This window comes from Microtus oregoni, unplaced genomic scaffold (genome assembly GCF_018167655.1).
Source record: "Microtus oregoni isolate MIOR12 unplaced genomic scaffold, Mior012 000107F_ref0000227, whole genome shotgun sequence".
NCBI classification, from domain to species: domain Eukaryota; kingdom Metazoa; phylum Chordata; class Mammalia; order Rodentia; family Cricetidae; genus Microtus; species Microtus oregoni.
In genome coordinates, this window is record NW_024544725.1 from 1,228,469 (window position 1) to 1,372,647 (window position 144,179).

Consider the following 144,179-nt stretch of genomic DNA (forward strand, 5'->3'; position numbering starts at 1 on the left):
ATCTGTCAAGGTTAACACAACTTCAGAAAGAAATTAACTATCAATTTGATACACAGCAATGGTAACTCTTCAAAGAACAATAACTTTTTTAATTTTGGGAATTTGAATGAAAAGAAAATTGACTATAAGGTCACACCATTCCTGGCATTTTATCACTACCTCATAGATAAAAGGCAGCAGATAAAGATTTCAGAATTTCTTTCAAAGGTGATTACAATCAGGCTAAGAGAGGGGCTGAAAACCCCTCCCCCCCAAAGGAAACTAGTCATTTTTATCATCCAGTGTCTGTTTATATCTACCACTTAGCTTTTCTCCTATAAACTGATAAGACTGCCCAATGTAAGGGCCTTAAAAGTAGATGTTTCTGTCTTTGCAAAAATGAACTCTTGGTCATCTTTTGAGGTCTGGGTATTAACTGTATACTGAACACAGGATGTGACTAGGCCAGAGCCTTTTTTCTCCAATAGTAACAAACATTTCTATCACTGATTACAGTTGCAGTGTAAAAGTCCTGTTGATAGCCGACCTTACAACAAAACATCCCCCAGGTTCTCTAAACAGACCAATTTTCCTTTAACATTTTCTTTGCCTGTGTTAATTTTCCGATTCTCCAGGGCAACTGCAATTTTCATTTTCTTCTAACTAATTTTAACTTGGCTGAATGAGGAAGGTGCCTTCTTTTTGTTGTTATTGTTATTTCAGGGTTTGTTTTTAACTCACGTTTTAGAAGGTAAGTGCTCTCAGATATACATTATATGCTTTGAAATTGCTTGGTATCCTAAGCTTAAAGTAAACATTTAAATGCAGTTCAGTAGGGAAGAAATCCCATTTACATTTGCTTCTCTGAATGATACTTCTGATAGTATAATATGCTCTAATATTGTCAAAGCCCTAAAGAAAGAAATACTACTTAGATGATTTTCACTATGATCCACAGACACGTTCATGAAAACAGTCAAAAACTATCATTTTTCTTGTTTAAAAAATCTCAAAACCAAATATATATGTGAAAAATGTATGTGAAAATGGTTTCCATTATAGTAGCTTCGTATCTGTCCTTCTGAAGTACTTAGGATTGAACCTGTGGCCCTGTGCAAGTGCCAAGCTAGCTCCCCAGTTGTATAATAGTTTTTTAAAAAAATATTTGATCTTCTTCAAGGTCTGTGTTATGTATTCAATCTGCCAAAATATGATTTTTTTGACATTGCTGCAACTATTTCTTTTGGGTATGGCTACAGAATATCGCCACTAATATTTTTTTAATGTTTTAATTCCTATTTTCATAAAAGATATAATTCTATGGCTGAGAGAAAAACACCAGGATAAAAGTAGTCCTAAGTAGACTGTTAGGACATATAGCTTCTAGGTTAATGAAACTTTAGGAATAAAAGTATAAGTTAAATGTCTTTCCAAAATTATAGCTATAATATTCCTTCTAAGTATCACATCTATTAGAATTTTTAAATCAATTACAACTGATAGTTGAACACCTTTTATTAATATCGATGAAAAGGTTGACAGGGAAACATTTCTTTGTATTTTGAAGCAAAGCTTTCCTCAGTCTACCCAATGTGAGGTATCAGTGTTGTGCCATTGTACTTAGCTAAAATCATTCTTTTTGTAATCCATAGATTGATAAGAAATCCACTGTCTTTTCTATAGTAAGAGCGCCATGAATGTTTTCTTTTATTTAGTGACAAATCTTTCAGTGTAAAAAATAAAATTAGGAGTGTTAAAACACATAGGAAAGACTCACTCTGCAATGAAGGCCGACTAAGAAGAGTTTTAAATTCAAGCAGTTTATAAGTTCAAAGATAAACTCAACCTTACTGGAGAAGATTGTAGTAGAGATTTGAGACTAGAAATTCATTTATAATAGGATCTCGTGGTATAACCATAGCATATCTGACCCCAGAAATTTCTTCATACCAGGATCTCATGGTATAACCTTAGCACACCTGACCCCAGGAAACTTGTTCATACTAAAAGAAATAGAATGGTGAAGGTAAAAGAAACTAAAATAAATCTTATGGTGAAACACAGTTGTCATCCTAGAGTTTTGGAAACAGAAGCAGGAGCAGTAGGATTCAAAAGCATCCTCAACTACATTGGGAATTAAAGGCTGGTCTGGGCTACAGGAGACCTTGTCTAAATACTCCATATCACAAAATAATGGTTTCTGTATTTTTTTGTATACAGAGGGTGGGGGACTCTTTATCTCCTAGATAAATTTATGTGACGGAAAATTTAACCCGAACGTTTGAGGTTCTGTTGCTCAATGGTCTTTTCCCTGAATGGAATTTGATTTGTCAGCAAGGAATACCAAAAGTTGTTTGCAAAGAACCGCATGACGTTCAGCTAAAGAGCATGTAGCTGACTACTGAAATATTTCTGCTGACAAAGAAGCCATAGAAGCTGTGTGGAAGCAATGTAAAATCAAATAGTCGATAAACTGAATGACCATCAATGAACTTTACTTGTATATATTGGAGAGAAGGGACATTTCCAAGTTAAAGGCATTTGTGACTGCCTTTCTGTATTCTGAAATTGGTATCAGGGAATACTGAGATCAGAATCAGCCACAGTTAAAAAAAACTTAAAAATATTTAAAGCTTGACAACTAGAACAGTTATCTAGCTGCTTCACTCTTCCTTCAGGATTAGATAATAATTCAATCATGTAATTTAGTTCCACAAACAAGGTCACAAATATATGACAGTGAGCTTAGGGAGAAACTAGTGTTTTCCCATCTATGAATCTTAGTATTCCCATCTGGTATTCTGGAAGGGAAGATCTGCAAAGGGATGTCTATAGTGTGCTATCATCTGGTTCCAACTAACAGTAACAACTGGGTGTTCATAGAACAGCATCCAGGAAATTCAGAGGACTTTAATTTACAATCAAAGTAGTATAACTCTTTTTTGATATTGTTGTTGGCTGATGGCTCTGTACAGGCCTCGTATGGAAATGAGGTAAACTTTGTGGCAAAGTTGTATGGCTAGAATACTAAAGAAAACCAATATCAGTGGCGTACTTTGATTTCCTGCTTCACAAAGTTCATGATGTGAAAGAATATTATGAAATTGTTGGTAAACTTGAAGTATTTGTGCAATATTTTCTCTAAATGAATTATATAAATTTACTGTATAGTAGAGTGTAAATCACTAATACTGATCATTTTCAGTATACAAGAATTGAGATTAAAACTGTCTTTTATAAAGTACCGTTTTTGTATACTTAAATGTTTTGGCTTTTGTTGGTTAATTTACTTTCCAGAGTATTTTCCACTCTCCCCAGTTTTATAGACAGAAGAATACCAATAACTTAAATTACATTCTAGTAATTGTTTCAATTTCTAACCATTATCTTAGGTCAAATTCTCATAGGAGTTAAAAATAAATCCTAGAATTCATCTATGTTAAACATACATTTAGGTTTTGTTTTTTTAATTTTCAGCCCACTTTCCTGAGTACAAATGTATATGGATGATAAGAAAATGAGAGGAGAAGGAAGCTGCAATGGCTACAAAAGTAAGACTAATAAAGCTTTAGCAACCTAGTAATGTTGAAATATGATTATTTTTATGTCTCTGGTTGAAACTTCTACTAAGATTCTTCTTAAACAATAAGCAAAAATCTTTCAAAAATCAGATATAATAGATTTCATGGCTGAATTGTTTAAAATTAAATATAATTTTTTCTAGGATTTTATAGAAGTTTTAAAAACACATTTCAAGTATTTTTACATTTGACATGCATTTTTATTGTAGCCATTATTTCTTGTCCTTCCTTTACAGAATATGCCTGTTTTAACAATGTGTTTTTCCAGTTGAAGATTATTGGGGAAAAATATAGTTATCTTGAAATGCACACCTGTTAGGCAACCAACAGAATACATCATATCCCAACCCCCAGTCACAAACTGTCTGAGGCATTTTTCTCTGATAACGAAGACACACTGAATGAGGTATCATCAGGATCCGGTGAGGCGTGACTGAAATCCATCTCTTCTAATTCAGGAGGTAAATCTGACAGCAGTGCCTTATCAGAAAAAAAAATCAATTGTGGTAGATTAGTATGCAGACAGATATTTTTCCAACTTTATATTAATAGTTGTAATTCTCTTGTTTTAATTTACTCCTATGGATTTAAATAAAGAAACATTTATTTTAAGGATCTTACACAATTACTTATCTAAAACAGTAAGTTTTCATATAATGCTATGAAAGAACTACATATTAGATGCCAAGTATGTGGATTATGTGGAGTAGAATCTTAAACAAAGGAGAAATCAAGAGGGAAATGAGCATGCATTCTGATGAGACCTGCAGCATTCAGAGTGCTTTAGAATGGCATGGGTGAAGCCATAAGCAACTGTCCCAAACCAAGGATTTTTTAACCATAGGCTTTTAAACGGTTGAAGTAAGTGATTTTCATACTAGTTTTGTGTGTTGACTGCTCACTGCTAAAGGGCTTTAATATTTCATTTTTTAATTAAAATAGTCATGCCTAGCTATAATATCATTTAATGAAACCTGGATTTCAACAAAGATCTATTTTGTTCTTTGTTAAAAAGAATGAATTTAGTAGTTAGGGGGCAACTCTTCTATTGTACTTTAGATAACATTTTAACAATTTGAAACTATAGTATGGAGTTTTTGTTTGTTTCCTTTCCTTAGACTATGTCCATACAGGTGAGGGGGAAGCACCTACCAGGGTCTGTTCAATTATGGCTGTTGTAACAAGGTATCTATCTGCTCATTTCTTTGCTGTGACAATTAGGATATGCCAACATTCTTGAGCTAAGCTTGACCATATTCTAATTGTTCCATCTGTATTTGTAGAACATGTATCTATACTAGAGAAATAAAAAATCAAGATTTATGTGCTTGACAGTGTTCATGCCCATTTAACTTTAAGAAATCAGAAGTAAAATAGCATAGTTTGTCTGGAAAATTTTCAACAGCATTACTTGTATTGTGGGTTTGGGGAGTATTAGTAAACAAGAACCAAGGCAACAGGAACAAATATAAACTGGCCATTGTCCAATTAAGGAATGGAAAGATGGGGTATGCTGGGAAAAATACACTGTCAAAATAAGACATGATTCTCCTAAATAAAACAGTGAGTTACACATCCTTTAATTTTTGCCTTGCAGCACAAAAATGACAAGAAAACATTTATTTTTTGGTCAGGCTATGTAATGAAAAACTAACTTATATGTGGAGAAAGTTATTATTTATTTTGTACCACTAAATTACCCATAGGTTTCTTGCTGAAACTAAGTGTACTTCCATATGAACGTACCATAAAGATACCACTTGCTTTCTGAGGTACTAAGCTGCAGTAATATGGCACATGCCATTTTCTTCTAGAACAGTAAGCTACTGCTGATCCAGTTCAGGTACAATGGGGCCTTTGCTAATGTTGGCTGTTCAGAATGTGAGTGGGTACATCAATCACTGATTGAGCTTGCTCTACAGTTTTGAACATGCCATATTAAGAATGGAAAGGGGTTCAAATTGGCACTCATTGACCATGAGCTTTGCATATGGGAAGGTCAAGTGGATTAGAAAATTTCATACTGTAAATTCTAGTGGAGAGATGTACAAACTAGAAAAAACATTGCTATTTATCTTTTCTTTGTTGTATTGCATATAGTTGGCTGACTAAAATAAGAATAGAATTTAAAATGTTCAATAAATGAGGTAGTTCATAACACTTTTGATGTATAAATTGCACCTCAAAATTCTTTCAATATCTTACTGGACTGCAATATCGGGGCATTAAACAAGTCTCTGCTGATGATTAGAGTTGTCTTTTCCACAGAGATATAAGTAAGCACAGTTAATTTTCCTCTATTCTCCCATCCTCCGTGTGGCAGATTGAACCCTGGATCTAATTTACTCTGGGAAAAACACTCTGACAATGACTCACATCTACAGCCTCAATATTTTTTATTACATGTTCTTCATCAGTAACAACTATTTTCAAGGTCTGACCAAGTGCCATTTTTTCCCAAGAGATCATTAACACTTTCGCCAAATATACGCTCAGTGTCTGTAATACTTATTCTAGGCTGTAAGATGTGAATGTAAAACTGATAATCATTCTTATCCTCCTTGCAGAGTGGAGAAATTGAAGTTTAAGAAAGGCAATCGATCTGGCTAGGATCACACAGTGAATTATCAGGGGAAGAAAGACTATAACTAATGATTAGAGCAATGTTGGCAACATTATCTGGATGTTAAAATGGCTATTATTGATTTTAAAAAGACAACCTTTAGGTAATCTAATGTTTCAGTAAGAAAGTACCATATCTAGTTTTTAAACCCTGGACTTCTTTATTTGGGCAAAATAGTCCCTAGATCGCTCATCTCATTCAACTTATCCATGTCAAGATTAATGAAAGAAATACTGTATATTTTTTAAAAATAAAAAAGTAATGGCAAATGTTTCTATTTTACTAGGTAGAACATAATGTATTTCCAGAAATAAACTTCTGAATATATCAAAGTTTGAACATTATTAGTTTAAGAGAAAACTTGGATTATTTTTGTAAATCACTACTCGTATCATATACGTAATCATATGTATAATTCATTAGTTTTCTGCATTAGAGGCAGAGTCCAGGCTGTACACACGACCTTTCTGCTTTAAATTTCCAAGTAATTACAGGTGTCTATCACCACCGTATCCAGTATAATTTATGCTTAGGGAATGTATTTTAAAAATCATTATACTCAATCTTGTGCATGAAAAATAATCACAGGTTCTATTTAAGCTGCTGATTCTATAGGCTGTGGCATTTAGTATTACTTTTATATCATTCTCTACTTCAGCCCACACTGTGTTCATGTCTTACTTCAGTAGTCTTTTATCAGAAGAAAACTAGAAAAGGAAAAACAAAAGCATGTTAGTTACTTTTCTTATATGTTAGTAATCATTGGGAAAGACAAGATATCCTGAGTGAATTGGGAGCATGGGGACACTGTGGGAGGATTGAAGAGGAGGGAAGAGGCAGGGAGGAGAGCAGAGAAAAATGTAGAGCTCAAAAAAGAACCAAAGCAAAGCTATGAGCTTATTTTCAGATGTCATGAAACAAAGACATTTACTAGTTAGCTGGTTATGAAACTGAATTCAAAATTGATACTGGATCTTTTGGACAAGAAAAACTTTCTAATTTAGCCTAAAGTTGGAGCTGTTTGTGTGTGTGTGTGTGTGTGTGTGTGTGTGTGTATGTGTGTGTGTGTGTGTGTGTGTGTGCACGCATGCACGCACGGGTATGTATGGTACGTGTTCTACAGTTGTTTGAAATCTATTATTCTATTGAAATTGTGTTCAATACTATTGCTCTTATTCATTTAAAAATCTGTATTTTAGGTTTATATAAGTCAAACATACTTTATTTTTGTTGTCCTTTGCTTGTTTTAAGGTAAGGTCTTAGTTTATGGCCAAGCGGAACTCCAACTCAAAACAGTTCCACTACCTAAGCTTCACTAGTGCTTGAGTGGTGGCATAAGCTACCATACCTAGCCTATTAACACATTTTCAATATGCCTTGAAATGTGCAAACCATGCATAATAAAGCAATAAACTTAAATAAAGAGATCCAAGGCAACTAAGGTCATTTGTATTGTGCTCTTCATGTATCGTCGGAGTTGAAAGAGTAAATTCATAAATGTGGGAAATAATACTCATGCTGGCTTTAGTCCCATGAGTGAACTCTCCTATTTTAAATTTTGTAGCTCAGTACATCAGTTAAATATATGGAGACATTGTTCTTTGTAAGAAGGGAGAATTATGGGATGTTCAGACATTAACCTTTTCCCTGGAAATGTCTGAGATGGGCTATATATGCATAACCTTCTTGGAGTATAAGACATCAGTGATTTTATTTTTGACAATTTTGCTGAATAAAATCTTCTAAGACTATTTACCAAATTATAGTTACCTGTATCTCATACTACTTACATGGAACTTTTCTTATAAGGAGTTAGCATGGTGATAAATAACTTAGCAGCAAATTTGGAATCATTTAGTGTTAAACATAATATTTTATATTGGGCTAAATGAATGTGTGTATTTTTCTTGAGACTATATTTATATAGTCTTGAGACTATACATCAGGTTTTTCTTGAGACTATATGTATATATAGAAAAACCTGAGGGATAAATGAAATTTGGAAGGAATCTATAAACAAATATCCATAGCAAAAACAAGCCATTTCATTTTTGGAGTGGAGGTTTCAAACATTCTTACTTACATTGCAAAATATTATACACTATGATCACAAAGAATTTCACAAATAATTTCATGCTTTCTTAGTGAGAAGCAACACATCACAGAACAGACTGTCCAAACATTTGTGAGCTCCGGCAGCTGCTACTGAATAAAGAAATGCCCACATTTTCATTCAGAAAAAGCTTCCCAAACATGCTATCTACTTATGGGTCGAGATAGCTCCATCTCTACAACATTTTTGAGGAATTCTTTAAAATGAATTTTAAAATTTGATTTTCTCTACTTAAAGGCTTTCCTGAAATTAAGAATATATTCTAATTAGCTATTTTGACTTTGTACTCTAGTAGCATATAAAAAATCTGAACACCTATTCTTAAGAAAACTGTGTTTCAAAAGATCATAAAAAGAATCATTTGCTCCATGCAACTCCAAGCCAGAATGGAGAATACAAGTGAAGAGATATGAAGCGTCCAATATGGCATGGCATTTTTCAACTTGACACATTGTGGCTTACTGGTCTCTCATGGGACTTACCTGCTGTTGTTCCTTATCATCAGCTTTCATTGCCAGAATCAGGTTTCTAACAAAAGTCTGGAGCTTAAAGTACTTTTGCTTTTGAATCACAAGCTCATTTTCAATGAATCTGACTTCTTCATTCTCAAGGAGAAAACACCAAACAATAAAATTACCCCTGTGTATGTTTGATGAATAGGAAAACTAAAAAGCAATCAGAGTATAGAAACAATAAAAAACAATTTTAACCATAAAAGAATATAAAATACAGCAGGAAATTATTGTGGTATTCAAAGGTTGCTGTTTAAACAAACCATCAATAGAAACAATTTACAAATAGATTCCAGGAAGAGAAAAACAAGAAAGACTTATCTTCTTGGAAAGAACTTTCCTATATCAAACTGAATTAGAAGATGTGAGTCACTGAAGACCGGCCTTAATGTGTGATAACTTCTGGTCTTCTATCTGCTTGTGGATCCAATGTGACCAAGCACCTCACACTTCTGCCCTCATGCCTTTCTTGCCCTAAGAGGCTGTATTCCTTTGAACTTGGAAAGTTCCCAAACAAAACATTCCGTTAAATTGCTTCTTGTCTGGTATTTGATTACAGCAATGAGAAAAGTAATGAATCCATAAATGAATAAAAATATTGTCAATTTTATTTAATTGTGCATTAAATTTAAGAGGTGAATTTCACTGTGGAGATGTTTTTACTCTTTGGAAGTTATGTAATATAGTACACTGATTAAATAAAAGCATACACAATATCTCTAATAATAATTATAACAACGTTAATAAAATTTAAGCTGGACATTGTGGTACATTCTTATTAATTCCAGTACTCAAGAGTTTGAAGCCAGTTTGGGATACATACTGAGATGCTGACTCAAATCCCAACCGAACAAAAGAAACTTAATTCCTTTCATCTAAGAGAAGCTTGGCACTATTTGCCCATCAATCATCTCCCAATCCTCTCACCATGCAGCCTTGGGTGGCCACCATTCTATCCTGTTTCTTTGAGTTCAGTTGTTTTACATTTCAAATATAAGTGAAAAAAGTCATACTTATGTTTCTGTGGCTGGTTTATTTCACTTCTAAAATTCTATTTATGCTTCCACAGATGGCAAATAATCACTTTTTTTAATAGTATATGTGGAGAAGATTATAAATAATGTACATTCCCACAATTATTTGAAAGGCAAAACTTAAGGTTCTTACCATAGAAAATAAGTATTTGAAGTGATGGATATGTTGATTAGGTTGATTTAATTGTTTTCCATTGTATTTATACATCATACCATAACCTTGTACCTCATGAATATATATAAAGCTACAATTGGTCAGTTTACAATTGAAATATACATTATGAAAAAATAAAAATAAATAAAACCAAATATCAATCAGCCTCCTTGACAAGAACTGTAGAAGTAGACAGAAAATTCTTTCTACTGGAGACCTGGTCTCAGAGTACAGGAGGACTTTAAACAGCATTTGTTCAAAAAGCTTCCTAAAGACATATTAAAATTAGTTGATTGTATGGGTATTTTAGAATTTCGGTCAAGTGGATGTTGTGGTATTAATCACATCCAATCTGTGAACATGTTTACTATATCACTTATTAGCTCAATTTAAACCTTAATTTATGTGATGAAACTGCTTCCTTCCAGACCACTTAATAAGTGAAACATCTGTCCAAGCGAAATTTCTATTCAGTCACTAACACAACTAAGTTCAAAGTAAGCACTCTAGAGAAATTCAACATGTTTCTGTTATGATATGGTTTTACTTTTATTAGAAGTCATTGTCAGAGATTTGTATTAATAAAATGCTGGCCAGAAAATGATTTTCTTCTGTTTTGTTTGCTTCATATTTGATGCACATATATGTGGTATATGTATGTGTGGTATGTGTGTGCACATACACATGTGTGAGTCTTTCTCACTCTGTGTGTGTGTGTGTATGTGTGTGAGTGCGTGTGTATAAGTCACAGGTTGATATCAAGCATTTTCTTCAGTTGCGCTCCAACTTCTTTCTGAAACAGGGTCTCTCGCTGAACATGAAGCCCACTATTTCAGCTAGCCGCAGTTAGCCCTTTGTCTCTGCCTCTCCAGCACTGGGCTTCCAGGTATGTTTCACAGGCCAGGCTTTTCACATGGGTGCTGGAAATCCCAACTCAGGTCTGTCCACTTCCTTAGCAAGACCTTTAGCAATTCACCCATCTTTCCAGTCCTTGTTTTGCTTTTGCTGTGCAGTTGAGGGTACCCTTGAGTTGCGCTCCACTTCCTAAGTTCTTGGTGTCCAGTTGTGTACCAGCACACTAGGCGGAAAGCCATTTGAATACAGGCTCTATCTATCATTATTTAATAACGACTCATTTGCATTTAGTCTGCCTGAGCTGTACTCATAGTCCATCAGAAAACATTTTAGAAACATTAGTTCATATTTGCCAAAGTCACGAAAGCATCTTTTCACAGGAGGAGCTCTAATTTTTCATGCAAATATTTCCCTTCTTCAGTATTTATGAAATGTTTGAAAAGCATAAACAATTTCAAGATAATTTAATATTGTAGACATTTTCTTCTCGGAAGTGCTTTTTGCGAACCAATTACATGCTTCCTAGGTTACAGGCAGTAATTTATGTGTGCGTTAGAGATTTTCTTAAGTCAGTGGAGTACTTAGGAAAGCAACTAATAAGACAATAGCAGACACCGACTTTTACAAAATAAGGACTAGTTTATTTTTGCTAAAAATCCTTCCCCACATTTCCAGCAAACTGTTTATAATTTTGCAGGATGATTGCTGTGAGACACAAGGTTGCAAATATGCCAGAGCTTTGATCACTGGGAAGGGTATTAACAGCTACCATGCCTGATGTCCTATTTTATGTTATAGTTACTCATGCCACAGGTATTGCATCCATCAGCTTTCCTCATAAGGATTTGGGATTAGTTAACCTCCAGAAATATGAATTTCTACCGATGCATCTCAATCAGAATGCTATAACAACTAAACTTTATATTAATAAAATGCTCTATAGAGAACATTCTTTTAGTTTGTTATAATAAATCCCAAGCACAGAAGATGAATTCAATATGGGAAACTTTAAAATGCTGGAGCTTCTAATACTAATTGAATTTATACAAATAAACACTTGGGAGACTATTAAAATTATTTCCAGAGACAAATTAATTCATTCAATTACTTTCTAAGCAACTGCTTACTAAACATCAATGTGCCAGGCTCCCCATCCAAGTAACACATAGGTGATTGAAATACATTTCTGCCTTCAAGAAACTTATTATGAATATACTTAAGAAATGAGAAAAATAACTTTCACCCCTAAACAAAGAACACTAGTGTGTTTATTTAAATAGAGTATAGCAACTTTATTCAAGGTATTAAATTTCTAAACTGATATGTTCTACAGCAATGCTCAAAATATGAAATGGCAACTCCAGGGCCAACTTTCACAGATGGTAAATGGAAGCATATAAAAATAATGTATAGATAAATAGATTTTTGCTATATATGTGTACAAATATTGTGAATTCAAGGAAAGAAGCCTAAATGTGATGGAGGTAATTATAAGGAATGACCCATTATGGGATCTCCTGCTCCCACACTGGAAAACATTGGATTACTAAACTGTCTATTAGAGTTCAATGCAAGCATTCACTGCCTGTTCTGCTCTTCCCTCCCCGGTCTTCAGTTGCAAACTCTCTCGACTGAACTGCCACTGAAAAGGGGAGAGGTACGTCCTGGAAAAGAATCCTCTATGTTTCAGTCCAACCCTGTTTGATCTGTTCAGGAGTGCTAAGTGGGGCACACTTAACAGCTGTGCAATCCAGTCCTCTCGCCTGCACTTTCCACAGCCCGTGCCAAGCAGTGACCTGGTCTGCAAAGTCATTTTAATCCTGAACTCAGTAGTTAGAAGTATTATATGACCACAGGGGAGTATTAGTATGATCTCTTCAAACTGAAAACCAGCAACTTTATAATTCAGCTAGTTGGGAATACAGTTTATTTTTATTGAAAATTTATTCATTTTTAAGATAAGATCACATTATATATTCTAGGCTGGCCTTGAATTAATGGAGCTCCTCCTGCCTCAGACTAGTGAGCATTGGGATAACAAGTAGGACCTACTATATATACACATAAATACAGTTTAAATATATAATTTTATTGTGTTCTTTGACCACTCAGAAATAAATTTCAAGAGACAATTTCCCTTTGTGTCTATAACACTCAATATTTTAAAGCTTGTAATGCTATGAACATTAGGAAAACAAAATGTACAATGGTCTAAAATTCAGTTAAACTAGTCTAAAACTGCAAGGATTTTTTTTGATGAAAGTGAAAGCTGTTTTCTAATTAAATGGTGGTCTTTGTTACTATCATAAGCTTTAAATTCTGATTATACTCCACAAAAAGAAACTTGGTATTTAGAAAGAAGCACTATGTGCCAAAATTTCAGAAAGCCCAAAGTTTCCTAGGAAGATAGGCTGCTGAGTAACAAGGGGAGAGCACGTTCACACAAAAAACAAATTGACAAACAGATTGATAACTTATGTCAAAATTGAGTAAAAACAAAATTATTCGTGACACACTATCAGAGGATACCTTCCAATTTAGTAACAAGTGGCATTAAGAAAAGGTCATCTCTATTCATATTCACCCTGTATTTTCATTGGGAAATATTTTTCAAATTCTTAAAAAATGATATCAGGTATAGTCTTAAAGACAGTCTTGAAAGAAACTGAAATCCAATATAAAATTAGCAATGGACACTGGAAAAGAAATTCTCCCATTTCCTAACATGTTCTTGTTACTATTGTGTTTATTTTGTTTGAGGGAGGGTCTTTCAATGTTGTCCAGTCTGGTTTTAAATTGCTGAGCTAAAGTGATGCTCCTACCTCATCACCACATATACCTGGGACTTCATGTACACACCACCACCACCTCTCTCAGCTTTACCATAAATTTCACATTTACCACCACTATATGTTGTTCCCACTTGAACACAATCAATGCCAATTTTTAAGCCAGTAAACACTTGTTATTAAAAACCATAACAAACAAACAAGCCAGCAGTATTAAAATGTCCAACATTTTGACTAATTTTCAAGTTGCCTGAGATAATTAGGACAGAGACCCAGATTGCCTAGTCTATCAGATGGGGAAATCAGAGGCATTATAAATCTTTTCCACTCAATTGCTCCCCTTAATGAGTTCAGAACTTGAAATTCCCTTTACCTTATAATCCAGGAGAGAATTCACTTGTTCTGCCTCAGAATTGCTTATCATGTCACTTTCTTCATCATCGATAATTTCTATTTTCTGTAACATAGGCAATAAATATATATCAGATCACTATACACAATGTGTCCAACATACCTATTTAATATTTAGTTTTGGTGACAGAGAGATTTAGGTTATCTGGATTAAACTTTGATAATTGGCTCCTTGCTTGGTGTTACACACAGGACGTGTCTGTGTTACCCCTTATTTATTTAACTGGTGATTAATGTGGCCCTTCTTGGATAAGGAACTAATTTTTAATCTCTCTCTCTCTCTCTCTCTCTCTCTCTCTCTCTCTCTCTCTCTCACACACACACACACACACACACACACACACACACACACACACTAGAAAGGATTTACTGTCTCAACATGACCCTTCCTTCTAATGAAAATGTTAACATATGGCATGTATCCCAAAGGAAAATACAAGGTCTAAAAATTCACATATTTAACATGCTCCATTAGCTACACATTTGAAGCAGCCATCTATGATAGAATGCTGAAAACTGCATGGGGATTTGTTTTCTTCATTGGACAGTAACAAAGAGAGCAAGGAGAGGACAGAGACGAGAGAGGTTCCCCTAGCTTCAGAATTAAGGCACAACAAAAAGGGCTTGTGAAGTACCTTGTGTACCATAGATAATAAGTAAATATCTGTCAAAAGGTAAACAATACATCTCAGTGCTGATTAAAATAATTACCAATAAGCTCCAACTGGAAGGATAAAACAAATTACTTAATAAGAAAACCTTTTAAAAAAATAAAGAAAAAACCAATAAAATCAGTTTAAATATTATCCTTTGCATGTAAAACAATGTAGTTAAGGGGAAACAAACTGTACCTTAAAACATTTAAACACTGCCAACCAAAAGTGAGGTTTAAAAAGAGGGAAGATAAACCAGATTTAGTCAGTAGTCAGTGTTTTAAGAACAAGCACACTAACAGCAGCATGTCGTAGGCAGAATATGAAATTAGACTTTCTGCCCGGGAATATATATATTATATATATATAGGATATATATATATATATATAATATAGATATATATATATATGATTAAAATATATGTGATTAAAAGTCACAAACAAACTTCGAATCATCGTACTTGATATACTGCCGTTGAGGAAATGATATCATCACAGGGCTTTTGACCTGCTTTCTGTGAGTCAGGGACAGCTGCAGTGAAATTGCCTTCTACCACTGCGTGGAGATATGTCTAATGCTTTTTTTTTTCTATTAGAATCAGGATAAAGTTGAGTCTTAATCATATCAGTCTTCTCTAGGCTTTACACTTCATACTTCTTGTTCTAAGGTTTTTAGATTTGCTACCTGTTTGGATTGATTCTGGAAAAATAGAGGTAGGCATTTAAGAAAAGTAGGTACCAACAGCCACTGTATGGAGTTGTGCATATAAATGGGTCTTATATGTCTCTGGGATTTGTCATCCATGAATAATTGGAGGCACTCAAAAGTTACAGGGAGAGAAGATCAACATTTGAAAGTTTGAAGTTTTGTCTCTGAAAATCAATTGTTCTTGAAAAATTAGGTGCCAAAATGACTATGAGTCATAGCATGCCACGACTTCATTTATTATTTTTAGTTGTCTGCTGCTGGGGAGATTCAATGTAGAGAAATTCAGGCTAGAAGTGAACATATCTTTGGAAGAAAAGATATTTCAATTGTAAATAATTATTTATATTTAATATGCTGTAATTAAAATCTAGAGCAGAAGGAGATATTTGGCAAGATTTAAAATATTAGGAGAGTTCACTGTGGAAAACAATGATTATAAGTCATTTGAAAAAATAACCTGCCTTAAAATCAAACCTAAGTTTTCAATATGTCTGTTGAATTAAAAGTCAATGAAATGCAATCCAGAACTCTATTTTAGATGTAGAAAATAATGCTAGATATTGTTGGTATTTAACAAATATGAGCCCAAATATATATTGTATGTGTTCTGCTTTTATTAAATAGATGTTTAGGATTATAGGGCCAAAGAAATAACATCTGTGATAGAAGTTACAATAAATTATGACATCACAACTACTTTGGAAACGAAAACTCCATTATATGTGCAATTTTAATGAAAATTATGCATAGAACATTGATTCAAAAGCAAAAATGAAAATGTAATGGAGTTTCTTTTTGTGTCTGGCATTGTTTAATATTATCTTGATTTCTGTATCATTTTGTGGGGCCAAAATATAAACAAATTCTGCTAAAACAGCTGCTAAGGGAATATCACTATATGTTTACATTTTTTCCAATCCAGTTTAATCCACACACAGCCTGTTCCTGCTGCTATTCAAATTCTTAAAATATTGTCTTTCTTTCTTTGCTGTGATTTTGAACGCAATTACCAGAGTCCAATTTAACCAGGGAAAAGAAAAGTTTCCAAATACAGTATAGATAGGTACAGTCTAAACAGACAAACCCTTGGATGCAAGCACTTGTACTAATAAAGGCTTCTTCCACAATCACCACCTAAACTCCACTTCAATTCTGCCAGCTGTCAAATGAAATGAATCTGCTCTCTTATCAGTGCGTTTAAGAAAAATAACTTGTTATATGTAAAATATGTCATATTTGAACTAAGTTTTAGATTTTCATACTTGGAAATCTCCTAAAGTTAAAAAAAGAGAAAAGGTTTAAATTTTACTTATTGAACACTGAAAGATATATTAAAATCATAGGGAAAAAAGCTCTGCTTTAGTTTACAGAGTAAAACAAAACTTTATTCTGATAATACAGATGGTGTCATCAACTGGCACAATGTTCCTAAAGTCCATCATGTAATGAGGAAAGAATTTCAAACTACATACCACATTATCTGCAGATACTGCCTGGTGCTCTTCATCCTTCTGCGTCCTGGTCTCATCAGGGATGATGTCACTGGGCTCCTCTATAAGGAAAAAAAGTGAAGATTTCATATCTTGTATCTCAAAACTGAAGTTTTAAAATAATACTTAAATAATGCCTCCTTTACCAAAAACATACACATGGCAAATCTATTACAAATGTGCTTTGTTGTGAATTTTATTCATCCCCAAGTCACGTATAGTTTAGTTAGTTATGTGGATGGATAGAAATACAAGGATTATTATCACTCTTCTATTTCTAACAGAAAAGATGAGAGAAAACTCTAGCTTTAACAGTGGACAAGTACAGAAGGCATTTAAGTACTATGAAGTTGCTAAAAATGAAATAAAATGACCTACTAACAAATGAAAAACTGAAAATGATAAGATCTATGATGTAGGTTTACATAATTTTGTATTTGTAAAAGAAAAAAGTAGGTTTTTAATGAATTAAAAAAAGAATGATACCATTTGTGCTCAAGTGTTTCTGTTATTATGCCTGGATAGAATTATATATAACTATAATGGTTTTTACTTTAATTTTCAATTTTTTAAATTTTGTTTAGTTAAGCTCTTTTGGTAACAATACTCATTTTTGTTTTCTTTTCTTTCCTATTTTTTGTTGATAAGGTCTTATTACATAGCCCTGGCTGACAAAAAACTCAATGTAGATCATATTAACCTTAAAGTTTCAACAATTTTCCCACCTCTGCATCCTAAGTGGTGAATTTACAGGCCTTTTTACTACTCTAGACTTTGCTCATTGTAATAAAACAAAAACAAAAATTTCTCAATAAATGGCATAAAATTACAAAGGCAGATTTCCAATTTTATGAAAATGTAGGTTTATTTAAGTACTAGTATATACATGCTTACTGTTGTACATGCTTGTACATATGCAAAGAGAAAATACTTGCAAAAATATGCCCTTGCTCTTGTTTACACAGAGTTTTTCACTAAGGAGTAAGAGTCTTTCCATTTCCATGGTACTTCCAAATATTTCCTACAATGGAGATGCATTTTTTGGATCAAATTCAATATTTTACAATAATAAAACAGAGACAAATGATATTAATTTAGAGGATCTAGTCTAATAAAAAGCTCTTTGTGATGAGCTTCGGCAAGTGCCTGCTTCAAGGCCAGGGTGAGTCTGCATACATTACCCCCTAACCTCTTTATTTTATAGTACCCTCTCCCAGATGCTTTCAAAACAGAGTAGCACTGCTTATCTCTGGGTCTCTCTTCTCTTCACAGCAATTTCATGGAGATTATTTGAATAAATACTAGTAAAATTCCTCAGATCCTAGGTAAACAACATTTTAATTCAATTTATAAAGCAGAACAAAAATTTTTATCAGCCCTCCTAAGATTTTTCTAATCCATTCATCCCCACGTAGAAACATGAGGAAGGATTAGGAGAAATTCACTTAGGAGAATTGCTTATGAGAATTCAAGTGTGTGCTATCCAAGAAAACTTCAGCAGAATTTTAATACAATGTTTGGTATAAATTCAATTTAACTTTCTTATCTCTACCATACACTTTAAATTAAATTTTATTGTATGTACGTGTGGTATATAACACAATATACATTTATATAGCAGAAAGACCACTATAATGAAGTAAATTAACATATTTATCATTTCACAGTTTCCCATCCCCCAGGCAACACCTGCTATCATCACATACTGAAAATCCTGACTACACAATACATTATCATTAACTATGGTCTTCACGCTCTTCATTAGGTTTTTTCCCTTATTCATCACACACACTGCAAGTTTGTACCCTCTGAGCTGTATCTCCATTCTCCCCTCCCCATTCAAAAATCCACTGTTGTATTATATTTGATTTATTTGACCTTCCTTGCCCTGCTATTTGCTGCAACACGGATGAACCCAGGGGATGTTAACTAAGTGAAATAAGCCAGACAGACAGAAAGAAAAAAAAATGCATGATCTCATTTATTTGTGAAATGTAAGGCAAGTCAATTTAAAATTTTATAAAAGCAATGAATCCTAGACAAAGAAAAGTTTACCTAGTCATTATTTAGACATTTCAAGTCACAGACATTTCAAGTCCTACATAATCAGTGATGCAATGAAATGGAAAGAGGGAAATTTTTCATTAGCTTTAGCTTCAGATCTGATATTAGGTACAGTGGTCTCAGAAGAGGGGTTATATTGCTCACCAACAAGATCATTACTGGTACTATTCCTTACAGGATTGCTGTACACTTCTTCAGATTTACTCAGAACTTTATATACAGTTCTGGTTCACTGACAGCTTATTTATGCATGGTTTGATTATTTTAGGAAATTTAAATAAAAGCTATTTTGAGGCTTCTGAAATAAGAAGGTGCAGAGTGATAAACTGAATAGGCGATGCTTCCTTCTGCATATAGATACTTGCAGCATCAACGAAAGTTTAAGATCCAGACACTGTCAATGTGTTTTGGTAATTCCTCAAAAAAAGCAGCTTTGTTAATTGAAAAATAAAAAAATAGAATTAATCAGTGAAACTTTAGAGGGCACCCTATGTAAACCATGGGGAGTTATCTTTTAATGCATGCACTCTACACACTCCACATACTAAGATACAGTTGAAAAAGAGGCACTTCTACCAATGTAATGTTGCATCAATTATTTCTATACTTTAAACCATTTGCCTCTCAGGAGAGTGAAAATATCTTTAAATTTCTCAATAATAAATATATTTTGGTAGAAAACAAAGTTAAAATGAAGGAGGTGAGTTAGCCAAGTATTATTTTTGCTGAAGTTTCCAAGTTGTACATAAGGGGTGAAGCCATGTAGCTTTTCCTTCCTTGCCAGATCAGTCCACCCATGCCTAGCTTCACTCCTCCCGGGAAAACGGAAAAGAAATGGGGAAGCAGAAGGTCAAGCACAAGGTAGAACTGAGTTGAGTCAGAAGGTCTGTGTCAGGGACCGACAAGCTTGCTCAGAAACAAAGGATTGCATGTGAAATTGTTAAGGGATCATGAACACTTTTGGTTAGCCAGCAAAGCTAGCCCCTTCTCACAATTTGAAGAAATATATTTTTTCTTGTAAAGACACTGAAAGAAACTGTATGGTTTTTTTCATGTGTTTGGTTTAACATGTATTATAATGTGCAAGCACCAATTTAAAAGTTTTTCCTTTTTTAGACATTTAAAATACTCTAATCCTGTTAAATTAACAGTTTGTACAAGGACTATGAATTCTAGTTGTTAGGTTTTTGAATTATCTTTATAACTCTAATAAGACATCAATGCAAATCTCAATGTAAACATAATCTAGCTACATTTTCCCAAACTGGAAGAGAATATAGGTCAGTACATTTTAGAGCTAGGGCATTAGTCTCAGCCAGACGATATAATTAGTTCTTAGAAAAAGATCACATAGCCAACTCAGTCAGATTAGTATTCTCCATCAGCAAAATGAAGAAATTGTACAGGCCTAGTAGGAAACAGCACCAAAGAGCCTCCTTCCAGTCTTTGAAAATGCTTTTCTGCTGCAATTTCTGATGAGAATGAAAAGGTTACTGTGCAGTTGTGAAAAATAAGCCACCAGGGGAATTGTTTACGTCTCATCCTGTACTTTTTGATTCATACATTAAATTCTTTCTCTTCTTATTCTCATTAGGTCTTTAATACTATGCCAGCTATCTAGACAGCATACTATTATATGACAAAGGATGCCAGTAGAGGAGCATTAAATGCAGATCATTAACACAGACCTTCAAATTAACATGCACTGTTTTCACATTAAGTGCTGATTTTCTAAAATTCTGGTTCAGGAGGGGAAGTAGCAGTTGGGAATGAAACTCTGCACTCAGGGGCCTATGCCTTTTGATTCCTCAGAGTATGCCCTCATAGCAAGCCTGCCTTTTCAGAGAAACATACAAACCTCTTCTTCCTTACTCACTTCAAATAGCTGTCGGGCATTGGGCTCTTAAAGACCCCATCATGTAATTACTGCCACCCAAGAATCTCCAGGCACATAGAATTTTGGAAAGACTAACAGAAGACAAACACATATTTACTAGACCAACCATATGAGGACAAATGACCTTAGAAATCATACAACATTTTTTTTCTTAATGATTGTGAAGCCTGCATCAGTTCCTGCCCCTCTAAGTTCTGCTATCATTTGTAGCCTTAAGTGAGAAAGATGGAGGAGGGTAGGAGAGGAAGAAGGAGGGAGAAGGGAGAGGGGAGGAGAGAAAGAGAGAAAGAGGTAGAGTCAGAGAATATTCACATTTGATAATCTTCCAAACACCTGGACTTAAAATTCGCTGTCCTCTCAACAGTGACAATTTTTCTCTGTCCCTATCATTATTCTACTTATTACAATTTGCCTGCCTGCCCCTTGGGCATGCAATTAATTGCTTTTGCAAAGAACCTTTTAAAGACTGATTCAATAGCCTCTCCTTTCTACTCAATTTCTATGATATCATTAAGATAATGAGCCCTCTTATTTCTGAAATCTCTTTCTTTCCTTGGTTTTAGTTACGGCACACTATCCAGCTCTGTTCTTCCTGAAGGTTCTTTCAGCAGCCATTTTTCCCCCTGGGGCCCAAAAATGTAAATATTTCTCAACACACGGTCTTTCTCCATTGTCTTGTCTTGTTTTGTTTTGGGATTTTAATTTTCTCAATCAAAACTCTGCTTCTGTGGCGAGGTACTAATTAGCCTCTGTTTGTCAGATTGCTGTTTCTTCTCCCTACTTAAAGCTCTCTTTTGAGTTCCAGACCCATATTACCCAACAGGTCTCTGTGTATTTGCAGCTATTTTCTAAGCCTCAGAACTGCAAACCGAATTAATCTTTATAATGATAGCCTGACTATTTAATGTGATAGGAGTAAAAATTTTGCATACATTTTGAGGAGGAAATTGTGAGAAGATAGAGCTAAAGAATTTTACAGTTCATCTAAAGCTAAAATAAAAATTTTACCAGATAGTAAGTGATTTTATAAAGCCACAGTTAAAAACAGATAAATGTAACATAATAGGAAGTTCAGAATTTTCTCATGTGTTTATGTATGTGTACCTGAATATGCATATGTATAAATACATAATTAATTTTTGAAAGCTGTACTGAAATTAACTGGACAAAGAATGAATTATGCAACAAATAGTGTACAACCCTTGCTGAATTATTTGGAAAAGTAAAATTAGGTATTTTCCTCACACATCTTAAAGCAAAGTAAATTCTCAGTGAAATTAATATAAAATTGTTAAACTAAAGCCATAAGGATGCCAGAAGCGAATATATGAGCTTATTTTCACAACTGTATGCAAGAAGAGACTTTAATTAGGAATGCAAAGGATGAAACCACAAGGGAAAATATTTCTATGTCTGACAATATAAAAATTATACCCCAAAATTTTACCATGAAAAATCAGAACCAGGAGCTTTCATCCAGAGAAATGACAAGTTCTAATTCAAAATAATCAAATCCAAACTTCATCACTTCAATAATACATCTTGTTATCCTACATAATGTCATGTTGATAAAGCTATACCATTAATAATACTTTGATTATTCTCCTAATCCCAAAAAAGAGGAGTTGTTCACCTTGCTCTTCAACCTGGGGTGATAATGTTTTGTAGTCACCCTCCTCTCTACATTGGAGCTTCTGAGGTATCTAAAGTAACTGGTTAACTAACATTCCAGAGCTCACAGAAAGACTCAGTAAGAACACAAAAGATATGGCTGCTGCCAAATTTATTCTTGATCTAATTGCTAAAAATGATTTTGTATAATCAGTTATTACCCTAACATAAAATTTTATATCACACAAATAAAGCCACTCTTGAAGATGACTAGTATTGATAGGCAAAAAAAGCACACGCTACTCATCCAAGCTCCTGGGAGGTAAGGGTTGGGAAGTCCAAGACCAGTCTTTTGCAGCACAGTGAGTGCAAGCCAGTTTTTCTCTTTAGCTCTCTCTCCATGCATGTGGATATGAATATATATGTGTAGATGAATCATAAAAAGTTAAAAGTCAAGGAAATAAACAAGGGGTTGGTGAGATGGCTCCATGAGCAAAGCACTTGCCACATAACCGTAAGTGGGGACAGTTACCATATAACCATATGGAGTGGAGTGGGGATGGTTGCCCACCAGTAATTCTAGTCCAGTGGATCAGAGGGAGACAGGGAATTCCCAGAACAAGCAAGCTAGAACCAGTAAAGAGATCTCTGGGTTTGTGTGTCCCTACATACATCAAACACATGTATACACACAAAACAGATAAATAAACCAGAAAATAATTTGCCAATATACTTAACTGGTATCGATGAAAAAAAAACAAGCAAATGAGAGGTTTTTAATTTCTAAAGCACAGATACAAAAGGACTATAGTTTTTATTATCAGATTCTGAAAAGTGCATAAGAAAGACACACTTACATAGACAGAAAGCAGGTTAGTATGCTTGATGCTGAGGACAGAAAAGGCAGTGAGTCAACATGGGGAGTTTCCTTCGTTGATTACAAAAAGATCTAAAATAAAATTTTAATGGTATAGATCTAAAAACTTTTCTAAAAATGACTGGATTTTATATTTATGAGGAATATTTTCATTATATATAATGTAAATATGATACCAGGACTATTTATTTCTGTGCTCGAAGTTAAATCGAATATTTCTCTTGGGTACATGGTATTAATCTTGGCTCTAGCACGCAGACTTATTCAGGGAATCATTGAGAGGTAATACAAAGATGAGCCTGTTTAACTTCCTTTAATAGGAAAAGAAGGGAAGTCTAATGAGCAGAGTTAAATACTTTGCCTGACACTGTACAGTTTGCTAGGGGAAAAGCACTGAATGGCAACTAGTATCTCAGCTCACAAGCCTATTATTCATCTTAATATACCATACTTGTTGAAATATTTGGAATTTCTCGCCTAGCTGATTAGAATTCCAAATGTAATCATTTACCTGATTCTAGTATAAGGACTATTGTAATAGCTAACATTTTTAAAAGTAGGGCATCACTACTGTGATGTGATGTGATGTGATGTGATGTGATTCTTTGTGATGACTTGATATGGAAGACTTTTTACATAGAAGCGTTAAAAACAAATCTGTTTCTTTCAAACACATGGTCGTATGTTCTGAACACTCTTTACTTAAAGTGCAGTACACTGAAAAGCAAGTAAAAATATAAGAATTTTCCAAAGGCTGTTATTAGGAGATGCAGTAAAGTACCTTGAGAGCTTGCTTCGGACAAACAGATGGACACTTCATCATTTCTGTCATTATCCTCTCCTACTTCAGGCCCAGCTTCCTCTCCTGGTGTGAGTGCAGACAAAGAACCAGACTCAGGCTGCTCAGAGAAATCAGCAGGGCCTCCTCTTGGAGGTGGAACTTCAATTCCCATTAAACGATATTTTCTTCTTCGATTCCCAATCCAAGTCTTTGTAAGAGAAATATAAGCAATTTTAGACAACCCAGGCATTAGAATAACAAACAAATGAAGCGTAAAATATGATTAGAAAGGACACATAAACACATGAAGCACCAAAACTTTTATGGCACTAAGCAAAACTAAAAAATTGTTTTTAGCAAAAGAGAGTATCTATTTAAATATTTAGACTTTCAAATGACATGCAGGCTATTAAACATTGCTTTTGTTCCTGCTTTTATTTTTATTTCTAAGGAAAATAATTTACCAAATTCTTAAAATGGATAAATGAATTTAGGCTTACAGCTACAACTGTCGCTCATGTTCCCTCTCTGTATATCTTTGGCTTCAAAATACCTGCTTCTAGTAGTCTAAATTTTTGATTTTATTAGACTTAGAACCAATTAAAGATGGTTATTTTTTAATCAATATTTGGAACCAAACTCAGAGAGCCAAATAAACTATTACTGAACTATATCATTAGTCTTAATTTTTGTTGCCTTTGTGCAGTCTTAAAGAAAGACTCCCACCCTGTAATCCAGGCTGGCCAGGAGCTCACAACACAGCCTGTGCTACCTTAAACTAAAAGCAATCCTTTTGCCTTCGTCCTCTCAGTGCTAAGATTACAGGTACAAGAAACCATGGCTAGCTCAAATACATTTTATCAAGATAAAAAATAAATGAAGAGTCACAAATTTTTCAAATTTCAGAGACATATTTTGTTTATTCTTCAATTTGCTTCTTGTGAATTATGACTTAAAGTATTATAGAACAATATCAAAAACAGTAGGCCAAGTGTGGTGAAACATGCCTGCAATTCTAGCACTCGGGAGGTTGAGGCATTAAGGTTGCTGTGAGTTTAATGTTAACTTGGGATACACAAATAGTACCAGGCCAGTCAGGGCTACTTGGCAAAACACACACACACACAGAAAACTGGACATATTTTGTGCCCAGATTTTGGCTATAACATATAATATTCCTATAAAAAGTCATATATAACTTTTTGTATGGATATAAATTTTCATTTTATAATCTTTTTAACAATGTATGAAAGATCTTTCCAATGTTTAATAATATCAAGATATATGTATATATATTATTCTATTATTCCAGGGTTTAATTATATTGTTATGCTGAGTATTGAACCCAGGGTTATACTTATGCTAAGCAAGGCTCAATCACTAAAATTCATGGAATTCATTTTGGTTTTCCTAATGACTAGTAATGTTAAAAATCATTCCACATGTTTGTTTGCTATTCCTATAGCCTCTTCAGTAAAATGTGTCTTCTAACTGAAGTATTTAAAGGAGTGTTTTGCATTTTTAAATACTCTGTATTAATTCTTTGTTAGATATGTGCTGGACAAATACTTTATCCCAGTGTATAGCCCGAATTTCTATTCTATTTCTGCAGCATAAACATAAAACATCTTTAAAATCCACCTCCCCTGAAGTTGTTGGTCAGAGGTGACCAGATACCCTCAAAATAATGCAGGCTGCTGCCATTGCTCTTGGTTGCCTACCAGAACGTGATGGTAAGACTTTATTGCTGAAGATACTCCACACTATAGTCACAGAACATGGAGGAATTAAGTTAGTACCAAGTAGGAAGCTTCCTCCTGGCTGACTAGCAGTCATGGTACCAGGAGGTGTCATGTTGGGTGCTGAGAGCAAAAAGTCCTCAAGAGTCCTAGTGAGCTGTGAAAGCGATGAGGTCCACTGCTGATCAGTGTGGCAAGACGCTGTCGCCAGTGAAACAGTGGCACAAATGTTGTGGGAATAATCAACCATTTTCTGATTGGATTAAAGGCCTACTCTATGAGAAAAAACGCTTACCTAGTTCTGTAAATCCGGTCAAGAACCCGTGGGTTGGGAGATCACAGGCCCCAGAGGGGACATAGTATCACACTGTCTTGAAATTTGTATCCTTTTTGCTGTTCTTATTCATTCATTCATTTCTTTGTTTATTTTTACATCCCAACCAAAGTTTCACTCCTTTTCTTCCAGTTCCTCCTCCTTCCTCCTCTCCTTTCCCACTACTCCTCCTTCTTTGCTTCTCTTCAGATAATGGATTTCTGTCAGTCAGTCATGGTATAACAAGTTGCAGTGAGACTAGCACCTCCTTTCCTATTAAGGCAACCCAGTAGGAGTAACTGGTCCCAAAAGGCAACAGAGTCAGCAACAGCCCCTGTTCTCACTGTTAGGAGTCTCACAAGAAGACAAAGTTACACAACTGTCACATATACACAGAGTGCCTAGGTCGGTCTCATATGAGCTCATTAGTTGTCAATTCAGTCTCTGTGAGCCCCTATAAATGCAGGCTAGTTGAGTCTGTGGATTTTCTCATGATGTTCTTGACTCCTCTGGCTCCTACAGTCCTTCCTCTCTCTTCAACAGAATTCCCTGAACTTGGCCTAATATTTGGCTCCCATCAATTGCTGGGTGAAGCCTCTCTGATGACAGTTGGGCTAGGCAACAATGTATGATTATAGCTGAATACCCTTAGGAATCATCTCATTAATCTTTTTTCTTTCTTTGCCAGTCATGTTTGGTTCTATCCAATTTGTGTCTTCATACCCACAGATTGGTACAGTTCCCAGATCTCATTAGAGAAATGTCTTTGTGCAGTGCATGGCAGTTAATGTAGAAACTCACAACTAATGAAAGTATGGAGAATAAGGGTGCACGGTGTGTATACAACAAATGAGACATCTATATTCCATTCTTCTCTCCAAGGCTCAGTGAGTATTTCAGAAGAAGAATCTGAACACTTTTAAGAAGAGAGACATACATAGATCTAATCTACAAGGGAAGTAGAAAAAGACAAGATCTCCTGAGTAAATTGGGAGCAAGAGGACCTTGAGAGAAGGTTGAAGGGGAGGGGAGAGGCAGGGAGGGGAGCAGGGAAAAATGTAGAGCTCAATAAAAATCAATAAAAAATGATTAGAGGTTTGGAGGGAGCAGAATGAAGGACAGAAGGTCAGGACATTAGACTGTGGTTCTCATGAATTCACAGCAGATGTGGTTGGCTACACAACTTCAAGCCAATCAACATTTCAACATGGAGGATAAGTGGCTCACTCATAAACCTCTACCCTAAGTTGAATAGGTAGGTATTAGCAGTTTCTGAGGCAAGGAAAGTGAGTTTTCTTTAAGGTGTAAGCCACTGGCAGGTTGACAGCTTCCAGTTGATGGCTTTATATCCATGAGTATATGACCAATATAAACTGGACTTTTTAAAAAAAAATAGGACATGAGAGATAGAAAGGGAGTAGATCAGGATAGAAAAGATGGGAAGGAAATGGGATGAGTAGATGTAGGGGAAACTGTGTTTAGCTATATTACACTTATAGAAAGTAATCTATATTTAATCAAAGGGGAAAAGACATGAAATTGGGAGGAAGTGGATCTGAGAGAAGTTATAGGGTTGTTGGGGATTAATATGATCAAAATATATCATGTATATGAAATTTTCAAATGATTAATAATTTCTTTTGGGTTTTTTGAGACAGTGTATATTGCTATAGACTTTGTAGATACAAAATAAATAATAAAGGAACTATATAAACAATTCTGTACACACAATGGATAACTTGGATAAGATGGAGCAGTTCTTTCAAAAGTGCGAATTACCACAGTATGAACAAATTACTTGACTAGTAATTTAACTGTTAACACAATTTAGTTCAGCATTAAAAACTATCCTGTAAAGAACTCCCCAGAACTCCACAGCCTGCAGATAGTTTCATGCTTAATGGTAAAAAGTAGAAGAATCTAAAAAAAATTCTAATGAGAGTAAACAAGATATCCATTCTGATTACTTGTACTCAGTATAGAAGTGATTTTAACACACATACCAGTTTATGGACAGTACAGGAGCATACACAGACCAGAAAGGAAGAACTAAAGCTCAACCTATTTGCAGAGTAGAGGATATAGTTTATGATCCCACGGAATACTCCAACAACTAGTGAGTGAAATTAGCAAGTGAGAATACTAATCATCACAAAGAAACCAATTGGCTTTCTATGATCTATGTAGTAAAAGTAAACATACTGACCTGGATATGTTAGCGCACATCTTTAATCCTAACACACTCTGGAGACAGAGGCAGGTAGCTCTCTGTGAGCTTGAGGCCAGCCTGGTCTACAAAGTGAATTCTAGGACACACAGGGCTAAATAGTGAAATCCCGTCTTTAAGAAAAAGTGAACAGACTGAAGTTATAATTAAAAATATTCCCCAAAGCTACAGAGAAACCCTGACTTGTAAAAAGCAAAAAAAAAAAAGATATTACTTTCTTCTTCCTTTTCATGGTTCTAAGGATTAAACCTAGCAGGGACAGTAGGTAGACTCTTTACCCCTGAGCTATACTCCCAGTCCTCCACTTTATTCTATCCTCCCAAAACAAAATAATTACACAAAAACTTGATACAATATGTATATATAGGACTCATATGCTAAAAGCTACAATAATTTAAAAAGGAAAAGAATTAGCTAAAATTAAGTAGAAGGAAGCCATATTTAATACATATTAGATTAAGGGAATGGAATAGAAGACTCAAAAATTGGGTAAGTATGATCGGTTATTTGGCTTCCTACAAAGGTGTACAATGTATTCAATCAAGCTACAGGGAGTCTTTAAGAGGCAATGTTGGACCAGATGTATCTCCATCAAAAAATAAATAAAAATGGACTTCAACCTAAATCTTTTACCTTATACCAAGATGAATTAAAAATAAATTACAGATTTAAAGTTCAGCCACAAATTGGACAATACTCTGAATATATTCTAAAGTTTAGTTTGTGTGTGATATATATATGTATAGTGTGTGTGTGTGTGTGTGTGTGTGTGTGTGTGTGTGTGTTTCCATATCTGAATTCAGTACATGTCCTATTTTGCTGGTGGAGGTCAGAGAAGAACTTTGGGTGTGAGTCTCTGGCTTCTACCATGTTCAAGGCAAGGTCTACCTGCCTATTGAGCTTCCAGAGATTCTCCTGCTTCTGCCTTGCATTTCACATTAGGAACAGTGTGATTAAAGACACGTACTAACATACTGGCTTTTCATGGATTCTTGGGATTCGAACTCAAGTCCTTAAAATTTGCATGGCAAGTGTTTAATCACTGAACTATGCCCCCTGAGCCATTTATTCTGTATTATAATTTTGTATGTATATATTAATATGTGTACACCTATTTAAGTATATAAGTATATCACTTTCATGTGCTGTTACTCAGGCATCCTCTGGAAAGTATCTCACTATTTAGTCACACTATGTAGAGCAGGCTGGCTTTATAGTTGTAGAAAAACAAGTGCCTCTGACTCCCATGTTCTACAATGAAAGATTTATGTTACCACACCCTGACCGATCATATGACAAGGGCATTTGTTCAACTATGTTCATAGCAGCATTATTTGTAATAGCCAGAACCTGGAAACAACCTAGATGTCCTTCAATGGAAGAATGGATGAAGAAAGTGTGGAATATATACACATTAGAGTACTACTCAGCAGTAAAAAAAAAATGACTTCTTGAATTTTGAATGCAAATTGATGGAAATAGGAAACACTATCCTGAGTGAGGTAACCCAGACCCAAAAAGATGACCATGGGATGTACTCACTCATAATTGGTTTCTAGCCATAAATAAAGGTCACGGAGTCTATAATTTGATATCCTAAAGAAGCTAAATAAGAAGGTGAACCTAAAGAAAAACATATAGCTATCCTGGTTATGGGAAGTAGACAAGATTGCCGGGCAAAAAATTGGGATCTTGGGTGGGAGGGGGGTAAGGGGAGATGGGGAGAGAAAAGTGAGAAGGGGAGGATGGGGGGAACTTGGAGAAACGGGATGATTGGGATAAAGGAAGGTTGGATAGGGGAGCAGAGAGGCACATATCTTAATTAAGGGAGCCATCTTGGAGTTGGCAAGAGACTTGGACCTAGAGGGGCTCCCAGGTGCCCAGGGCGATGTCCCCAGTTAGTTCCTTGGGCAGCTGAGCATAGGGAACCTGAAATGACCCTATCCTATGGCCATACTGATGAATGTCTTGCATGTCACCATAGAACCTTTATCTGGCGATGGATGGAGATGAAGATGGGGACCCACACTGGAGCACCGGACTGAGCTCCCAATGTCCCAATGAGGAGCAGAAGGAGGGAGAACATGAGCAAAGAAGTCAGGACCACAAGGGGTGCACCCACCCACGGAGACAGTGGGACTGATCTATTGGGAGCTCACCAAGGCCAGCTGGACTGTGACTGAAAAAGCATGGGATAAAACCGGACTCTCTGAATATGGCGGACAATGAGGGCTGATGAGAAGCCAAGGACAAGGGCACTGGGTTTTGATCCTACTTCATGTTCTGGCTTTGTGGGAGCCTAGCCAGTTTGGATGTTCACCTTCCTAGACCAGGATGGAGGGGGGAGGACTTTGGACTTTCCACAGGGCAGGGAACCCTGACTGCTCTTCAGACTGGAGAAGGAGGGGGAGAGGAGTGGGGGGAGGGGAAAAGGAGTGGGAGGAGGGAGAGGAAAATGGGAGGCTGGGAGGAGGTGGAAATTTTTTTCAATAAAAAAAAAGAAATTGAACTTATCATACAGTAGTGGTTACATACATAGAAAAGCAAATAGAAACCAAATTTGTAAACAAGTGTTACAAAGAGAGCAAGCTAGACCATTTAATCAAAATGACATAGTATAGCAAAGACTTTTTCATATTTAACTAAATCTTTCAATTTTATAGAGGGAAAGGAAAAAGACCATGTAATAACAGGGCACTGAATTAATCTCAGGGTGCTTATTCCCTCTACCTCTTCTTCTTTATAGCAATAGTATATCACTATACAGCTCTGGGCTAGCCTAGAACTTACCATGTAGTTCTAGGCCTACAAACTGGCCTAAAAATATGCTTCTATCTCCTGAGTGCTAGGCCTAAAGCTATAAATCAAATACTAGCACATAAACTTTATCATTTTAAGCATTTTTTCAATGTCAGGGTTAAAGCTATGCATACTAAGCACCCTACCACTGAAATACACTCCCAGTCCCCTAAAGACTTGACTTCTTTTTCTCAGTGTTGGGGATTTAACCCTGTGTTTTGCACATGCTAAGCAAGTGCTCTGCCTCAGTGTTCACTGGCATGAAATTAATGTCTGTGATGAACAATAGAAGGCAGGTTTTGTGACTTTTGTCATAATTCCACCACTTAGGAGGCTAAAGGGAGGGAACTGTTGTGATACAAGGTTGTTAATCTCAGCTACTTAGCCAAACTACAGAGTGAAATTCTGTTTTAATAAACAAACAAACAAAGAAAATAGCTTACTATATAATTGAAAAATATTGGTCTGTTTAAAGATATTTCAAGTCTATCTATACTCCTCTAAAAATAAATATAGTCTTAAATTTTAAAATGTACATTCATTTTCCAGGCAATTTATTAAAATTTTACAAAATGTATAATCATGTATTGTTTATACAAACATTTGGCCATAAAAGGGTACATTTGGACCTGTCCACCATAACCCAAACACAGATGAAAAATACAGGCATTATAAAAGAATTGCAGCAAGATGGAGGATTTATAAATACTAAAGGTTTTTGAGTATTTATAAGTACCCCCAAGCAGTGTTCCTATATAGTTTCTCTACAGCCTTGTGAAATATATTTTTGCTTATGACTAACTTAAGCTCCAAGACATTAAAGCACCCGCAAGTTCCTTAAGAAATCTGTACTTGAGCAGGGCGGTGGTAGCACGTGCCTTTAATCCCAGCACTCGGGAGGTAGAGGCAGGCAAATCTCTGTGAGTTGAAGGCCAGCCTGGTCTACAAGAGCTAGTTCCATGACAGGCACCAAAGCTATACAGAGAAATCCTGCCTTGAAAAACAAAACAAAAAAATGCAATCTTTATACAATACAGAACAGAATATTCTGGCACATGGTATGTGCTCTGTGCACAGTTGTTAAATGAATAAATCAATGAACAATAGACAGGAATCCAGGAAATAATATTTAAAATTTAAGAGGCACACATATGTAACTAATAATACTTAATAACAACCCTAGGAATCGTGTGCCAGTAGTCAACTGCAGTCTGTAAATAGAGACATTTGTCTTGACTTTCAGCAGTGAGACCACAGTCACATGGCTCTTATCACAGCACAGAGTTATAATTGTTTTATTTGTTATCAGCCATTGCTGTTAATTTGTATTGTACCTAACCTTCTCATAGACATGTATACACAAGCTAAAATCAGTATACAAAGGGTTTCAGTTTCAGAAATACACTAGAGGTATTGGAATGCATCTTCCATGAATCAAGGAGATAATATGACATAACAAGAAAAACAAATCTAAAATGTCAAAAATTATACCATAAGTAATGGTTGACTAGGCATCTAGAAGCAAAGCTCACTTTAGCAATCAGTACTATGAAGGTCCTCTGTTCTTAACAACATATGAGTAGTTTCTTCTGAAATCTCAAGAAGATATTTTTTCTGGCAAAAATTCTTTCTCAGAGCAATTTATCAAATATTGCAGAAAAAGTCCATTTGTAACTCATCATGTCTCCAAACTTTCCCTCTGCTGTTAGCATGCTAGCAAGTTAGAAATTTGTTAGAAAGAAAAGGAGATTTTCCCAATTTTAAGGAAAAATAAAATATCACTTCATCATTGTCTTGAATATTATGAGCTTTTGTAGGTATAGTAGTAGATTATGCACACAGTAAAACCTGATTGCGGTCTTCATATCAATAGCACTGTCTTAAAAGAAAAGAGAAAACAAAAAATAGTACATTCCTAAAACTCACTGAGAGAATCCTCGCCAGGAATCCTAGGGCTATATTACCTTGCATTTGGGAAGCAAACTTTTTTTAAAAAAAATAATTTATCATTATGTCCTTTGTTTGGAAGTACAAAAGGTCTCGTGAAGCCCTGAAACACAAAGTGCTTATTATCACCAGTGGCAGATTCAACATAAAATTTGCAGAAGGCAGAGTAGAAAGAAATGCAGGTTAAAAGGAAGAATCACAGAGGAATAGTTGTGTCCCTGGTAAAGAAAGTAACCAATACAGATAGGAGTGAGTCATCAGATTCAGAAAACATATCTTCAAGATGACAAAACCGATACTGTGGGGAAGTATTGAGAAGGTTTGAGGAAAAATGATCAAGTTTAGAAAACTAAAAAGCAAACATGCAAATATCAAAAGGACAACGTAAGAATGATACTGTGGTTGCACACACTGATAGCGCTAGCACATGAAAGGCTGAGGCTTCCACAAATTCCATGGCAGCCTAGACTACATGATGAGTATTAGCCAGCCAGAGCTACACAAGGGAGACCTTGTCTCACAAACCCCAAAGCAAAAACTAAGTAGATTTTAAGTTCCAAGGGAGTAAAGTATATTGTCCTTAAAGGAAAACAGAATTGCAGCACATCGTTGGAAGGTATCGAGTATTTACATTCTAATGATGTCAATTTTTTGCAAGTTTCTTTGGAGGGTCTCACAGGAAGTGCTACTACTTATATACCTTTCTCGGAAGAATAGTCCACCTCTTTGGAGGATGCTTGCCCTTGTTAATGAAGCCTCAGTTTTAGGAGGAAGACATATAGAGCTGTAAAGAAAGAAGGGGACTTCTGCCTAGCTGACTGAACTGGCTGAATCACCCCTGGTTTATCATGCCAGATCACCCTAAAAACCTAATGTTCATGTTGAATATTATACTAAACAACATTAAGGGAGGATATTAGGGAAGATATGAATATAAGTAAATGAAAAGATTAAGGAAGCAATGTAAGAAGATTTTTTTAAAAGCCTTAAAATTTATAGCAAAAATTTAACAGACACTAACATGGAAAAATAGCTTCAAAAAGTGGAAATGTAAACAGATTTGTGAGAGCCAGCTGGATATTCCTCATGTTTGATCTCCCTTGTTTGAGAGTAATAACAGGTTTATTTAGCTGAGCCCGTGATTGACACAGTAAAACTCTATTTGTAGCTTCCCTTACAGTTTGGTTATGACCATGTGACAAATCTTTAGCCAATTTGATGGAAGTGAAAGTGTTTAATGCTAGTTTCTACAGTCTCTTTTTGAATGACTATTGGTATTTTCTCTTCTCTCTGTTGTATTACTAGGAGCTATATATGCCATCATTATGGATCTTGAAGAAGTGTTGTACCATACAAGTGACAGAAAAAAAAGATAGAATGCATTAGTATCTCTAAGGCTCCTCTAGAATTTCTATATTAGCTGAAGACAGCATATCCACTGGACAAAATTGTAAGGGTTTGTCTAAGCCACTTTTATTTTGAGTGTTTCTATAATTCACAGCTAATTCACAGATGGAAGTAAATACCAAAGGAATCATCAATGGAACAAAAAGTGTTTGACTTCAGCTATTGTAAAGACAGGAGGGGAAGAGTAGGTAAGTTTTTAAAACAAATTCTACAGAACTTGCAATGTGTATAACTTTACCTTGAAACTATTTAGCTGTTTTATACAAATAACTTAAAGGAAGTTAAGACAATTGGGCTCACAATGTTCCCCACAAGAACCATATCTTAACAATACCCCCAGTACCAGGCACAAGAAATTTCCTTTCAAATAGTTGGTCATGTAGTCCCAAGTAACTGCCGAAACAATATAGATTACTGAAAGCAGCCCTTGGTTGCCTCTCAGGGTTTGAAGGGGATTCTGCTGCTGAAGACACCACAACTTAGGACACAAACTCAGCTGGTTCGAGCTGCATCTGACCCGAAAGCCTCTTTCCTATGCCCTAGTTTCTATGGTTCCAGAATAGGCTATGCGAACTTTCAAGGGAGGGAAGCAGCTAAATAGTCCTACCCAGCTACATCATCTAGGAATCATGACACTGACCATGATGGTAAGATATACATAAAAAGCACAATAAATGGCACACTCATGTCAATGGCAATCAACAGGTGTCTTAATTGGACTTAAGGCCCACTCAGTAGGAGGGAAATCATGCCTGGTATTGAGAGTACAGCCAGCTTCTCAGGGCCATGAACCTTAGAAAAGAATCTATTTCTGCCACTTTGCTAGACCAACATAATTCTTTACTACATTCTAAATAAAACTTATCCTACCACCCTTTATCAATGGAGTCCCTCCTTACAGCAAAAAAAGACTACCATGTTACAAGTGGACACAATGCAAAGATCAACAGACTGTAGGGAGCTCAGCCCTACCAGATACATCTGCACAACATCTCCCCTGTATCTATGTCTCAGGGCATATCATGGAAGAGAGGGCAGAAATAATGTAAGAGTCAGAATACCAGGAAGTGTGTGGTGAAACAATCCACCCATAAAATGGCGGCATCAACAAGACTGGGACAATGGCAATAACAATGGGTACATTATTATGAAAGGGAAAAATTTTGTGGGGTCTCATCCCTAGACAAAGAACTAACTACATATAGGCAACTTTCTGTGGAGAAGGAGAATTAGCCTCTCCTAGGGATGACCCCTATCCATGGGATGTTTAATGCAAAATGATCAGCCCTGAAGTCATATATATAAACAACAAGGGACTCAGTAAGTTGTATTTATGAATTTGTGAAAGTTTGTGAAAAATTATTAACAAATAACTTCAAAATGCTGATTCCCTCCCTCCCTCTCCCTGATCTCTCTATATATACATAACACTGATAATCAAAGAAGAGGTTATCAACTTGAGAGTTGGGGAAGACATGAGAGGGTAACTTGGAAGGGGTTAAGGAAAGAAAAGGGAGGGCAAAGTGATAGAATTCTATTTCAATTAACAATATATTTAAACATATCTAGTGTTTTATTTATTATTAGTGTTTATGTATATGTGCACATATACTGTATATGTATAGAGTGTGTGTATTCATGTTCAGATACACACATGTCACAGTGTGCTTGTGATAATCAGAGGACAATTTTCAGGTGCTAGCTAGTTCTCTTCTGGCACGGTAACTGAGGCTTAAGTGTAGGCCATGGCTTAGAGAGCAAGCATCTTTGATTTTTAAAAATAAAACTGAAAAAAAAAACACAAGCCCCACATTTCCCTATTTGTGGTCTTTACTTAGGTTCTCCATTCTACAATTCCACATTCATATGGTCTCTGGTAATTTTTTTTTTCTTTTGGATCATCCTCTTGCTGTACTCAAAACTCTTTGAAAACAGGATGTTTCTGATGCATTTCTTTTTCATTGTTAGTATACACGCTCACACAGCAGCATACTCAGCAACACAGGATTGAAATTGATTTACACCCAGATCAAAATAAGAAAAAGCAAAGCTCTGAATAGGACAGTACATGTTTTTTTTTTTTTTTTTTTGACAGTTCAATCAGGTTTTATTTTTTTTTTTATTTTTTTTTTTATTTTTTTTAAATTTATTTATTTATTAAGGATTTCTGCCTCGTCCCCACAACCGCTTCCCATTTCCCTCCCCCTCCCCCGATCAATTCCCCCTCCCTCATCTGCTCGAAGAGCAATCAGGGTTCCCTGACCTGTGGGAAGCCCAAGGACTGCCCACCTCTATCCAGGTCTCGTAAGGTGAGCATCCAAACTGCCTAGGCACCCACAAAGCCAGTACGTGCAGTAGGATCAAAAACCCACTGCAATTGTTCTTGAATTCTCAGTATTCCTCATTGTCCGCTATGTTCAGCTAGTCCGGATTTATCCCATGCTTTTTCAGACCTAGGCCAGCTGGCCTTGGTGAGATCCCAATAGAACATCCCCATTGTCTTAGTGTGTGGGTGCACCCCTCGTGGTCCTGAGTTCCTTGCTCGTGCTCCGTCTCCTTCTGCTCCTGATTTGGACCTTGAGATTTCTGTCCGGTGCTCCCGTGTGGGTCTCTGTCTCTGTCTCCTTTCATCGCCTGATGAAGGTTAATATTCCTGAGGATGCCTATGTGTTTGTCTTTGGATTCACCTTCTTATTTAGCTTCTCTAGGAACATGAATTATAAGCTCAAATCCAAATGGATTAAAGACCTCAATATCAGTCCGAACACACTGAACCTGATAGAAGAGAAAGTGGGAAGTACTCTACAGCACATGGGCACAGGAGACCACTTCCTATGTATAACCCCAGCAGCACAGACACTAAGGGCATCATTGAATAAATGGGACTCCCTGAGGCTGAGAAGCTTCTGTAAAGCAAAGGACACTGTCACTAAGACAAAAAGACAACCCACTGACTGGGAGAAGATCTTCACCAACCCTGCTACTGACAAAGGTTTGATCTCCAAAATATATAAAGAACTCAAGAAACTAGACCGTAAAAGGCTAATCAACCCACTTATAAAGTGGGGCACTGATCTGAACAGAGAATTCTCAACAGAAGAACTTCAAATGGCCAAAAGACACTTAAGGTCATGCTCAACTTCCTTAGCAATCAGGGAAATGCAAATCAAGACAACTTTAAGATACCACCTTACACCTGTCAGAATGGCGAAAATAAAAAACACCAATGATAGCCTTTGCTGGAGAGGTTGTGGAGAAAGGGGTACACTCACCCATTGCTGGTGGGAATGCAAACTTGTGCAACCACTCTGGAAAGCAGTGTTTCGGTTTCTCAGGAAATTCGGGATCAACCTACCCCTGGATCCAGCAATACCACTCTTGGGAATATACCCAAGAGAGGCCCTATCATACAACAAAAGTATATGCTCAACTATGTTCATGGCAGCATTGTTTGTAATAGCCAGAACCTGGAAACAACCTAGATGCCCTTCAACGGAAGAATGGATGAAGAAAGTATGGAATATATACATATTAGAGTATTACTCAGCAGTAAAAAACAAGGACTTCTTGAATTTTGCATACAAATGGATGGAAATAGAAAACACTATCCTGAGTGAGGTAAGCCAGACCCAAAAAGAGGAACATGGGATGTACTCACTCATATTTGGTTTCTAGCCATAAATAAAGGACAGTACATGTTTTTAGAGTTGTATTTATTTGGAGAGAACTTTGCCCCTCATCTTCTCTTTATATTTTCGAAAAAAAAATGTTATTTCATCTGGAAGAATTTTATGTTTTGTCACTTGTTCTTTAAAAATACTTCCCTCGGGATCTTCTGAGATGACCCTTAAGTATGGGCTGAAACCATGTAATACCCTTGCACAAAGCCAAATCTTATCTTTTCTTCCTACCTCTAAGCTGAATGAGAGTAGGAAACTCAATTGGGGAAGTCTTTGTAACACAGAAACCAGTAAATGGGAAAAAATACAAAAAAAAAAACCCACAACCAAAAGAAGGCACCAGTTCCTTAAAGAAAGATTATTAAATATTTACAATACCATAATAATCTCAACCTCATATAAATGCCCTTCAAATGGCATACAAACTACTATCCCCACAATTGATTAGTACAATTATTTTCATCAATTATTTATTGTAATACACGAGATTCATTTCAGATCATTTCATGCAATTTTTCTTTTTTCTTTACTCTTCTCTCATATATTATATCCTGACTGCAGTTTTTCCTTCCTCTTCTAACCCCACCTCCCATCTTTCCCATATCCACTACCCTTCAGAAAAGAGCAGGTCTCCCAGAGATAAACCAAATATGGCATATCAAGTTTCAGTAAGACAAGGCACAAACCCTCATACTAAGGCTGGATGAGGAAACTCAGTAGGAGAAAAAGGATCCTAAAAGTAGGAAAAGAGTCAGAGACAACCCCTGCTCGGCCTCTTAGGAGTCCCATGAAAACAGCAAGCTACATAACTGTGACATATATGTAGAGGACCTAGGTCAGAATCATGAAGGCTTCCTGATTGCCAGTTCAGTCTCTGTGAGTCCCTATGAGCTCTGGTTAGTTGATTCTGTGGTCCATGTTGACCTGGTGTCCTTAACTCCTGACTTCTACAATCCTTCCTCCCTAGTCTTCTGCAGGGTTCCATAAGCTATACCTAATGTTTGGATGTGGCAGTTTTCTTTTACATAGTATAGTAGTAACACTTTTAAAACAGTTTCAATAAGGAATATTCAGTATATCATACAATTGACTCATTTAGCATAAAAACTTAAGATTTTTCAAGATATTAATAGATATGTTCATCAATAACAACAAATTTTGTAAATAATACATAATGACAAAAAAGAAACTCTATACCCATTACCACTTATTACCTTTATCTCCCTACCCCTAGTTCTTGGTGACCCCAATTTACTTACTGATTCCACATGTATCTGTTCTGCACATTTCATATAAAATTAATCATATACTATGTGAGCTTTTGTCACTAGATTATTCTCCTTAACAGAATACTTTTAAGGCTTTTCCTTCTTGAAGCATGCATCAACATCAGCTTTCTTTATATGGACCTACTCTATTCTATTATATGCCTATACCATATTTTATGTATTCATTTGAAGGACATTTACGTTATTTGCACTTCAGGGCTACAAGGATAAGACATATCTGTGTTTGAGTTCTCTTGGAGGACCTATGTTTTCTATTATGTAAGTATAAAGCCGGGAGTAGAATTACTAACACAAGATAAATCTATGTTAAACTTTTGGAGCACAGTTTTCTGAAGTGGAAATGTAAACCTCTAACATTCCTATTAGCGGTGAGCATTAGGGTATCAGTTTCTCCATGTCCTGACCTACCTGTGAGCATCTGTATTTTTAATTATATCCATCATGGTGTATGTTACTATGTCACTGAGTTTTGATTTTAATTTCTATAATTATGTATAGGCGTATATATACATATATATTAAGGTTAAATATGTTTTCATTGGTTTCATGAGAATTTTATACTTTGGGGAAATGTTTATATATAATATACATAAAATATTTATACATATAACATATATATATAGCTATTTAAAAATGCTTTATTTGTCTTTTATTACTCAGTTGTGTTATTTATATACTCTGGACATAATTTCCTTATCAGATACATATTTTGAAAAAGCATGCCTTCCTTTATGCAGGTCTTTTTATTTCATTAATGATATTGTTGGCAATACCCCGTGCTGCTAGTTTTCAAGCTTTCATTTATGCTCCTCATCAACTAAGGTATGAAAATTACTGAACATGTCTTACCCGAACTATTTCGCAGTCAACATTTAATTCAGTCGCAACAGCTTCAATCTTCTCTCGACATACAGAGCCCAGGCTGGTCATACCATTGTCCCAGTACCTCTTAAGGGTAGCCAAGTCTCTGTCACTGAACTGAGTACGGTCCTGGAGCTAGAAAACACATTTAAAATTGATTATGATCAAAGGAAGCAATAATATTGAGAGGGTTCACAGGGTGGGAAGTAAAAGTACCAAGTTAAGTTCATTTGCAAAATTAGCAGGTTTAAGGGGAACAGAGGAGTAAGGAGTTCAAACTGGCCTCCTCCAAAAAGGCCTTCTCTATTTATCAAAGCAATAAACTTGTAACAAAGAACTTTTATCAGTTCTGGAACAAAGGAGAATCCTATAATCCATAAAATGTTATCTTCTCTTTCAAACTGGTGGATCTTTAAGATCTCATATTCCTCTATCTAGATGTAAATTAAAAAAAAAAAACTGCCGGGCAATGGTGGCGCACGCCTTTAATCCCAGCACTCGGGAGGCAGAGGCAGGCGGATCTCTGTGAGTTCGAGACCAGCCTGGTCTACAGAGCTAGTTCCAGGACAGGCTCCAAAGCCACAGAGAAACCCTGACTCGAAAAACAAAACAAAACAAACAAACAAACAAAAAAAACAAAAAAAAAGAAAAGAAAAGAAAAAACTTCCTCAGAGAAAACCTCAGAGCCAGGTCTCCTTGTGGCAGAAAAGGACTTATTCACCTATCCCACAGTTACCATTATGTATGTTCTAGCCTTTGCTTTCTGGATTTGTATGAATTCTGAGATGACGACCAGCATGAGGAGAGGAAGTTAGACTACCCTCACTTTGGCCAAACTGTAAATGAATTCAGTTGCTTTTGTTAATTTCTATTTATTAAATTGTTTAAAATACAGAGAAACTGAGATTATGAGTTTATGAACCCAAGTTTCCACCAAAATAACAGATAGATTTTATGAGTTTTACCATTTCCTTATTATGAAAATAGACATTTTCATTGTTTTAAATTTCCATAATACAGTATACTAGTATGAAAGAAATAGAATTGTTTTTAACAGACAACAATGTAATGTTCTTCACTATGCAAACATGTTCATTACAGCAAACAGATAAACAAGAAGATAATTTAAATTAACAACCTAGAATAATACTTAACACTTTAATTCATATTCTTTCAAACTTTTTCCTTTACTGCACACATTCCCATTCATATATTACAAAAGAAAACAATGATGGGGGCTGGGGATAACACAGCTCACTCAATAAAGCACTCAGTTTGCATGCAGAGGGACCTGCTTTGGGTCCTAGGTACTCATGCAAAAGCCCAATATAATTGTGTGCTTTTGTAATCCTACTGTTTGGGAGACAGAAACAGAAAAAAACAAAAAACAAAAAACTTTGGGTCTCATCGGTCAGCCAACCCTAGTCTAACTTATGACCTCCAAGACAATGAGAAACTCTGTTTCAAAGGAAGTCTATGGAATCCCTGGTGATGACACACTGGCCTCTACACACATGTCTAAATTTGTGTACATATGTATACCTCGAACATATATGAAAACACACACACACACACACACACACCAAAAATAGCATCCATCAGAGTGCTGCTTTATAATGATAATCCAGAGTTGTTGTGCAGATAGAAAGAGAAAGATTAAAGTCATCCAAAGTACTTGATTCCTAAGAAGTGATTTCACACATTTCTGACAACTTAAATTAACCTATACATATTTCATAGCTTGTTTCATTTTTTTCTATTAAATTCTAGAAATGCTACACAAAAGGTAGAGAGAAACTATAAATCTTTTTTTCCCTCCCAGTTGGGCCAAACTGCAAACAATTCCATTTGTTTTATCAATTTGTTTCTTAATTCATTACAATGCAGCAGGTTTATAAACTTAAGGACCCCTAGTAATATACTGAATTTAAAAGGCAAATAAGCAAAATGTAAGAGGACATTTTAATTGTGAAAAATGAATAATATTTATAGCTTCAACATCTTTTGCTTTTAGGCTTTTAAAAAACACAATATACCACATTCTTTATATATTGTTTAATTCAATGAGTCTTAGACACACCCTAGGAAGTAAACTAGGAACTTGATAGAATAATGACTTTCATTTTGCTGATGAGGCAAAATGAAAGGTCAAAGGACTCATTCAGTAGGGCACATAGGGCTCATTGCAGAGGTTGAAATAAAAATATATCTAACTTTTATCTATAAGCTTTATCCCTATGATGTATACAATTATATTACAGGGTACTATAAATATCTAAAAATTGGGGATATATATATATATATATATATACACACACACACACACACACACACACACACACACACACATATCCTGAAATTTTCTATGTGTTTGTGTGATGTGGTAAAGGAGAAGGAAAGAGGAAGTAAGAAGTAGAGGGTAGGGAGAAAGAAGGTGGGGTACAGTGGAGGGAAGGAACAGTGAGTTGGGTGGAGTGACAATGGAAGAGAAAGAGGGAGGGAGCTATGGAGGAAGGCAGAGACAGACAGACATATAGATAGATAATAGTGATTTAGAAAATGTTTCAAATCATAGGGTTTGGGTTATGAGATTGTACCATAGTATTTTCGTCTGAGCATAATAAGACTTTCTCATTACCACCACAGATCAAAGATAACACTGATTCTTTCATCAGGTAAGGAAATAAAACACAATACTAGAGTCTCTACTAATGGTAGTAGAGCCACCAATCCTCTCTGGTAGTGCAGACTGAAGGGTATAGGACCTCAACAGGGACTAGAATCAGTGTGCCTCCTCACTGCAAGAACCTTCAGGAGTGCTAGCATATACTGCAGATTAATCAAGTGCAGGGCTCTGTGAGGCAGCTCAGCGATTTTCTTCCCACATATTCTAGGATGGGCATTTGTATGGTGCAGGTGGCTTTGAGCCCAACAGTACGTAAGCCCAACAAACTCACTGATTCCCCAGGCTGGATTTGGATGGAATCTTTCCTCTGGAGCAAATAGCCATTTGTTCATTTTCCACAGAAAAAGCAATGCAATGGGGGCTCTGGTGCTGCCTTTTGCCTGAGATAAAGTTCACTTAGCTCCCGCTAAAACTACCCTTCGCCTAAGTCTTACTCATATACCCTTTAGCTTTTTATTTCTAACTCAAATTTAACATGGAGGACCTCCTAAATCAGATTCAGATAAAAGTGGGAAATAAAATATGTACTGTGGAGATGGTACTATGGGCAAAAGCACTAGCTGTGTAAGGATAAGAACCTGAGTTCAAATCTCCATGTCCCATGTAAAAAGCAGTGTAGACCAGTTAACCCCAGCACTGGGAAATGAAGCTAACTGAACCCTTTATGTTTACCAGCTTAGCCAATCTAGGCAAAATGGCAAGCTTCAGGCTTAATGAGATTTTCTTCTTTCTGTTTCCGTGTCTTTCCCCCGTGTGTGTGTGTGTGTGTGTGTGTAGATGTGTATTATTAAATTCAATTACAAGGGGCTAGAAAGATGGCTCACCAGTTAAGAGCCTATACTGTCCTTTCTTGTCCCAAATTTGGTTCCCAGAACTGATACTGGATGCTTCACAACTACCTATAACTCCAGTTCCAAGGGATCTAACCCCTACTCTGGTCTTCACAGGCAATTGCAAACATGTGTTGCACAAGCACACACTCAGGCAAACACACATACACATAACTTAAAAATAAACGTTAAAAATGATTAGTTAAATCGGTTCCTTCTTTCTTAAAAAGTTAAATAACATTTATTGTAAGTACTATTACTAAATCATACATTTTCTATGAATGAATCCAAACATGTCATCTAAGTTTTTTTTTTCCTTGATCAAAGGGTATAACCTTAATTTATTTGTCACCTAGACTTACATTAGATGTTTATTCTACAATGAATGCACAATAGTTGGGTGGTTAAAATTCTCAAAACGGAGAATAAAACCAACTGTTGAAGATTCTAGGGAGATTCAAATAATTCATCACAACTGCCGTTATGAATATTTCCATGAATTTCCATTGCGCCAAATTCTCCAGTGTGAGTTAACCTACATTACTGTCAGAATGGAAGGCATAATGAACAGAACACTGAACACACTCAGCCAATTAATTTGTAATTCATTTAGAAGACATCCAAAGCTGATTCATTCTTTAAATTGAACTAAATAAAACCTGATTTGATTTGCTAGAAATGTGCTGGGGTCTCAGCATTAGTAATGCTAAAGGTGACCTATTATGACAATGCCTATTAAGTAGAAGCTTATGAAAGAGGCGCGGTTATTTTTAAAGCTCCTAAGAGCATATTTTAACTAAGAAAATAAATAAGGTAATAAAAATCTATTAGCACTAAAACTGTGAAGACCATTTAGAGAAGGAACAGAGTGTGTGGACATTTAAAGGATAAGGTGAATTCTCCCCCAAGGAAGCCTGAAATTGAAGTCAATTTTGTCTTTCTATTGGACTCTCAGGCCAACTTCAATTTATGAGACATACTGAAACCTAAAGTGCTGGCTTAAGTAAAACACATGGGCAATTATTTGTGTAAAGGGTAGCATTCCAAAAGCTCGGGGCTTTGTACACATGAGAAAAGTACTGTCAGGAAGCTACCCTGAAACATGAAATACAACCAAATAAAAACAGGAAAGTATAAAATCAATTACTATTTCTCCTTTCTTCACCTAAAAACCTAAAATTATAACACCAAATATAACAAGTAATAGTAGATTACTCCATAACAGTCTAGAACTAATGCAAATACAGAGCCATGTGCAGTGGCTCATGCCATAATGCCATTATTTCAGAGGCTGAGGCAGGAGAACTGCCTGAATTCCAGCCTTAACTGCACAGCAAACATTAGGATAGGCATAAGCTATGTGTGACATTCCCCCTCTTCTTACCACACACACGTGTGTGTAATTATACGTGTATGTATTTATATGTATGTACATACTATATATTTTTACCTAAAAACCTATAGATGTAATATCAAAAAGCAGTAGTAGTTTCCTTTATATATATACACATATATACATATATATAAGATATATACAATATATACAATATATATATACATATATATATAATAGCTCATATTACTACAAATGGCACCCACATGGACAACTGCTTCCACATAAAGCCTGAGACAGCTTGGGAAGTAATTCTAGAACAAAATGACACCTTTGTGCATGGTTTCTTGGTAGCAGCACTCTCTCGGGTCTACTCTGCTTGCTAGAGGAAAGCAAACGCTCTCATCTAAGAGAGGCTTCCTGACTCAGCTTTAGCTGCAAAACCCTGCAGTTCTTAAGAGGTCCGGTCACAAAACACTTAAATGGTGTTGATAAAAGCCGACTGAATGCTTGTTTTCAGCCATAGCAGGAAAAAAGCTGCTGCCGTTTAAAAATGCTGGCTTTCTGGGCTGTCTTGCCAGGGCAAACTCTGACTTTTTTATGCAGGCGGTTCGTGTGGTTTGCAAGCACAGGCTGCTGAAGTTCACTTTCTGGCAGGGACCTTGAAATGCCATAGAGTTGTGGCAGTAAACATGGCTATAGCCTGTATATCTGCCATGAGGCTGGAAAGCTAAGGAATGGACTGGATCTAGCTGGTAAAGCCACGGGTTTAATCCCTCCCATATTGCTCAGTAATTTAAAGGCTCGTGTGGTTAGAAAAAGAGAGATATACAGTAAAGAGAGATTCAAAGACAAAGAAAATTTCTAAATAGTTTACTGTGTATTAAAAATATATGCAGGCTAAAAGTTGAAGTTTTTAAAGTAAAAAAAAAGGAAGAGAGTTGTTGTGTGTGGTAGTACACACCTTTAATCCCAACACTTGGAAGGCAGAGGGAGATTGACCTCTGTGACTTCAAGGTGTGGTAGCACACGCCTTTAATCCCAGTGCCTAGAAGGCAGAGACAAACAGAACTCTGTGAGTTCAAGGTGTAGTAGCATACACCTTTAATCCCAATGCCTGGGAGGCAGAGTCAGGGAGATCTCTGATATACAGAGAATATAAAATAGAAGTAAAAAGAAATGCAATAGAGATTGAAATAGAGATTAAACTAAAGCCGCACAAAGATGGAAAATACACAGGGACTTTTGATACTGTATGCTATTATGCTCTCTTTGAATTGTTTGAATGCTGAGGAAGGAGCAACAGCTGCTAAAAGATATTTGTTTATAAATGCTGCTGAACTAATCCAACATAGATATTTTGAAAATGCCTTGACTTTGAAATTTGGATCTAAGGACATGATGCTTTGGAAAGGAGTTTCTTATTTTGTTTTCACAGAGGATGAGACCCTGTTCATTTCTTCTATTCCGATTTGGTATGATGGACCACGCCCTCCTGAAGGGTTGGTGTGAACACCTTCAGAAAATTGCTTCGCTCAACTGCCAACTGAGATGAAACTAGCACACAGGTTATACCATGAAAGACCTAATTAACGACGCCCCCATTCAGCAGGAAGCAGTTTGGAGAGAAAAAACTGCACCCATGTTCCCAAATATCGTTTATAAATGTTCTTTAACATGTAAAGGGGGATATGATATAGATATGAATAATTTGTATTAGTATAGATTTTGCTTTATTGATAGAGATTTAAGGTCAATTTTGTTATATGTATATGCATATTTCTGCTATTGATTAAGATATTGTGATTGTGTAGTTCATTAAAAAATGTAATGTATAATTAAGAAATAGGTTAATGGATAATCATCAGTAATGGTCAAGCTTGTAGTCATGTTAGTTAGATTTTCTAGATATATAGAGATACATTTCAGTTAGATAGACATTCTTCATATCTTTCAAAGACTGCAGAATATGGCATTTAATGTTTTAATAACTTAGGACTTTTCATGACAATGAGACACTCTGCTCCTGGCAGCACCAATCTACTTCAAGAAGAAGATGGGCATCGAAGAGGATCCTTATGGAGTTTGATTGCATAAACTGGAAACAGAGAACCCACAGATAGAGGACTACTGAACTTGCCTAAAGGTGAGATGATCTTTCGGGGTTCCTGATTCATGAAGGAGTCTGCAAGACATTCTGCAGGACACAACAGATAGTGACTGAACTGACTTTGAATTTTCCTGCTTCATGGAAATGTCTGCTGGAAACTATGTGCCTGTAGGCTGATGATGGATGCCCCAGCTGTACAGAGGAACTTTGGGTGACTGTCCAGGCAGCGAGATGTCTCTGTCATTTCTAGAGTTTGAAAATTGCTTTTTTCTTGTTTGCTTAGGTAATATTGTATCTTTCTGGAGTCTTTGATGGAGTTAAGAATAGTTAGTTATAGTTATAGTTTTCATTAGTAATGATAAAGATTATTGTAATTTTTACTTGATAACTGTTTTGTTATATGTAATTTTGCTATGTTAAAGTTAAAGCCTTTTTTTGTTTAAACAGAAAAAGGGGAAGTAATGTGGTAGTGTCATATATCAATCTGTTGATTTCATTGGTTAAGTAATAAACAAACTGTTTGGGCTCATAGCTTAGAACATAGGTGGGTGGAGTATACAGAACAGAATGCTGGGAGGAAGAGGAAGTGAGCTCAGAGTTGACAGCTCTCCTCTCGGGGGCAGACGCCTCAGAGAGACACTATGCCCCGCTCCCGGGCAGACACACATGATCAAGCTCCGACCCAGGATGGACATAGGCTAGAATCTTCCCGGTATGACCGGTGCTCACAGATTATTAGAGATGGGTTGATCGGGATATCAGAATTAGCCAGTAAGGGCTAGAGCTAAAGGGCCAAGCAGTGTTTAAATGAATACAGTTTGTGTGTTGTCATTTTGGGCATAAGCTAGCAGGCGGCCGGGGTGCTGGGGATGCAGCCCCACTGCCCCTATCACTACATATGGGGACTTGCTGTCAGCTTTCTTTCATTTCTTTTTTCTTTCTTTTTTTTTTTGTTTTACATTTTAGGAACTGAGCCCAAGAGTTTTGCATACAGGTCCCTACTATTGACATACACTGCCATTTGACTTAACTTTTCTTCAAAAACTTATTGTTTCATGGCCTTTTGGCTAATCCTAAGTAAAATGAGTGGTGAGTTAAAAGTGGCATTGCCCAGAAATTTGACATCTCAAAGCACTTTCAAACAGCATGTAAAATACAAAGAGAACACTTTGGACTGATAAGAAGTGGGGCAGAGACCTCTATTATTATAGATCAGCTTAAGATATTGAATATATGCATAACTAGAATTCCACTAAAAACTGTCTTTTTAAATAAAATTAAACATTGTCTTTGAACATAGTGGAAAACAGTAACAATAAAAATAGAGGTATTATGGCTAGTTATATAGTTTCAGTTGGTAAACTACTCCCCTAACATGCATAAAGATCTGGTTCAATCCTCAATACTTCTTAAACAGGGCATGGTGCTATACAGGGATAATACCAGCACCTGAGTGATGAAGATAGGAGAATCAGAAGTTCAAGCTCATCGACATGCAAGTTTGAGATCAACCATTTGTTTTAAACTTTAAAAAGGAAAATTATTTGTCCTTCATATATGTATAAGAACAAACTAGAACAACAACAATGCTCCAAAAGTATTACACACTTAGCCCCATCACTTTGATATATACATAAAAGTTCTCCAGCAGAATATTAAAAGAGAAAAGTAGCATAGATCCTTCTTATGATGCACGCATATTAAGGACTTAGAATTTTTAATAAAGAGCAAGTCATAATTTTTCTCTTCAGTGACAATTAGCTGGAATCAAGAAAATCCTAAACTTAAATTTAGCTCCTTGTCTTCCTAATTGTGGGCAGGTGATGTAATTTCTGAGGCTTACTTTCTTTATCCTATAATGATGGGATTAAGACTATCTTTCTCTTAGCACCACTAAAAGGATTAAAAAAGAAATTCTATGCAAAATAAATCAGGCTCATAATCACAAGGACTTTATAAGTGTTATTCTGACTCCTACTTTCTCCACATGCATATCTCCATCCTAAACGAGAAAAAGGTACAAGATGTTTAGAAGTAAACTTAATTCCAATGAGAATCCCAGCTATGTCTGGGGAATAACCATGAATAGAAAGAGCAGTATTAGCTAAAACTGCCTGGAATTTTCCCAGCCCTTTTGTAAAGGGCACCATACAGTGAATATTGCTTTCATATTTTAGAGAGTATATATTTGCATATATTCAAAGTACTAGGTGTGGCCAAAATGTTTCCTATTTACATTTCAGTCACAATTTTTTCATAGCTTGAATGCCCCTGGATGATTTGTAGTATGGAAAGGATCTGATTTGCTTTCTTTTATGCAACTATAGCTTCATTACATTTTTTTTAGAGATTTTAGGAAATCTCTGTTGACTAATTTAAATTTTGGAAATATATACTTTACAGGTAAGTATTGGAGCTGAAGGGGAATCTGCTACAGGGTCATCTAATTGGGCATCTCATCAACTACCCATTTCTACCATATTTATTTCTAACTTCTTACAGATATTAGACACCGCTTGTGTTTTCCCATTTCTCATTTGCCAATAGATAAAATTAAGATGAGATAAGCTAAAAATAAATTATATTAGAAAATCTACACTATAACATAATTTGCAAAAGTTGCTTTGTTGATATAACAGAATGAGTATGTAGATGTCTTGTAAATAAAATAACAGGTACTGGGAGAGAAAGAAGAAATGTGTTATAAAATTATAGATCAATGGGTAAGTATAGCAACAAATTTAGTAGTAGAATAATTAAGAAAACGTACACAATTTTATATGTATCACAACCTTAAACAACAGAAAGTGTTGTCATATCTTTCAATAAAATAAATTTTGGCATCATGAATCAATCAAATTTAATGCATAATTTAAACACATAGTTGAAGAATATAAAATTGTGCATAATCTGAAATAAGAGAAATTAGCAAGCCTTCCATTAGATATTTCATCAGTTAATTAGCATTATACATATGCCATGAATGTGCATATATAAATGCAGAATGGGATACACACACACACACACACACATACACACAAACACACACATAGGGTGAATGAGTGACAGAGCACAGCACTATTTACAACCTTACATTTCCTTTCACTAAAATCTATGTATGACCAAAATTCTATATAAGAATTTTGAACATTGATAGATTTTTGTTGTAATTCTTCTGTCTTTTAATACCAATTCATTTTATACACCTTTTGGTCTCTGTTGCATTAAATATGATATGCAAAGAAAAAAAGATTTATTTAGTTCACAGTTCTGAAAGTTCAACAGCATAATATGCACAATCTTCTTGGAACTCCCAAGGGTCTTCCTATTGGTCCATAGCATACAGAAAACAAGAGTGCTACAAAGAGCTGTCTTGTATATTATGCTTTAAGCATTTTCAGCTTCACTCAAGTAAAAGTACAATAGAGAACTAAAAATTAGAATTTTGTAAAATGTATTTAAATTTTCAAAGCTTTATCATAGATATGACTTAACTGTGCTCTTATCTACAGTAAGTATGAAATATCAGCTGTGATGTAAAAACAAGCAGTTCAATTCAATAAAATCTGTGTGCATCTGGAAATTTCCTTGCCATTCCATCACTTGTCTAAAAGTCCCAGGTGCAAGACAAAACAGTGGTAATTACTTTGACAATATATTTAAAACACTTATTGCTTTGAAATGACAGTGTTAAGATAGCTCCTCTCATTAAATTGCCTGAACTTAGACCTGCATTACTTGCACTAAAAATGTCCCTTTTTTCTAGCTTCTTGTCTAATCACGTGCTTTTTTCCTCTTGTACTTGCCCACTTAATTATGATGCCGCCTGGTCATCACTAGAACTGAATTGACACTGGTGCTATTCCCATAAACTTTCAGAAATAAACACATGGATCATAAGGGACTAATATGAACAACTGGGAAATAATGGAGAAATGGTTAGTTTTGAGAAATATACAAGCCAACCATGATGAGTTTTTAAAAATTAAAAAAATTTAAGTGGATCAATAACAGGTAATGATGGAATCTACAATAAAAACTTCTCAGTAAACAAAACAACAGCATAAATATGGTATTAGTGGTAAATTCTACAAAACATTTAGAAATCATTGACATCAATTCTTCTGAAACTCTTTGAAAACACCATACAGAAGGTAAAATTTCCTAACTTGATTTTTTTTTTTTTTTATTTTTCGAGACAGGGTTTCTCCGTAGCTTTTGGTTCCTGTCCTGGAACTAGCTCTTGTAGACCAGGCTGGCCTCGAACTCACAGAGATCCGCCTGCCTCTGCCTCCCGAGTGCTGGGATTAAAGGCGTGCGCCACCACCGCCCGGCTCCTAACTTGATTTTTAAGACTAGTATTAACTGATGCCCGTGCCAGACAAGATATCGTGGTTTTATTTTATTCTGCTTTTTTATTACTTTATAAATAATATCAATCAAAATTCCCACTTCCTCCCCTCCTCCCACTTCCCTCCTGCTCCCCCACTCACCCTCCTCTCACTCCTTCGGTCCTAAGAGAGGGCAAGTCACCCTGCCCTGTGGGAAGTCCAAGGCACTCCCCACTCCATCCAGGCATAGGAAGGTATACATCCAAATAGACTAGGATCCCAAAAAGCCAGCACATGCAGTAGAGACAAATCCCAGTGCCATTATCATTGGCCCCTCAGTCTGCCCCAATTGTCAGCCACATTCAGAGGGTCAGTTTGATCCCATGCTCCTTCATTCCCAGTCCAGCTGGAGTTGGTGAGCTCCCATTAGCTCAGACACACTGTCTCAGTGGGTGAACCAACCACTCATGGTCCTGACTTGCTTGCTCATATTCTCTCTCCTTCTGCTCTTCGACTGGACCTTGGTAGCTCAGTCCAGTGCTCCAATGTGGGTCTATCTCTGTCTCCATCTGTTGCTGGATGAAGGTTCTATGGTGATATTCAAGACGGGATATGGCCAGTTCAGGCATACCCAAAAGTTGCCCAATCATACTACAAAAGCATTTGTTCAACTATGTTCATAGCAGCATTGTTTGTAATAGCCAGAACCTGGAAACAACCTAGATGCCCCTCAATGGAAGAATGGATAAAGAAATTGTGGCACATATACACATTAGAGTACTACTTAGCGGAAAAAAAATAAGTGAATCTTGAATTTTGCATGCAAATGGATGGAAATAGAAAACACTATCCTGAGTGAGATAACCCAGACCCAAAAGTATGAATATGGTATGTACTCACTCATTCGTGGATTCTAGTTATAAACAAAGGCCATTGAGCCTATAGTTCATGATCCTAGAGAAGCTAAGTAATAAGGTGAACCCAAACAAAAACATATATAGATCCTCCTGGAAATTGGAAGCAGACAAGAGTGCCAGGCAAAAGTTGGGAGCATGGGGGTGAGGTGGGGTTGAGAAAATGGGAGAGGGGGTGAGGGGGGGTTGAGAAAATGGGAGAGGGGAAGAAAGAGGGGAGAAGGGGAGGGTTGGGGAGAGCTTGGGGGAGTGGAATGGCTGAGATGGAGGAAGGACGGATATGGGAGTAGGGACGTCATCATGATTTTATGCCACTACCTGCTAAGTAAATTTCATAAACACAGATAAAATTATTCAAATCAATAACAGAGAAATGGAGCTAAGCATGTTTGCTATACATTATGATCAATTGGGATTTATCCAAAAAGAAGAATGAGTTTGGTCCAACACACAGAAATCAATTATACAATATATTAAAAGAACTAAGGAGGAAAAAAATCTCACATGATCATGTTAATTGCCACTGGAAAATTGTGTCAATATTCTACATGTTTTAATACATTTTTTCAAGTAGTTTGCAATAGAGGACACAGGCAGTACTTGTACTTTGTTACTACCAATTTCACTGCTCCTTGAAGTATATTAAATAAATTAGTATTCTGTGCAGAACTCATATATCTTTAATTTTTGAGAGACAGGGTCTCATACACCCTGGCCTGGCCCTAGACTCTCTGCTCTGATTGACCCTGAACTTTGGATCTTCCCATCTTCACCTTTTGAGTCCTTAGATTACAGATACATACCACCATATTCAGCTGTATGTGGTATGGGTTGGACTTGTAGTTTTGTACACACTAGGTAAACATTCTTATATCAACTGAGATATACTTCACCCATGGAGAACTCACTTAAAGACTTTTCTCATACAATACACCCCAACTGCAGCCTCTTTTCCCTCTGCTCCTCCCAGTCCCCATCCCACAGATTCATTGCTCCTTTGCTTCCATTTAGAAAAGAGCAGGCTTCCCAATCATATCAACCAAATAGGGCATAACAAAATGAAATACAATAGGCACAAACCCTCATATCAAGGCTCAACGAGGCAACCCAGTAGGAGGGAAAGTGTCTCGGGAGCAGGCAGAAGAGCCAGAGACACTTCCTCTCTCACTGTTAGGAGTCCCCCAAACACTTCAAGCTAAACAACCACAGCATGTTGGCAGAGGACCTAGCACAGATCCATGCAGGCTCTGTGATTGATGTTTCAGTCTCTGTGAGGCCTCATGAGCCCGGCTGCTTAGTGGATTCTGTGGGCGGTGGGAGAACTCACTTGATTTAAAATCTTATTACCAAACCACCCTAATCAATACAGTTCAGTACTTCAGAAAGATGGAGAAACACCAATGGAAAAGATTATGTTTCCATAAGAAAATGCATGCATCTCTGGTCAATTAATTTTTGTTGTTTTTGAGATGGGGCCTCATTTAGCACAGGTTGGTCTTTGTTTTGCTATGTTGTTGAGGATGACATCGAGTACTGATTCTTTTACCTTGATCTCTCAAAGGTTGTGCTTAAATGTGTGTCCCATTATACCCAGCTTTGGTTAGTGGGTTTATGAAAATCATGCTAAAGATCATTCACTGGAAAGTGCTGGTATGACATCATAGTCACATACATAAAATGAAGCTGGATCTCTATTTTGTGCCATATAAAAATTCCCTTAGAACTGAACAACACCTGAATGTAAAAACTACAACTATAAAATCCTTAAAGGAAAATACACAGGTACATCAATTTGTTTTCCACTTGGAAAAATAGATTTTTAGACATGACACCAAAAGCATATGCAACAAAAGAAAAAAATTGAAAAACTGAGCTTTATAAGGACTAAAGATTGTAGTAGTTTAATAATTTCAGACCTTATATCAAGGTCTTTGATTGCCTAGGCAACAATTTTCTCAATAGAATTACAATGGAGAAAAAAGACAAGACAAAATAAGTAGGATTAAATTAAATTAAAACACTTCTGCATGACAAATCAATTACTAGAGAGAAGAGAGAGTCTATAGAATGGGTGAAAAACCTTTGCTAGCTATCTTCCAACAGGAAATTAAATATCAAAAAAAAACCAGATAAACTGGGCTGGGGATGCAGAAGAATATTTGCCTAGCATACACCAAACTAACAACTGCAGTCCCAGCACTTGGGAGGTGGAGGCAGGAAGATCAGGCATATAACTCAATACTGAGTCAAATTGTTTACATGAGATCTTGCTTCCCATAAACAAGCAAACAAAACAAAAATGGGTGAACGAACTTAATAGGTAGTTCACAAACCAAGTATAAATGACCAATAAACTATATGTCTTTAGCTATCAGGTAAATGAAAATCAAATGATATTGATATTTCATATCACCCATTTGAATAGTTGTCATTGTAATCAAGAAACAAAGAACAAATGCTAGCAACGGTAGAGGTCTTTATATAGTGTGTGAATATAAATTAATAACTTACTACAAAATCATTAGTGACCCCCCCCGCCAAAACAACTAAAACTACAACTATCATATGAACTAGTTATACCACTCTTAGATCCTTAAAGGAATTAATGTCATTATACAGCAGAGATGGCTATATATTCAGGTTTGTTGTGGCACTATTCATAATAATTGGGTTACAGAATCAGCTTAGGTGCCATGGATGGATTACAGATAAAGAAGAATGTAATAATGTTGCTGTAGGAAAAACAATGGAATTGGAGATCATCATGTTAATTGAAATAAGCCAGACTCAAGATGACAAATATCACGTTTTCTCTCATACTTGAATCTAGATAAAGCAATCAAAAAACAATACACCAGGAAAACAGGGATTATCTGAGCATAAATAAGGGATTTGAAGGAAAAGGGAGGGGAAGCAAGAGTGAGGGAATAATAAAATTGTTATGTACGTATGTATGAAATTGCCACAATAATACCCATTATTTTTGCTAGATATATGATGCTAAAAATAAAAACAGAAAAACATAATGTCTGAAGCAAACAAAACATTAGGCTTTTCACTGTGCTTACTGTCCATCAATGATGAAGAATTTTGACCGCTACAGGCTCCTGCTTCTGTGATGCTCTATCTCACAGAAATATCAAAAACACAGAGACAAGTAACCAATTAAGCCCTCTGGAATTGTACACCAAAAAGAAAGTGACTTTTCAAGTTGCTTATTCAAGTACTGTGCTGCAGAGATGAGAAAAACAACTAATGAAGAGGTTCCAAGGCAAAATGTCATATAAATGGAAGCATAGAATTGCAGCTTGTAGAACTAGATTCTTCTTAATATATATGATTATATATAAATACGTAGATATGTGTGTGCATGCATGCATGCATGTGAGTGCATTGAATATAGAATCCCTCAGAAGTATTGGATTTTTCTGGAGCTATAGTTATAGGCAGTTATAAGCTGCCTAATGTGGGTACTGGGAATCAAAATTGGGTCCTCTACGATAGCAGTATGTACTCTTAGTGCTGAACCATCTCTTCAGCCCATTAGCAATATACATTTAAGATGCACTGTTATTTTTGCTTGTCTTCATTCTCTTATCACAGTCACTGAATACCCATCAACTGTATGGACGAATAACATTTTGCTTATCTGTCAACTAAATAGCATACTGGTTATTTACAGTTTTTGATGATTAAAAACAAAGATGCTATAATAATTATATTTGGGTGGACATACATTTTCTGATTGGTTGAATAAATAACAAGGAATGACGTGTTGGATTTTTGGAAAGGCTATTTTTTTTTTTACTTTCTAAGAAACTACCATACAACCTTCCAAATTGGTTACAACACATTTCATTCTTGCTGGCAATAACTATGACATATTATTTTTTTAAATCAGTAATTTATATTCCTAGTTTTTGGATATACATTTTCTATTAAGTACATGCCTTTTTAATTGGATAAATTTTTAAAATAACATGAAATTTCTTTATATGGACCCTTCATAAAATTGTTTTTTTATGAAACTTTCAGATTTTTAAAATATTCTTAAGTTGTAATTGTATTTTTTATAGCTTAAAATCTATTTGTGCTAAAATATATTCTTGCTTGGGAACTATTTTTTAAAGTCTGGAACTATTCACTCCATTATGATTTTAGTGAAATAAATTATAGTAACTACATCATTTTCATCAATCATCTTAAAATGTGATTCATATTAGCATTCTTAAAGTGTTAGATTCTGGTTGAACTTTTAGATGCTTCATTGTTGAAGAATAAAATAATCCAAATCTAAAATAAGGAAATGTAGAAATACTGATACTTAAAATAAGAGTCGAATGGAATATTTTTCACATTTTAAATAACATTTAAAAGGCTCAAACCTGGGTAGAACACTTGCGTAGTACATGTGATGTCCTGGTTTTAAACCATAAAAGTAAGGTAGAAAAGGAAAACCCAAATTTATTTTGTTGGCACTGAGAATGAGCTGGGTTGTTTTGTTTTCATATGAGGATAAGACTCGATAGGCAAGTATTTAGATAGGAACACTTCATTTGCATCTTGCTAGCTATGTCTTCTGGTTAGGCAGGGAATTAGACGGGAGAGAATCAAGGTTAACTGTGTCACTTGGTTAACTGTGTCACTTAAATATTAGAATGTCCCTTGTAGTTAAATATCCTTGAAGGTACAGTTGTGTTTCTCTCACTCCATCAGAAACTCAGGGAGCACGGAACTCTCCCAGTTCTAACACAGGCACACTAAAGTAGGTCTCCATTCTCAAAACACCATCCCTTCACCGTCTCACTTACTTTGTGGTTTTGATACTCCCTTTTGAGCTTTTTAAGAGGATCATGGGCTATTGTAAACCACCATAATTTAAAAAAGTGGAAAAGGGGCAATGCAATACATGACTATATTACTATTCTCATTAATATTCATAAAATTATTAAAAGTCCACAACATAGAACCCAGTGAGGTGTTAGCTACCCCTTGAGGTCAGCCCCTTTCAAGTTCTATTTACTCTCTGAAGTGAAATATTTGCGTTGCTTTCCTAAATAAACTTTTATTCAAACATTCTGTGTCTCTTGGCCAAGTCTTTTCTTTTGAGAAGACAAGAAATGGCGGGATGGGGGAGACCAGACATTGTCAAGGCTGATCATAGTGCTCAAGATCACTTAGAGCCAGTCTGCAAGTAGTCAAATCAAAACTACAAGTGTGCACCATCAAACCTGGTGTTTTTTTCCAATTCTTTCTCTAAGACAACATATTATAAAATTATCATTGAAATTTTATATAGTCATCAAAAGACCAAAATCTATGTCTTTACTTCTTTTGAACACATGTAGAAGTACCTAAAAGATTTCAAGTTCAAAGTACATTGATTTCAATGTATTGGTTTGAATCTGAGGGTGTTTTTTCTTATTTGTGTGTTTTTACTAATTCGAATACACTAGAGTAGAAATGGACAGCATTTAATATAGATATTTGAATTGTCTGATAGGCCAATACTAAGTCATAAATTATAGAGTTGGTAATCAGACTAAGTGACATTCTGGTAGGCTACATGGCCACATAGACAATAACCTATTTATAGCCATGTATAGCTTTCTTTTAACTAATTTGTTAAACTTAATTTAAAATTTCTAGAAATAAAATGTCTATATACATAATAGAAAATTCAAAATGTTTATCATCAAATGTGAAATGTTAAACATTCAAGTTTTATACAAAAGTTGCCCAATTGCAGTTAAATGTGTTCTACACTTAACAATATTAAATCAAAAGAAAACCACATTACAGTAAGGGAAAGACAGGAAAAACTGTGTGTGTCTGTGTGTGTGTGAGGGTTTCTGTTATAGACAGGATCTCATGTAACCCAGGTTATTCTAGAATTGACTATGAAGTTGAGGATGGCTCTGAACTTCTAATCCCCCTGCCTGAACTTCTCCCAGTTTTGAGACTGACATGCACCACCACATCCAGCTCATGTAATCCTAGGGGTTGAACCAAGGGCTTTGTGCATGAAAGACAAGCACTCTACCAAGTAATCTACATCCTCAACCCGTGTGTGTGTGTGTGTGTGTGTGTGTGTGTGTGTGTGTTTGTGTCTTTTGATAGGGTCACATTATTATGCACCTCTGCCTGGCCTGGAACTTACTATGTACAACAAATAACTCAAACTTACAGAGAGACCTTTGCTTCTAAAATGTGCTGAGATTCAAGGTATGCACCATCAGATCCCACTGTGTGCTTTCTAAAGTCACCTTTTAAGCAAACCAGATTGATAATCTCATTTTAAAAACTTTAGCGCAAAATTCTTAGTTTTCAACTAACCATTTAAAAAGAGCTTGTTTTAATAGGCAGTGAATTGTTCTAAACATATGACTCAATAAAAAGAATAAATTTCTTAGATTACAGAGAATACTTGAATTGTAAACATACTTATAAAACAGATTCATATTATTAAAATCTATAGACCTTTTATGATGCCTATTACAGGCACTTGTGTTTTTCTAATCACAGAGCTGTGATACATGTACAGAACACAAAGCAGTCCTATGATTCAGCAAACTTAGAACCAAGTAGCGCAGCTTTTGAAAAACCATCAGTTAATTTTTGTTCAACAGTTAACTGATACTGTGGTCAAATGAGCAAATCTATTATTTTCAAGTAGAGAATACTATAACATAGATGATGGCTTACTACTTCCAGTATCACCATAGGACTCCAGGGGCTGCTAGAGGGAGTGGCAATGTCTGACCAGACCACAGGAGCATCGACACTGGGGTGACTGGCTCCCTTGTCTCCTCCTTCTCAAAGCACAATACTTCAAGTATGCAAGAGGAGAAGTCGATTTGTCTCTACAGGATTCCGGAAGTGTAGGTAGCTGCTTAAGCCAGAGTAGGGCTGCAAACAAATTACATAGAGCAAAAAAGTAGCCACAGGGGTAAGATTGGATGCGGGACCCTCCTGGGATTTCCAAAGTACCTGTCTTGTGTGTAATTCCCTGGTGCTGGTGCGAGGCGGGGAACGTGGGAGGCTTTGGAGAGCAAGAAGTTTTTCAGGGATCTGTCCATCCACAGCATGTAACCACTTGAAGATTGCATGTAGGGCACGGCTGTCTCTACTCCAGTTTTGTGGAGCTAAAAACTCCAGTCTTTACATGTTTTCTTCTTGAATGGATTTCCCTCCTCCCATTTCTTTACCTCCTGCCTATGTCTGTGTACTTTGCCTTTCTAACAGTGCTGGGAGTCAGCAGGGGTTTTCTTGCTCATTTTAATTTTCCACTACAATAAAATAAAATAAAAGGCCTAGGGCTGAGTTCGGCTAATCTCAGGAACTCTCAGACAAAAAAAGAGGTGTGAGTCCTAGGCTCCAGAATTGTGCCCACAAAAGAATCCCTCCTCCTAATCCCACAAAAGAATGGTATGCAGGGGGTGTGCAGGCGGCGAAAAGTAGGCAGGGAGCCAATTTGCTGGCTGGCCAGTAAGAGAAGATCTTTGGGAACGTCCTGTGGGTCCAGTCACAATGGGTACCAGATGGCCCTGTGTGGGACCTTAGGTAGTGGATTTCTGAGACATGATGGATTTGGATGGAAGTGGAGGCCGGGGTATAGGTGGGGGGTTTCTGGGCAATCCCACAGTTCATCCCCATTGGGGGCCAGCTGTGCTTTAAATGCTGTTACCATGCGCAGAGAGGAAGAGCTCAGTGGAGTCCCTCCTGAAAGAAAAGGCTTGATGGTGGTAGTGGTGGTAGTGGGGTAACAGGCTGTTGAACAGAGATATGACCATTTCTGTCTTTCCGACAGAGGATAAGGCACCTTCTTCCATTTCTTTTATCCAATCATAGCTGCTGCTTGTTGGAGAGCTGCATAGGGTATAGAAATCATGACGGGGTTCATATCTACGCCTTTTTCCATCAGCCTGGTTGCGGTGCTATTGCCTGCTGCTTATTTTGGTGCTGGCTGGGCTCAAATAATAGGTCAGGTGGTCGCATAATTCTTCTTGCAGCTGGAACATTTGGGTCAGCTCCGTGATGCGGAACACACTGGAAGCCACGAAGCTCAATGGAAATTGGTGCAACAATTTGAAGGGTTCGCTGTTTTTCCGGTTGCCGTCCATTTCTGATTCATTAAGATTGCCACTTTGCTCCGCATAAAACTCTCGCATCAAGTAATTCAGGTACATAGATAGCCATCTCCTCGACTCCCATGGTAATGTGATACAGCCACAAATATAACAAAAGATACATGTTATAACAAAAGGTACGGCCGTGGCGTGGTATCTACCCTATGTATTTTCCTGCAGGATGTCCTTAAATATGATACTTAATGATGGTTCAGTGCCAAAAACCTGGCACAGCAGTTGCTGTGCCTTAATTTTGCTACTCTAGTCAGATTGGACAACGTGTTATGCTGTGCCTTCTAGCCTAGTGGACACTCTTTGGACATCTGCTTGACCTTGGCATTCTCTTTATCTCTTCCTAAAACCATTATCCTTGTCATTGACACTAGTTTTTCCTACTTCTTAAGTTCTGGTGTCTGCCTGACTGCAGGTTGAACAGCTGTATACAATGGCATAAGAAAATGGCCACAGCCCCTGAATAAAATGGCGCAGTGCACCGAGAAAAGCTCCAAGGTGCTCCGTTCCCAGTGAGGAGGCAGAGGGCGCCCACAGGAAGCTGGAGGAGGATTTTTGATTGGTTTGTTTGCTTTCAAACTGTATTTATCTGTGTCTGGAGTTTAAATGCTTTTATTTGCTGCATGCACAAAGCATTGTCTGCATTACTAGGAGAGCTGAGAGACGATGTCCCCACATCATGATCATATCTCCCAGTTTACCTCACAGGGATTACATCTTAATAGACTAACAGTAACTAGCAGGGAAATTCTAACCACAGGTATAGACACGTCACTCACTTCCCATGGTCCAGAAAAAAATAGAATAATTATGGATGGAGTGGGGGGGAGGCAGACATAACAATGGAATGGGAGAATCAGTATAAGAGCAGTATGAAGAGGATGGATGGGGGTGAGGTAGGGAATACAGGGAGGAGCAGCTAAAACTAAGGGGCATTTGAGGGGTTAGATGAAAACCTAACACAGTAGAAGCTTTCTCAAATATATAACTGTATGAAGTCAATCTAAATGAAACTGCCAAATTACAGAGGAAATGGAGCCTCACCTGGACATCTCTTGCCATCAAATGAAGCCTCCAGTTATGGGAATAGATTACATCCAATCCAGTTTGTTGGCCAAAGAGGTCTCATGAGATCCCCAAAACAACCCTGCTCATGAAAAGGCTATTTATTGGCTGCTCTCCATAAAGTAACATTAAGGCCCTAGTGCTGAACATAGAGGAGTAGAGCTGGTGCCTTCCTATAGCCTTCACCCTACGGACTAGTGTTCATGGTTCTGGAAGTTACTTTGTTTGCTACCATAGGAAAAAGGTAAACACCAACCCGGCTACAAACCCGTTGACTTGCCTGCAAGATATACTGGATGCAATGGTGTCACAAAACTTTTGGAGGCAACCAACCAATGTCTGATTTGATTTAAGGCCTAGTCCATGAGATGGAACCCATCCCTGATACTGACTGCTTGGTATGGATTTGAATAGGGGGGAGAAGTGTGAGGGATCTGGGAGGAATTGAAAGAGGGAAAACAGTAATCAGAATATAATGTATGGAAAACAATCAATTTTCAATAAAAGAAACATTGAAATAAACAAATAAGCAATTTTATTTGAGTGGACAGTTTAAAATTTAAAAGTAAATACAATAAAGGAAATGAAGTACTCATGATAAAAATGTTATGAGATTTTCTTCTTATGGAAAGCGCATACCATCATTTTTTTCTAAATCAGTAATTAAAAAGAGAGTGTAGCTCACTTCTTTCACTGACTTTTCAGTTGTAAAAAATATATGAACACATATTTATTAGATAAAATTTTACTTTAAAAATATTCATTGATTTGAAATATACTCCATATTTAATTAAATGTGAAGAGAAAAATTCATTTAATGTTTTGTTTATAAAGAGCAATCCAAAGAGAAAAAGAGCTCAACCAGTAAGAATGTTAAGTCAAGTGTCTGTAATTTTTAGAAAAGCTCAATTCCTATTAAACTTAGCCATTCAACTTTTGAATTATGATTACACATAACTGGGACAACTTATTTTCCCTAAAGTTTTAATATCCCGTTTTTTACATAAATTAAAAACTTCAAAGCAGACTAACGCTTTCTGTTTTTGAGCTATTCGAACTGTGATTGTATACGTCAGTTTACAACTATTCAAAAGGTACACCAAACCAGAAAAGCTGGTAGACATTTTAAAACTGTTTCAGGGTCCTTTTCAGGTCTGCAGTGTATGTCAGGCATATGGCTGACTCATAGTAAACATAACTCAATCAAGAAATGATTACTAATGTAATGGACACTAGGCCAAGCTAGAAAGTTCAAATATGGCTGGCAGTTAAGAAAAACAGTAAAAAAAACTGATGAATGAGGTATTATTGCCTAATATTAAATACTATAAAGAAATTTAGATAAGGAAATAAGATAAAGAGTGACTTAAGGTGTAGAGTTCGGGGCTATAAGGACCATAAAAGGAAGCTTCTCTGAAAAGAATTATCTTCGAGTCAAGACCTAGATAATGACATAGACACACACAATGATGTTTCTGATAAAAGATTTAAAAAATTTATTTTTATTTGTGTGTATGTATGTGTATTGTAAGAGTTTATGTGCACTGTGTGTTTTTGGGTAGACAGAAGCCAGAGGACATCAAATCCCCTGGAACTGGAGTTATAGGCAGTTGTAAGTGTCCAGTGTTTATGCTGAGAACTAAATACAGGTTCTCTGCAAAAGCAGCAGCAAATGTTCTTAATAACTAAGTTATCTCTCCAACCTCCCCATGTAGGTATACTTTTTAAATTAATATATCTTCCATTTTATAACCTCAAGTTATGAGATGGCTACACCAAAATCAATACAAAGCAAACTAAACAAAATTCGAGTAAGCAATTCTCTCCCATGACTGTTTTTGTAAGAATTTTACCATTCTATTCTAATGACTGAACTTATGTTATCAAACCAGAATTCTTTTGCCCTATATCTCAAATTAACAGTGCTGATTTGTATGGAAACTAAGAAGAAATATGAAACTAAAATTTTTGTGAGACAATCTGTTTAATATGCGTCTAGATACAGAGGATAGAGGTGTAAGGATATAAAATATTTAGGAAAGGTTGACATCACTTCTTATTAAAAATATTACTGTTACTTTTTCTTTGTTTAAGACAGTGTCTCATTGTGCACACTTGGCTGACCTGAAACTCACTATGTAAACTAAGCTGGCCTCAAATTCACAGTGGTCTGCTTGCCTCTGCCTTCTGAGTTCTTCTTTTAAAAATCAGATTACAAAGTAGCAGGTTTATGTCATACTTACAAATATTCTAAAAATTAAATTTGTTTTACAACGTATTTCTATCATTTTGCTAAATACTTTTTAAGTTACTTTGATTTTTAGGAACATAATATTTGTACATACTTATGAGGTGATTAGAAAACTTTTACTATTTGTTTATGGTAAATAAGTTCAAAATACTCTATGAACTATTTGAGATACAGAAAGAATTATTTTTAATTATATCAACTCCATCGTGCCATAGACTACTAGAACTCATTGCACTTGTGTGGCTATTCTTCAAAGAGAGTAAAACTAGAAATTGAAATTTTTACTTTAATGATGAATTTATATGGTACTATTTCATTGCTTTCTTTTTTTCTGAAGAAGAATCACCTGTGCGAGTTTAAATTATTCCAAGCTATGGGCAATGGTACACACCTATGATCCCAGTACTTGGAAGGTGGAGGCAGAGGATCGGGAGTTTAAGATTATCCTCAGCTACAGTGAGCCTGGAGATAGCCAGAGCTACATGAGACCCAATCTCAAAACTACCTAAAATTAATATTCAGTATCTAAAATATTGCAATCATTTAGCACTTTACTATGATTCTCAAAAGTCTGGAAATAGTGTGAATTTTCAAAAAGAGTTTCAGTTCACTAGAAATGCATATAATTAAATGTGACTTCAAGCTTTAAAAATTTCTCATTTGTTACTATTTTCCTGAGTAAATTATCTATAACATAAACTACAATTTTAAGAAAATGTCAGTGTACCTATAGAAGTGAAAATAGTAGAAAGAGCATCATTAAAACTGTAAATAAATTAATGAAGGCTTCATAGTTCTGTTCTTTTTTGGAAAAGTCATCTAAATTTTTAGTAAGATTAATTTGGTTCAATTAATGCCAGCCAGTGAAATCTGATTACTGTACTCCAATCAGTAGAGCCAGGAGAGTAATCCACAAGATTGCATCATCATAAGAAACACATGGGGCATGCATTAAGAACACACTTTCCAGGTTTCCCCCTAGAGAATCAGGGGGTGGAGTTCAAACACGTAGTATTCTTTTTAACAAGTCCGTAGACTCCACCATCCTAACATACATATTTCAGTGGTTCTTATGATCAGACAGTGTTGTAAACAATGTGCCCACTAAGTGAATCTTCCAGTTATTGACTGCTTTCTCTAGGTTTGTCCTGAATTCCAGAAGTAAAAAGAGATGGTCATTCATTTTCAGTTGGCTAGATAAAAGTATACCTTCCTTATACCTCCAAATTTGAATGAGACAGACACGTACATGCCTTCATTATTCCATTTTCTTTTTACACAAGCCTATGGAAACCCTGAAGGAACAAAAATTAAAAGTAAACATGTTTCTACAAAAAAGAAAAGAAGATAAAGGGACTAATGCCCAAAGGAGACTGTAGCTTTTCCCTTTTCCTGATTATACTACAAGGAAAAACAGTAAGATTGTACAATGTAAATAAGAAATAACCTGAATTCTTAGTCAGTTCAATCATGTAAAATGTATATAATATCTTTGCCATTATGATTTTGTTTTTTTCATTTGCAAAATCAACATAAATGCTTGTCCTGTTTCTTAAACTATTTTCTTTACAAGGATTAGAGTGGGACAATCTGTGAAATTATTAAAACACATCATGGGAGAGCTTCAGAACATTTCTCATGGTGTATCTTTTGGACTATTGCCTCAAAAGCACTAGCACCAAAAGAAATGTTTTTAAAATGCTGTTAAATAAAAATAAAGTTCTTAGAAAGAAAAAAATCATTGAACGATGAGATGGTGTAAAAGCTTGAAGTAAATATATGCAAACACATGACAAGTGATTAATATGCAGAGAGTATCAAGGAACTGAAACGACTTAAAAGCAAAAAAAAATTAATTTTTAAGAGCAAGTGATCTTAAAAGATTTTTTTTAAAGAAAGTGTACAAGTGACCAGTAAATTACTGCATACTCTTATCTAGAGAGAAGTAAATAGACAACTATGTACTTGAGACAGGGTATCAAGGATACATTACATTTAGAATTTTAGCAAAGCCAAACCCTGGTGAACTAAGACTATTGGTGAAAATGGGTGTAGAGTAACTTAAAAGACCCTAAGTGACCCCCAAATACCTGCATCACTACAGAGGCTCATTTCATTATAGATGGTGACTTCATGTAAGATGAATCCTAGAACCCTCCATTCAGCAACTTTCTACTTCCTATCTACTCTAGTGCCTCTCAAGATTCCTTGCAGGTGGGGGAGCAGTAGAAGGGTAGACTGGACAGAATCTCAGGTGAAGGTCTTGTAACCCTACCCCCACCTCCTTCTTCTAAGGAGTGATAACAACTCCATTATTACCACAGACCTATCACTACATTGTTTAGCTCAATGAGTTGTCATGGTTACCAGGCCGAGATAGTCTCTACTCCAATATGGTGATGAGATCATGGTATATCCACTGAAAAAAGTCATACTACAATACATTTTTTTTTACCAAAAAAGAAAGCTAGCTATCACTAATCATTCAGGAAATGCTAATCAAAACCAGTCATTCTGGCTCTTCAATAAATTAAATAGAACTTCCATGTTGTATCATCACTTCACATAGGCAGGAAGCTTGTCCCTCCTAGAAAAAAATGCTTTCCAGATAACAAGGCTTTGAACAGAGACGGCTTTCAGTAGGATGAGAATGCACATCACTTCCCTAGCCCTGGGTCATAAGAAGCCTGAGCACTATCCTAGCTCACAAGTCATGTACTAGCCAGACCCACATACCCCACATGCCATGTTCCACAGGTTAACTGTTAACCAAGTTAACTGTTCTGGAAAAGTCTTCATCTGAAATTTTACCCAAAATTACGCTAAGGACTTTCCAGGCACCTGACCCAACCCAACAGCCGAACACATGAGGCCTTTCAACGTAATTTGGTAATGGCAAGGAAAGTTTACCTACTTCGTGGTGGGTCAGCATGTTCCCACAATCTCCCACCGCTATGGAACCTTAAAAGAATACTTTTCTTTGTCCAGGTGGGCTGGCACTTTGCTTTAGATCCCGCTGTGCTGCCAGATCTAAAAACCTTTCACCTAAAGAGCAACCATGCCTCCATGCCTCCCTTGAACTGCACTCTGCTCGCTTCTCTTCTAAAATTCAACATCGCTTCTCTTCTAAATTCTAACATTTGGGTGCCCAAGCTTGAGGTAGGTATTATTGAGGTGGATTGTTCTGTGGGGCTGCTAAATCTCTGCCACTGTTCCTTGTTGTCTTTGCATCTAACAGATGTCCTTTTAGTATCCAGGACTCCTCGTCTATCTGTTCCAGAAATCTTAAAAACAGGTCAGGGGTTACTGCAGCCTTGGAGTTGTTTTCTCAACAAAGCCTGTTGAGTCCAGGGACACCAATGCTTGGTTTTCATTAACTGGCCGTAAGTAGCCTGGCCACAAATCTAGAAGGGAAGCTGAGGGACACAGGGATACTTTTCTCCTTTGTACCCTTTCTTCTGGACCTGTTTAACTCACCAGACTTCTTAATGAATACCACCAAATCTCATCTAATGAAAGATTCTCCACTTTGCTGCCTTTTGCAGAACCTCAAAGCATTTTATCGTGCGGGAGATACCAAAAACTGATTTTCTTTGAGTGTGCTGTCTGGCCACAAACAAAATGGCTAATAGGAGTCCAGTGACCTGAAAATGGTGCCTTTGGTTATAAGGTTCTTACAGGTTTGGAGAACTTCATATAGAGCTATTGGAATTTGTCTGCAGTTCTTTCCATGCAGGCTTTCTTCTCCCTCTGTCACTGACCTTTTCTCTGTCAATCTTTTACCGCCTTCCACATCCTGCTACTAAACGAAAAACATGTTGTTTTGGAAAAATGTACTCATCATTCCAAGAGACCCTTGGTTGACTTTGGCCCTGCTGACCATGCTGATCATGCTGACCCTCCTTCTCCTTTTGTACATTGAGCCCCAGCCCCTCCCTGAGTCAGCTTCCTTTCCTACCCCTTCAGAACTGCATTCTTCTTCCTCCTTGTCTTGCACCTCTGACTGATTACCCCAAGCCACCATGCTCCATTTCCTTGCCATGTGGCACTAACTAAACCACCCATTTATTGGTGAAGACCTGGGACTGTGTGGAGCGAATTCCGAACTAGAACTCCAAGTAGGAACTTGCAGAGCCAGTCCATGGACTCGGACTGAGTGGAGCCCCACAATCATCATTAGAGATTCCCAGAACCAGTCTCCTCTGCTCCTATCTGTCTGCCTAATAAACCACCCCATCCATCATTCCATCCTGTGATTACGGGAGGCCCAACTCAGACTTCAGAGTGTTCACACGATTGAAAACCAGGCATCATCCAGCTGGTGCATAACCCACACAACAAAGGGGAGAGAAGATAGGCATATCACGAAACACCACAAAATCACCCACCGATGCTTAGCGCTACCACAAAAACAAAAACATAAAAAACAAAGACAACATTCTTCCTCGTGAAACCAACACCCTAATCATAATAATCCTTGAGAAAAGCAACTTAGCTGATATACAAGACAAGGATTTACATAATTTTAAATATGTTCAATGAGTTTAAAGAGGATATGAATAAATACCAGAATGAAGACTGAAAAAATATTGTCGAGTGAAATAATAACAATTCACTATACAGAAACAGAATTAAACAAAAACAATCACTGAAGAAAAGCCAAAATGCAATAAAACTTTAAATGAAAGATTCAGTAAATCGAACAAAAACCTCAGAGGTAAACCTCACCTACAGAGCAGAGATGAGAGTGACAGTCTCGGGCACTGAAGACAAGATAGAAGAAATGGAAACTTCAGTCAAAGAGAACGTTAAATAGTAACAATAATAAAAGAGAGGAACAAAAGAGTCAGGAAATCTGGGACACTATGAAAGTACAAAATCTGTGAATAATAAGACTAGAGAAAGAAGAAAACCAGGTCTAAGGCATAAAGAATATTTTTCAACAAAATCACAAATGAAGATTTCTCAAATTTAAGGAAAGAGATGCCTATCAAGGTGCAAAAGGCGCCCAGAACACCAAATAAACAGAACCAAGAAAGAAACTCCCTGAAGAACACAATAATTAAAACACCAATGTAAAGAATAAAGGATATTAAAAGCTGTGACAGAGAAACAAAATCACATATAAAAGCAGGTTATCATTTAAAAAATGAATAACTTTTCTTTGTATGAATGTTGCCTGCACTTATCTTTGTAACACCATATGTGTGTCTGGTGCCTGTGGGGTCCAGATTAGGGACCTGCATTCAATGGAAGTGGAGTTACAGACTTTGATGAACTACACATGAGTCCTGGGAATCACACTTGGGTCCGTTGGAAGAAAAGGCAATGAATTTATCTGCTGAGCCTTCTTTCCCACTCTAATACCTGACTTTTGTATCACACATTGAAAGTTAGAAGGGCCTGGACTGACATACTGCAAGTTCTGAAAGACCATAGCTGCCAGCTCAGACAAACACTACTAGATCTAAAATCATATATTAACCATAGTACAGTGATAGTGGGTGACTTCGTTCTCATCAATAGATAGGTCATCCGGGCAAAAACTAGAGAACCTTTGGAGTCAAAGACATCATAAATCAAATAGACCTGACAGATATCTGCACAAAACCCAAATATCCAAGAATATACTCTCTTCTAGCAGTCCATGGATTTTTTTGTTAAAAGTGACCACATAAAAATGTGACAGACACAAAAAAGTAACACAAAAAGAGTCTCAACAAATATAGAAAAACTGAACTAGCATCCTGTCTCCTATCTGACTACCATGGATTAATGACAAAACCCGCACAATCTCATGGAAACTACACAACACACAACTAAATGAAAATCGGATCAAGGGAAAATATAAGAAGGAAAATTCTTCCTAGAACAGAATGAAACTGAAAACGCAACCTATTGAAACCTATGGGACACAATGAACGCAGTCCTAGGAAAAAATTTTATATAGCACTGAAGTTTACATACTACTACACAAAAAAACCCTGAAGAGATCACACATTAATAACAATACACTTGAAAACTTTAGAGAATCAGCAGCAACAACAAAACACTAGAATCAGTATATGTGAAGAATCAAATCTAGGGCTTTAATAAATGAAATAGTAAAACAAAATAAAATGAACCAATGAAAGAGTTGATTCTTTAAAAGGACTGACAAGATTGACAAGACTTTTTGACAAATTCAAAAAAAAGAGGATCCAAATGAATAACATTAGAGATGAAAATTATAACACACTGAGGAAATTTAGAAAAATCACAATGGCATGCTTTAAAAAATTTATATTCCACAAGACTGGAAAATCTCCAAGAAATGGGCAAATTTCTAGATGTGTATGACCTACCAAAGTTAAAAAAAGATGAACTAAATAATATAAAAAGATTCATATTAATGATAGAGATCAAAACATTAATAAAACATTCCCGATTAAAAATGTCCAGGGCCAATGAGTACATCACAGAATTCTATCAGCCCTTCAAAGAAAAACTAACAGCAATACTCCTCAGAATATTCCATAAACTAGAAACTAAAATAGTATTTCCAAATTCTTTTTATAATCTAGTATTATCCTAATATCAAACCAAAGGCTCAACAAAAAATAAAATTATAGAGCAAGATCTCTGATGAACATAGTTACAGAAATTCTCAGTAAAATGCTTGCAAACTGAATCTAGAAACATCATCCACCATGATAAAAGATCATCCACCATGATCAAGTCGGCTTTGTCTCAAAATGCAGGGATGATTCAACAATATATGTAATCCATAGGCTAAAGTACAGACCACATAATCATCTCATTAGATGCAAAAAAGGCCTTTGAAAATATCCAACATCCTATGCATTGTGACTTCTGATACGTGAGTAGTTGAGTACTTTTCCAATCCATAGAATGATCTCCCTGTTCATGGGTTCTAGTAGTTATTGATCTCCTGATCCAAGAGACAATACTCCTAAATGGTAGAGGTTCCTTAGGTTTCCATCTTTACATGTTTCATTACCTATAGCTTTTCTTAACCCACCAGACAGTCTCGATGATATCCCGCTTTTGACTCCAAGCTATGCAAGCCCCTCTCCTTCAAACTCTTGTCATATCCCTATATAGATGTCTTTCCCTAAACACAACTATACTTCTCTTTTCTTCCTCTCTCTGTACCCCAGCTCTGCTCCACCCCTTCAAAAAAAACACTTCTCATGATTTCTATGAGGTATTAGGCAATAACCTTAATCATTTTCATAATGTTTCTGACTCTCCCTGCTCTAGTTCCTACACAGTTTATAGATGGGATCATAACCAAAATACATGAACCTCCTAGCAGGGAACACTATGGTTATCTCAGTCTTAGTTCTGGAGTTGGGGGTCCCTCCAACCTGGTATCATTTTACAACCCAACCTTTGAGCTTCTTGCACTAACCTGGCATAACCCTAGCAAAGGGATTACCAATAAAGTATCTACACATAAACCTCCATATTATCCACAACCATATTCCCATTTTGGAAGGAGAGGGGCTTCTTATCGTCCAAAGGGTTCCTCATAATTAGAAAATCCTAATGCCAAAACTATTATAAACTATCTCCCTACTACAGCAGGCAGCTATCCTTCATCATATATAACACCAAACCAAGATTCTCCTATAAGGCTGGAAAACAAGAAAACTGATAGGGAGGCTGAATTTCAGATCCTGTATTCTCCCCCTCTCCTCACTGCCTTGTCCTTTAATCTAATCCTTGCTCACCTAAATTTGGGGAAGGGGGGCTACCCCAGGAAGGTGCTACCTTATATCAACGCTGGTTTACAAAACGGGTCAAAATAATTTAATCTAAGTGGGATACACTTAAAAATGTTGCAGCTCTTTTTGCTGTCTGCAGTTCCTCTTGTTCATCTATCTGGACATACCTTCCATTCATCTCAGTGTCTCCGCCCTTTTACCTCTGTAGCTAGCTAGACTTAAGTCAGCAGTTTCCCCTACAAACCTTTGACGTGCAGCTGCCTGACTCATATCAGAAAATCCTTCCCTGAAGGTCCCTTCTGGTTTATTATCTTATCTACTCAGAGACTCGCACATCTCCACTTGTTTCTCAATATCAGCTTCTCAGTCCTTTTCAAAATTCCTTGCCCCTTTGAACACTGTAGTCATTGTGCAACGTTCATACATTCTCACATAGACAGACAGAGACAGACAGATAGATAGACAGATTACATTTACTGTATGGTATGTAATGTGTGGCCTGAAAATAAATATTATTAATTAATATTAGAACAGAAGAACCTGTGTTCCTTTCATGAGGGTTACCAATTGGGAATGTCTGGCAAGTAGTTGACACTGAAACTGCCAAGTCTTGGGAAATTATTTTAGTTCAATAAATTCTGACATTCGAGAAAAACACAAACACATTCTTCTATATTTCTGACACAGCATGGAACACAAGTTAGATTTTAGTGGAATCATACTTGGTTCTGTTGGTGGTGTCCTATATAGGGTAAATGAACATTTATTCGCATCTCCCCTAGAAAAGTTTTGTGACAATGTGACACAGTCAGAGAGCAGAAGACACAAGTTATCAGCTTTTGGAGAGCAGCTTGTGCAATGGGAAAGATAACAAACACCTGGAGTCTTCAGGTCTGCAGATAAAGATGGGTCATTCAAGTTGGTCTACAAAGAGGAGAGGGCTGTTTTTCCAAATGCAGACACAAACCAAAATGTATAAAGATCATAACAACAAGAAAAGGAAAAGAATTCAAACTAATCTCCTGAAAGGAACCCTAAAGAAATGAAGGCTATGAATTACCTGAAAAAGAAGCTCAAAACATTACAAAATTCATAGGTGACTACTGAATTTGAACCAGGAACATGATGTATGATTAAAAGAAAAACATTAGCAAGATGAATGTGATAGAGAAGTATCAACTAGATTCTAGCTACTAGAAATTGAGGAGAGGAGTCATGTAATAACAGAATTAAAAAATTAACAGAATAGTTAACCTGCAGTCCTAAGCAGAAGAAAGGATCCGTGAACTTGGAGACATGAGTTTAAATTATGCAGTACATAGATAGTAAGAAAAGAACTATTAGCAAAGGATGAAGAAAGGGCAAGGGAACTATGAGGTATCATCCAGTGAACAAATGTATATGTGGAAGAAGTCTCACAAACGCAAGAATATATAATAAAGATTATTTAAACTTTTAAAATACCACTATTATATATCAGGATTGGGCATGCCATAGACTTTGTGTGAACAATCTGTAGTAGTAGCTTCTCTTCTTCCACAAAGTGGGTCCTAGGAATCAAACTTAAATGCTCAAGCATGTCAGCAAGTATCTTTATCTGCTGAGACATCTTGAAGGCCCAAGATCATTTAAATATGGACAGTTTCAAAAATTGTATTATACATATATATATATATATATATATATATATATATATATATATATAATTTACTTAGAGAATAGACCGTAGATGCTATCACTTCAGGGGGAAAAATGGCCAGCAAAATACATATTAGAGAATTTGCTTACAGTCTTTGCAAGCTCTAAGATTTAATTTGCAACTCTGAAACAAACAAAGCCAAGAATGATAAATATGAGATGGACAAGCTAACTCTCTTCAATGTACAAGTTTATAAAAACTATATTACAAAATGTAAATGTAATAAAATCCTTTAAAAGTAAAGTTATTTAAAATACCTAAAATTTGTAAGCTCTGGAAGCATGCTGTGCTTATTTTTATAATACTTCATTGTGCACTTAAACTATTCAAAGATACCAAAGATGGAGGAAAGGTCTTAGAGCATGTTAGGGAAATGCTTTACCAGGGAGACACATACCCTGTTTACATACATTCTTTAAGTCATAATATCTCATGCTGTATTTTTGCAATTTAACAAAATCATCATAAAAATTATTTAGATATTTCTGCCTTACTTACCACACCAGATCTTTGATATCTATTGTATAATTTATGTTTACTTCACAGGCTATTTTGGAGCTACATTATTATTACATGTACTATGACTGCATCTAAATTTCATGAGATTTAGAGTTTTCAAAGTATACTAAAATATCCAGGTGTACCAGTAACTGAATGGAATGTTAGTTAAAGATTTATTGAGGTATAATTAAGTTGCATTATTAATTCACTCAATAATTTCAGTCTATCTACTGAAGTTTTCATTTTTTTTCGTTGTCTTAAATTCTACTTATCTGCACTCAAGTTCACTTAGTATATATTCTTTTATCTCCATGTCAATACTGAGCCAACTACCAATTTGTTTATAGATGTATTTTTCAGTACTATACTTTTATTTATTTCACTATGATAATGTCTAATGTTTTCTTTAGATTATTTTATTAAGTAGGGGGATTGAAGCCAGTGCCCAGTGCATGGCAAACAAGCCAACTCAGCTAGCCCCCCACCATTCCGTTCCTGTTTTTAAAGATAATTTGTACCTGCTTACTGAAGTTTTTCCACGATCTGTGTTCTAACTTGTTTGTCTGATAACAGCATCTGATTCTCCTCTGTGTTTGTGTCAGTAAATTGCCTTTTATCGCTCATGTCGCAACATTCCTGTTTTTCTGTCTACTGAGGAATTTCCACCAGGCCCTGGACTTTCTGACCATTATCTTCCTAGGCTTTTGGGCTTATCTTTTATTTTAATAGATACCTATTCACTGAGGTTCAGCATAGAGATTCTGAATGTTTATACAAGTTTATCACATCACAAGAATGGGAGCCCATGCCTCTAGAAACAAGCCTTCCAGGCAACCAAGTTCCAAACCTTTAGCAGGGCAAGAATACACTCAGTTTCCCTGCTGCCCCCCCCCCAAACAGGCCAATCACTGTCATGCTGGTAAGGCATATGTTATCTAGGACCTTTGTTCTGTGTAAATTTCCACTCACCCCTTAACCGGAGATGTGGTTGGAACTTTGCAAACATCTGCCTTAGCCCCAAACCATAGAGAGCACAGTGTGTTTTAACCTAATATGGTCATGTTGACTGACCTAAGGTCTACTTCTTGTGGTGCAACATTTACCATTCCCTAAGAAAACTTTCAAAAACAGCACCCTTAGGTTTCTCAAAGTCATCTGTAACTTTACCTCAGACATTGCCCCAAGGTTGACTTGAATTAACCTTTTGCCTGTCTTGAGACATCTCTGGAACTACTGTGTTCTTATAATCTGGAAACTTAAGAGACTTATAGTTTCAGTGATTCTTTAATTTCTATGATCTTTAATGCTATTTTCACGTGATCTGACACCACTGGTGCTTCCACTAATCTTGTTAATGCCCCCAAAAGCAATGGAGACTCAGACACTTGAGAGGCTATCTTTCCTACTAATGCCACTCAATAGGTCCATATCAGTAGAAAACAAAATGGATTCACCATGTTTCAGGGAGTTCCTGTTGTGACTTGATTCTTCTTGATGGTGCTGATTATCAACCTTGTTTGATACATGGAATACAGAACTATGTAGTGTATAGGACACAAAGAGAGGCTCCCCAAAGCAAGTCTGTTGAGTGTTCTCTGTTAGCATTTCAGCTAGGTGTCTCTGGGAGAGAAGGAGAGGTCTGCCCCAGTTAGGAAGGCAAGCACTTCCGTGGCTGCAAACTGTCAGTAAGAGTTTCTTTCCAGCTTATAGTCCTAGACAAGTCACCAAACTTATTTGTGGAACCCCTGGGGTGAGGTGAGGATATTGGTGCTTTTTTTCTATTGCTGGTTTGAATGTCATTTAAATTGGGTACCTTTCTACCTTATGGTTTCTCCATGCCCTGGATTCTACAACCCTGTCACCTTCTCTCCACTTCTCTGAAATCTCTTACATTATTGTCAGCATTGTGTCTCTACTTTATGGGGAAGAGAAAAAAGTAAAGCATCTGAACAGTCTTGTCTCAAATCCGAAGTCATAGATCTAATTTCATTTGTCCTTAAAACTCATCAGTCATTTGCAACTTCAGTTACATTTCTAAATGTCTACTTATTTCTTTTTCATGGTTTAATAGTTTTCTGCGTGCCAGTTACAATTAAGCATTTTTGGTACTTGATTAAATATAGTTTTATGGGTCCTACAGAAAGTCCATAAGAAAACAATCTTAATGATTTTTTATATTATAGTTCCAAGCCCAGAGTTGTTATAAACATCAGTTACAAATTCCTTCTAAATAATGAATTGTATTCATTGGTAAGGTGGTGTGGGACCATGGTCTGTATTCTGTCAATTATATTTTAAATAAATGCTGATTGACCAGTAACCAGGCAGGAAGTATAAGTGGGACAACCAGACAGGAAGTAGAGGCGGGTCAAGGAGAACAGGAGAATTCTAAGAAGGAGGAAGCCCATTCCTCCCCAGTCCTGTCGCAACCACAGAAGAAGGAAGATGTGATTGCCCCATTGAAAAAGGTACTGAGCCATGTGGCTAACACAAATAAGAATAATGGGCTAATATAAATTATAGGAGCTAATAATAAGCCTGAGCCAATGGGCCAATCAATTTATCATTAATATAGACCTCTGTGTGATTTCTTTGGGGCTAATCATCTGTGGAACCTGGTGGGAGGACAGAAACCAGAAAGGAAAAAAAAAACTCAGACAACAAATGGTGCCTACGTGAACAAGTGCATCCACATAAAGTCTGACAGAGCTTGTTAAATAATTCTAGACAGAAAAGAATAGAGTAAATCATGGCTTCTTGGTAGCAGCAATTTCTCGGGTCTGCTCTGCTTGCTACAAGGCAAGCAAGCACTGTCATTTAAGAGAAGCTTCCTGACTCAGCTTTTGCTGCAAAACTTTGCAGCTCTTTAAAAAGGTCTTGCCACAAAACACTTAAATGGTGTTGATGAAAAGCTGACCGCATGCTTTCTGTTGGTGGCAGGGACCTTGAAACACCATAGAGTTGTGGCAATAAACATGGCTCCGGCCAGTACCTCAGCCATGAGGCTAAAATCTCAGAAAGCTAAGAAATGTACTGGATCCAGCCAACAAAGCCATAGCTTTAATCCTACCCATACTGCTTAGCAAATTAAAGACTCATGTGGTCAGGAAAAAAAAAGAGAGAGATATACATTAAAGAGAGAGTCAAAGATGAAGGAAAGCTCTAATGGTTTTCAATGTGTTAAGAATATATGTAGGCTTGGGAGAGAAAAGAAAATGGTTAAAGTCCTTAAAATAAAAAGAAAGAAAGAGTATTTGGGTGTGGTGGCACACGCCTTCAATCCCAACACTTCGGAGACAGAGGCAGGCAGACCTCTATGAGTTCAAGGTGCAGTGGCACATGCATTTAATCCCAATGCCTGGGAGGCAGAGGCAGACAGACCTCTGTGAGTTCAAGGTGTGGTAGCACACATCTTTAATCCCAATACTTAGAAGACAGAGTCAGAGAGACCGCTGTGAAGTCAAGGTGTGGTGGCATACACCTTTAATCCCAGCACTTGGGAGGCAGAGGCAGGTAGATCTCTGTGAGTTCAAAGACAGACTGGTCTATACAGAGAGTTCCAGGACAGCCAAAGATATACAGAGAACCCGTCTCAAAAAGTAAAAGTAAAAATAAAAGAAATAGAGATTAAAATAAAGTCATGTAAAGATGAAAATTACACAGAGAATCTTAATACTGTATGTTATTATGCTCTCTTTGAATTATTTGAATGCTGAGGAAGGAGCAACAGCTGCTAAAAGATATTTGCTTATAAATGCTGCTGAATTAATCCAAGATAGATATTTTGAAAATACCTTGATTTCAAAATTGAAGTCACAAGGTATGTTACTTTGGAGAAGAGATTTTGCTTTTGTTTCCACAGGAAATAAGAAGCTGTGGATTCATTCTGAGTTAAGAAAAATCAGCTTTGATCAAGAAAGACTACCTGAGAAATCTCCAGTAGAAACAGATGGCCCAGATGTCAGAGTTCTACATCCAGAACAGATTCAAGATACTGTCTGAGATGATCAAGCCTCACAGGATCAGGACTTGATCATAATTCTAAATTTTGTTTAGGTCCCCATAAGATTATCAGCACCCCAACCAGCAGAAAGTAGCCTGGAATACTACACCCACATTCCCAAAAAATGGACTATGGATGATCTTGGGTTTTTGTTTTTGTTTTTTAAAGAGGGGGAAGTGGTGTGGGACCATGGTCTATATTCTATCAATTATATTTTAAATAAACGCAAATTGGCCAGTAACCAGGCAGGAAGTATAGGCAGGAAAACCAGACAAGAAATAGAGGTGAGTCAAGGAGAACAGGAGAATTCCGGGAAGGAGGAAGCCCATTCCTCCCCAGTCCTGTCCCAACCACAGAAGAAGGAAGATGTGATTACCCTGCTGAAAAAGGTACCAAGCTATGTGGCTAACACAGATAAGAATAATGGGCTAATATAAGTTATAAGAGCTAATAAGAATCCTGAGCCAATGGGCCAATCAGTTTATTATTAATATAGACCTCTGTGTGATTTCTTTGGGGCTAAACAACTGTGGGACCAGGCAGGACAGAAACCTCACACAACAGTAAGGCATATTTGTAATATTTATTATCCTTTAAGATTAAACTGTATGATCAACTAAATAGTAGGAAACTGAGATTTTATGAGTTGCTTTAAATGTTTTCTTTATTTATAAATCCATTTTCTTTAATTTTTGTTAGATTTTTCTTTGTCATAAACTGCATTATGAAAAACTTGCAAATAAAGATATAAATTTGTTTTTAAACAGAAGTCCTGGCCAAAGAATACTCAGTATATTGATTTCTGCACTTTAATTAATGCTGTCTTTGCAGATTAAATAGCATGAGCTGGAAATACATTCTTCTGAGATAATTCAGTTTTATCAAAGGTAAATTTTACTAGTTCTTTAAAAAATCACCAACATTTCAAAGGCATTCCACTAAGAATATGAGAGGCAATGCATTTGCTGCTTGAAAGCAAAGGTTACTTACTGCTCTTTTCCTAGAACACCCTGTAATCCAAGGCACAGTAAGGGTTCCTGAAATCTGTTGAAACAACAAATGGAATCTTAGTAATGTATGGATTCACATTGCTTGTAATACTGATAAACACTAAAAAACACAGTGCATGCTGTGAAAATAAATAGATAGATCTGTATTCAAATTATACTCCAAATCAAAGGTATTTTTCCTTACGAATTTAGAGGGTCTTCCCTTGCATAAAAAGAAAAAATTAAAAATGGTATAAAATTCCCTTAGAAATTACAAAATAAATGTTTGTTGGGTCCTGTAAAGGATATGAAAGTGTATGGAAAATAAAATTATTTTAAAAATGTAATGCTTTAAGGATTAAATGGAAAATGGAACTTCTTAAAAACATCATCAGCCTAGGCAGTTTGGATGCTCAACTTACTAGACCTGGATGGAGGTGGGGGTTCCTTGGACTTCCCACAGGACAGGGAACCCTGATTGCTTTTCAGGCTGAGGAGAGGGTGGGGACTTAATTGGGGGAGGGGGAGGGAAATGGGAGGCGGTGGCGGGGAAGAGACAGAAATCTTTAATAAATAAATAAATTTTAAAAAAGAAACAAAAAAAACATCATCACAAACAAGAGATGATATTATAAATGAAACACATTAAGTATTTACTTCGAACACTCAGCAGTTGCTAACATAAATATTGTTATAGTCACCTTCTTAATGTAAACCTTAGGGATTCAGTGCAAATCACTGAATCACTGTTTCTCTAAATTGTGTCCTCACTAGTTATCTATCTTGTTATGCATTCCACTCTTTATCCACCCTTATCATAGAATGATAAAATGTAGATTGTAAAAGACCACTGAATTAAAGGACAATACTTTTGTATAAATAAAATATGGCTGTAAAAGGTAGCAAGGTGAACTTTTAAGCCACATCAACCACATCAAGGCTATCAAGATAAGAATGTGTCCAGCAAAATCTGTTCTTTTTGAGTCACAGTTCAGTATTCAGTGTTGAAGTTGTGCAATGTTGCAATCATGAACAGATAGGTACATCTTCCAGAGTCTACAATTATTTCATATCTTGGCAAATACTTGCCAATATTGTCTCCAAATGTTGAGAGATTTTAACTTTTACAAATGGAACAGAGTAATGGTCATAGTTACGAACACACTTGCTTCAATTCCCTGTATAAAGGAGATGGGAATTTGGCTTCACATAGTAAAAGTATTTTTCTTCATTGTAAAATATTTTCACTCAGTGTACAATAAAATGGCGATTAGCTGAATGCTGAAGGTCATGACAGAGTTGCATAATTGACATTTTATTTTAAAATAAGTAGGGTAAATCAACTAAAATAATCACATTCTGTGCTCCATAAAATAGCAAAATTCAATTATTTCGAATTATCCAATAAATAAAGCAGTACAAGTTCAAAGTATGGCAATATTACACCCACTTGTGGATTGGTATCTCAGCTGCATCTTAAAAAGTGAGTAGAATATTGATAGAACTAGAAAGAGATATTCCAAGAAAAAAAGAATTGTATTATCACTGTGGCATAACAGCATAGCTGTGTCCAAGGAAATGTCAGTCTCTTTGTTGAAGTAAGGAATGCCATCTACACTTCAATCTAATTCTATAGAAAATATGGAGCTATTGAAATGTCTTTGGTACATCTGTTATGTGGCAGAACTCTATTTTTGTAGATTAGGAAGTTTAATATGTCTCAGCATGTATAAGAAGTACACAAACTTTTCTAAATATTTGTGCAAGAGGCAATACAGACTTGACTAAGAAGGATGAAAGGTAAAGAGAAATGCAAAAAATCAATACATTAAAAGACAGATATTATGTATGAGACAGAAAATAATTGAATGCTTGGGAGATGACAATGGGCTTTGTTTAATGAACATCATAAAGCCACTTCCTAGACAGGCCAACCCGTTCAATCTAACCAAGAATCATAAGTTTAATATAAGGATATGTCTTTTGCTGGAAGTCTGTGTCTTATGACTAAGCGTGGATATATTTGGAAAAAATGCAATTGCTTGGATGTAAATTAGAATTACATTGTGTGTGTGTAGTTGTGCATAGTAATTCACATGTTTCATGTAAAATCATGCTTATACTTTGAACTGATGATACAAATCAAAATATAATTTTTAAATCATTTTGAAAATTAAAATTATTTCCTTTCAGAGAATTTATATCCTACAAATGTCACACAGGAATTCCATTAAATATTAACCTGATTCAAAAAGTAATTTAGTTATTTTGTTCGTTAGTGTTTGTCAGCTTAACACAGGCTAGTCATCTGAAAAGAAGAAAGTTCAATTGAGAAAATGTCTACAAAAGATTGACCTGTGTGAAAAACTATGGAGCATTTACTTGATTAATGGTTGGTATGGGAGGGCCCAGCTCACTGTGAGCAATGCCACTCCTGGGCCAGTGGTCCTGAGTTGTATAACAAAACAAATATTGGAGAGCAATTTAGTACGCAATATTCCTTCATGGTCTCTATTTCAGTTCCTGTCTTGAGGCTTCTTGTGTTCCTGGCCAAAACTTCCTCAATGATGGATTGTAATGTGGACGTGTAAGTCAAATAAACCTTTTCTTCTGAAGTTGCTTTGGTCATGCTGTTTTCTAATGGGGTATTATTGTGGCAGACCTGACCATGTCATTTCTGGGAGGGTTGTGATATATTTTGTGATGCTGGGCTGAAAAAAGCCATTGACAACTCAGAGCTTAATGAGCTGTTCTGTGGTAACTTGAAAGATAATGCTGAAAAAGATGCAGAGAATGGAAGCCTAGCTTGTTATATGTTTTAGAGGGAAGTTTTTGAGAATCCTTCAGACTTTATCCAGGTCATTCAAGAAATATTTTAAGTTAAAAATATATGATGTTTGCTCAGCTGGGGCTGAAATATCAATTATGATTAACAAGAGACCAGCACCACTACAATAAAACCTTTGCTTCACTGGGACAATTGAGCTGTTGGCTTTGGCTGAGCGATAACTATGATTAATAAGATACCAGAATCATTGAGGAAAAAATAATTGAGAAAGTGTTCTCTCAGGTTCTGCACACAGAAACTGTGGTCCTGAAGGGGACAAAATTACACCTCATATTGGCAGCCAAACTTAGTAATGTGTATGAATCTCTCACATGGTACTTTTTTTTGAAGTCATGAAGTGGTCCTGGAAAGCACTGAGGCTCCACACTGTGAATGGTCAGGAGAGGCCATTCATGAAGGTAAATCCTCAGTTGTAGAGGAATACCCAGGATTGAAGTGATCATGGGGAAATGCCAAGGCTTGGAACCAAATAACAGGGTTGGAGTCCCTGAAGAGAGGCTGGGAGTTCATTGGTCAAGGTGCAACATATGGAGACCCCGGCATTTTGGAAAAGTCAGTAATATGGGATGACCAACAAAGTCAGCAGCAGATTTAGAATGGAGCCCACCTGAAACTATGAAATGAACTGTGTGCCTTGTGGATAGAAGAACTAGAGAAGTAGAACTGCCCAGGTTCTGCAGCGCCCAGAAGATCTTGAGTAAAGTCTAGATGTGGGATATTCAGTTACAAGATTTGATCTACACTGCTGGATGTTGGTTTTGTGTTGCTTTGATGGTGACTATACATTTGTTCTTTCTTGGAGCAATAAAGTATTTAGATTGTTTCCTTGTTTTCTTATGAACCCACAGTTATAACAACTTGAATATTTTAGAAACATCAAAACTTTAACAAGACACTAAGTTTTCAAAGACAACTTGGCTTTTAAATTGTTGATTATTTTTGAAGACTGTGAAACTTTAAAAGTTATACTATGTTTTATATTGTACTATTAATAGTACTATGACATTTTGGAGACAAGAAAGAAAAGATTATGGCTAATAGTGATGTGTTTTTTTTTGTGTCAAGCTGACAAGGGTCAGTTGTGTTAGTTTTGTCAACTTGACACAAGCTAGAGTCTTCTGAGAAGAGGAAATCTCAATTAAGAAAATGCTCCATAAGATCAGCCTATAGGCAAGTTTGTAGGCAAATCTATGGGACATTTTTCTTGATTAATATTTGATGTAGGGGAGCCCAGCTCATTGTGGGTGAGGCCATCAATGGGAAGATGGTCCTGTGGTATATAAGAAAGAAAGAATAAGTCAGAAAGAACAAGCCAGTAAGCAGCATCCCCCCATGCTCTCTGCTTCAGTTTCTACATCTAGGCCCTTGCTTGATCTCCTGTCTTGACTATCCGTAGTGATGGATTGTGATGTGGAAGTGCAAGCCAAATAAATTCTTTCTTTCCCAAGGTGCTTTTGGTCATGGGCTTTATTACAGCAATAGAAACCTAGTTCATCTATAAAGAATTCTACATACAACGTCATAGTACTACTAATAGTACAATAAACACCCTTTTTAAAAAAAATTCAAATCATTTTATGAATATACTGAAGTTACAACCTGAAATATGTTTAATTTTATGTGAGTTATGAAAATTGAATTTTCATTAATTAGCCTTTCATTAAATGCAATTTGATTAACTGAACCAATTAGGCAATAACTGTCTCTCAACTGTAAGAAATTCATAAATCAATGTTTTAGCTTTCCTTCAATTGTTCTGCTATTAGGTGAGCATTAATGCTTGACAATCACAGTGCTTAATTGGCAGAGTTCTAGTTTTTTTTTTTAATTATAAGGTGCATAGCATGAGAATACTGTTAGGCATATGATAAGTCTATAAATATTTTTCATTTAATTGAATTGGTTACAACCTTCACTGTTCACTTGTTATAACTTTCTGAAACAATAAAAAGACAAACATGATAATATGCAAAAGAATAAGAACACTGGAATAGAAGAGGAACTTGCGAGGCGCAAGGAGACCCAGAGTTGGGGTGAGTTTCTGGCCCCGCGGTGCCAGCCCGGGAAGGGGAGTTCAGAGGTTCCTTGGCCCCCTATCCTTCTTGAGATCGCGGCAGGGCCCCCACTCCCTGCATACCTCCTCTTTCTTCCTAGCCCACCCAGCTAACATCCAGAACCCTCCCCACCTCGGCCCCACTGTCCTCTTTCTGCAAATAACATCACCCAGCCCAGCCTGTCTGGGCACTGGGTCCGAATCCTCGGGGCACCCAAGCAGGCGGGAGTTCCTTTGTTTCTTTGGCCTGCCTGCACCAAGCAGGGTAGGCGCTTTGTTTGCCACCTGCCCATAAGCACGGAGGCCTGATCTCTCGGCGCCAGGAGACCCAGCCTTGGGGAGACCCAGCATTGGGGAGAGACAACGTTGGGGAGATCTAGCATTGGGTAGGCAAGGAGACCTAATCCGGTAAAGAAGATCCATAAGGGAGCATTTGGAAGAAGAGATAGGTAGACGCCAAGGCAAGAATTCGCTCAACAAGCTGAAAAGCAACATGAAGCCACCAGAAATCAGCGACCTCACAACGGGAAGACATGAACACCTTAATCAAGAAGAAGTAGAAAAGGTTGACTTCATGAAAGTGATTGACGCCCTTAAACAGCATGTAAAAAATGCCCTTATAGAAATGGATGAGAAATATAACAGAAAGTTTGAAGAACTGAATAAATCAGTGAATGATACCCTAGAAAACCAAGGAAAAACAATCAAACAGATAATGGAAACGGTGCAAGACTTGAAAACTGAAATGGAGGCAAAGAAGAAAACACAAACAGAGGGCCGGCTGGACATGGAAAATTTAAGTAAACAAACAGAGTCTACAGAAACAAGCATAACCAACAGAATACAAGAGATAGAAGAAAGAATCTCAGATTCTGAAGATACCATAGAGAAAATAAAAACTCTGATCAAAGAAAACAGCAAGTCCAACAAACTCTCATCACAAAATATTCAGGAAATATGGGACACAATAAAAAGACCAAACCTAAGAATAATAGGAGTAGAAGAAGGAGAAGAAGTGCAGCTCAATGGTCCAGAAAATATATTTAATCAAATTATAGAAGAAAACTTTCCCAACCTAAAGAAAGATATACCTATGAAGGTTCAAGAAGCATACAGAACACCGAATAGGCTGGATCAAAAAAGAACATCCCCTCGCCATATAATTATCAAAACACAAATCATACAGAATAAGGAAAGAATATTAAGAGCTGCAAAGGAAAAAGGCCAAATTACTTATAAAGGTAAACCTATCAGACTTACACCTGACTTCTCCATGGAAACCATGAAAGCCAGAAGGTCCTGGATAGAAGTACTTCAGAAACTAAGAGACCATGGATGCAAGCCCAGATTACTATACCCAGCCAAGCTTTCGTTCACTATAAATGGAGAAAATAAAATTTTCCAGGATAAAAACAAATTTAAACAATACGCAGCCACAAATCCAGCCTTACAGAAAGTAATAGAAGGAAAATCACTAACCAAGGAGTCCAACAATGACCACAATAACTCAGACATCTAGAGACCCTTCACCAACACAAATCAAAGAAGGGAAACACACAAACTCTACGACTAAAAAAATGACCGGAGTTAACATCCACTGGTCATTAATATCACTTAATGTCAATGGACTCAACTCACCTATTAAAAGGCACAGGCTAAGAGATTGGATACGAAAACAGGATCCAACATTCTGCTGTTTACAAGAAACACACCTCAACAACAAAGACAGGCACCTACTCAGAGTAAAGGGCTGGGAAAAGGCTTATCAAGCAAATGGACCTAAGAAAGAAGCAGGTGTGGCCATACTAATCTCTAACAAAGTTGACTTCAAACTTAAATCAATCAGAAGAGATGGAGAGGGACATTTTATACTCATAACAGGAACAGTTCAGCAGGATGAAGTCTCAATTCTGAACATCTATGCCCCTAATATAAAAGCACCTACGTACATAAAAGAAACATTGCTACAACTCAAGGCAGCCATCAAACCGCACACACTAATAGTAGGAGACTTCAACACTCCTCTCTCACCAATGGACAGGTCAATCAGACAGAAATCTAACAGAGAAATAAGAGAATTAATGGAGGTAATGAATCAAATGGACTTAACAGACATCTATAGAGCATTCCACCCAAATAGGAAAGAATATACCTTCTTCTCTGCAGCTCATGGAACCTTCTCAAAAATTGACCACATAGTCGGTAACAAAGCAAACATCCACAATTACAAAAAAATATTAGTAACCACCTGTGTCTTATCAGATCACCATGGATTAAAGTTAGAATTCAACAACAATGCTACCCCCAAAAAGCCTACAAACTCATGGTCAACTACTGAACCATACCTGGATTAAGGAAGAAATTAAAAAAGAAATTAAAGTCTTCCTGGAATTCAATGAAAATAAAGAAACAACATACTTAAACTTATGGAACACTATGAAAGCAGTCCTAAGAGGAAAGTTCATAGCACTAAGTGCCCACTTAAAGAAAACAGAGAAAGCTCACATTGGAGACTTAACAGCCCAACTGAAAGCTCTAGAAAAAAAAAGAAGCAGACTCACCTAGGAGGAGTAGAAGACTGGAAATAATCAAACTGAGGGCTGAAATCAACAAAATAGAAACACAGAAAACAATCCAAAGAATCAATGAAACAAAAAGCTGGTTTCTGGAGAAAATCAACAAGATTGACAAACCCCTATCCAAACTAATCAAACGGCAGAGAGAGAATTTGCAAATTAATAAGATCAGAAATGAAAAGGGGGGCATAACCACAGACACAGAGGAAATTCAGAGAATCATTAGATCTTACTACAAAAGCCTATATGCCACAAAACTGGAAAATGTAAAGGAAATGGACACTTTTTTAGATAAATACCATATACCAAAGTTAAACCAGGACCAGGTGAACAATCTAAATAGACATGTTAGTCGTGAAGAATTAGAAGAGGTTATCAAAACCCTCCCTACCAAAAAAAGCCCAGGACCAGATGGTTTAAAGGCGGAATTCTACCAGAACTTCCAAGAAGACCTAATACCTATACTCCTTAATGTAGTTCACAATATAGAAACACAAGAGGCATTGCCAAATTCCTTTTATGAAGCTACAGTTACTCTGATAACAAAACCGCACAAAGACTCAACCAAAAAAGAAAATTATAGATCAATCTCACTCATGAACATCGATGCAAAAATCCTCAACAAAATACTGGCAAACCGAATCCAAGAACACATTATGAAAATTATCCATTATGATCAAGTAAGCTTCATCCCAGGGATGCAGGGCTGGTTCAACATACGAAAATCTTTCAGTGTAATCCAGCATATAAATAAACTGAAAGAAAAAACCATATGATCATTTCATTCGATGCTGAAAAAGCATTTGACAAAATTCAACACCCCTTTATGATAAAAGTATTGGAGAGATTAGGGATACAAGGGTCATACCTAAATATAATAAAAGCTATATACAGCAAGCCGACAGCTAACATTAAATTAAATGGAGAGAAACTTAAAGCCATCCCACTAAACTCAGGAACACGACAAGGCTGTCCACTCTCGCCATACCTCTTCAATATAGTACTTGAAGTTCTAGCAATAGCAATAAGACAACATAAGGGGATCAAAGGGATTCAAATTGGAAAGGAAGAAGTTAAACTTTCGTTATTTGCAGATGATATGATAGTGTACATAAGCGACCCCAAAAACTCCACCAAAGAACTTTTACAGCTGATAAACACCTTTAGTAATGTGGCAGGATACAAGATAAACTCCAAAAAAATCAGTCGCCCTCTTATACACAAAGGATATGGAAGCAGAGAGGGAAGTCAGAGAAGCTTCACCTTTCACGATAGCCACAAACAGCATAAAATATCTTGGGGTAAATCTAACCAAGGAAGTGAAAGATCTATTTGACAAGAACTTTAAGGCATTGAAAAAAGAAACTGAGGAGTATACCAGAAAATGGAAGGACCTTCCTTGCTCTTGGATTGGGAGGATCAACATAGTAAAAATGGCAATTCTACCAAAGGCAATTTATAGATTCAATGCAATCCCCATCAGGGTCCCATCAAAATTCTTCACAGATCTTGAGAGGACAATAATCAACTTTATATGGAAAAACAAAAAACCCAGGATAGCCAAAACAATCCTATACAATAAAGGATTGTCTGCAGGCATTACCATCCCTGACTTCAAACTCTATTACAGAGCTACAGTGATGAAAACAGTGTGGTACTGGCATAAAAACAGAGAAGTTGACCAATGGAATCGTATAGAAGACACGAATTTTAACCCACAAACCTATGAACACCTCATTTTTGATAAAGGAGCCAAAAGTATACAATGGAAAAAAGAAAGCATCTTCAACAAATGGTGCTGGCACAACTGGATGTCAACCTGTAGAAGAATGAAAATAGACCCATATCTATCACCATGCACAAAACTCAAGTCCAAATGGATTCAAGACCTCACTATCAGTCAGAACTCAGTGAACCTGATAGAAGAGAAAGTGGGAAGTACCCTACAGGAGATGGGCACAGGAGATCGTTTCCTATGTGTAACCCCAACAGCACAGACTTTAAGGGCAACATTGAATAAATGGGACCTACTAAAACTGAGAAGCTTCTGTAAAGCAAAGGACACTGTCACCAAGACAAATAGGCAACCTACTGACTGGGAGAAGATCTTCACCAACCCTGCAACAGACAAAGGTCTGATCTCCAAAATATATAGAGAACTCAGGAAACTAGACTTTAAAATGCTAATTAACCCAATTAAAAAATGGGGCACTGAACTGAACAGAGAATTCTCAACAGAAGAAGTTCAAATGGCCAAAAGACACTTAAGGTCATGCTCAACCTCCTTAGCAATCAGGAAAATGCAAATCAAAACAACTTTGAGATATCATCTTACACCTGTCAGAATGGCTAAAATAAAAAACTCCAATGATAGCCTTTCCTGGAGAGGCTGTGGAGGAAGGGGAACACTCATCCATTGCTGGTGGGAATGCAATCTTGTGCAACCACTTTGGAAATCGGTGTTTCGGTTTCTCAGGAAATTCGGGATCAACTTACCCCTGGACCCAGCAATACCACTCCTGGGAATATACCCAAGAGATGCCCTATCACATGACAAGAGCATTTGTTCAACTATGTTCATAGCAGTATTATTTTTAATAGCCAGAACCTGGAAACAACCTAGATGCCCTTCAATGGAAGAATGGATGAAGAAAGTGTGGAATATCTACACATTAGAGTACTATGCTGAGTTAAAAAAAAATGACTTCTCAAATTTTGCATGCAAATGGATGGAAATAGAAAACACTATCCTGAGTGAGGTATCCCAGACCCAAAAAGATGAACATGGGATGTACTCACTCATAATTGGTTTCTAGCCATAAACAAGGGTCACGGAGTCTACACTTGGTGATCCCAAAGAAGCTAAGTAAGAAAGTGAACCAAAGGAAAAGCATATAGTTGTCCTCTTGGCTATGGGAAGTAGACAAAATTGCCGGGGAGAAAATTGAGATCTTGGGGGTGGGTGGGATGGAGGTAAGGGGAGATGGGGAGAGAGGGGGGAGAAGGGGAGAATGGGGGGAGCTTGGGGAAGGGGGAGGATTGGGATGAAGGAAGGTTGGATGGGGGAGCATGGAAGCACGGTTCTTAGTTAAGGGAGCCACCTTAGGGTTGGCAAGAGACTTGAACCTAGAGTGGCTCCCAGATACCCAAGCCGAGGTCCCCAGTTAGTTCCTTGGGCAGCTGAGGATGGGGAACCTGAAATGACCCTATCCTAGAGCAATACTGACGAATATCTTGCATATCATCATAGAACCTTCATCTGGTGATGGATGGAGACAGAGACAGAAACCCACACTGGAGCACTGGACTAAGCTCCCAAGGTCCCTATGAGGAGCAGAAGGAGGGAGAACATGAGCAAAGAAGTCGGAACCATGAGGGGAGCACCCACCCACTGAGACAGTGGAGCTGATCTACTGGGAGCTCACCAAGGCCAGCTGAACTGTGACTGAAAAAGCATGGGATAAAACTGCACTCTCTGAGCATGGCGAACAATGAGGGCTGATGAGAACCCAAGGACAATGGCACGGGGTTTTGAACCTACGTAATGTGATGGCTTTGTGGGAGCCTAGCCAGTTTGGATGTTCACCTTCCTAGAAATGCACGGAGGGGGGAGGACCTAGGACTTACCACAGGGCAGGGAAATCTGACTGCTCTTTGGGCTGGAGAGGGAGGGGGAGAGGAGTCGGGGGAGGGGGAGAAGGGTGGGAGGAGGGGGAGGGAAATGGGAGGCTGGGAGGAGGAGGAAATTTGTTTTATTTTTTCTTTTCTCAATAAAAAAAGTTAAAAAAAAACAAAAAAGAAGAGGAACTTGCTTCTGGTTAAAAAGAACGTTTATTTTATATGTATTTTAAATTAACTAAAAAAGTTTTCCATATGACATATTATATATATTTAATTTTTGTTGATTATTCTCCTACCCACTCCTTTTCTTCCTACCCTCCCATTTCTCTTGTATACTCTCATTCCCAGTATTTCCTCTTCCATTTTATTTTATTATCTTCCTTACCCCCTTCCTTAAAGCCCTACTTTTCCCAAGTTTCATGGGGTCCTTTCTAACTTCCTAAATTTAACTAACACTTACGCAATCCTGCTTACACATATTTAAGAGCTAGAAGCTAGGGATCACACATCAGAAAAAGTACTAAATATTTGTCTTTTTGAGCTTGGGTTGACTGGAAGCAAGAAAAAAATTGTGTCCTGATGCACACATAAAATTTTTTCACTCTTCTCCATATAAAGTCTCTGTCAAGGCTCTGAGAAGTAGATTAGCTTGACAAATCACTTTTTGGTAGTAGCATTTTGGGATAAGCAACTAACACATTTTGGGTATATCAATTTTTTTCATTAAGTGACAGTAAAATGCTATTTAGGAATGTTTATGAGCCCACCAAAATCCTTGCAACTGACAAGTAAGTTAATTTTGACTTTATTTCTATATAATTTTTAGTAATTAAATTTTATAAGTCACAAAAATGAAGAACAAGAAAATTGGAATTCTAAGATACGTAAATTAAATTAAAAAAGTCTTCAGATATTGCATAAAAACTAATTTTATTTGCAATTCTTAAGATACTGGCTGCAAAATAGTGCCAATTTATAAATAAAATGATATTAATTTGTATCTAGAAACATCATTTTCTGATTCAAAGGCACTAGGTGGCATACAATTATAAATCTGAAAATAAGACCTCCAAAATACTTGAATATATTATCTAAATTTGTTCACATAAAATAACATTTGAGAAAAATATAAACATTTGATGTGGAATGGTCTTCTGCATGCGAATATGTTTTATTACCATTGGTTAACAGGTTAACAATGAAGTTGATTTTGCCAATAACCAGGTAGAATAGAGCCAGGTGGGAAATCCAAGCAGTAAGATAGGGAGACAGAAAGCAGAGTCAGGGAGATGCCATCGCTGGAGAAACAAGATGTAAGGTAATGCCATGGCCACATGGCTATACATAGATGAATAGAAAAGGGTTAATTTAAGATGTAAAGGCTAGTTAGTAATAAACAAAGTCATTGGCCAAACAGTTTGGAAATATTAAGCCTCAGAGTGAATATTCAGGAACTGGCAGGCTGGAGAGAAATCTCCAGCTACAAATGGCACCAACATGTAGCATGAGTTCTAATAGGTCTTAATAATAATAGCCTAGAGTTAGATATTGGGGAAAATGTTGAGAGATCAGAGAGATGAAGGAACAAAACCACAGCCACTCAACTTCCTAGTCAAGAGACTGAGTTCCTGTCTCTTTCCACCTTATCACTTTGTTGCAAGGAGGGCCTGTCTGTCCCCTTGCAACATCACTTCCTGTCTGTCTCTTTAGACCTCCAGACCTCTATGGTGAACTATTCTGCCCTCTGATCTTCAGGTCACTTTTATTTGTACAAACAAGACATCACCATAAACATCATTACTAATTACAGAAAATATAGTTGTCAAATGTTAATACTAAGTTTTCCATACATTTTTATAACTGAAATGAGGTAATTTTATATCATGACTAGTAACAGATCAGAACTCAAAGCAGAAATAGAAGATTTATTGTTGTTAGTAAACTACTGCTTTTGGAGGGCTGGACTTGTGCTTTTACTACAAATTATCTTTGCATACAACTCTGTTGAAGCAAACTATGGTTTGTTTATTTTTTTTTACAAAACATCATAGCTGTTCTTTGTACTAACCTTATGTGGTCTAATGTAATATCTCTTAATTTGAAAACCAATAATAGATTGAAGTTAGCAACAAAAAACCTAAGAATTTCTAGAAACTTGTTCTGTCAAGATGATACTAAATAAATAACTAGTTGGATGGAAGTGAGAATACATAACCAGAACTTGGCGGTCTGAGGCAGGAGGATTGCAAGACGAAGACAAGCCTTTATAGGCAGTTCCAAGCCAGCAAAGACTAAATATTGGGTCTCTATGTCAAAACAAAGAAAAAAAGAAATACAAGTGGTAAAGGACTAAAACAGCATTGTGGCAGTTCTGAAAACCTGTCAAAACCTACAGAAACAAAGCAAATGACTAAGAAACTGTCCTGGTCAATGTGGTTATAAAATGTATGGCATTTTATTGAGCCATTTTAGACAAATATTTTTTAGTGTGACATGACATGACTTGAAGGCAATTTTGGCCCAATACATAGTTTTCTTCTGTGAACAAGAAGCAGACTTAATCTGATTGTATTTTTCATTACTGTAATGTGTCTCAGGCCATCTGAGGGATCGGTCTCTTTATCTATGAATTGGAAGTTCAGAAAGACAAACGTGGTGCAGGTGAGCTCACAGACTAGAGGAAATGGTGGAAAAAAATGGACATGGGTTGTGAAAATCTTATGGAGAATGATGATCCACAGAAATGTGGAGAAAGATAATAGTAATTGTGAAATAGAATAGAATAACTAATGGTACCTCGAGAAGCTAGAGTGAGGCTCAGACAACTTAAAATATTTTAACATAGCTACTAAAACAGAGGAATTGTTAAATATGCATAAGTACTCAGTGGAAACCTGTGAACAGACTAAAAGACCTGAAAACACTATGCTAGACTGACCAGTGAATGTCTCCATAAAGCCAGGATGCTAAAACTAGAAAAGTTTGTTGCTCCTCAAATTATCAATATAAAAAGTAGTGTATGGAAAGAAACAGGACACTAGTGTCCATTCAGAGAAAGAAAATAAATCTAACAAAATATTCCAAGAGAATCTCTAAGTAGTGGGCCTATTAGAAAAAAAAACTAAACTTTAAAAAATAATTTTCACATTTTATTCAGACTTAATGATAATCATTAAGCAAAAAAAAACCTTTTGGTAGTTATACAAAAGACAAAAATGAAATAAAAACATATTATTAAAAAAACAATTTAAAATTATGAATTAAGACATCCAAACAGGAATAAACAAAAAAAGGAACTGCAAATTAACAAATAAGAATATTAAGTCCTTACCTGTCAATAATTACTTTAAATGTAAATGGATTTTATTCTCTAGTCAAATATAGAATGGCTGAATAGAGAAAACAAAAACAAGATTCAATAATCCTTTGGCTACAAAATACTCATTTTAGATTCAAGAACACCCATATTCTACATTTAAAAGCGTGAAAAAATATATTCTCTACAATAAGCAAAAGAGAACCAGGGTATTTACATTTAATATATGTTAGTTTACATTTAAGATAGGACCTAATTATGTAGCCTAGATTAGCCTGAGACATTTGGATGTCCTTCAGCAAATGGTAAACATTATTATTATTAGAATTAATAACACTGTCAGGAAATGGTGACATATGCCTATAATTGCAACACTCAGAAGGCAGAAGTAAGAGGATAACAAGTTTTAGTCCAGATCAGACCAAGCACAGCTGTGTATCAAGTCCTTATGGTAAATCAATCATTCAATAAATAATTAAATAAAACACCAAAAGAGTAAAAAAAAATAAAGATGCATAAGGTGATGAGGATATTAACGATATAATTCAACATTATATTAAATATGAATTTTGGTAAAGAACAAATAGAAAAATGAAGTAACTCCTAATCACCAACTTCCTCTTTGTTAGGGGCTTACGCTAGGAAGGGTGCTTTCAGGTCTATGTCATTGTTTTTTTTTTTTAATTTTCCTTCCCCCACTCTCACTGTCTCTATTGTTTTTACTTTGAGATGGGCCTCACTATGTAGCTCTGGTTGGGTTGGAAGTTGTATGTAAATTAGGATGACTAGGAGCTTGTGGTGCTTAGGAACTTATACCACTACAGTCAGCTATTGCTTTCCAGTTTGAATTATAAAACCATAAGGTAGAGAGGCTTAGGAGAAAATGATGTCTTACATTTGGAACATCCTGGGAGCATCTTTCCTTCAATATTGTGGTTGAAGAGCTAAGGATGTATGGCTAGTAGCAAGGAAAAATAACAAGCATCCACACCCTCTTATTTAAATTCTCAAAATCATATTTTTTAAGGCAGAGATCTTAAGAAAGCTTCTGAGGTAGACTTATACTTCACAGTTAAAGAGATTATCTGAAACATACCTAAACAATTGAATATGTAAAACAGTAAAGAAATAATACTGTTTTGTTTCCAGGTCTAAAGCTTACTAAAGACTTACTCTGGATATAGCCTTCCAAATAAGTGTCATACAAAAAGATTATTTGATTAATGGTCAACTTAGCATTTGAATTAGGCACCTACCTTTAGACAAATCAGTTGGCTAAACTGCCACAAACTCTGTTCTTAGCCATTGACATCTAAAGGGCTGATTGACTCGCTTGCCTATGTATTCAAGGAAGGCAATTGGGTACATAACCAATTTAATTTTATTTTAGATGTGCGAAATGCTATACTTTATATAAAGGTGCCATTTCTTGAACAAAAATTTTTTATGTCTGCAGTAGGATGCTACTAAATGACTATATTTCTTATATATTTTTTAAAGACTTCACCATTTTAAAACTTGATATGCACAGTATTCTTCAAGGTATTGAAAACAATCCACCATTTTCAAATAAAATCTCAAATTGCTTAAAAATATGAGTTGTGGCCTATGCTATGATCTAACTGTACACAAACATTGTTTTTCAATCAAGCATGCTTTTAAAAATCTTCATAAAACAACTTAATACCTTACCTGGTAGTTATTTTGGTTTTGTGATAACCTCAATTGGTTTGATGATACAAAATGTGGAGAAAAATTACTCCGGGATGGATTAGTATTACTGTACATAGTACTCGGTGCTGTATGCAATGAGGTCCGTGGTGTCAAATGGTAGTCTCTATTTTGATACAGTACATTGTCTGACAAATCTCTAATATTCACCATTTGTGAATTTGGCAGGTTTCTTCCCGGTCCAGGCAAACTTGTACTTTGGTTCTCAGCTCGAAGAGAATTGCCACTTTCATAAAACCTTGAGTAGCTTGTTATCTGTGCTCCCATTGATGCCAGCTCTTCTTCTCTAGCATACTCATCCTCTGCATCAGCAGTCTCCATCGCAATGGACAAACAAGTTCCTTCTGCTGAACCAGGCTTCTGTGTGGTATTTCCTCCCAGAATTCTCTGAGGGTAATCACTGACTGCCAATGAAAACACTTCACGAATTTCCAAGTTTTGTGTTCTACAGTAAGGGTCTCTAACAGTTGGCTTTTGCCCACATAAGTTATGTGATGCCAGACCTGCATGTTCAGGTTTATTTGACCTTTGAATGCCAACTGGTTCAATTTTGCAAGGTCGGTGGCACACAGATGGCTTTTGAGGTACTGTCATTTCAGAAGCTTGCACCGGAGAGCTTCCATAGTTTTTCTTTGTGTGGTTGTACACCGCGTTTCCAGCATTTAGTACGCTTGTCTGTCTTGACAAAATAATTGTCTTTTCCCCTAGGAGCACAGAAGCATTTTTACAGTGTGCTACTTGTCTTTGAACAGGAATGTGCAATTGAAATTCAGTGTCATTTTTACTGGCTGGTTTCTGAAGAGGAATTTTATGTGCTTCTGTAATTTGTGTATTTGTATTCTTTGTTGTCCCTTGCTTACTTGATGAGCTTGCTGGACTATATATACCAGTTAAAATGACATCATTATTGGTAGAAGTCCAAGAAGATTGCTGGCTTGAAGGCCGGGCAATATTAACCATATTTCTGACTGTAATGTCTGGAGCTGCCAATGAGGTACCAGAAACAGTTCCTGCTGTTCCTAATTCAGAGTTCTTACTACTCATTTTTCTTCGCTTATTGCCAACCCACGTCTGAAAGGATAAAAGAAAAAAATACAATGGCAATATAATAAAAGGTAACAATGAACTTAGAAAATCCATTTCCATGTAATAAATTATATTCTTGTCATAGAAACAGAGCTTAGACATGGGCGAAAGGAAAAAGATCCAATAAAAGACAAAGTAACAAAAGTCTAACAGCAAACATGATTAAGTACTTAATAAATACATGAGAACATCAGTAAGAACATGTTTCTCTCTGCCATATGATCTACCAAATTAATATGTCCCAAGAATTGCAAAAATATTGAAGAATTCTAAACGTGTTTATATCCTATGGCCTATTAAATACATTGCCAAAAATATATCTTTAAAACATAATTACAGTTTGACCAGTTATAAGTCTCTGCACTTAGTACTTCCCACAGCAAGAAGGAACTTCTCTGACCAAAGATGATCGGGGCACTAATTTGAGTATAAACACAGTTATTTAGAGGGCAATTTAATGGCACATAGTGTCCATTTTGCAAAACAGTAGCAGTAGCTTCCCCACTAGAGCTGATGACCTTCCCAACCATGTGATTTTCACAAGGTTTATAGTACCGGTAGTGGATTTCTTCCTGTAGCTCGGGAATCATATCTGAGATAAGAGTAGTTGGTTATCCTTTTAACCTACTTGAGCCCACCCCTTACTCCCCAAACTATCAGCAGATAGCTGATAGTTGATATAATAATAGCCATGGGGAAGACTCACCATGCCCCAACCATTCCTGTGAATCTATAGGAAATTAATAATTTCTGGGGTAAAGGAAACACGTATTTTATTCAGTGTCATAGCTTCCAGTAATGAGCTCATGCTCCTGTAAACAGTTCCTCCCCTAGAACCCTGTAAAGAGCCCTGATATGAAACTCAGAGTCATCACATACTGATACAATGACAAAAAGAGAAAGACACACTGGAAGGAGAAATGTGACTAGGTTGAGAAGAGAAAGGGATCATCAGGAGTGGGAGGTTAAGAGTAGAAAAATGGAGGTGAAGATGACCAAAATACAGTATATAAATGCATGAAAATGCCATGATGCAATTCATTATTATGCATAATTCATTCAGCTAATAACCATTAAAATGTAGGCACAGGTATAGACAAAGCTTATAAAAAAGTTAATCACATTTATTATTTATTTATAATATCAAAAAAATGAAAGAACACTAAAGTCAGCTCTTTAACTCATTAGAAAATACTCATTGCATTATTAATCAAATGTGAATTCATAATCTTCAGACTTAATGACATCTATTGGGGTGGATATATATAATGTGGTTAATATCATACTATTATTTATATTATTTTTAGAAATATTCATTATTATATACTTCATTTTGCATAAATCTTTGTGTTGGTGATTCCTTGTCATGCAATTCTAGAAAAGAAATAGCAAAAATCTATTATTTTCTAAGTACCCTCCAAAATATGAAATTTTTTTACCTCAAACCTCAAGTTTAAATCTTCTGTAGTTTTTGCTAATCTGATAAAAGGTACATGATTGTTGCTTTGATTGGATTTCAATGGTTATTATATTATTTTGATAAATTTTATCATGCATTACATATACCTATTTTCATATTGGGATATTTGCCCTTTTAACTGATTTGGAAGAGAAGTTTTCTATAGAGGTAGTAACTTGGTTATATTATACCATTCTTTTGTTTATCCTTAATTTATAGTAGTCATTTACTTTTTTGTACTTAAAAAGTTTCATGCAATAAATATATTACTTTTAAAAACAGAAAAAAGTAATGCATAAAGGTAATACAATAGGTTGGCATTTAGAATTTAATTATAAAATACATTCTTCTACATAAGTAATTTATTATAATTACCTTAGTATAATTTCCCTGAATCATAGTTCTTCTTAAAATATGCAATAAATATATTGCATTCCATAATGTGATTATGCAACTTTATATTAAAAAATTCATGCCATATGATAAACTACTAAAACACGATAATCTTTTAGGGATTAAACAAAATAAATGAATAAATGAAAATATTAAATAAACTAACCTCACAATAAATGATGTAAGATTTATTTTTTGCAAGTTTTTAATGATGTGCATCTGAAAACCTCAAAAATTATCCAATTTGCAGTGTTTACACAATGTATAGACAACATTAATTTTGCTATAGTATTGCATGTACTAGATTCTACAATGACTATTCTTTATATATTTTAGTTATATTAGTAGGTGCTACATTTTAAATTATATAGATGAAAAAACTGAAGTCCAAAAATAATAACTTTGGGGAAGATACCTTGTCAGCAAGTAGCAAAAATCTGCTTGCTCTCGAATGGATTCTTCTTTCATTACCTCATATGAAGTGACTAGAACCTCCTGAACTAGTTACCCATCGACTATCTTACTTTTATGAGTTTATTTTTAATAAAGAAAGTATTCCAGAAACTGTGATGCTCCCCTTTGCTTCACATGACATAGTGGGAATTTGAAAGTCACTCTGACTTCCTTGAACAGGAGTAGCAGGATCTACAAGCAAGATCTGAAATATGTGTAAGCACAAATATCACAAGGGAAGAAAACAGAGGAAAAACTCTTTGGAAAAACACCATTTCCCAATAGGTGAATTTCATAAACATTTAAAATGTTTCCAGCTTTTCAATTTAAAAATGCATAAGAAGAATTATGTATACTTACATTATAAACTATATATAACTAAGCTTACAAAATATTGAGGAAAAGCATGATGAATTCGTAAGCTTGATTCTAGGAACTAGTATATCTAGAGGCATCTTTCACAATATGTCATACTTATATAATTTTGTTGTTTACAAATATAACTGCATATTATACATAATAGCACATATGGTTTGATATATTATGTACACATCAAAATTAAAATGCAGTAAAATATCATGTACGTATGAAATTCAGCTATCTAGTTATCCAGAAACCTCATTTGTCTGAAACACTGTCTACACAGATTAAGTTAGCCCATTAATATAGTGGCTACTAAACTCGTAGCCTACTTTCTCTGATTTTACACATACTTTGAACAAATACAGTATCATACTTTCCTACAAATAAAAAACAAAAAACATAGAAATGGAATTGGGAGTAATAGAAGTTCTTATAGGGCTCCCTGATAATACTTAAAATTATTCACTAAACATTGCTCATTAAAAAGGAGGGAGAAAGGATGCAGGCTCAGTCTCTGAGCAACTACTAACATTGTATATATGTGCATGGACAAGGAAAGGGAGGTATCCAAGTTAAGAGTTCTCACTCCCTGGATTCCATTTTATATTCTTGTTCCTCAAAACCCATTTAGTGGCAGGGGGAGTTTATATTTACAGTTCTTTTTATTTGTTTCCAAATCATTAAAATAATTTATGGTTCAGGGTAGTGTGAAATACAGAAAAATAAGTAGAAAAGAAAAAATACTAGCAGACTGGTAGGAGGAGGACATGAAGCTGAAGAATACTGACCTTGCATTAAGGAATAGAGTCTAAGTAGGTATGGTAGTTACTCTTGATAACTGCTTTTGTGTCAATGGGTAGACTGAAAGTGTGGATGATACCTTTAAATAACTATAGTTCTGAGTAAGGTTAAAATAGAATTAGTGGCCCAGATTCCCCAATTACATATGGAAAATAAGAATTTATTGTCAGCAAAATTTCTGGAGGTTTGGAAGTCCTGATAGAGTAACGTCCACATCTAATGTTAAGCTAATCTCAGTTTTAATAGTAACAGAATTCAAGACCACAGTATAGTAGCTCTTCCTTGACTTGTAAAACGGGGATATTATAAAATATTTTTGAACTGTTACAACAAACCATACATTTAGATGGATTTGCTAGTATTCCTACATGTGTAAAACAGTGATCACATCTTGTTTCTTTATGTATGACTTCATGTATCCTTAGGACTGACACTATATAGCTAGTTGTTCATTAGCTCCCATTGTGAAATTCTCACAGTGCTTTAAGAATTTAAATTTTGGAGGACCATGGACTTCCCACAGGGCAGGGAACCCTGACTGCTCTTTGGACTGGAGAGGGAGGGGGAAAGGAGTGGGGGGAGGGGGAGAGGAGTGGGGGGAGGGAAATGGGAGGCAGGGAGAAGGCGGAAATTTTTCAACAATAATAATAATAATAAAAAGAAAAAAAGAATTTAAATTTTCTCATTCATACTATTTTAAGGAAGCTCTGTTTACTAATTGCTTTGCTGGGTAATAATATGTGATTAGTAGGATAAAGAAAGCAGCATCATTAGTCTGTTTCAGAGGCCAAATCATTGACCAATATTAATTCATATGATGTTCAACTCAAAGTTTTCAGTTTGTTTCCCAAATGATTTATTTGTATACCATTCCCATGGAGTGTTATATTTCTGAGTAGAACCTTTAATTGTCCTTCTTATAGTTTTAGATCATTAATAAATATAAGATTTAAGTGGCATGTAGTAGGCAGTTTGAAGAATAGTTAAAAGCAAAGCAGTATTGAAGTTTAGATTCAATTTCAATAGATCACTACTAAAATAGAAAACCATCTGGAGTAGTATATGTGCTTGCTTATATGGCTACTAAATAAAATACAAATATCTCACTTGTCATGTTGACTCCGTGTACAAAGCAATTGCTTTGTTAATCTTGGACATATGGTTTTTCTCTGTTAGCTTACATAGTTGTAAATTTCCTTTATACAGAGACTCTAGCCCAAACTAGACTATGTAGCAAAGGATAATATTAAAGTTGTATGGATTTGCTACAAATCCCCAGCTGCCCTTACTTCCGTACCACCCAACAAAATTTACACAGTGCTGAGAATAGAACCCAGGGTTTTGTACATGCCAGGCAAGTAGTCTATCAACTGAACTATATCTCCAGCCCAATTTTTAAAAGTACCAATAAATTAATTGTACTTATGCATCCAAGATAATTTAAATTACATATAGAACTACTAAATTTTATTAGTTTGTTTTTAGTTTAGATATATAATTTCTTTTTCTTTTGAGACAGGGTATCATATAGTCAGACTATCCATGAACGTACTAATATAGTTTTTCTTTAGTTTTTTTACTCTATGGGAACCCACCAACCAGCTCGCAAATAAATACACGTGGAGACTTTTTCTTTCTTATGAATACTCAGCCTTAGCATGGCTTGTTTCTAGCCAGTTTTCTTAAATTATCCATCTACCTGTTGCCTCTGGGCTTTTATCTTTCTCTATTCTATATGTCTGTCTTCCCTTCTTACTCAGTAGCTGGAAGTGTAGCTGGGTGTCTGGCCCTTCACATCCTCCTCTCCTTCTACTTTTCCTGCTTCTCTCTCATCCTTCTTTCTCCTCTTATTTATTCTCTCTGCTTCCCAGACCCGCCTAGCCTTTCTTCTGCCTAGCTATTGGCCATTCAGCTCTTTATTAAACCAATCAGATGTTTTGACAGGCAAAGTACAACAGCTTTACAGAGTTAAACAAATACAACATAAAAGAATGCAACACATTTTTGCATCATTAAACAAATGTTCCACAGCATAAATGAAAGGAACACATCTTAAAGTGCATTACACTGCATACCATGTACTACAGGGTGAGCACAAATTTCTAAACACCCTGTTTCCACCTCCCTAGCACTATTATCACAGGTGTGCCTAATCAGGCTTTGCTGCTTGAATGGGTGCTTTAAAATAAGACCCGTATAGTAGAGACAGCAAAACTGTTTCACAACTGACTGAAATAAAATATTTGGGATACATTTTGTGGGAGGAATATAAACTCAAAAGAAAAAAATTCTTACCTAATATTAGCAATAAATTTCCTCTTTAAGTCCTGAAGAATTCTCATTGCACACTACTGCTTGTGTTTCTCTGACAGGAGCTCATGAAGGTCAGGATAGCACCAGCATGCTATGAGCCCAAACGTGAACTTGGACTCCTGATTCTCCACAGCCATTTTCTCTCCAGTGCTCTGACTACAGGTGTGACCCCAGGACATCTGATTTTAGAGTGCCTATTTTAAAATATGAGGCCTTAACCCTATACAAAGAATTATAGGCAGCTGAGGAAATCTGAGAGTAGGAGAAATAGTCTTCCCCTGGGAAGAACACACCAACTGGTGGTCCATTGCCAAAGGGTCAGCCCTGAAAACATACATACAAGTAACATATAGATTGAACAGGTTATTTCTCAGGAATATATGTCTATACATATGCAAGTATGTGTGCAGAAAATATTAGTAAAAAAAGAGGCTGTGAATTTGAGGTATAATGGGAAGTGATGTATGAGAAGGCTTAGACGGAGGAAAAAGAAGGAAGACATGTGAATATAGTATAACTTCAATAAAAATCTATATCTTGACCTTTTTATCAATCATTTTACTGATATAATCAAATTATTGTCCTTTGGCTTATAAACACTTAAATTATCCACACAACCTTAAAGACTTGTTCATTTTTGTGGATGGTATTTTCCTGCAAACGTGGATTTTATATTATATAGAATTTTGTGGTTTGTTTTAATGCTTTTTTATGGCAATATCTATTTTCTTAAATCTTTGAAGTTAACACTTTCGTGCAACCTCTTTTTTGAGACAGGGTTTGGCTATGTAGATAGGCTAGCCATGAATTTATAAAGACCCTCCAGGCTCTGCCTCCCCTATGCTGCAATTATGCTCCCCAGCTCAACAGCCCATTGAAGAAGCCACATAATATTTTCAAAAATTACAACACTCCTGATCTCCTGATCCAGGAGAGAGAGAGAGAGAGAGAGAGAGAGAGAGAGAGAGAGAGAGAGATCCCCAAAACAATGTAATGAAATGCATTAAGCATAACTGACATATCCTATGGCGCACGCCTTTAATACCAACACTCTGGAGGCAGAGGCAGGCAGATCTCTATGAGTTTGAGGCCAGCCTGGTCTACAAGAGCTAGTTCCAGACAGCTTCCAAAGCTACAGAGAAACCTTGTCTCAACAAATGAAAATAATAATAATAATAAGAAATCATGAAACAGCAATCAAAAACTAAGAGTTCAATTGTTTTACAAGTTTTCCATTTAAAAAAAGGAAAAATTATATACTTAAGAAATACTTGTACTTAAAATGCTGAAAATAAAACTCATTGTTCATGAATTACAATAATTAAACTTTACCCTAAACTGCTCAGGAGTAGGATCTAAAATTTATGCCTACCAGATATAAGCGCCCACCTCTTGCAAATGCCTAATTCATGAAAAAGAAAAAGTATGCCATACAAAACCGGTATAATGAAAATTTAAGGTGATGATCTAGCAAACAGACTATATATGGGGAAAAATAAAATGGATTTGAGTTGCCAACATTTGGAGGTCATAAAATTCTCTTTCAGCTCTATCTAAAAAATAAACTATCTTTAAATTTCTTCTTTACATACACTGTTTATTAAAATACCATCAGCAGTCTATAATCATTATCATTACTTAATGTCAGAATATTTTTATTATTTTTTGTGGGGGAGATTAGCATGCAAAGAATAGGTTTCTTATAGAACTTATAGTGTTTTCATATCTCCGTGTTTTACATTTTATACCTTTTTCTATATCTCACTGTTTGTTTCATTTTGATTGTTTTTGTTGGATGTTTTATTCACTGTTTTAAATTCAATTTACATTTAGAGTAAATATTTAATATAATGGACTTAAGTTCTTCTGAGAAAAAACACAATAACTTTATATTAAAAATAATGAAGATCTCTTTCAAGTTGGACATATAACAGCAAAAGATGGGTGAGATCATAGACTTACAAATCTACAAACTACCCTGCTAAGCTTTTGTTTGAATGAAAAAATAATGAAAATTATATTGGGATTTAGTTTCAAAACAATGCATTTTTGTACCACTGATGCTTTCCTGGAATGAAGAGAACTGACTGCTTTACACAATTCCTTTTATCTTACACAGTGCTAGACTCACAACATATCATTCTAAAAACTGAAATCTACTACTCTCACTGTTTTATGTTTTCACTCCATACTCAGTATAAATACAAATATCTATATTTCTATAATCTCTATATTTAAAAGCAATAAAATTAGCTTTAAGGGAAAGAGTGCAATGACAATTATGAACTCTGAGGGACGAGCCACATCACTGCTGCCTGGGAAGACAATTTAGTTTAAAGTAATGTTAAGACAAAAGGGAAGAAAAGTCCAAAAAAAATTACACTTGGAAAAAAGTCATTGTATAAAGTGCAATCTCAACAACTTGAAATATCTTATTATTTTAATAAAGCTATTAAATACTTTTCTTTGAGATTCAGTGGTTAATTTAAATGTGCATTTAGAGCTATCAATAAAAGATGTTTCTGTTTTTTAGAGAAATGTGAATATTATAGGTGATCTCAAGCAATAAGAATACTTCTCCCTATAATAAATGGCACAACTTTCTATTTGAATGTGAATATAACTTTAGTTCTTAAGAAGAACTTTTGAAACAGTTCCATCCACAGATCTTTTCCCTGGGATCTTTGAAGATATGGCAAAACAAACTGGAAAAAGATATATCATTCCTTCCCCCACCCCAAAGTAGCCGAGTGACTGCCATGGATGGGAAAGTTGTGAAATTTTGAGTCACTAAGTATCCACACCAAAAGGATTTGTAGAATGTTTAGATAAACATGAAAGGACCAATGCATTCAATAAAATCGGTCCTTAGTTCTGTTAGATTTATCACTCGCTATCACCTCATTGCTGTTCAGATGCGTGTAGCAGCTCTGATTTCTTTTAACAACAGAATAAGAATGGTTTCTTCCCTTGGGATTCCCTGTCTCTCATTCACCAACCACTAAATATTTACATTTTACTTAGAAAGAAATAGATATCTGTAAAAAACTATTGTACTTTCCAGAAAAAAATGCTCAAATCCTAAATGTCTGAGGAAAAATTCTAAATACAACAATAAAGTGAGGAACATGAAATTGCCTCGAAAAATCTGCTTCACCATCAATATGGAGGCTCTAAGTAGATTAAATGAGCATTTCAAAAAAGCATATAACCAACAAGCCAAAATTAATGCTACTGGTATTTATTGGTTTGAAGATTATGTAAGAGGTATGTCCACACTGCAAGGGTTTTAGTGTTCTCAAAGTATTTACGAAAACAAGTATGACTGTGTGGTATCTCTATTTATCAAAATAGTATTCTTACACCAGGGAAATGAAGCTGTGTATAAAGTTAGGACTTCATACCCTGAATACCTTTTCTTATATTAAGCAGATATCATTTGTAATAAAAAGCTATAAATTAAAGTGCAAGACCTCAATACTTACCCTGACTACACTGAAGTCCAGCTTAGTCTCCTGTGCACACTGTAATATGAGCTGAAAGCAATTTTTACTTTGATTTGTCATTCCATTTTCATAATAACGCTGTAAAATCCTTTGTTGTTCTACAGTAAATACAGAACGTAGATTCATCTAAAAATAAAAGAAGATACTCTGAAAATTGGAATTAAAATTTGGAAGGTGTAGAATTTGAACACTTTTGTTTTCTTGATACAATTTCAGAGCTTCTGAGATGAACAACTTATTTAAGTAAATTAATCATTGGGAATGGGCAGTAATTTGTATCCTAGAGGGAGACAGCTTCTCCCTAAAAAAATATACAAACATTTAATTTGCTTAGAAAAGCACATACTTCAAAGTCAGAAATATAGAAAATGAAAAAAAGCAAAAAAAAAAAGAGGCATGCTCTTACCTGGTTAGTGTCAGTTCATGGGGAAAAACGGCTTTCGCTGAAATAAATATTTATGGCTAGTAAAGCCAGAGATGGTGTTAGCCATACACAGTCAATTATCAACAGGGACACTCACTGTTCTCCGTCAAAAAAAGCATCTGGCATATGTCTTAACAGTCAGAAGCCACGCTTGCAAACAAGGGGACGCTACTCTTTTTTTTTTTTTTCTGAGATAAAAGGAGTTTCGGTATATATTAAAACAAAACCTCTGTTTAATTTTGTTTGTTTGTTTGTTTGTTTTTGCTCTTGAGATAGGATTTCATGTAGCTCAGTTTGCCCTCCAATTCCTCATCTTCCTGCTTCAACCAAATTCTAGAATTATAAGGGTTCACAAACACCTTCAGCTCAACAAAATATTTCAGTAAAGATTAGAAAAAAAGAGGAGGTTAATAATCATGAATGTTCCTTTGCTGTATGTAATACTAACCAAACTAATTATTTTAATAACTATAGTATCTAAATGAATATTCAAAATCAGTATAACTTACTAAAACAATGTGGAAACTCTGTCTTGTTCAATTGAACTGATACCATAGTAATTAGACAAAGTAAGTTTACTTTTGCTGCCAATAGATGAGATGTTTAATAGGAAGGACTAAGAACTTTGTGTATTTCACAAATAAATGGCAAGTCAAACTCTATTTTTGAAAGGATGAATTACAGTAGTGTATTTTTATAAGGAACACTTGTAATCTGATTAAGTGAGTTTCAGGTTTTTATTTAAAAATCTGTCACACTTGGACCTAGAGAGGCTTCCAGGTACCCAAGGCGAGGTCCCCAGTTTGTTCCTGGGGCAGCTGAAAATAGGGAACCTGAAATGATCCTATCCTATAGACATACTGATGAATATTTTGCATATCACCATAGAACCTTCATCTGGCGATGGATGGAGATAGAGATAGAGACCCACACTGGAGCACTGGACTGAGCTCCCAAAGTCCCAATGAGGAACAGAAGGAGGGAGAACATGACCAAGGAAGTCAGGACCAAGAGGGGTGCACCCACCGACGGAGACAGTCACAGCTGGACTGTGACTGAAAAAGCAGGGGATAAAACTGGACTCTCTGAATATGGCGGACAATGAGGGCTGCTGAGAAGCCAAGGACAATGGTTTTTATCCTACTACATGTTCTGGCTTTGTGGGAGCCTAGCCAGTTTGGATGTTCACCTTCCTAGACCAGGATGGAGGGGGGAGGACTTTGGACTTTCCACAGGGCAGGGAACCCAGACTGCTCTTCAGACTTGAGAGGGAGGGGGAGAAGAGTGGGGGGAAGGGAAAAGGAGTGGGGGGGACGGGGAGAGGAGTGTTGGAGGGGGGGAGGAGTGGGAGGCTGGGAGGAGGCGGAAATTTTTTTTCTCAATAGAAAAAATAATAAAATAAAATAAATTAAAAAAAATCTGTCACACAGAAAGACTTTCTGAGGAAAAGCTTCTTTAGAATTAGGAAAACTTCCACAACAAAACATCCTCAGTCAAACTAAGCATTCTTCCTAGTATAGAGTGTATTGAATGATCAAGTTCATTAATATGGAAATACAAATTATTTTACTCTACTCAGAGTATGTATAATAGTAAATCTATCCAACAAAAATTATTGAATTATAAAGTGTAACCCTATACTACTATGTATGTTATTGCTATTTTGTTTTAACTTTCTTCCTTGCTCACACAAGTCCATCTCTAACTGTTAAGAGATTTGATTAGAGAAAATTAAATGTAAGAGAGGTCACAAGAGAGATGAGAGTAGAGTTTCTTTCAGGAACATTCAGAAATAAAGACCTCCATTAACTTTCTGCAGGAGAGCTCTGAAGGATGTTCAGTAATGTAGATGTCAACTTGATGAAACACTCAAGGATGATTGCGACAGTAGGCAGGGACAGTGTCCATCAAAACAATTTTGACTCTTATGGCTTCCAACTCTGAGTTTACCTAAATGGTTCAACCAAAAGCAGAAGAAGATCCAGACAATGGGAGACAAATACCAGAAATATCTCAACTGACTTAGAAACCGGTATCATGGGATGAATTCTGAAGTTTGAAAACTGCAAATTATGAATACATAACTAGGATAATCACTCTTTTTCCTGTGCAGATGTACCTACAGCAAAAAGTCTATACCGCAAGAATCAGGTGATACCAAGTGTGAGGATACCTCCCTCTAAATATAGGATGGACTATATTCCTATTGGCTAGCTGCAATCATTACACTTACCCAAATACATTAAGACTCTTATAAAGAACAACAAGACTTCTCCACTGATAATCAATATTCAATTGTAAGCAGCTGAGCACCAAACACATCTATAATACTGATAACAGGAAATGCTAAGAAATGTTTTGTCTTTCTCTTAAATTCATCACTAGTAGCAAAAAAGATGCTGCTCAAATGAGCTATTTTTACTGTAACAATTTGACAAGCATTCAGAACAAGATGGCATTAGATCTACCCATCCTAGCTGTTTGTTTATATTAAATGAACACACAGCCAAATTTGCTAACCATTTACAAAGCAATAATAATTAGAAAGATCTTTTTTTAAAAAATAATCACTTTATGTAAAAAACAAAACAGCATGATCTTGGTTCCATGGAATCATCAATATTGGCTTAGCATGGAAATATGGTGTGAACTGGATGACTAATCATTGAAACCACAAGTTATTTAGCCATATCACAATACTCTATGCATCTCCCATACAACAAGCATTCACAAGACCATAGAAATAAGACAGCCTTAATGCTACCTAGGCTGAAATGCTTACTATTCAATAAAAAAACTTAATTTCTTGAGCATACTGTTCCTGGTGTATAAAATGCTGGATTGCAAAATTTGACTTATCTACTAATTAATCTCAGTTCCTACAAAACAGAAATTTGAGGACACTTTCCCCAAATTCTCAACAATGTAATATTTATACTATTATCATAAATAAGGACTTAAATAATTAATTTCAGGGATTGAATTTCTCATGTCCCTTTTGGGTTTAAGATTCATTGTCTTAATGTGTTAATAGAAAAGATAAATTATGCTCAGTATTTCATACTCAAGTAACCAGAGCAATGGTTAAATATTTTAAGTTTGTTGCTTTAGAAGTACTTAAAACATACAGTTTCTAGAAATGACTGCTTCTTTAGATGTACCCAATAGCCAAGGCTATATATTCATGTGGAAATATTTCAGATAAATTCTGATATGACAGTGCACTTATATATCTGATGCCACACTTAAATTTAGACCAGGGTCCTCACTACTTAAGCTATTTGAAAATTCACTCACAGCTACTCATTCTTTGAAACTTATTTTACAAATGGTATCAGGTACACAAATCCATCCCTAATTCACATATGATACTTTCCCAATATTAAAATTTTGAATTTTACGTCAGTCATTGGTGCTTTTCTTTACAAAATGGAGAGTTAAGTCTAGTAAAAACCACATACATCTTTGACAAGTATGTCTGCATTTACATTGTCCTCTTTATACATCATTATTATCATTCAGTTTTAAATCTCATGCAGTAAAACTAAGTCTTTTGCAAATATGGTATTAGTAAGGCAAATTCATGTAGTCATAAACCTATCATTTCAGTCAAGACATAGAATATTATAAGCTCAAGCAAGCAATTTCTTTATGCTGCCTCTTTGTCATCAATGCTTCCAGTGACCTCGGTTTGTGTCACCCACTAATCTATCTGTTCAGATAATTTTGACATGTAAACAATCCCACATATATTGTATCATACAGAATGCTCTCCTAAGCTTTGCTCTTTTCATTCAGCATGTTTTATTTCATATTAATTAGGGTGTTCAATACTTTGCTTTCTTTTCTTTCAGAGTTAATGTGTACAGATAAGTGTTTTTGCATAGATATCTAGGAGTGGGATTGCTGGGTCATATGCTTAAGTGTGTGTTAAACTCTAAGGTAACATTACTTCATGTCTTCATCTGTACTTGTTACTGTCAAGACCACTGAAAATGTGGTCAATGGGTGTGTCATTTGTACATTTTTATAGTTACATTACTTTTCATTTTTCTCGTGGCTAATAACGCTTAACATTACTCATATACTCATTTGCCATCTGTGTATTTTATGTGTGTATCTTGTTCAAATATTTTAGCTATTTTTTAAGCCATCATTGAATTTTCAGTGCTCATTACATATACCGAATTTTGTATACTTTATTGTCTTAAAGGCTGCCTTTCTATCTGTTAATGTTTTTTAAATTAGTATTTTAATATTATTTTGTTTTACTGTTACTTTTAGATTATTGTTTTTTTCATGAATGAGCGAAAGAAAGGAAGTGGATTTGGATAGGAGGGGAAGTAGGAAAGATCTTGGAGGAGTTAGAGCATAGAAAATAATAATCAAAATACGTTGTATGAAAAAAATCTTTTGATTTAAAATTTAAAAAAAACAAATAAAAGAACTTGAGAGGGAATAAGGTGCTGGGCTTGCAGAGGGGAGGGCCTTGGTTGCTGGGAAGAAATGTGGAACAGGTTGGTGGGAGAAAAGAGAAGGGGGGATAATTTAGTTATAATTTTATATTTTAATTGACATTTGAATATATATTTCACAGAGCAGGAGTTTTAATTTTGTTAAAGTCTATTTATATTTTCCCTTTTATTAATTGTGCTTGTTTATATTAATTATGCCTAAAATGGACTATTCTATATCCTATACCTTTTCACATGAATTTTGGAATTAGTTTGGAATCCTGCTGTGATGTATTTGTGATTATACTGAACCAATAGATCAGTTTAATGGAATTCATATGTTAGCACTATTATGCCTCTTAATTCATTAATATATTTGGTTACAATTTGATTTCTTGTTTGTCAGTACACATTTCAAACACATGTAATATTAAATTTATACTAATGTGTTTCCTATTTGCTAGTAGGGTATTACAATAAATGTTACTAATTTTTGTATATCTAGTTGTTTATTGTTATTTTATTGACACATAGTAATTTTAGTACTTTGCACAGTTCACATATCACTTCTAGAAGCTTTTTTTCTGCCATTTACACAGATAGGATTACTTCTTCTTTTTCAATATTTATGGCTCTTATTTCTCTATGTTGCCTTACTACACTGGGTAGGAGCTGCAGCGTGATTTTTTTTTAACTAAATAACAGTAACATTTCCTCCTTGTGTTTTATTTTACAGGGAAGAATTAAAATTTTCACCATTCAATTCAATGTTATTGTAGATTTATCAACACTACCCTTATTAGGTTAATAAAAATATCCTGTATTTTTATCAAATGGAACATCATAATCAATGGGTACCTAATTTTTTCATGTCTTTTGCATATCTATTGAGATGACAATATTTTTGTCCTATAATATTTTGACATGGTAAATTATGCTATTTGATTTTGAAATGGTAAACCTGACCTCCATTCCTAGCATAAACCCCAGTTGTGACTCATGCATTTGTTTTTTATATATCACTTGAGGTAATTTTTAAGTATTATCACAACTTTAGATTCTATATGTTCAGGGATATTTGTGGTTCCCTTGTACTCTATTTAGTGTGGGTTTTAAGCTAATGAGTGATAAAACATATTTTTTATATATATTCAAAAAAGATAGTATATAGATGATGGAGGAGGTTCATCTGTCTATCTGTAGTTTCATTGGTTAATTAATAAAGAAAATTGCTTGGCCTGATAGGACAGAAAATTAGGTGGTGGAGTAGACAGAACAGAATGCTGGGAAGAAGGGAAGTGAGACAGATACTATAGCTCTCCTCTCCAAGATGGACGCAGGTTAAGATCCTTTCTGGTAAGCCACCACCTTGTGGTGCTACACAGATTATTAGAAATGGGTTAATCAAGATGTGAGAATTAGCCAGTAAGAGGCTAGAGCTAATGGGCCAAGCAGTGTTTAAAAGAATACTGTTTCCATTTGTAATTATTTCGGGGAAAGCTAGCTGGGTGGCGGGAAGCAGCCTGCAACTCCTATTTCTACATATAGAACTGCCATATTTTATCTTAAATAAAATGTTTAAAAATTACCAAGTTTAATTATACAGTTTCAAAAGATAACTCAGAGGATAAAGGTGTTTGCCAACCAGCCGAAAAATCTGAGTTAGAGCCCCAGGACCCACACTGTGCAAGCAGAGAACTGACTCCTGAAAACTGTCCTTTAACTTCCACATATGTTCATACACTCACACATACACACACACACACATGCACACATATATACACACACTCACACACAAATACACACACTCACACACACACAAATGTGAAAAATAATGCCATGGTTGTCATATTGTGAAGTGGTAAACTACAAATTACATTTCTATATTACCTAAATTATCTATGTTTGCATGAGTTTTGGTACTCTATCTTTCAGGCATTTGGTTCATTTAATATAAATTGCTGAATTCAAAAGTGTGAATTTATTTATTCCATTTCCTTTATACTTGTCTAATGACTATAGAATCTGCAGTGATTTACCTTTTCCTTTCTTAGTATTGGTAATGTGCTTCTTTCCTCTTATTTGTGAGCATGGCAAGAAGTTTATCACTTACATCGATCTGAAAGAACTAGTTTTTCATTTCACTGATTTTTCTCAACCTTTTTATCTTAATTTACATTTATGCTTAACTTCTGCTCTGTCTCTTTCCTGTTTACCCTTCCCTTTATTCTGGTTTGTTTGGACTCAATACCACTTTGCACAGATTCTTAAGAAAGATCTTATACCATTGCTTTGAGATTTACTTTTCACAAATATATGCAATTATTGTCATACACTTTTATTTCTAAGTAGCATTTCACTCATGTCCTGCAAATTGTGGAAACAATTTAAAGTTGCCATTCAGTTCAAGGTACTTTCAAAGTTCCTTTGTTTACAGTTTAGTATTATATTTTTCTGGTTTTGATTTCTCCTTTGTAAGCAGAGAAAGTACTTAAGAATTACATAGAAAGGAGGAAACTTGCCCATGTATGGTCATTTTTTAAAATTCTGCTTTCCTTACTAATCTTCTTGCTTTTATTTATTTCTGAAATTACTTAGGAAATTAATTGTTATGTGTTCTCTCTTGCTAAATGTTCCATGTACACTTAAATGACTATGTATTGTATTGCTACACGAATGTTATCTAGAAATGTCAATTAGGTTACATTGGCTCATAGTATTGTTTGACCCTTTTATATATTTACTGATTTTTCTGACTACCCTTTTAAACAATTACTGAATTAATCAAGTCACCAAGTATAATTATGGAATTGTTCTGTTTTTATTTACATCAGGTTTGGCCATATATATTTTAGAAACCTGTTTTTCAGCACATGGACCTTTTAGCATTGTCATATATTTTGGTATAGTGAACTTTCATTTAATAGTCATTTTCTAAAAGTCATCTTACTTCCTTGTGTTATGCCTTGACCTGCATTCAACTGTGCTTGATATTAATCCGTACAGCTCAGTTTTCTTTATATAACTGTGTCACAATATGATATTTTCTGCCCTTTTACTTCTAATCTGTGACTATAATGTAAAGTGGATCCTTTGTATTTTATTTTTTATTTATTTTACATAACAACCACAGTTCCCTCCTCCACCCCTCCTTTCACTTCCTCCCCCATTCACTTCTCAGATAGAGGAAGGTTTCCCATGGATTTCAACAAAACCTGGCACATTAAGTTGAGGAAGTACCAAGGTCCTCCCTTCTGCATCAAGACTGATCAAGGCATCACACCATAGAGAATGTGCTTCAAAAATCCAGCTCATGCATCAAGGATAAATCCTGGTCCCACTGCCAGAAGCCCCTCAAACAGTGGATCCCTTTTTATAAAGCAGATAATTGAGATTTTTTTTAAAAAGAGCAATCAATGCCTTTAGAGTGATTAGTATACTGATATGCAATATATTGAGATAATTAAACATATATACTACTTAATTAACTACTGTTTGACACTGACATTTTGTTTTTTGATACCTCCTTTTCAACTTGTTGACTTAATTATGTAGAATCATGGTAACGTAACATTTGATAAATTTGTGTACGTTTTTCCCTCAGGCTGGCTTCAAAATCACATGTATCCGAGAGTGACTTTGAACTCCAGATCTTCCTACATCTACCTCTTTGTGTTCAGACTATTATAGGTCTGGGAAAACAAGCCGGAGTATTTCCCAACTTACTTTGGATTATTTTAATAGTTATGTTTAATTCATTGAATTTCTGCCTAAAAGTCCTATATACATTTACATATAATACAGTCTTTTTAAAAGATAGCAATTTGTCTTCTTAAATTCTTACTTTTCTCTTCTAAGTTTAATACATTTCTGCCTTTAAATATTAATTCCTTCTTTTTTCTTTGTAGTGAGTGCAATGTTTTTTTTTCAAAATTTTAGAGCTCTCTCACATATTTCAATTATTGATTTTCAGTGTTATGACCAGAGAACATCCTTTGTATGAGTTCATTTTTCTCTTCGTGACAGTTTTATATCCCCAAATATGGTCCACTTTGATCAAATTTCTGTGTGCATCTTAGAATAGTATGTATTTTGCTATTGTTTTGTGGAATGTATTAGTCAACTAAGTAATCAATTTTTGACTCAGGTTGTAGCAAATACTAAGAAAACGTGTTAAGCTCAGAATGCAATTGTGTTATTGCCTATTTCTTTTTTATGTTTTTGTTTCAAATTTTAGAGTACTATTAGTTGATAAAAAGCATTTAAGATTTTTATGTTCTTTTAATCAACTGAACCCTTTATGAGACTGGCCATCTTTATTCCTAATAATATATTTTCTTTTTTGATTCTCTTTACCTAATATATTGATATAAATATGCCTTCCTTTTCATGGTACATTTTTCATTTATTTATATTCAATTGTCTGTGTCTTGTTATTTTAAGTGAGTTACTTGTAGGCAGTTTATGTCTTTTAGATGGCATATTTTGACAGTTTTCAACTGACAAAATATCAATATGGTTGAACTTAAGTGTATAATATTTCTAATTATTTCCTATTTCTCTCCTATTTGTCCTACCTATTCTTTGTTTTTTTTATGTTTTTTAATCATTAAATGTTTTTTGTGATTCTAACTTATTGGCTCATCACTTTGTTTCCTTATTTTAGTTAATTACTTGGAGACAATGGTATATCTTTTTAACTTATTTCCATGTTAAGTTATATGATACAACTTCACACATAATAATCTTCCGTTGATATACTTCAATTTCTTCCCTCACTAGCATTTATTCTATTCTCAAAACAATTTCTTCTTATATATCTTTTAAAGCTTCCAATAAATCTTCATTAAAAACATAGAGTGCTCTTTTACTATGATTTTGAAAAGTTTGTTCATTTTTACCCAGAGATGTATTTCCAGCATTATTTTTACTATTACGAACTCCATATTACAATTCACTATCATTTTCTTCTTCTTGGAAAAGGACTTTCTTTAATATTCTTGTTAGTATACATCTGCTGCTGCAACATTTCTGAAATAATTTTCTTTTGCATAAGGAGAACTGTAGTTTGCTTTGATATTTTTTTAATTTATTTATTTATTAAGGATTTCTGCCTCCTCCCCGCCACTGCTTCCCATTTCCCTCCTCCTCCCCCAATCGAGTCCCTCTCCCTCAGCAGCTTGAAGAGCAATCAGGGTTCCCTGACCTGTGGGAAGTCCAAGGACCGCCCACCTCCATCCAGGTTTAGTAAGGTGAGCATCCAAACTGCCTAGGCTCCCCCAAAGCCAGTACGTGCAGTAGGATCATATTTTTGATAAGGAATTTTTCGAAACAGATTCTCATGTATCCCAGGCTAACCTTGTACACACTCTGTAACTAAGGACTCACTTTGTAGCCAAGGACTACATTGCATTACACTTGTATGTATTTGTTTACTTATCTTAATAAACGTTTGGTTTTAATTTATTTATTTATTTTACATCCCTACCGAAGTTACCCCTCGTTATTCTCCTCCCATTCTCTCTCCCCACCTCCTCTCCACCCCGTCAATCCACTCCACTGTTTTTTGTAATTCTTTCTCTAGCCCTTTCTCCCTCCTTCCTCACCTCCCCACCCTACCCCTATGTGCCTGGAGATTAGAGGACAGTTCTCTGGAGTTGGTTCTCTCCTGCCACCTTGTGGGATCCAGAAAGAGATGGTCAGGTCTGTGAACAAAGCCAGCAAGCTAAGTCATCTTGTAGGCCACCATTTCTGGGTTTTGAGACAGTTTCAAACTTGCTACATATTGGAGGCTGACCTTGAACTTATATCCTCCTGCCTTGACCTCCTGAGTGTTGGGATTTAAAATGTTCTCTACCACACACGGTTTATGTACTACTGGATATCGAACACAGGGCCTCATGCATGCTGGACAAGTGCTCTGTTAACATCCCCAGTACAGAGATTATATTTTCTCTTTAAGTGCATAAAAGGTGTGGCTTCACTGATTTGTATCTTGTTTTCAATGAAGTCACTCATTTTTGCTGAATCCCCTGTATATAAAATGTAGTCCCCCAATCCTATTTCTGTTTTTTATACATTCAATTTCTCTGGATTTTGGCAATTGGATAATCCCCAATGCTGAGATTACAGGTATATGACACCACATTCAACCTTCATTCATATACTCTTACATTTCTAGAATTTCAATATGAATCATTAAAAATAGCTTCTATTTCTAGTGTCATCCTGTTGCTTTCTTATCTTCATGGATATATATATATATATATATATATATATATATATATATAACAGCAGTGGTTTAAATAGTCTTTTAAAACTATCCTGCATTCTGGCACCTTAATTATATCCTCCTAGAAATGTGAGGAATGGTATTTATTGAATTATTCACAATCTGGATGACTAGATGGTGACATAAACATTAACAGAAGACTATTAGCACCATTTCACTGGGCGTGGTGGTACACACCTTTAACTCCAACACTTAGGAGGCAAAGGCAAATGGATCTCTGTGAGTTCAAGGACAGCCGTTTCTGCAGAGCTACTTCCAGGACAAAAATCCTGTCTTGAAAAATTAAAATAAATATATATTTTTTAAGTTTAGAAAACACACTTTACATACCACATTATAGGTTAGCAAGTATTTTTGTGAAGAAAATTCATTAGGAGACATGTCTTATAACCCCCACTATCTAGTTGAGGATGTTCATGTCTAAGAGTTTGGTTATCTGTTCCAAGGTTGTGGAACTAGCAAGTAGTTCTAAAGCCCAATGAATACAAAGATGTCTTGACTTAAATTCTGTATAATTATTCATATTTACCAGCTTCATAAAGCTATATTTACATTCATCATGGCACAGGAAAAAATTGTAAGACAATTTTATGTAATGATCTACAAAATATATAAGAAAATACAAATAACTACATAGATACTCACATTTATAGTTTAATTTCCAATATTTGAGTCTTTTTGTTTTTAGAAGATAGAGTCTCACTTTGTAACCCAGACTAGCCTAGAACTCACTATATATCCCAACCTAGCTTAAAATTCATGACATTACTCATGCCTTAACCTCCTGAGTGCTGAGATTACCAAAATAAGCCACTATGTCCAGTTCTAATGTTTAAATTCTGAAGAATTTAGGAACTGTTTATTCCAAAGGGGAAAAATGTATCAGCAAGTAAATGCCCTTGATCTCAGAATGATCTGTAAATAATAATAAATCAGCCTTTAAGACATTTGCCTTTATCATGTGTTAATGATAAAATTAAACTGCCTATAAACTATAAAGATATTTCATATATTTGGGTAACAATATTCAACTTATCATAAAAAAGAAGAAAGATTATTTCAAACAGACACTCCAGCACAAGGCAGAAACATAAATGAGATATAGGGAAATAACCATATTTCCCTATATCTTTAGCTCTGATTTCACACAATAAATCTACAGCCCACCCCCTTATGGAATATAGGAAACTAATCTCTTGTGGTTCATAGTACAGCCTGATAAACTAATCAAGCCCCTTAATTTATACATTTTTCATGACTAAGTTATACTTCTTTTTATATCGTTATGCCTAAACAAACACTGCAAGTAAAGCCTTTCTACCTTCTATTATACTGAGACTATGTTCTTAATCATCCCCTCTCAAACTGGTTTATCATATAACTCCATCCAATTTCTCTTCTTACTCTAGTCTGAGAAAAAAATGTTATTGGTGGATAAAATTTGTTCTAAAAAGTTCATGTCATATTTCTTTCCTTAAACACTCTTTTAATGTTTACTAAATCCTGTTTTCACAGCTTATATTAAGAGTTAAGGGTAATTCTGTCTTGGTAGGAAGAACTGGACTATCCAAATCTTTACTCCAGATTTCTTATATCTCCTGTTTCTGATTTTATGTAATCCTACAAAATCCTAGAGGGAAAAACTTTTCAGTACATAAGCTGTTCTTTAGGATTTAGGAAGAATACCTCAAAGCACACCATCTCGTGGTTAGTAACTAACATTGTATAAGCAAACAAATTATAGTGAATGAACAATATACAAATAGACACTTTTTTTTCTTACCTAAATACTGGAAACAGATTTATTTCCCTCAAAGAAAAAAAGAACTCAAGCAAACTGTTGGTAAAGAGCTAGAATTGTATGGCCATTATAAAATACAGTATCGAGGTCCCTCAAAAAAAATAGAACTCTTATATCATTCAGCAATGCCATTACTAAGCATATATACAAGGAAATGAAATTAATATATGCACTTCCTTGTCATTATACACCTATTCACAGTAGCCAAGATATGGTGGACTCAATCTAAGTGTCTGTAAATGAATGTCTAAATAAAGGAAGTGTGTCATAGGTATGCAATGACATACTATTCAAATTTAACAAAGAAGGAAATCTCACCATTTGCAACAACATAGCACTGGGGGACATTATGCTAAGTGAAATAAACCAAGAAGAGGAAAACCAATACTTCATGATTTTGCTTATACATAATTATTTTTGAGGTTGTAGATGGAATTGATATTAGTTGTCAGTAACCATAAAAAATTATTCTACATTATCTGAATGGGATAAATGCAATAATAACAAAAGTCCTAAAATGTGAATATGGAGTCATATAATGATGACAAAAAATGATGAACTGTCAAAGAACTAATCAAACATTGCCACCTCTGAAGATAGAAAGCTGTAAGACAAGAAATGTGGATAACTTCCAACAGTTGAGAGAAACAAGGAAATGAGTTCTTCTCTAGAGTTGTCAAAAATAGAAATTATATGGACAAAATTATTTTAATCCGGTGAGAATCATTTGAAAATTATTTATTTCATAACATAATGCATTTATGTTATTTTTTTCCAGTCAAGATCTTACTAAGAAGCCAGTACTGGCCTCAAACTTGTGATTCTTCAGCCTCTCCTTCTGCCTTACAAGTGCTAGGGTTATACTATTCTCCACAGTTTCAAATTTATATTATCTTAAACCACAAAATTTATGGCACTACACCTAAGCAACAAGAGGAACTCTGTTTAGTTTCTCCATTGAATACATCTGGGAAAACCCCAATACGTCTATCTACATGCTTTTTGTGACACTCTTTTGATTCTGTTTGGGAGTCAAGTAATAAGGATAAGTATCATTTTAACAGTGAGGCTATTACTATCATCAAAGTAAGTGGATTCATCCAGACTCAACAATTTAATTTACTTTATAATTATAGCTATCCTTCTAATGAAATAATATCAACTTTGTGATAGAAGGAAGCTGACATACATTAGCCAGGCAATACACAATTGAAAATATTTTATTACATATTTCTTTGAATTTCTGAAAGAGGACAAAAATAAATGGTTGTCTATGATAACCAGTTCTCATAAGTCTAGGTAATGATGGAAATGTGATTTTGATTTCCAGGTGGTAACTTGAATATAGACCACCTGGGGAATATAGCTAAACTACAGAGGTTGCGCCAGTTGTCTGCAGTTGGGTGAAAGATTTGCAGTTTCTAAGACTTTTCCATGTAATTCCCATACTTTCATTCCATGGAACATTCTTTGACTATCACATAGTTAGTAGACACAAATACACTAAACACAACTAGGAAAGTAAATTTAAGAATAAATGACTTAATGATGTTGGAGGTAAGTGTGAAGCATTTTATTCCCTAGCTAGAAATAATGTAAACACAGACTTTTTTAATACATTCATGATTGTGATACCATATGTCACTAATACATTTAAGGGTGGAAAGTCTAAATGAAATAAATAACATATATTAAAACTAACTCAAGTGGTTATATTGTCATCTTAGACTAGGAGAGATGAGTCAAGGCTGAAAATTCGGATATCTAATGTAATACTTCCCACTAATACAGAACAAATTTTTTCTTCCACATTTTACAGGCTCCTAGGTCTCTACCAATCATCCTCTTTCATGAAGACTTTGACACAGAAAGTAGTTAGTTTACAAAAGGGCAAAGCTACCTTGAAGATAGAAATCAGATAATTACTTTCTCAAATGTTGCAGCTGTTCTACCATAAAACATACAACAGGTAGATCTAGCTAACCAAATAGGAAATTATTAAAGCAATAAATTACTGCAGTTGAAAGTATATAATCTTCTAATACATTGTTTCATAAACTCAGTGAAGAAGTGTATTCACCATTGGTTGTTTTGACATAGTAAAGAATATGAATCTATTACATTATGCCATTTAAAGCCATTAAAGGGTCATACAATGACCTCTTTTTCATAATTCTCAGCTTTATGTATATGTAAGAAAAATGTATTCACTGGGGAAAACATAGAAATGCCATAGACTTTACAGACTCAGAAAGAGAGAATTTAGTGGACATATACACAAACATATACTTGTATAAACATTTGAAAAATAAAGTAGGTTTCAACATTGAAGTGCATAGTTTAGAATAACACCATACTTTATGCCCAAGGTATGTCACTTAGCAATTGCAAGACCTTGCACAAACAGCACCCCCAAAATACTTGTCTACATGGGGAAAATGCCTTCTGGGTTATGTATGTCACATATACTCAAGACATATAGCAAAGGAAAATTTCTCCAGTTCAAAAAGAAGAAAAAAACTAAGGAGATAAGTTTCCTGAACTTTTGGCACGCTGACATATAAAGGGAGTAAAGATCCTAGAACAATTCAGCTGGCCATAAAATTAGCTGTGAAACAACAGGGACCAACAAAGTAGTGCAACTACTCTTGTACACCTTTACATAAGGCAGACGTAAATGTAGTCTTGGCTTGACTGACATGGTACAATACCCTGTATCCAACTTCAGTGTATTTAGATTTGTGGTTTAATCCAGGCAGTTTTTCTACTAGCTGGCACAAGGAAGACTATTTATACAGATGAGTTTTACCTTATTGACTGAAAAGGTTCCAAGATGCCTGTAACAGTTTCTGAATACGCTACAATTTCCAGCTGTGTGTGTGTGTGTGTGTGTGTGTGTGTGTGTGTGTGTGTTTGTGTGTGTGTGCTTGTGTGTTTGTATGTGTAATGTTGGGGATCAAACATGGGGTCTAACTTTACTAGGCTACTGACCAGTACTCTAATCCTATAGCTGTTACAGCAGGGCTCATTTTAAGGTATAAATATATATTTTTGTTTGTTTCTGAGATTGTAATTTAATTACAACATTTCTCCTTTCCTTTCCTCCCTCCAAACCCTCCCATATACTTATACTTGCTGTACTTCAATTTCATGGCCTCATTTTTCATTAATTGCAATTGCATACATATATGTATTTGTATTACTCTAGATTCATTACCTATTACCTTTTACTTCCAAGAGCAGTGTGTCTAAATATAGTGTACTCAATGGAATTATATACCATCACTAATTTCAATTTTAAATGATTCCATTATTAAATCAACATCAGCAATTCAATTTTTTATCATGTTGAGGATTCCATTGTTTAAAAATATCTTTTCTGCAAGGCAATTTTTAAAGTGAATGAATTCAGTGGTTTTAAAAAATAATTTTATGCAACATTTCATATCATCTTTTATGATTAAAACACTGTATTTCTTAAAGATTTATTGATGTTTTATTTTATGTGTGTTTTGCCTACATGTATACATGTGTACTTTGCAATTGTCTGGTATCGATAAAAATCAAAAGAAGTCACTGAATAACTTGGGAATGGAGTTATGGACTGTTGACCACCATGTTGGTGCTTGAAACCAAATCTGGGTCCTCTACATGAACAGAAATGCCCTTAACCACTTAACCACGGAGCCATCTCTGCAGCTCAAGACTTTATTTTAAGAAAATACTTAATATAAATATAAGCATACATCACTCAGTCTGACTTCACACACGTATTATGTTTCATGGAAAATATACAACACACACACACATACCACAATGGGCCAGGATACCAGAGACCTGGATCTTCATTATGTCTCCACTAAGAATTCATTATAGTACCTTTCTAACGGATAAATTAATGATCATGGAGTCAAACGAACAGACACATGGGTACTGACGGTGACATTGGAGTCCTAGATGTATGGTCCATAGGCAAGTCAACTACTTTCAGCCTCCAGTGTTTCAATTTTAAAATGGAAAATAATATTAGAAGCTATTTTCAAGGAAAGTTAAATGGTTTAAAAAACGATAAACTACTTAAGATTAGGATAATGTAGAGAAAATGCACAATGTTTGGTACTAGTGTTGGCAGAGTACTTTACATCTCTGGGCCTCAGACTCCTGACATGTAAGATGAGAGAACAGGCTTATCACTAGGAAGTCCCTCCTAGTTCAAATTTTACAACTCAAAGGAAAAAGAAAACAATCTGTTTTTTTCTACATATAAGAACCATACGATGAACCTTAAAGCACAAATGACACATTCATCTTTGATCTTTTAAGCTATGTAAAATAAAGAGCATTTTCAACCCTAAGCCCTATATTTTATTCAAAGTTGCCTAACTGAATCATTCTGTCCACTGGCATGCAAATAAATGTCTAATGGAATCATATTAATTACTATAGTTGTTATCTATAAACTAAAATTGTTTTGAAAGAACTTGCATAATATATGTAATAGGAGAAAAGATCAAAGAGAAAGGAAATTCCCTAATAATAAACAACATTCATAGTTCACTTGTAAAAACATATCATAATGATTTTTAAAAGTTTAAATTACAATAACAATTGTAATGTCCTTCTGAATTGTTTCTAAGCTATATTCTCAAACCACAAATACTCAAAACATTAGAATGGTGCCTCAAAAGAAGCAAGAATTGAAAAATGAAAACCGTTAAAAACAAAAACAAACAAAAAACCTCTCTACTTAAACTATGACTACACTGTCATTCAAGCAAAAGTACTGCTCTGTGGAACAATGAAGGTTTAATCTCAAGAGATATAACATGCATATACAACTGTGATGACCATCATGGTGTTCAACTATCAAATAGAAACTATCAAGGGTAGTCAATTTAATAAAGCAATTAAAAGTACAAGCAATAAACAGTGATTAATAATAGATTTCAAGAAAGGATGCATGATACAATGTGATCAGGAAGAAGCACAGAGAGATGGAATATCTTTAACTAGTGTCTTTTCAATGAAAAGAATTGCAAACTAAACTACTTCTGAGGCAATGTTCCTTTGGTCGTGTTTCCAAGGACATGGCATATTTGAAAAGCACTCATGCAGCAGGTATCTCTATTATTCTTTTGCTGTGACTCACAGTCAGGCTTGTTTAGTCACCAGAGGAGTCCTTGCCTGACTAATGATGACTAAAATGCTACGTGTGTACAGTTCTGTACAAAGCAATATTACTTAACTCCCCAGGGGATTGTTTTCTAAGGAAAAAAAGACGTTAAATGTCTATAGCTGTTTTCGTTAGTCAGCTAGGTGTGTGGGAAGATGGTAAAGAACTAGCTGGTCTGTTCCCAACACCTAAAGATATAAAGTGCAGTTAAAGAGTACATAATAACACACACACAGAGAGAGAGAGAGAGAGAGAGAGAGAGAGAGAGAGAGAGAGAGAGACTGCACAGTGACACAGTAGACAGCAGGGTAAAAGAAAGTGATAAATAAAAGAACAGATATGAAAATTTTTAGGAAAGGTGATCTATATATTCACACTTGAAAGGTGTTTATAGAAGGTGTTTTGACTAGAGCTTCAAAGATGGACAATATTTAAATTATGTAGAATAAAAGGTAATCTAGGTAAAGGGGGTGACAATGGTATGAGAAGCAAAATTAAAGAAGCAATTGTTCAAGCAAAATTGTTCAAGAAACATTAAGAGATATATAGTGAAGAATAAAGTAAAATAAGTGCTGCTGTTCCAAAGGGCTAGATTTTTGCCATATATGTGGAGTCTGAATTGGAATAACAGATAAGAAGAAGCAGAGAATATTCTTGATAGAGGAAATAATATTGAAGTAGTATTCACAGACAAGCGGTCTTGTTGGGAGAATCAAGTATTTGGAGCAAAGGTGCACACTGGTTAGGAAGCTCCTTCAGTTATTAGAGGAGTAGAGAGAAGAGATGAAACCAAGGAGTAAGCGAGGAATGGTCGTGAGATGACAGTTGAAGGAAAATTTGCCAGCAAACTCTTCATTTTAAAAACTGGAGAAAAATCCAGATTTCCCTGTAAAATGGGAACAAAAAATGAGATCATGGTGGGGGACTAATAACCCTACTTTACAATCTTTCACCAAAGACAGATGGGCAGATTGTTTCTCGAAACAGCTGACTGACATAGCCCTTCCCAATGAAGGAAGGAGAGATAAAGTCTCTTAAAATAACATTTGACTTAGATATTTCTAGCAGAAACATACAGGAAAAAGAGAGAAGGAAAGGATCTGAGATGAAGGCTGAAGATTTATGAGATGGAGCTAAGATGAAGAAAAGACAGGTGGGTAAAATGTATTTCTTTGAATCTCCCGATGCGCAAAATTACTGAATGTCAAATCAAATCAAAACTCTTTTAAGGTTGAGAGTTGAAACTCTTTGAAAAATTGGTGTGCCCCCCAACACAAACAGTTTCTTATCTGAGAACTTTAGTCTACAAAATCTTCAGGTTCCTTCCTTTACATAGAACCTGTTTCTGGAAATTAAGTATTTTGCTCTCTCAAATTTATCAGGTTCATTTTGGTGCTGAGTACACTCAGTAGGCCAGATGCAAAGACCAATGGCAGATCCTCGCACTTCAAAGTGCACCTGAAACATCTCAAGGCCAAATCCCTAACCTTTCCCTCGTTCAGTTCTGACAGAGCTCAGCCCCACCCCCTCCAGCTAAAGGGAAAAAGGCGCCTGCGCAATCTCCTTGCCCATTCTCCCTGCAGTGAACCGCCCCCTCCCTCTAATCAGAGTGCTTATGCGCAGGCGCAGGGTCCTCGGTGCGTTTGAGTGGGGCTATGAGAAATCTACTGTCCAGTGAAATCCAGAAGTGGTAGAATTCAATCTTGTCCTTTCTTCAGAAGCAGAGGCACCAGTTTCTCTCACTATCGGGCCAATAGTATGTCCCAGCCATCGCCCTCTTTCAGAGCAAGGTCCTGCACTGTGTGGCAATACCCACAGTATCCTCATCCTCAGCTCCTTTCTAATTCCACGCTCTTGCTGGGCTTTGCTGGGAGGGTAGAGGCAGTTGGCTTCCAAGAAGCTGCACCAATTTATTGGCTGTTTCTTTAGGCCACAGACCCAAGGGCCCCCTACTGGGTACATTATCCCAGTGTCTTGAAAGTCCTCTTTTGCCCTTCACAGTCACCCAGATTAGGCGCTTACCTCGGGCGTGGTGTGGTCACGGAAGAGTTCAAAGGATCCAAGATGAAACCAGGGCCAGAGCAGACGGATTCCGCGAGATTTTTCCTGGGTCTCCATTGCCACCTCAGACAATGAAATCAACGTGTCTGATCATCAATTCTCATCATGATCGTGACGTCACAAAAGACAGCGGCCAATGGGAGCCCGAGATCAGCTCCGGACAGTCCCTGGCCACAGACCAGAACCCAAGAGTGGGGAAGGGGGGGAGGGCTTCCTGTAGTGGGGCTGCCTCTTCTCAGCACTTATCTGCTTGATCTATGAAGAGGCCTCTCAGTACTTCTCTCCATGGATAGCTGTGAACATCCAGCATTCCTGTGCCAATAGTAGTTTCATGACAATCATTTGAGTCAAGTGATGACTGGTCTTGAAACTTGAGATTTGCTTTGAGCAAAATTGTTCCCCATTACCAAAACTAAATGATAGCATAAGGGTTTAACTGATAGGTATATAAACAATGTAATCAAAATCAATAAGGTCTCCAAGGACCCTTTGGAATTTTTCCAATAAGATTAAGTGTACTCATTTGTGACTGATTGACAGTAAAGACTAAGGAAAGAAATGGAATCCCTTCACTTCATTTTTAAGCCATTTTGACAGAAAAACTTATTTGAGTGATCACTGTTACAGGGATAAGCAAAAAAATCAAGACTCGTAGTATATATCAGCAACACTTACTTGAAGCATTACCCAAATTTTCTGCGTGTCATGAGAGATAGAATTTATTGGTTATTTGCTGTTACGTAATTTGCAACATCATTTGGAAGAATTAGGATGTAATAAATATTGACAATAATAAAATAAAATACATGATCATATGTTCTGTCATTAAACTAAAGACAGGATCTACATTGTTTTATGAATGAAGGCATCAGAAGGTTGGGAAAGAATTGTATGTTAATAATGTAATTTGACTGTTGGTTAGGAGAAGATATAAGCAACTGTCTTAAAGAGGAAAAATGAATAGGCAAGAGTAGAAAAGTATTATGTGAAACCACCTTGACTAACTCAGAGTTTAAGCTGAGAATAGTGTGAGGTTGGATAGGCTGATAATAAAAAAACCTTTGAAAATAAACAGAAAGCTTTGATTCAGTTAAAAGCCACCAAAAGCTATGGTTCAAGGGACCTTAATATCTTTAATCAAGGATTTGCAAAATGCTTTGACTTTTTTTTTCAAACAACCAACTCTAGATTTCCCAATGTCTTCCATTCTCATATACTATAAAATGAAATTATTATCAACCATAAAGGAATGTGTTTGTAGCATTTTACCATATTGGAGCAGACTTGCATATTTACCTGGATTTCCCTCAGGTAGCACACTGAATATTATTGCTATTGAAAAAGGAAATATATCAGTTGGTAAGGTTTATTAATATTTGTTTGAATTCTAAAGTGATTTTCTTTTTTTATTATTTTTTTTGTTTTTTTCCTCAATTTTTGTTTTATTTTTTTTCCATTTTTTTAATTGAGAAAAGGAGAAAAAAAACAAGTTTCCATCTCCTCCCAGCCTCCCATTTCCCTCCCCCTCCTCCCACCCTTCTCCCCCTCCTCCAACCCTTCTCCCCCTCCCCCCACTACTCTCCCCCTCCCTCTCCAGTCCAAAGAGCAGTCAGGGTTCCCTGCCCTGTGGTAAGTCCTAGGTCCTCCCCTCTCCGTCCATTTCTAGGAAGGTGAACATCCATACTGGCTAGGCTCCCACAAAGCCAGCACATTACTTAGGTCCAAAACCCCGTGCCATTGTCCTTGGCTTCTCATCAGCCCTCATTTTTCGCCATGCTCAGAGAGTCCAGTCTTATCCCATGCTTTTTCAGTCACAGTCCAGCTGGCCTTGGTGAGCTCCCAATAGATCAGCTCCACTGTCTCAGTGGGTGGGTGCACCCCTCGTGGTCCCGACTTCTTTGCTCATGTTCTCCCTCCTTCTGCTCCTCATTGGGACCTTGGGAGCTCAGTCTAGTGCTCCAGTGTGGGTCTCTGTCTCTATCTCCATCCATCACCAGATGAAAGTTCTCACTCAGGATAGTTTTTTCTATTTCCATCCATTTGCATGCAAAATTCTAGAAGTCATTGTTTTTTACCGCAGCATAGTACTCTAATGTGTAGATATTCCACACTTTCTTCATCCATTCTTCCATTGAACGACATCTAGGTTGTTTCCATGTTCTGGCTATTACAAATAATACTGCTATGAACATAGTTGAACAAATGCTCTTGTCATATGATCGGGTTTCAACAAGATGGAGAACTGTGGACAGTTTCGATAATCTGACAAATATACTTTCTCCAGATACATGTACCATGGGAAGTGAATAGTGTCCGTTACAGAAAGGAAGACGCTAAAGATTTTCTATAAACTTTCTAGAGTGAGTAGATTCTAATGAAATAATTCTCATGTTAAATGACTTGAGATTTTATACATAGTGAATTATTTAGTCATAAGACTGTTGTTGGCACATAGAAATTGTCTGGGAAGTAACTGGTTACTTATTAAGTACTCTGAAGTGCAGGGCATCTCAGAAGACTTAAATAATCCTCTTTAATCCACACCAACATATAAGACAAATATTTGTAATTTGTCCTGGCAGACCATCTATCCATAAAGGAACGAATTCTCAAGTATTTGAGGGGACCAGTAGTTCTCATTTCAAAATAAAAGAATTTTAGTTGATATACTTTTGACCAAAGATAAAAATATATCTGAAGAAGAACCCAAACTGATACTTTGTCATTCAAATGGATAGCAAAGAAAATAACAAGATGCTACAGTGATGGCTCAGTGATTAAAAGTGCTGGCCTTTTTTTCCTTAAGATAAAATTTTGAGTCCCATCACCCACACAATGACTCACAAATGCCTGTTATTCTGGTTCCAGGGGATATAAGGCCCTTCTCTGTGGGCACCAGACACACACATGGTATACAGATACACGTGCAGGCAAAACACCCACACATATAAAATAAATTAAATATGAGAACCAGAAGATTGAAAAGCAAATTGTGCTAAACTGTATGTAGAATTCAGACAAGGTTGGAGACAGAAAAGAAACATATAAATAAGTTTTTATCCAGTTCTGAGAGGATCAAACACAGGGCCCTCCACATGTTAGACAAGTGCCCTATCAGCTATCTACACAACTAGTTTTTCTTTTGAGATAGGTTCTCTCTATGTATCCCAGACTGCCCTTGAACTCTCAGTTCTTCTGCCTCCACCTCCCAAATGATATGATTAGAAGCATCTTAACCAGTTAAAATAAACGTCCTGAGTCATTCACACTTTTGAATGGGCCAAAAATATGTGCTGAAGTACAAAACATCACATCCATCACATCTTTTGTACTCCTTTTTCATCAATATTTGCAAGTGGGGGAAAGTACAAGAAAGTACCAAGTAAATTAATTATGGATTAATAATATACCAAGTTGTATCTTTCAATCAGATAGAGTTGATGATCATTTAAAAATGACATTTAACAATCATGTTATTTCCAGCTAACGGGTAGTAATATTCAGGATTGTGAATCAAGAAATGTTCAAGTTGACAGGCTCCAAAGCCACAGAGAAACCCTGTCTCGAAAAACAAAAAAAAAAGAAATGTTCAGGTTGGGTTACAAGACATAAGATATTAGTTAAATGATGGAGGAAGGTCATTGGTTAAATAAAAAGAAACTGCTTGTCCCTCATTGGTTAGAGGATAGGTGGGAGGAGAAAACAGGACAGAACACTGGGAGGAAGAGGAAGTGAGGTCAGAGACTCCACAGCTCTCTCGGGAGCAGACGCCTGAGAGAGAGATGCCATGCCCCGATCCCAGGATGAAGCTCCAACCCAGGATGGACTAGACTAGAATCTCCCCGGTAAGCGCACCTTGGGGTGCCATACACAGATGATTAGAAATGGGTTAAATTAATATGTGAGAATTAGCCTAGAAGAGAATGGGCCAAGCAGTGATTAAAAGAATACAGTTTGTGTGTTGTTATTTCGGAGCATAAGCTAGCCATGTGGGCGGCCGGGTGTGGGGGACGCAGCCCTGCCGCCCCATATTACTACATATGGCGCCCACGTGGACAACTGCTTCCACATAAAGCCTGAGACAGCTTGGGAAGTAATTCTAGAACAAAATGTCAGCATTGTGCCTGGTTTCTTGGTAGCAACAATTTCTCTGTTCTACTCTGCTTACTAGAGGCAAGCAAGCGCCTCATCTAAGAGAGGCTTCCTGACTCAGCTTTAGCTGCAAAGCCTGAAGCTCATTAAGAGGTCCTGCCACGAAACACTTAAACGGTGTTGACGAAAAGCTGAACGCATGCTTTTCGGTTTTCAGCCATAGCAGGAAAAAAGCTGCGCTGTTTAAAAATGCCGGCTTTCTGGGCCATCCTGCCAGGGCAAACTCTGACTGTTTGAGGCAGGAGGGCCTGCTACAGAGAGAGGACTTGAGTGTTGTCTGTTGTAGCTCACTTGCTGGCAGGGACCTTGAAATGCCATACAGTTGTTGCAGTAAACATGGCTACAGCCTGTATATCCGCCATGAGGCTAGAAAGCTAAGGAATGGACTGGATCTAGCTGGCAAAGCCACGCCTTTAGTCCTACTGAGATTGCTTGGTAAATTAAAGATTCATGTGGTCAGAAAAAGAGAGATATACAGTAAAGAGAGATTCAAAGACAGAGAAAATTTTTGAATGGTTTAAAGTGTGTTAAAAATATATGCAGACTAAAATTTAAAGTTCTTAAAAGTAACAAAAAAAAAGGAAGAGAGTTGTTGTGTGTGGTAGCACACACCTTTAATCCCAGTGCCTAGAAGGCAGAGGCAAACAGATCTCTGTGAGTTCAAGGTGTAGTAGCATACACCTTTAATCCCGAATGCCTGGGAGGCAGAGACAGGTGGATCTCTGAGAGTTCAAAGACAGCCTCGTCTACAGAGTTACTTCAGGTCAAAGATACAGAGAACCTGTCTCAAAAAGCAAAAAGTTAAAAGTAAAAATAAATGAAATAGAGGTTAAAACAAAGGTGTAATAAGATGGAAAATAAACAGAGAATTTTGATACTGTATGCTATTATGCTCTCTTTGAATTGTTTGAATGCTGAGGAAGGACAAACAACTGCTAAAAGATATTTGTTTATAAATGCTGCTGAACTAATCCAACATAGATACTTTGAAAATGCCTTAAATTTGAAATTTGGATCTAAAGACATGATACTTTGGAAAGGAGTTTCTTATTTTGTTTTCACAGAGGATGAGACGCTGTTCATTTCTTCTATTCCGATTTGGTACGATGGACCACGCCCTCCTGAAGGGTTGGTGTGAACGCCTTCAAAAAATTGCTTCGCTCAACTGCCAACTGAGATGAAATTGGCACACAGGTTATACCATGAAAGACCAAATTAACGACGCCCCCATTCAGCAGGAAGCAGTTTGGAGAGAAATACCTGCGCCCAAATTCCCAAAAAATGTTTATAAATGTTCTTTTACATTTAAAGGGGGATATGATATAGATATGAATAATTTGCATTAGTATAGATTTTGCTTTATTGATAGAGATTTACGGTCAATTTTGTTATATGTATAAGTGTTTCTGATTTTGATTAAGGTATTGTGATTGTGTAGTTCATTTAAATATGTACTGTATAATTAAGAAATATAGGTTGTTAATGGATAATCATCGATAATAGTAAAGCTTGTAGTCATGTTAGTTAGATTTTCTAGATATATAGAGATATATTTTAGATAGACATTCTTCATATCTTTCAAAGATTACAGAATAGGACATTTAATGTTTTAATAACTGAGGACTTTTCATGACAATGAGATACTCTGCTCCTGGCAGCACCAATGTACTTCAAGAGGAAGATGGGCATCGAAGAGGCACCTTATGGAGTTTGATAGCCATTTGGGCAAGAAACTGCTCTTGCCTGGACTATTGCATAAACTGGACACAGAGAACCCGCAGAGAGAGGACTACTGAACTTGCCTAAGGAGAGATGATCTTTCGGGGTTCCTGATTCATGAAAGAGTCTGCGAGACATTCTGCAGGACACAACAGATAGTGACTGAACTGACTTTGAATTTTCTTGCTTTATGGAAATGTCTGCTGGATACCATGGGCCTGAAGGCTGAAGATGGATGCCCCAACGGTACAGAGGAACTTTGGGTGACTGTCCAGGCAGCGAGATGTCTCTGTCATTTCTAGAGTTTTAAAAGTTGTTTTTTTCTTGTTTGCTTAGGTAGTATTCTATCTTTCTGGAGTCTTTGACGGAGTTAAGAATAGTTAGTTATAGTTATAGTTTTCCTTAGTTATGATAAAGATTATTGTAACTTTTACTTTATAACTGTTTTGTTATATGTAATTTTGCTATGTTAAAGTTAAAGCCTTTTTTTTTTTTGTTTAAACCGAAAAAGGGGAAATGATGGAGGAAGGTCATTGGCTAATAAAGGAACTCTCCTGGCCCATTTTATTGGTTAGAAGATAGGTGGGAGGAGAAAACAGAACAGGATACTGGGAAGAAGAGGAAGTGAGCACAGAGACTTGACAGCTCTCCTCTAGGAAGCAGACGCCTGAGAGAGACGCCATGCCCCGCTCCCGGCATGAAGCTCCGACCCAGGATGGACTAGGCTAGAATCTTCCCGGTAAGACCGGTTCTCACAGATTATTAGAGATGGGTTGATTGTGATGTGAGAATTAGCCTGGAAGTGCTAGAGCTAAAGGGCTAAGCAGTGCTTAAAAGAATACAGTGTCTGTGCAGTGGCGTTTGGTTATAGAAAGAGCAAGTAGGGCATTTCTTTACAATCTCCTTAGCTTGTTGCCATGTAATTGAAAACTCTTTCTTCAAACCTTTGCTATTAACATGATGTTTTTTATGAAATTCAGAGGCTTGTAGCACACTACCAATCAATAATTGATCAATTTCTGCATTACCTTGTGCTAGAGGACCTGGCAGACCCGTATGGGATCGGATGTGTGTTATGTACATAGGGCAAAGCCTGTTCCTGATCAAATCTTGAACCTGGAGGAACAATGAGGTTAGTTCAGTATCATCAGGTATAAATTCAGCAGTTTCAATATGTAAAATAACTCTTTCTGCGTATTGTGAATCTGTAACTATATTAATAGGTTCTTTAAAATCCCTTAGCACCATAAGAATGGCATATAATTCCGCCTTCTGGACAGAAGTATACGGACTTTGTTCCACCTTATCCAAGTCTTCTGATTTGTAACCTGCCTTCCCTGATTTATTGGCATCAGTATAGAATGTATGGGCTCCAGTTATTGGAGCATCACGGACGATTCGAGGAAGAATCCAAGAAGTTCTCTTTATGAAGTTAAGCCGCTTGCTTTTTGGATAGTTGTTATTAATGTCTCCCAAAAAATTAGCACAAGCTCTTTGCCATGGTTCATTATCTTCCCATAATTTCTTTAGTTCATCAGCAGTGAAAGGCACTATAATTTCTGCTGGGTCTATGCCTGCTAGTTGACGAAGTCTCAGCTTGCCTTTTATAATTAACTCAGAGACTTTTTCCACATAAGTTTTCAGTTTCTTACTTGGTTTATGTGGTAAAAAGATCCATTCCAAAATAATATCATCTCTCTGCATTAAAATTCCTGTAGGAGAAATTTTTGATGGTAGTATGACGAGAATACAATCGAGCTCTGGATTCACCCTGTCCACATGTGCCTGTTGTAATTTTTCCTCAATCATTGTCAGTTCCTTTTCTGCTTCAGCTGTTAATTCTCTGGGACTGTTTAAATCTTTATCACCATCCAAGGTATTGTTCAAATGAATTATTAAATCAGGTGTTATTCCAATAGCTGGTCGTAGACTGGAAATGTCTCCTAACAGTCTTTGAAAGTCATTAAGAGTCCGTAGGCAATCTCTCCTAATTTGTGCTTTTTGTGTCTTAATTTTTTGCAAACCTATTTTATAACCTAAATAATTAACAGAATCTCCCTTCTGAATCTTTTCAGGAGCTAATTGCAATCCCCATTTAGGTAAAAGTATCTTTATTTCTTCAAACAGTCTGTTCAAGGTATCCATGTTTGAATCGGATAACAAGATGTCGTCCATGTAATGGTATACTATAGATTTGGGAAATTTCTTGCGTATTATTTGCAATGGTTGGTTCACAAAATATTGGCACAGGGAGGGGCTATTTAACATACCCTGGGGGAGAACGGTCCAGTGGTACCTCCTCGAAGGTTGAGAATTGTTATAAGTAGGCACTGTGAAGGCAAATTTTTCTCTATCTTCTTTTTGCAAAGGTATAGTGAAAAAACAATCCTTTAAATCAATAACTATGAGAGGCCATCCTTTTGGTAATAAAGAGGGCAAAGGAATTCCAGATTGCAGAGGGCCCATAGGTTGAATAACCTTGTTGATGGCCCTGAGATCTGTCACCATTCTCCATTTACCTGATTTTTTCTTAACCACAAATACAGGAGAATTCCAAGGGCTGGTAGATTCTTCTATATGTCCAGCATCTAATTGTTCTTGTACCAGCTGTTCTAAAGCCTGTAACTTTTCCTCAGCTAAAGGCCATTGCTTTGTCCATATTGGTTTCTCAGTCAACCATTTTAGAGGCAAGGCTGTTGGTATCTCTGAAGGGACATCAATTGCTTGTTCTTTTACAGCCCGAATGGCCGGTTTTCTCAGTTTGTAATATCTTTTAATATTATTCTCAGAAATATAGGCTCTAGATTTAGCAGGAATGTTAATTTCGGTATTCCATTGTTGTAATAGGTCACGACCCCATAAATTCATTGCAATATTGGCTACATATGGCTTTAATTTTCCTATTTGTCCCTCTGGCCCTATACATTCAACCCATCTCGTGCTCTGCCTTACTCGAGATAGGGTTCCAATTCCCAGGAGCTGAACATTTACATTCTGAAGAGGCCAATACGGATGCCAAGATTCTGGGGTAATGATACTTACATCAGCACCTGTGTCCAGCAGGCCAGTAATAAAAATGCCATTTACACACACTCTCAGTTTAGGTCTTTGATCATTTATAGAAGTTTGCCAAAACACACGTAACTTATCTTTCTGATCATTATTGCTTGTAACAGTAGGCATGGGGCTTCCTAATTGTCCTGATGAGGCACATTCTCTGCAGAAACTGGATATGACTGAACCATGTTTGCCATGGGGGCCTGTGAGGCCCCCCCTCTCACGTTTCCCGGCTGTATCAGGTTGCCTTGTCTATCTCTTGTAGACCTGCATTCATTCGTCCAATGTCTGCCCTTTCCACATCTTCTACATAAACCTGAAGGCTGAGTCCTCCTATTTCTGTTATTTCTAGAAGATGCATTATTATTATTATTTCTGAAAGATGCATTATTATTATTATTATTATTATTATTATTATTATTATTTCTGAAAATCCGTTGTTTACAATTCCTTTTAATATGACCCATTTTTCCACAATTAAAACATTTGGTATTCTGGTGTCTCCTTTTACCATTGAAAATTGCTTCTTCTACCCATGCTTCAGTGCCATAATCAAATGTATCAACATTGAGTGTATGCAAGACACATTCTTCCAACGGCGCTGATCTGAGCTTTAAAGGACCCAAAATCCTTTTGCATTCCACATTTGCATTTTCATAAGCCAAAGACTCAATCATTATACGTCTTGCTTCTGGGTCAGATATTCCTATTTGTACAGCCTTAGTTAATCTTTGTAAAAAGTCACTAAAGGGTTCTCTCTGACCCTGTTTAACTCTGACAAATGATTCCATTCTCTGTCCTGGGTCTTGTACCCTGTCCCAAGCCCTTAAGGCTGCTGTAGTACACATGGAGAGTGTGTTTTCATCCAAATTAGCTTGTTCCTGAGGATCAGAAAAGAGCCCTTCACCTAGAATTTGATCTAGGGAAATGTCAATTCCCTTCGCTTTTTCCTGCTGTTCTAAGAGTCTAGCCTCTTGCCTGAATAAGCATTTCCATTTCAATTGCGGTCCACTCTCCAGTACCGCAGAGCTCAGCTGGAGCCAGTCTGAGGGGGTTGCTCTGCTTGTCGTGGCCCAAGATCTTAGCATCTCTTTAACAAAAGAGGCTTGCATCCCAAAAGTCATGACAGCCTGTTTTATTTCCTTGAGATCATTCATACGCACAGGTTCCCATGTATCCTCCTTGATGACCCTAGGGTTTTTGGAACCAATCACCTTCTCTGTTGTTATTACTGGAAAGGCAGGTAGAGCTGTAGGTAGAGCTTTGTGGAAATTGTCCCGGAGAGACTTACCCACAGATGTAGTTAAAATTTTCCTTTCTACCCTTTGCTCTTCCTCATCAGAATTTAGAAATTCCTCAATCTTTTCAATTCTATTCACCATTGCTTTCTGCAATGTCTGAATCTCCTGTCCAGAATTATGTTCCAAAGCCTTCATTGAGGATTCTAAAATATGAAGTTTGTCCGTTAGAGATAACATCTCATCTTTGGACATAATTTTTATGGCATAAACCGTGCCTTCTTGTATTGACAATCTTTCCGTCAATCTGTCATAAGCTTTAGACAAAATCCGATTGTCACATTCAGCAGTTTTGATTCTCTCAGTTAATGTTTCATTTCCTACAGAAAGGGACTGAATCTTATGGTCCAGTTCAGCTGTTCCCTCTTCCATAGTAATGAATTTCTCCTTAACATCAGCCTGAAGAACTTCAACCTGATTCTTGAGAAGATTGTTATCAGCCTGGAGAACTTCAAACTGATTCTCGAAAAGATTGTTATCAGTCTGGAGAACTTCAACCTGATTCTTGAGAAGATTGTTATCAGCCTGGAGAACTTCAAACTGATTCTTGAGAAGATTGTTATCAGCCTGGAGAACTTCAAACTGATTCTTGAGAAGATTGTTGTCATTCTCAATTGTTTTTAAGCGTTCAATCTCTACCTTAAGAATCCTGGATTCGTCTCGTAAAGACTTTATCATATTTCTATTATCAAACCATTTGGTGCCAATGAAAACTACGAATCCCAGAAGGATCCATATATGTGGGGTGATAGACACCTCTTGTAAAATCTCCCACATGGTACAATTAAAAAAATCATTAAATTCTTGAACAGTAATGTGTTCAGACATTTTATTTATAAAAGAAAATTATTTTACCTGCAAAGATCGGTTCCTGCCAGTGGTGGTCTCTGTGTTTTTGGAGCCTGTCCTAGAACTAGCTCTTGTAGACCAGGATGGCCTTGAACTCACAGAGATCCGCCTGTCTCTGCCTCCCAAGTGCTGGGATTGAAGGCGTGCACTACCAAGGCCTGGCAGGCCTCAAACTCACAGAGATCTGCCTGCCTCTGCTTCCCAAGTGCTGGGATTAAAGGAGTGCTCTACCACTGCCTGGCCGGCCTCAAACTTGTGATCCTCCTGCCTCTGCCTCCTTCAGCAAATCCTACCGGCGTGGGCCACCACAACCGGCCAAGTCACTTTGTAACAGACCAAATCTGACACTGTGGCAGCTTTTGTTGCAAAACCGTAAGTACTTGAGCTTCTGCTAATTCAGGCAGTGGGGTTCCGCTGCAAAATTTAGCCAAGGCAGGCAGAATGGGCCTGTGTCGCCGAGTGTGTCTCGGACTCGGCACTGGGGCCGGAGACACGAACTGAAAAACAGCACCGGGGAGGGTGCTGTGTTAGCTAGCGGGCTACCCGCTTGAGTCGGGGGCAAAATAGCCCGATGTTGACGAAAAGCTGAACGCATGCTTTTCGGTTTTCAGCCGTAGCAGGAAAAAAGCTGCGCCGTTTAAAAATGCCGGCTTTCTGGGCTGTCCTGCCATGGCAAACTCTGACTGTTTGAGGCAGGAGGGCCGGCTACCGAGAGAGGACTTGAGTGTTGTCTGTTGTAGCTTGCTGGCTGGCAGGGACCTTGAAACGCCATAGAGGCTATAAACATGGCTACAGCCAGTACCTCAGCCATGAGGCTGGAAAGCTAAGGAATGGGCTGGATCCAGCCGGCAAAGCCACGCCTTTAATCCTACTGATATTGCTTGGTAAATTAAAGGCTCATGTGGTCAGAAAAAGAGAGATATACAGTAAAGAGATATTCAAAGACAGAGAAAATTTCTGAATGGTTTAAAGTGTTTTAAAAATATATGCAGACTAAAAGTTGAAGTTTTTAAAGTAAAAAACAAAAAAAAGGAAGAGAATTGTTGTGTGTGGTAGCACACACCTTTAATCCCAGTGCCTAGAAGGCAGAGGCAAACAGATCTCTGTGAGTTCAAGGTGTAGTAGTTTACACCTTTAATCCCAATGCCTGGGAGGCAGAGACAGGCGGATCTCTGAGAGTTCAAAGACAGCCTGGTCTACAGGGTTATTCCAGGTCAAAGATATACGCTCAAAAAGCAAAAAGTTAACCTAGGAATGTCACAGCTTAGATTCTTAAGCGCCTAGTGATTTAAAGGCGCAAATCAAAAGTGCTCCTGGATAGTAAAAAATTGATTCACAATAGGACAGATTCAGACCACTAAATGAGTCACACTGTTGGATGAATGTACGTAGGCTTGAGAGAGAGAAGAAAAAAAAATATAGAAAGTAAAGTTAATGTTAAAAAAAAGGTAAAGTCTTTAAAGAGACAGAATAAAGTAAAGTGATAGAGTAAAAAATAAGCCACGTAAAAATGGAAAATTCACAGAGAGTCTGGATTATGTACATTGTGTTTTCTTTAAATTTTTTGACTGTGAAGGAGCTAAGTACAGAGAGACATTTCATTATATGGGCTGCCAAGTGGAACCAGAACGGATATCATGAGGGTATGATTTCAAAATTTGGATCTAAGGATATGATACTTTGGAAAAGAGTTTCTTATTTTGTTTTCACAGAGGATGAGACGCTGTTCACTTCTTCTATTCCGATGTGGTATGATGGACCACGCCCTCCTGAAGGGTTGGTGTGAACACCTTCAGAAAATTGCTTCACTCAACTGCCAACTGAGATGAAACTAGCACACAGGTTATACCGTGAAAGACCTAATTAACGACGCCCCCATTCAGCAGGAAGCAGTTTGGAGAGAAATAACTGCGCCCATATTCCCAAAAAATGTTTATAAATGTTCTTTTACATTTAAAGGGGGATATGATATAGGTATGAATAATTTGCATTAGTATAGATTTTGCTTTATTGATAGAGATTCACGGTCAATTTTGTTATATGTATATGTGTTTCTGATCTTGATTAAGGAACTGTGATTGTGTAGTTCATTTAAAAATGTAATGTATATAGGTAGTTAATAGATAATCATAATAGTCAAGTTTGTAGTCATGTTAGTTAATATTTTCTAGATGTGCGTAGATATATTTTAGATAGGCATTCTTCATATTTTTTAAAGATTATAGAATATGGCATTTTAAATGTTTTAATAACTGAGGACGTTTCATGACAATGAGACACTCTGCTCCTGGCAGCACCAATGTACTTCAAGAGGAAGATGGGCATCGAAGAGGCACCTTATGGAGTTTGATAGCCATTTGGGCAAGAAACTGCTCTTGCCTGGACTGTTGCATACACTGGACACAGAGAACCCACAGAGAGAGGACTACTGAACTTGCCTAAGGTGAGATGATCTTTCGGGATTCCTGATTCATTTTGAAAGAGTCTGCGAGACATTCTGCAGGACACAACAGATAGTGACTGAACTGACTTTGAATTTTCCTGCTTTATGGAAATATCTGCTGGGTACCATGGGCCTGAAGGCTGAAGATGGATGCCCCAACGGTACAAAAGAACTTTGGGTGACTGTCCAGGCAGCGAAATGTCTTTGTCATTTCTAGAGTTTGAAGTTTCTTAGTTCTTGTTTACTTAGGTAATATTATATCTTTCTGGAGTCTTTGATGGAGTTAAGAATAGTTAGTTATAGTTTTCCTTAGTTATGATAAAGATTATTGTAACTTTTTCTTGATAACTTTTTTGTTATATGTAATTTTGCTATGTTAAAGTTAAGGCCTTTTTTTTTTGTTTAAACCGATAAAGGGGAAATGATGGAGGAAGGTCATTGGTTAAATAAAAAGAAACTGCTTGTCCCTCATTGGTTAGAGGATAGGTGGGAGGAGAAAACAGGACAGAACACTGGGAGGAAGAGGAAGTGAGGTCAGAGACTCCACAGCTCTCTCGGGAGCAGACGCCTGAGAGAGAGATGCCATGCCCCGATCCCAGGATGAAGCTCCGACCCAGGATGGACTAGACTAGAATCTCCCCGGTAAGCGCACCTTGGGGTGCCATACACAGATGATTAGAAATGGGTTAAATTAATATGTGAGAATTAGCCTAGAAGAGAATGGGCCAAGCAGTGATTAAAAGAATACAGTTTGTGTGTTGTTATTTCGGAGCATAAGCTAGCCATGTGGGCGGCCGGGTGTGGGTGACGCAGCCCTGCCGCCCCATACTACTACAGTTAAAGAGATAAAGGATTGGGTAGTAGACAAATTCATGAGAGGACAGACAGCATTAGCATCTAGATTTGTAGGAAAAAGTTAGACAGACACAAAGATTAATCTAAAATGACTGGAATCAGAGACCCAAGAAAATAAATACCGATAAGGTCAGTTTGATATATCAAACATGGAAATGATTACGAGTCAAGACAAATAAGAAATAGAGAAATAATAGGAAATTTAATAACAGGCTATGGGAAAGGAAAAGGAACTTATTAATTCCAATATGGATCTAACAACTAAGGGAAGTTAATCAGATATAGGCTTCAATTTTACTAATCCCAATGTGGTCAGACTGAGCGAAGGTGGGAGGACATAGCCAGAAACACCTGCCTACAAGGAAAGTCGTGTGGGCAAAAAGAAGAAGCTTGTAGCACTCAGATTTCAACAAGAAAATAAGGAGTGTTTTAGATGTCTCCTAAGAATTAATAACAAGAATCTTTCTTTCAAACTCGAGCATCATTTTTCTTCCATTAGAGTAAATTTTCTAAATGACATGTAGCAAAATTATCTGGCAATCAAATTTTCGAGAATACATTTTAGAACTTTGTATGACATTATTATGCTATCAGTTGTATTACACAGACCATGTGAAAATGTTATATTACCATTTTATAAACTAGCCCTATGTAATTTTTTAATTATTTTTCTTCAATAAAAACTCCTATTCACCTTTAGACTATTGATGTGTATTGTGCTGTCTAAATAAATAACCTTTTTTGATCACTTTACTATGGTTCCATTTTATCAACCCAGTATTTTTGGTAGCACAATGAGTAGGAAGGGAATAACAATGAGTTAGTTTAAGCTGTTAGTCAAGATAATCAAACATTTTTCAAGTGATATGATACAAGGGAGCACTCTGTAAGTTTAAGACTTCCAAATCTCAGTGGTAATAGCATAGATTTCAATTTAGGATGCAGAAACTATTGTAATAAGAGGAATTTTAGCCTACTTTTGCTACTGATGGAAACTCTCCATCATTTTTGCCCATTGTAATCAAGGCTTCATACTAAGATCTGCACAACCTTGGAGAAAAGGCAACATCTTCAATTAATGGTGCTCAAAAAAACTGGGTTTCTACTCATAGAAGAGGGAAACCAGATTTTTTTTCACTTGATATAAACAAAATTTAATTCTATATGAATCAAAGACCTCAGTGTAAAACCCAAAGCACTGAGACTACTAGAGGAAAATGTACGCAGTATACTACAAGATAGAGATATAGGACAATAGTTTCTAAATAGTGTTATAGCTGTGCAGTAAGTAAGGGAAACAACTGACAACTGGGACCTCATGAAATGAAAAAGCATCTCTTCATCAAAGGAAATTGTCAGCGAAGTGAACAGCAGCCTACAAAATAAGAAAGGATCATTGATACTGTCCATCTGACAGAGGATTAATATCTAGAGTGCACAGAGGACTAAAAGATCCAAACATCAAGAATACAAACAACCCAAGACAGATAGTCTCAGAAGATGAAAAGTAAATAGCTAATAAATATCTATAAATGTTCAACCTCACTAGCCACCAGGGAAATGCAAATTAAAACTTCATTGAGATTCTGTCTCACCCCAGTCAGAATGGCTGCTCGCAAGAAAACAAAGGATAACAAAGACCAGCAAGTGTGTGGGGAAAGGCAAACCCTTACTCACTTTGGTGGGGTTGTAAAGCATTATAAAACCGGTGTGGTGATTTCTCAAAAAGAAATCTTAAAATAAAACTACATTCTGATCCAGACATTCCAGTAGCAGCCAAAGAATGTAACACTGCACAACAGATATCGTCATATACATATTCATTGCTCTCTATTTGTAACAGCTAGAAAATGGATTCAGACTTGATGTCCATCAACTAATGAATAGTAATGAAAATGTGGTACATGTACAAAACAGAAATCTATTTAACATTAAATAAAAATAAATTATGAAATTTTCAGATGAATAAGTGGAATGGGATAATATTATACTGGGTGAGGTGATCAAGGCCCAGAGAAACAAACACCACTCATTCATATACATATCCTAACTACAAATTTTTTTGAATTCTGTGTTTAAGTTGGAATGAGTACTTAGAGATGCCAGGAACCAATAAAAGGAACATAAGAGGTGTGTGTAGGTAAAGGTCTTTGACAGCAGAGTGAAAGGAAATAAAACGTATTTAATAAATGCATATGATAGGCAGGTGGCGAGGAGGAAATGCTAGGGTTGGTTTAAATAGGGAGGAGAGTGCAGAGCATGAGGAAAAGTGGAAGTCAGAGGAAGGATCAAGAAAAAAATAAATGTATATGAAAAAACATATGAAAATTGCTCTTGTATAAGCCAAGTGAAAAGCAAAGTACTCTCTATGGGTTGATAACATTGTTCCCTAAAACTATAGATTTTTAAACAAAAAATCCAATGCCATGTGTGTGGTACCTCCCTCTATGAGTTGCTGACTATAGAGACCCTGGAAGCCCCCAAAACACACAAACTGTTGCCCTTGCTCTTGGTTATCCACTGGAAATAAATAGGAAAATTCTATTGCTGGAAACAGGTGGAACCGAGCTGGAAGCTTCCTCTTTGCTGGCTAGTGTTCATGGTGTTGAAATGTGCAGTGCAGGCTGCTGGGAGAGAAATGTCATCAATAGTTTTTCACATCTGTGGACCCTTCATGCTATAATTGTAACCTGCCATACATTTGCTACATTCACACCAGAAAAATTCCAACATAGAGGGTTGGAAAGTAGCTATGTAATCACACCTCTAGCTGAGAAGAAAAATATTTCCTTTACAAAAATACCTTGCATTACAACTCAAAGGAACAGTTCTTTGTACCTCCAACTGCATAAAATCTGCTACTTTAAAATAAATTGACCTTTAATTATCTTAAGATTTAAATAATAATATGGGTTATTTTTATAATTATCCTTCTCTATAGATAACCCATTTTTGCAATACTGGGCAGAGATCAAACCCTGGTATATATTACACGTACATTAAAAAAGTGTTCTACCAATGAAATACATCTTCACACCTAATGACCTTCTCTCCACCCTTAAAAGAATTATATCAAAAGAAAGTAGATAATTTTAAAAGTAAGGACATTAAATACTATGTTTTCTTTTAAAAATATTAGTAATAAGGATAAGATAATCATGGCAGTTATTTGTTAGGGTCAGCTAGCACCTGCTCAGGAGATTTGATTATGTGCATCTCTTCCCAAGTTGAATTTTATTGACTTTACGCCAGTAAAATGCAGCTATGGTTGAGGTAGTAACAAAAAAAAAATCAGCGAGTGCTAAAAATGAGGACTACCCCTTACAAAAGAGCTACTTGTTAAGTATTGACCAGCAATAAAAATATGGCACGATAGAATATGAAGACAGAGTACAGAGTAGTGTTTTGAACCTAACTTGGAGGAATTTCTTTGATTTTAATACCATTAAAATATGAAGTACAGTGGAAAATGCATTTGTGATTAGAAGGAATAAAATATACCATTGTATGTCTTAAAAAATTCACCATTAAAACATTTAAATTGAATATTTTTACAGAGATCGTATTTTGAATACAATGTATACTTTTGAAGTGCCTAAGTTATTTGATAGTCGTAATTTATTTTCCCTACTTACATTTATTTATGTTCTTTTGACTTAAATGGTACTTTAAGCAAGAATTAAAACATCATTGAGTAAATGTGAATCCAGGGTTAGAAGCTGTATCTATTATTATTATTATTATTATTATTATTATTATTATTATTATTATTACAAATTTTCACCTCCCTTCCTTGATGGAGGCGGGTCTTGTATCTTATCTGTTGCTTTCATTGGTTAACTAATAAAGAAAACTGCTTGGCCTGATTGACAGAAAATTAGGTAGGTGGAGTAGACAGAACAGAATGCTGGGAGAAAGAAGCCGAGTCAGGCAGTCACCATGTTTCTCCCACTCCAGACAGATGCAGGTTAAGATCTTTCCTGGTAAGCCAGCTTGTTGTGCTACACAGAATATTAGAAATGGGTTAGATCAATATGTAAGAGCTAGCCAATAAGAGGTTAAAACTAATGAGCCAAGCAGTGTTTAAAAGAATACAGTTTCCGT

General features: G+C 36.2%; 1 protein-coding gene across 1 annotated transcript; it reads right to left on the reverse strand.

Moving 5' to 3' along the window:
* Window positions 1–3,914: 3,914 nt before the first annotated feature.
* LOC121443477 (highly divergent homeobox) lies at window positions 3,915–105,623 on the reverse strand. The gene is made up of 9 exons (XM_041645225.1): window positions 105,477–105,623; window positions 95,085–96,194; window positions 78,980–79,033; window positions 40,384–40,530; window positions 24,134–24,341; window positions 16,886–16,965; window positions 14,014–14,097; window positions 8,779–8,901; window positions 3,915–4,040 (listed from the first exon to the last, which is right to left on the reverse strand). The coding sequence occupies exons 1-9, from the start codon at window positions 105,621–105,623 to the stop codon at window positions 3,915–3,917; spliced, it is 2,079 nt and encodes a 692-aa protein (XP_041501159.1).
* Window positions 105,624–144,179: the final 38,556 nt, after the last annotated feature.

Bases quoted from the DNA above. Each gene is read 5' to 3' on its own strand.
- LOC121443477 (XM_041645225.1), bottom strand. From the start codon at position 105,623: ATGAATCTACGTTCTGTATTTACTGTAGAACAACAAAGGATTTTACAG. The intron at 96,195-105,476 runs GTAAGTATTGAG...TTATCCTTTCAG, and splicing joins TGGACTTCAGTGTAGTCAGG to ACGTGGGTTGGCAATAAGCG. The intron at 16,966-24,133 runs GTACTTTACTGC...TTTTCCTTATAG, and splicing joins GTCCGAAGCAAGCTCTCAAG to AGGAGCCCAGTGACATCATC.